Below are 104,687 nucleotides of genomic sequence, written 5' to 3' on the forward strand. Positions count from 1 at the left end.
ACTCCTTGATCCTAATGGGAACCCACCATTGAGGATCTAAAGTTAGGGTTATTTTTCCCTATGTCTGTCATTGTGCACTTGTCCACATTAAATTTCATCTTCTATTTAGGAGCATTGGATGGCCGGCGCCATCTTTAAAAATGGCGCAGGCCATCCAGTGCTCCTACCATGTGACTGGGGCCGGGGCCAATGGCACTGATACCCTGTCACATGGTAAGGGCAAAGGGCCATCGGCGCCATTTTGATTAGTGGCAGCCGACGGCCCGGGAGTGGGAGATCGCTCCAGGGACCCCCACTGGACCACCAGCAGGGGCGGATTGAGGGAAAATAGTGGCCCGGGGGATTTTTCTCCATACTGGCCCATGGGTACCCAATTACATATACAATATAATTTAATATAATTTACATATTTAATTTACATATATATGTACACACCCCTATATTTCAGCATGCTACTCCCGTATCAACACAGTACTATTTGCCAAAACTCAAAGAATAACAACCCCACCTATGAAAAAGAATACCACAAATATTACACCAGAATCTAAAATATCAATACACCTCCTATCAGGAAAACAGAACAGGCCAAGCTACTACAGATCCCTACAGAGAAACCACATGCTAAAAGAATGCTTCATCTCAGTCTTTGCATGCAGAACACAAACTCTCACCAAATACAGAATAAAGCCACATAAAGTATAAATAGAAATGTGCAGACAAAAACTAAACTGTAAAACGTATCATGCCAGACTCTATACAGTGCAACAATGGAAAAACAAAAATGTCACCATTCCTCATGAAACAATCAATAAAATCAAGATATATAAATCATGACTCATAATTATAAAATCATACTAATAAAATAATTTCAAAACAGCTGATGAATAGAATATCCAATAATTAAAGACTCAAGAAATTTTAAACCTTTACCAAACACCAATAAAATATTTCAAACAGCAGACACATCACATACTACCCAATAATTAAAATGGTAATCAAGAAAAATGAACTTAAAAAGCCACCTTTACTTACCCTCTCCAGCAGTTCTCCTACTCCTTTCCCTTGCAGGCGAGCCAGAAGCAGCAGTAGCTGCTGAAGCTGTCCTCATGGTCCTCTTCCTTAGGGACCACAACCAATCTCTTCTCTCTCTCACTCACACACACACACACCAGTCATACCCTCAAGACCAGTTTCTGTCTCTCACACACCAATCATCTCCCCAACCAGTCTCTCTCTCTCTCACACACACACACATACCAGTCATCTCCCTGATCAGTCTCACACATACACATGTCACCTCTCTGGCCAGTCTCTCTCAATCACACAATGCTCTCGCTCTCTCTTACACAAAGGCTTTCAATCATACACATGCTCTCTCTATTTCACTTACACACAAGCTCTCAATTACACACATGTTCTATCTCACAGCCACAAGCCAGCCAAAAACATGCTCCATATCTCTTGCACACACACACTGACACAGAAGCACCCTCCCTGTCTCACATACACATTACACTCACAGAAGCACCTTGCTTTCAGACTTGCATTTTTCACTTTTACTAAAAGTGAAAGTGATGATCCCAACCATTAAATAAGAAAACCACATTCCTATCATAAGGCGAAATGACACCCTTCCTTCAGGTTCTGTCCTCCCAAGGGACAGCCACCCACACCGTACAGCTTCTCTTGTTTTGCGCTTTCAGGCAATAAAACAAGTGTCTTTCTTCAAACTATCAGTCATATGATTATTCATGTGGAAGATATGGAACCGAAAGACATCCTTAGTCAACTTCCCTTTTAAATGGGAAGATTCCAGTCTTAGTCATTTAAAAATATACATTTTCTAAAGGCTTAAAAAAATAGCAAAACCATTTCAGATTGGAACTATTCTAGTCTTCATGCTTAAATTATGCTAAAAAAAGAAAAACAACCCACCTGGCATCAGTATCTTAAATTTGTGATTTTGCTGAGATGAACATTTTAAATAGGTTTTTTTTTTTGCTTTAGTATTTGTCTCTACCCACTTTGCTACATTTTATTTTCTAGAAGAGGGATGCTTAACATTCAGTAATTTAATCTTTCATCCAACTTTTCAAAAGTTGCACTATTCACACACACACACACACAAAAGCACCATTCCTTTCTCACATACACACAGAAGCACCCTTCCGATCCAAGGCTTAACAGCTGGTCTCCGGCGGCGGTTCACATCTTCGGCCCCCGCCAGCCTCAGTTTTAATTTCTTCGGCCCTCTTGGTCTCCGGCGGGGGCCGAAGAGATTAATTAAATCGAGGCCGGCGGGGACGGAAGAAATTAAAATCGAGGCCGGCGGAGGCGAAGAAAAGAAGATGGGCGCTGCCCAGCCAGCCCCCACTTGAGGCTGGCTGGGAGGCGCCCATCTTCTTTGCTTCAGCCTCCGCCGCCACCGGCCTCGATTTTAATTTCTCCGGGGGAGCAGGCTGGGAGGTTCACATCTTCATTTCTTTGGCCCGCGCTGGCTGATCTTCTTCTTTGCCCCCCCCCCCCCCCCCGGCCTTGATTTGTATTTCTTCGGCCCCTGCCGGCTTGGCCTCCGGCAAGGGCTGACTGGAAGGCGCTGAGGCTGGGCTGAGGAAGAGCCACGCGGTCGAGACCACGTGACAAGGTAGACCGGCCCACCGGGGGATGCCCGATCCCCCGATAGGTCAATCCGCCCCTGACCAGCAGATACCTGTAAAAAGTTTTTTGGGGGGTCGGGAGGGTGGGGAAGCTAAGGGATTAGTTTTAAAGGGTCGGGGTGGGTTTAGGGGTTATTTTTGTGTGCCGTTTTTCCCGCCCTCCCCCAAAATGATAAGAGAACCCCCACGAACAATATCGTGGGGTTTTCCTATCGTTTTGGGGGAGCCCCCGATTTCTGAAGATTTTGAAAATATCGTACGATATTTTCAATCGTCCGAAGCCCGATTCACATCCCTATTAGTTTTTACCTCTTTGGCAAGTCTCATCCAAACCAAAAATGCCACGCTAAACCTAGGAGACATTCGCTGTTATGCAAGCAGGAAAATACCATAGCAGCAACCTCCAATGGGGATGCTATGGCAAGACAGTACATTCCTCTATCCTACCCTGCTTCCTCCCACAACCACTAAGCCAGAGTCACTAGTGGGGTGTCTGCATATATGCTATTGCAGCCTAATCCCCATCTCTGAAGTTTTCCTTTCCCTCTGCCCACTCTTTTGGTGTTTGTGTAGTATTAGTGGTTCACAGGTCTCATGAGGATCAGAGCCAGGACTGCAGTACCAGCTTCACCTTTATTCAGTATGGAGGCCTGGTTAAAAAGAAAGACGTTTCAAATTCTTTAACTCTTCACCCCACCTCATCCCACGTGGGATTTCCAGCATTAGCTCCTGGCCGCCCACTTCCAAGGATCCCAAGTATTCACTCAGGGGTAGAGATGTATGGAAGAGTCTCAGAGAAAGTGTATTCACTATCACTAAGAGAAAATATCGGGTGTCTGCCCCTTTAACGCCGTATTGTCTATTTACAATGAGGAAAAAGCTCAAATTGCACTCTAATCCTTCCCAAGGTCCTGCTCTAACAAAGCTAGCAATTCTGGCTCTTCAGGCAGTTTAGCTAATCCCCGGAGCCTTTTTAAAAATTTCATGGTATCTCAGACTTTTATGCCTTTGTGTAACACAAGGCGACTCTCTGCCCCAAGCTCTGGCTTTTGCCTTCCCTTTAATGCTCCCCGAGAAGAGGTTACAGGTTCTCCTGATCAAGGACGGAGTCATCCTTTATCCGAGGAAAACACCCTTCTATTATCAGGCCTCCTCCTCCCGGGACCGCAAAATGCACATGAGCACCAGAACCAAGACACTCGGACCTTCATCACAGTTCAGCTGGCAGATAGATACAATGAAAAAGTGCATTTGGCTAGTAGTGCTGCTCTAAACTAGTTCATTTCCTTTGAAAACAGCTGTTTTCAGGCTGTGGGTTTTACCCTAATTAGGCATTTGCTGTTATCAGGTAGGGTAGGGCTAGGAATCAGGTTTAACAGGTTTAACACTAAAGAGCTTGCTGGCCTGGATAGGCTCCAGCTCCAAGAGGATCAGCGAGCAAGCATGACAACCTTGCAAAATTGCAAAGAAAGAGGTTTCTCCAAATTATGGAAAACCTCCAGAAAAAAAAAATTGAAATATATTTATTTTAAAAAAATCAAAAAGTGTTTTGTTGTTTTTTTTAACATAGAAAGTACTTTTTCACTCAGTGCACAATCAAGCTGTGGAATCTGTTGCCAGAAGATGTGATCAAGGCAACTCACAAACAGGCCGATACAGTACAGTGCGCTCCAGTGGAGCGCACTGTTAACCCGCATTTGGACATGCGTTTTCAACGCGCTAGCTTTACCCCATATTCAGTAAGGGGTAAAGTCGAAAACGCGCTTCCAACCCCCTGAGACTAATGCAAATGTATGTTGCGGGCGCTATTAGTCATTCCCGCGTGATACAGAAAGTAAAATGTGCAGCCAAACCGCACATTTTACTTTAAGAAATTAGCGCCTTCCCAAAGGTCGGCGCTAATTTCTTCCAGCACCGGGAAAGTGCAGAGAAAAGCAGTAAAAACTGTTTTTCTGTGCACCCTCCAACTTAGTATCATGGTGATATTAAGTTGGAGGTCCCAAAAGTTAAAAAAAAAGTTAAAAATTAAAAAAATTAAAAAATGTAAAATCAGCCCGCGGCTCGCGGGTTGAAAACCGGACGCTCAATTTTGCCAGCGTCCGATTTCTGAACCCGTGGCTGTCAGCGGGCTCGAGAACCGACGCCAGCAAAATTGAGCGTCGGCTGTCAAACCCGCTGACAGCAGCCGCTCCTGTCCAAAAAGAGGCGCTAAGGACAAGCTAGTGTCCCTAGCGCCTCTTTTTACTGCGGGCCCTAATTTAAATATTTTGTTTTACTGTATCGCGCGCACAGGACACTGTATCGGCCTGATAGCAAGGTTGGAAAGCCATGGGAGTGAACAACAAAAAAAGATCTACTTTATGGGATCTGCTGTGCACATGTGACCCAGACTGGCCAGTGTCAGAGAGCGACCCCCAGGAGGAGGAAGCACATCATCAGACCGCATGGGCCAGAGAAAGCCACGGCGGTACTGACCACAGCGGCTGCAGGAAGTGGCAACTGTGCACCACCTTCGGAAAAGGTAAAGGGAAGAGGGGAAAAGGAGAGAGAACTAGGGTTGGACCTAGGATGGGGTGGAGGAGTGTTGTGAAGCAGAATGCTGGGGTCAGGCCTGGAGAGGGCACAGGGGAGGAGGGGTGGGGAACTGCAGCGATTGCCCTGGGTCCACAGACAGACATGGAGGTGGGACTGAGCCGGTGCGGCAGGAGCCGCGTGCCATGCTCCCGCCACTGCTTCGAGCTTTGCTGGCTGCTCCACTATTGCTGCCTTCCCTCTCGCCCCTCCTCCCGCTGGGATGCTCTTCAGGGCTGGGACCTGGTTTTGTTCTTCAATTGTGGGAAGGGGGGGTGGGGGGAACGATCTCCCCCTCGGGCCAGCCCTGGGAAGAGGGAGAGTGCTGGGGTCAGGCCTTGGGCACAGGGGGACCAGGGGGAGTGGAAATGCCAGCATTGGGTCCCGGGTGCTGGAGACTCTCACAGCCTTCAGGTGGAAGCCCCTGCGACCCTGCCCCATTCTCGCCTTTATAGTCTTCCTCCTGCCCTCACTCATTTTCCTCTTTTACTTCAGCGTCTTTGCTGCTTTTGCTTTTCCCTCTCTCTCTCTCGCATCTTGTTTTCCTTTTCCTAAGCCTCTCTGACCTCTTTCCCTCTCTGGCCTTCCCTTTGGTCTCTCCAGACTTACCCAGCTCCCCAGGTTCTGGGCGGAGACTCTAGGCTGGCTTGGGTTTGTGTCACACTCCTAGATGCATTGTGGTCCCTGGGCAGTAGTAAAAATAAATATTGCACTGCAAGGGGACCTAAACTGCCACACCAGGCCTGAGTAACAGTCTGTCCCCCCAAAAGTGGGTTACTTTACAGCTCTCTTCCCCTTCGTTTCCCCTCAGTCTCTCTCTCCCTGACAACGTCATACTTTATTTCCCCTCCTCTTTAATTAATTCTCCCTCTACTCTTTTATCTATCTACTCTCTACTATTTATCACAATGTAACCTTTTCTTTTTTTAATTTGTTATATGTAAACCGATGTGATGACTGATGTTGAATGTCGGTATATAAAAAAACAAATAAATAAATAAATACATCGCCCCGTGTCCGATGTTTAGCTCTGGCCCGTGCACTCTCTCCTTTCTGCTGCCTTACATTATAAAACAGTTCCTACCATAATTAGTTCTGACACTCAGCACTGTATAGCCGGCAGCCCCCCTATGCCACTCCAGATCGTTTCCCTGTATTTATTCATACTGTGGATACTATAGATTTTGGCTGAAACGTGTGGTGTTAGGGAAGGGTTATGATGACGAGCAGCACCGCAGCACCATGATGCATTGAATCAGAACGATGGGAGCAGCAATGAGCAGAACTTTCAAAAACGTCATACAAGTTTTTCATCTCAGGAAGTCACCCCTAACCAGACAGGGATCGCACTGGATAGTTGTGCTTAGTTGACTGGATTATATACATTTTTTTCATAATGTTCTCTTGCTTTAAATTCCACAAGGCTGCTAGAGAAATTGGAACTGTGCCAGGGATAAGGACATAGAAGAGAGGGGCCCTTGTTTCTAAACAACAGGAGGAAGCCTGATACCAGTCAGAGATCAAAGTGTCCAGGGGACAGCAGAGGGCGGCGGCCGTGGCTGGAACACTGGTAGAGGTGGGAGGGACACCTTGGCACGTGGGATTAAGTCTTACCTGGCAACAGGTGGCTCACCTGGAACAGATGGTTTGCATGACCCATGAGCTTTTGCAGAGGAAGTCAGTTGTTTTTAGAAAACCAGAAAGTGCAATCTGTGCTGGAGGGATTCATGATATACTTAAGAGAAATTTGGAGAAATGAGGAGCAGATAAAATTGGAGAGTTGTAAAGACAAGGATCAGGGCATGCATGTTTCAGGAAGGAGAATGGAGTAGTCAGAAAATATAATGTATCGCAAAAAAACTCCGACTAGAGGTGTGTGCATAAATGTTAAGCCGCGACAAATGTTTTGAGAAATCGGAGCATTCCAGGCTGACATAAGGGAGGAGCAGCAGCCTAGCGGTTAGAGGAGCAGAGTGAAAACCAGTGAGCCCAGAATTCAAAACCCCTAGCGCCTCCTTGCTAACGAGAACCTGATCGGCATCAGCCGTCCACCGGTTAGGAAAACAGACGCCAAGATTATCGGCGTCCTTTTTCCTAAACGCCGTACAGCTGCACAGTCAGTTGAGCATCCGTTTCCTGCATCTGACTGCTGGCGGTTTTTGGGTTTTGGTTTTTTTTTTTTTTAACTTTTTTAGTTTTGTTTTTCTTCCTACTTAATATTGCAACGATATTAAGTAGGCAATACAGAAAAAGCAGGCATAAATTCTTGAGGAGCCCAAAAAAAATTACAAAAAAAGCAGAAAATATTAAGTCAGAGGAACTGAAAAAGGAGAATAAAAAAAACAAAAACCTGCCAGTGGTCAGGTTAGGAAAAGGGTTGTTCAATCAACGAGCATCCGTTTTCCTAAACTGGCTAACATCCACCTCTTCCGGGCGCCCGCTGCCAAGGAGGCACTAGGGGCGCACAATTTTCTCTAGCACCTCCTTTTTACTGTGGCACCCAATTTAAATATTAAATCGGGCTCCCGGGAGAGGTGGATGGGCGCCTGTTAGGGGAGCGGGCCCTGAATCATGCGTGCCCGTTTAAGACGCGCCAATATTGCATCGGCCTTAAGGAAGGGAAATTCCTCTATTTATTTATTTATTATTTTATTTATTTAAGGGTTTTTATATACCGCGGCATGTTAGGAAACATCACCTCGGTTTACAATGAACATTAACTTAGCAAAAGCTTTACAATCCAAAAACAAATAAATAAGGGTACATAGCTCATAACATTAAAACTATAAACTAAAATAGGAGAGCATAAAATGAAATAAGGGTACATAGCTGATAACATTAATAATTATATATTATATATATATAATATATAATATTATATATTATATATTAATAACAACCATCAATGTGCTCCTTGTAACAGGACTCCCTATTTACTTAGCCAGATTTCAGTTATAGAATATTATTACCTAATCGTAATCATTGTAATTTACTCCCCAGTTCATTGATCCAAGTTATCCTACCTGTTCGATGTAACCGCATTGTAAACCGAAATGATATGTAACTTGGCTACATGAATTTCGGTATATAAAAATGTTAAATAAATAAATAAACATTAAACTCTAGAATAAATAATATCAAATAAATTCAAAAGAAGCGCATTTGGCTAACGTTACCTGAGGGAGTATTAATGTGTATAAAGGGAGCACCTCCGCTGTGCGCTATAAACTATGGTAACTTCCACATTTTCAGAAGCAAAAGGGGCCTGCCTTATTAAAGAATCATTTCAACTCATGAATTGGGCTTCTCTGAACCTACTATTAATTTGCAGCACCATCTGGTGGACGTAGTAACAACATGGCTTGGTCTGTCCAGAAGAGTAGGAGTGCGAGCCAAGTATTTCACAATCATAAACCGTATCAGCTAGCACTAGACTTCAGATGAAGACTGCCTTCCTATGAGAGGAGCTGCATTAGCCTAATTGATAATAGACTAATATACACGGGATACTCTAATATATTATACTGAGAACTACAGTATACATTTACATGCCCCCAACTCCCTCGAAATCAATAGGGAAGGTAGAATAATTTAAGAAAAGCGTTGCAGTTAGTGACCTTTTTATAAAGACTATAATTGTAAATCTCCCAAAAGATTTTTTTATTCATATGTCCAAAAATGAAATATTCGTGTGTCTAAACTGCATTGTGAATCGTATATATTGATCACGACTATTTAGCTATTGAGAAAACTATATAAAGTTGACTCAGTGCCTCCCCACACAAATCATCTCCACATTAAAATATCTCTCAAAAAGGATGAACAATCTAATCTATCTATATACTATCAAAATTGCTAATGAAAGAGCTGATAATTTCTCCCTTTGCTAATTAAGGAGCCATGGTTTCTCCCATTGCTGTCCCCAAGATTTGTAAATAATATTGACCATTGAATATGCTAGGCACTGTGAGTGTTGTTAGATAAACAAACCAAACCTCATGTGATATCTACTTCCTTTATTATTAATCTTGCATCTTCCATGATCATAATTATTTACAATTATCAAGGACAGCAATGGAAGCTGCCATAGCTCCTTCATTAGCTTAACTTGTTTTATGTCCAGTTTTGATAGCATGTGGATAGATTATTCATCTTCTGTGAGAGATTTTTCAATGTGGAAATGATTTATTGATAAATCTTTCCTTATCTGGGGAGGCACAGAGTCAACACTTTTTTACACCATACTAGAGCCTATCCATACGCCTTGTACGAGAATTTGGCCCTTTTCTCAGTTCTTGAGATATAGGAAGATCTGCTCTAATTTGCATGACTTTAGGCAGTAAAGGTGTTGTCTGCAAACCTTTTAGGAGGAGGTGAAGCAGTGCAGAATACGTATAAACAGGCTCTTTTTTCTAACAGAGATTGGCTGTTAATGATGAAGGGTCAGGATCCAGATAGAGAGGATACATTCACATGTATTTTACATTATTCATAAAAGTCTCCAATGGTAGGTAAGGTTCTAGGGAAACATTGCTATGCATTCTTGTTTTTCTCAAAAACATCTACGGTTACGGGTCGATTTTAAAAAAAGGTGCGTGCAGGGAAAACAGGGATTACGCGCGCAGCTGGGCCTTGCGAGCGCCATGCGCGTTTTAGAAAGGGCTCGGCCGCACACGTAATCCCTGTTATGCGCACAAGAGTCAGGCCTCTTCCAAGGGGTGGGCTGGGACAGCGCCATTGTTCGCTCTCCTAGCGCACGCAACTTACATCAGCTCGGGAGCTGAAGTAAGTTGCTCAACAAAGGTAACAACAACAACAAAAAACCCAAAATGGATTTAGGAGTTGGGGAGGAGAAGGGAAGGGTTATAAAATCGGTGCGTCCATGTGTGCGCACCAGGAAGCCCTCGCGCATGTATTAAAATCTACCCCATAGCGTACACATGATCAAAAAAAATGTATATTCTTCATATTTGTTATCAAGACTAGATTTTTGACAACAATTTTTCCAGTAGGACATTTTAAATGTGTATCTTGCAGGGCATTTGCATTCACATTACAAACCAAAGCATTTGTCAATCCGGTTACACAAATATGTTTTACAACATTTTAACGGGTGTAATTCTACTTACATGGTGTACATCATGATTCACCCATGTTCTACGGCATTTGTGGGGAAAAAAGAGAGATTGTTTCGCCTTCATATATCAGAACATCGTGGTTATTTGAAGAACAGACACCAGGAAGCTGCCTTTGTTAGGCGCTGTTTAAAGCAGCAACATTCCTTCCATGCAGTAGGTTTCTTTGCTGGAGGATAGAGATAAAATATGGGATGGCAAGAATGGTTCATGTGCATGATGTGTTTGTTTAGAGCAAAATATCCTATTTGTTAAATAATGGATGTGGGGAAAGTGATGTGCATTCGAATGGGTAAAACGGGACAAATAAGGCCATTTTCTGATCATTTCAAATAGAACAAACTGAAAATACCTGAAAATTTTCTGGTATATTGGGTTCATGTAAAAAAAAAAAAAAAATACACAAAATAAAACTAAAAGGCCTCAAACCCCCTCCCACCCCCATGAAAACACGAAAGTCAGGACCTATCTTTCTGGGCTGAGCTGGGCCTAGCCGAGACCTCCCTGGGCCTCTCCAATCTCTGCCACAAAGTAAAAATGGAACCTGGGGCCCAGGCCTACCTGGCTGGGCCTCCTTGTCCCTCCTCCCCATTCCTCACTTAACCCCTTCGATAGGGTTCCTAATGAAAGGGCAGGAATGATTCCTGATGTACTGAGGGGGGCAGTTCGCGCCAGGTGACAGCCAGGAGCGAGTGCCATTTACTATTCCCTCTAAACTGCGCGTGTGCATGGCCATGCACAACATTTACCGCACTCGCGCCGCCGTGCCTCTGGTGGCCAAAGAGAGGAGGAGGACACAATGGCCACCGGCAGACACCCCCCCATCCAGCTGGTGCCTGAAAATGAGGCCCAGGCTCTGTGTGTGTGTGTGTGTGTGTGACTGGCTGGCTGGATGAGAGCCTGGGTGGTGGTGTGGTGACTGCTTGTGTGTGTGGCTGAGTATCTGGTGTGGGGGTGAGAGTAAGCCATGTGTATGGGAGAGAGAGAGACTGTATGAAGGGTTGTGTGTAAGAGAGAGAGAGAGAGAGGGAGTCTGTGTGAGGCAGTGTGTGTGTGTGTGTGTGTGTGTGTGTGTGAGAGAGAGAGAGGGGGATGAAGGATTGAACCTTGGGGGAGTACCAAAGGAAGTATCTGCCCTGGGTACCAAATACTTTAGGTACTCCACTGCCTCTGCCCATTGGATTACAGATTTAATCATGATGTTGCCATATGGGGAGAGGCATTGAAGTGATGTCAAAATGGGCCTCATGAAGACCTGTTTTGATTTCTTGTTTTGCTTTGTTTTTTTCTTTCTTTGTGGTTCAGAAAACCACAAACTGAACCAAAAATAATGCACAAACCAAAAAATATTTCTCCCCTTCCCCCCTCCCCCCCCAAAACGAAAATCAAACCGAAACAAATTTTTCTTTGCAGTACCTTTTTAGAGTTCACACAATTTCATAATAAGTGATGGCAATAATCAGTATTATAGTCCAATAGAATGAAGGAGTTGACAATATGCAAGAGTGATGCTTTTGCACTTTAACCAGTTAGGTTTGAGAAAGAGATGAACATCTTGCAATGTAATTGGCTGCAGTCAAGTCTTTTAATTTTGAGCTAATGAGAATAGTGTGTGTGAATGCACTGGGACTGGTGGAGCTTGATCTTTTTACACTGGCATTGGTTGTGGTTAAAAGTCTTTTTTAAAATTTTGAGCCAATGAGAGTGATTTCGCAAGAAGCATTAGGATTGGTGGATTGTGAACATCTTTGGTTTATATATTGCACTGGCGTGGGTTGTGTTGTTTTAATATTATGAATATATGGTTACACGAGGTAGCAAATTTGCAAATACAAGTTTTCAAAGTAGCTTACAGAATGTGAGTAACTCCTTGAATGCGAATAGTTTTGTAGAATTTATTCATGTTTTATAAAATATTTTTGTATTGTAGAATCACTTAAATGAGTCCCCGAGGCAGCCAGTCAGTTTAAATTTTGACCACATTGGAGTTGAGTGGGTAAGCAATATACTCAAGATCTGTTTTTTTCATGAAAAGGTCATTTGGAATATATTCATAAAATTAAAAAATGAATGTCTCCCATGATAGGAAAAAAAGTAAGGAGGTTATGCTGACTGATGAATATGGTTGTCACCCTGCAGTGTGTGTCTGAAGTCTTCTCCTCTTTACTTTAAGTTTTATAGAGGGGATCATTTCATCTGTGAATAAAAAAAAAAAAATAGCTTGGTGGAGATTTTTCGTTTGCTCCTGTTGTGTGCACAGACTTCACTACCATTGATTGTCTTGGCCTGAGCTGACAACAGAATTTGATTCCCCCCCCCCCCTGTGGTGAGTAATAAGGAAAATCCTTGCTCAGCCCAGCCAACCGTTTCAGAGATTTTCAATCAATGCAGTATGGATTTCCTTTAATTTAGAAATGTCTACATTTCTTGATATTTTGTTTTGCAGTCTTCTCCGAAAAATTACAGAAAACATGTCACACTGTGATATGATTTCTGAAATATATTTGTAATTTTGTCTTATGCATATAAATAAACTAATGCATGATATATTTAATATTTAAAAGTATGATATCCAATTATCTGTCTTCACAAAATTGTTCTGGGACGCATGGGGGTCAAAGTCAAAATGATTGAGTTTAATCATCAAATCTCTTTTGGGGTGGGGTGGGGCCCTGAACAATAATTCATTGGGAGACGCTGGCAAGGCTGAAGGTTCCAGGAGGGCAGTGGTTCCCAAACCTGTTCTGGGGAAGCTCCAGCCAGTCAGCTTTTCAGGATATTAGTAAGGAATGTGCAAGAGAGAGATTTTCATGCAACATTAAAATTAAACCTTGCTCGCTCCGGGCCTTACCCTATCTCCCACCCTCTCCAGACATCTCTTACTCCTTCCAGGAACCAGAAGGGCAGGAGCGGCTGGGGATCGTTCCTGCCCCATTCTGACTTCACAGAGCCCCATGGTAGGGGTAAGAGAGATGCAGGGAGGGCAAGGAGATGGGGGGGAAGGCCCGGGTAATTTTTCAGCAGAGGGAGGGGGGAAACCTGGTCCCTTCCTTTTTTTTTTTTTTTTTTTGTTTTCTTCTCTCCTTTTATTTTAGCTTTGGAGTTTATTTGGCTTCAAACAAACAAAAATAAAATATAATCATTTTTTCTCATAAAAGCCCCTTTGCAGCTCCTGTCGAGTACACGGTGCTGAATGGAGGCATCCTTGGCCTTCAGAAAGGAGCCGATGCACCTCATGCCAGTTATGTCTCCTGTCACCCTTCCTCTCTCTCACTTAATCATAATTATTTTGTGTTTTGTATATTTCCAAAAGCACCTTAGCTTTAAGACTGAAATTAATACACAATATTTTGTGCTGGAATCCATTTCCTTCAGCATGAAGAGGCCAACTTTTAACAGAGGCAATCCATTATTTTTTTTAGTGACTATTACTGTGTAACCTGGTCCCCAGTTTTGGTGCTTTATCCTAGACTGGGGGGTGCCACGGGTCCTGGTTCAGATCCGGACAGGGAGAAAGATGTCTCTTCTGGGGCCCCTGGCACTATCTCTAATCTTTCATTTATAGCTAAAGTAATAGAAAAAGTGGTGCTGAAACAGTTTAATGATTACATAGAAACAAACGACATTTTATATCCTACCCAATTTGGTTTTCGAAAAAATTTTAGTGCTAACAAAAGAGTTTTGGTACTATCAAATACAATATTAAAAGGATTTGATCAAGGACAGCGCTATTTGTTAATCCTGCTGGATTTATCAGCAGCATATGATACTGTGAATCATAACATATTATTAAATAGCCTGGCAGAAATTGGGATAAAAAATAAGGCACTGGAATGGTTTTCTTCCTATTTAAACAATAGAACATATCAAGTCTTTTAGAGATGTGAATCGTGTCCTCGATCGTCTTAACGATCGATTTCGGCTGGGAGGGGGAGGGAATCGTATTGTTGCCGTTTGGGTGTGTAAACTATCGTGAAAATCGTGAAAATCGTGAGCCAACCCCCTAAAACCCACCCCCGACCCTTTAAATTAAATCCCCCACCCTCCCGAACCCCCCCCCCCAAATGCTTTAAATTACCTGGGGATCCAGCGGTGGTCCAGAACGGCAGCGGTCCGGAACAGCCCCCTCAATTGAATCCTGTTGTCTTCAGCCGGCGCCATTTTGCAAAATGGCCACCGCAAAATGGCGGCGGCCATAGACAAATACGATTCGACGCAGGAGGTTGTTGGCAAGTCTTGTGGGGGTCAGGAGGCCCCCCCAAGCTGGCCAAAAGTTCCTGGGAGTCCAGCGGGGTTCAGGAAGCGATTTCTTGCCGCGAATTGTTTTCTGTACGGAAAATGGCGCCGGCAGGAGATCGACTGCAGGAGGTCGTTCAGCGGCGGTCCGGAACAACCTCCTTACAATTCCATCTATTGCCACGGCTAGACTCACTTCTGTCAGAGAAAAGGCTGTTTCACTGGCTGGTCCAGGCCTTTGGAATTCATTAACTACCGAATTAAGGCTCCAAAGTAATTAAAAAATTTTTAAGAAAGCACTGAAAACCTGGTTTGTATGCACAAGCATTTCAAATTGAAGCCAGTTAGGACCTGTCATATTATTTTAGTATTTAAGTTTAATATTGTTTTAATTTATTTATTTTAATTAGTTAGATAATTTATTTTATTTTAATTATTTATGTGATCATAACTCTTATTCCGCATGATTGGTTAAATTATTGTGTTTTTTTTATGAAACTTTCTGTATCTTAAATTGTTTTTTATGAATTTTATGTATTTTTATTTTAAGGAGTCATTGTAAACCGGTGTGAAGGTATATACCAACATCGGTATAGAAAAATTAATAAATAAACAATCACAATCTTCCATGACCAAATATCTCCAGAAGGTGCCAGATAGAGAAAACATAACAGCAGGGAAGCCAAAATTATCACCACAGGGAGAAATCAGGAATCACAAAAGGGTTTAACCATGCCCACATGGGGAACACTAAAAAAAACCCAAACAAAAACAACCCACTGGAGTCTGTTGGTTAGTGTTCAAATAAAAGATAGTCTTTACTGTAACTTAAAGAAAAGGATCCAAGTCAAGATGACAAAAATGCGAATCAGCATACATCCAATGATCAGTAAAAAGCAAATGGTTTCTCTGTCCATCCTTATCCTGTTCACTTTCCTTTCTATTTCACTTGCACCTTCATTCTGATTAAAAATATCCTCACCAATAAGAGTGGGATAACTAGAGCGTAGTTCTAGTTCTGGCATGAACTGGGTTGAGAAGAAGAAAAAAAAATTAATCCCCCCAAGCAAAATATCCAAACTGGGCTCAAAAAATTCAAATCTTCACTTTGTAATTGAAACTCCTTGAAAATATAACTTTCTTGAGTTATTGGCTCAAAGGTCTACATCTTCTCTTCACCCAATCTGTTAACTGGACGAAGGGGTCAAAAGATCTTTGACCAGCGCCTGAGGGAAGGACATACCCCCCCAGTATCCCAAAGGGCTGGGTCAATCAAAATCCAAAACATCTTCTCAAAATGTCTTCCTCAATATCTGAATTGCCTTATGTGAGATCTAGGGGGAACTCCACTCTTCAGTCATCTTGCTGTGATATCTTGGGGAAATCTTGTGCTCTTCAATCCTCTTTCTTGTAAACCTGAGGGAGGTTTCAGCCTCCTGATCCTGGAGGAATCTCTCTAGCCTCTTTCCTTCTCCATAGACCATGACCCTCTCTCCAACCAGCTCCTAACCATCTAAAGCACTGGGCATGCTCCAACAAACTGTACCCACAAAAGCCTATCCCCCAAAAGGTGGGGTTATAGCAATGGGAGGAATCAAAATTAGCGAAATCCCTCCCACTGCCTTGAAATAGCAAAAATCACATACATAGGGATTATGTTTGTAACTGGTATAACACCACCCTGTCACAACTATAAATGAAACTATAATCACGTACTTTTTCTTGTGCACCACTCTGGAAGGCCTTCTGATGAAAAAAGGTGGTAAAGAAAAAATGTTAATAAATAATATAAAAACAAATACTAAGGAGACTGAGTTATGAAAACAGCATCCACTTTTATAAAGTAGGGTGGCTAACAAAAGACTTTTCCAAAATAAAAATTAAAAAAACCAGGAGGCCCCAGTATTAGTAGGCTGCTCACTGGATAAGTTATTAGGCTAAAGTTAGCTGGATTACTTGTCCAGTATGTTCAGTGGGATAAATGTCCCTCTGAATTTGCTTCTTTAAAGTTATCTGCATACATGTAGCCGGATAACTAGCTGCATTCTCGGATATCTTCAGAGATGTCAGGGGTAAGTAGCACACCTTTTATAAGAACTGAGTCGCAGGCCTCCCAGCCCAGTGCTCACCCCACCACCACCTGTCTCAACTCCCCCCTCACCTAAAAAATGGACCCAATCTTTAAAAAGCACACTAAAGTGCAAAAAGATGAGCACCATCAGTCCAGACCTCTAATGCTCCCTCCTCCCCCCTCCCTGCTAAAAAAATATTATTAACTTTATCCCTTCTGCCTCCCACCCACCTGGTTACCTTGCAAATCACCTCTCTTGATCTGCTGGGATAAGTGCGCTAAGTGATCCTGGTGTACACATCCATAGTTACTTAGGTAATAATGTGGGAAACAAACGTCTACCCTACCCAGCACTCCTACCCTACAGTATGCAGCACTCTTACCCTACCCTACAGTACACAGCACTTCCTACCCTATCCTACATTACGCAGCACTCCTACCCTACTCAGCACTCCTACCCTACCCTATAGTACACAGCACTCCTACCCTACCCTACATTACGCAGCACTCCTACCCTACTCAGCACTCCTACCCTACCCTATGCAGCACTCCTACTCTACCCTACAGTATGCAGCACTCCTACCCTACCCAACCGTATGCAGCACTCCTACTCTACCCTACAGTACGCAGCACTCCTACCCTACCCAGCACTCCTACCCTACCGTATGCAGCACTCCTACCCTACAGTACGCAGCACTCCGACCCTACTCTACATTACGCAGCACTCTCACCCTACCCAGCACTCCTACCCTACAGTACGCAGCACTCTCACCCTACCCTACAGTATGCAGCACTCCTACCCTACTCTACAGTACGCAGCACTCTCACCCTACCCAGCACTCCTACCCTACAGTACGCAGCACTCTCACCCTACCCAGCACTCCTACCCTACCCTACAATACGCAGCACTCCTACCCTACCCAGCACTCCTACCCTACATTATGCAGCACTCCTACCCTACCCTACATTACGCAGCACTCCTACCCTACCATATGCAGCACTCCTACCCTACCCTACAGTACGCAGCACTCTCACCCTACCCAGCACTCCTACCCTACAGTACGCAGCACTCTCATCCTACCCAGCACTCCTACCCTACAGTACGCAGCACTCTCACCCTACCCTACCAGCACTCCTACCCTACCCTACAGTATGCAGCACTCCTACCCTACCCAGCACTCCTACCCTACAGTACCCAGCACTCTTACCCTACCCTATGCAGCACTCTTACCCTACCCTACCCAGCACTCCTACCCTACCATATGCAGCACTCTTACCCTACAGTACCCAGCACTCTTACCCTACCCAGCAATCCTACCCTACCATATGCAGCACTCTTACCCTACAGTACCCAGCACTCTTACCCTACCCTACCCAGCACTCCTACCCTACCCTACAGTACGCAGCACTTCTTACCCTACCCAGTACGTCTACCCTAGCCTACAGTAGTATGCAGCACTCTTACCCTACCCCTATAGTTCGCAGCACTCCTGCCCTGCCCTACCCAGCACTCCTACCCTACCCTACAGTACGCAGCACTCCCTGCCCTGCCCTTTCCAGCACTTCTACTCTATGCAGCATGGCTTTTAGTGCTATCACTTAGCACAGCAATCCCAGCACATCAAGAGGGGTGATTTGCAAGGTAACCAGGTGGGGTGGGAGACTGGCCTGGCTGGAGGGGGCCGAGTGGATGTTTGGGGGGAACAGAAGGTATAAAGTTAATATTTTTTAGCAGGGAGGGGGAGAGGAGGGGGGGTCTGGAGGTCTGGGCCAGCAGCACTCATCTTCTTGCACTTTAATGTGCTTTTTAAAGATTGGGGCCCATTTGTTTGATGAGACGGGGGTTGAGATTGGGCTGGGAGGCCTGCGACTTAGTGACATTTTTTTTTAAAGGTTTGCTATAGGGCCACATAGGACTGGATAATGTAGCCAGATACAGGACCCCTCCCCGGATCGCCCCTTTTATATCTGGCTAATTTATAGGCAGATAATACACATCCTGCTATAACTGAGCCGGATAAGAGGCTGAATGTGCCATATTAGGCGGATAACTTGTGAATTATCCATCTAAATGGCTTTTGAATATCTACCCCCAGATTTTTTTAGAATTACGATTTTTCTATTTAAAAAATCAAAACTAAAACTCTTTTATTTAAAAATGTATTTTAAAATTAAATCTAATCACCAACATGCCAAATTCTACACTTATTTTTTTATGAACATTTGTCACAAGGCAGATTATGTGGTGATAGATAAATACGGCTATGACCTAAAATGTGAGGTAGATTTTAAGGGCATCTTTTTGTAAATGATCCCTCCAGGTAGCCTCATAAAAATGAATTAGTGGCTTTGTCACTCGCACACATGGTTTTTCCTTCCCACTAATCAAACATGGGCATTCACGTCAGTTTTTCATCTTCTTTCAATGGGTCTAGTCCAGGAGTCCCCAAACCTTTCAAAAGAAGAGCACCTAAGACATTTCAAATCACTGCGCGGGGCTGGGGTGAGGGGAAGATCCTTCTCAGGGTTTTGCTAAGCCGGGGGAAGGAGAGGGGGGAGAGGGAGTGGATACAGTCCCTCAGGAGGAGTTTGCTGGGAAAGGGGGAAGTCAGGGGAGCAGGGTTCCCAGGTGTACAGGGGGGATGGCAGATAATGTCAGTAATAATATTTCCAAAATTGGCAACCTTGCCACACATCCCCAACAACCTTTCCCCTTGCAGCTCCCCTATCCCCGATATCTGCTGGATAGCAGAATAGGGTGTTTGTGTGTGGGGGGTGCATCCTCTGTCGCTCCCACTCTACTTCTTTTTTCCTTCCCCCCCCTCCCACCTTTCTCCCTCCTCCTCCCCTCTCTTGCAACCTGCCAGATTCATAGAATTGAGTAAAACCCTTCTGTGGAGACCCCAAGTCCAGGAAAAGAGATTCAGACTTGGAAATCTGGGTTATAAAGAGGATTTCTGCATGCTGCACCTCCAAAACTTGTGTCCTGCGGGGGGGGGAGGGGTGATGGTCCCCCCCCCCCCCACAGCATGATTGGGAGCTACAGCAGCTTCTGACTTACCTGAGAGCCCCGCAGAACGCACAGCTTTTACTGCCAGTGCCTTCCAAACCCGTGGCCTGCCTCGCCTTCCCACAGCAGCAGCTGAATGAATGAATCTCCTTCTGGCTCTGCTGGTAGCCTCTCTCCCTTTCTTGCCCAAGTGGCTTCACCTGTACAAACCTGCTAATGCCAGCGTTGCATAACACAGCTAAGTCAGAGGTGGCCTAACACCAGCGGGCCCTTGCCACATTGCTCTCAGGTGCTGCTACTTGCCTTTCCAAGTATCTCAGGTGGTGGTAATAGCGGCATGCACTGCCACCGAGATCAAGCTACTCCTGTTGTCACTGCTTTGGCCCCGGGGCTGGATAAAATTCAGCCAAGTGCAGCATACAGACCTCGGGCCACAGTCTGTAGTCCTGCCAAGCTTCTGAAAAGTTCTGGGCTTTCCGTTTTTTGGTTCTCAGCAGACTAAGGTCACATGCGCAGAGACAGGCTCAATGGGCTTATTGTTCTGCACTTATGTGGTGGTGAAGCTGGGCCAAGCAAGGCAGAGGAGTGAGTTAAGGCAGAGAAACAATATATGAACGGGCAGAGGCAGAGCAGAAAGGAGCAGTGCCTGGACTGGAAAGAAAAAGGGAAGAGACGATCCAATACTTGCAGCTTCCTATTTTGCCACAGGAAACAGTCACGGCTTCTGGGCACAGCAGAGACCCTGGAATGGAATTGATTGGCCTAAATCTGACAGGTTTGGCTAAGGACATATTCAGAAGGTAGACCTTCTTGGACTCGGCATTCTCACACAGACCCCCCCCACATCTCGTGACTGTACAACAAACGTGAGAACAGAAGAAGAAAACAACAGATGTGCAAGCCTGTGGGGGACAGAGTTCTCACCTGGGCCATGTTTTGGGAAAAATCACATTTCTCAAAATATGCCTTCTGATATACAGACGAAAAGGGTATAACTAAAAGAGGCAGGGGAGGGAGATGGCAGAGGGGCCAGATAGCGAGAGAAAATCCTCAGCACCCAAAGCAACTCCGCCGCTTGTACTACATTACTATCTTTGCAAACTCAGTGTTTGTAACTTCTTTATTATCATCGCTACTATTGCCTTACTGTGTCTGCGTATTCTGCATTGCTTCTGCAGCTCAAGGTAGCATTGATAATAAAACGCTGCTTATCCTGGCCTCTGCAGTTGTGCTGATTCAGTGTGGCGTGAAGTGTTTTGTATACTAGATCCTGTCAGGAAGTAGATCCTGTCAGGAAGGGACCTGCAGGATACCGGCCTTGTGTCGGGGAGCGCTGGATCTCATCAGGGGCATTACCTTGGGGGGGATACAGACTTTTTGTGTCCTTACCACCCCTATATGCACAGAGTGAACCTGTAATAGACTCCACCTGGGAATACTGCAAAGAAATTCCTTCCCTGGATAAAAAAGGAAAATGTGCCATGTAATATAAACCGTGCAGGAAGTAGATGCAGGACCTCTCTACAAGAAGGAAGCAGCGTAAAGGATGTGGCTGAAGATGTGGCTATATCTGAAGAACAATGTGGACCAACTGCATCGTACATTAAAGAAATCGCTGTGCAATGCATCGTTCTTCAAGCCTCTCTCGATGCCTTCTGGTATGAAAGATTAACAAATGCATTCCCACCCTCTTTAGATGATCGGATTTGGGCCGTGCTGTTCAAGAAACGTGGGAAACTTCATTTAAATCAATCCACCCTGTAGTGGAGTCAGGACAATTTTGCTTGCAGGTCTGCGGGTGCCCTGTGGGGCTGCCCAGCACAGCCGCTAATTCCAATACTAGCAGACATTATAGCTGCTTTACACCAGTGCAAAGCTGATGCCATAAAGGAGGAGCAGGAATTTCAAACTGAAATCCCCACCCATTGCCAACCCTGCCCCCTTTCTGGTACGATGCACATTCCTTTACCAGGGGGGGTGTCAATTTCCAGCTGATGATTTTAGCCAGGAAATTACTTAGTTGAGTAAAATTGTTTGTTTGAAAATTATCTTTGCTTTGTGTAAGGGACCCCCCTATTTCTCTATACTTTACTGTCCCTAGTTAGTGCCAGTTATCTGGTTAAGTCTGATACTTAAAGTTAAGTTATCCAGCCAAGTCCATTCCTCCCAGTTACACCACTGGAACGCCCCTAACCCAGCCAGCTGGATAACTTCTGAGTGTCTTAGAGGGGGGGGGGTGTGAGAGGAGAAAGCTTGTATGCAGAGCTGCCCCCTCTCGCCTGCCCCACACCCGCTACTCCACAAAATCTCAGGGTGACTGTAAGTCTCGAGTTTCCCAGGAGCGCAGAGGCCAGCGCCATACACAAACCCTTTCAGACACATCGAGCACTGGCGGCAGACGAGGAGTCACCCGGCACCATTTCTGAAGGGATGACAGTGGGGCCAGGAGCGACTGGGGATCACTCCTGACCCTTTCTTTGCTGAAAGGACCAAGTGGGGGGCTGGCGAGGTCCCCAGCCCCAATTTATTTGCAGGGGACAGGGTGGTTAGAGGGGCCTGGGGAGGCTTTGGCTGGGGGCAGACCCTCAGCTCTGGCTTATTGGCATGGAGGGGGGGTGGCAGGGTAAGGGGGGAGAGCTCTGGGATCCAGCCCCATTTCGCTTCATTCTTTGTCTGGGGGGTTTCCTTTTGTTAATGTTTATTTTTGATTCGGCAAACAAACTGAACCATAATAAACACATTAAAAGGTGAATTTTAAAAGCCCGACGTGCGCCGAAATGAGGGGATGCGCGACTCTCAGGCCGACGCACGCCGAGTGGATTTTAAACACCGCCCAGATATGTGCGTGCTTTACGCTGGATGCACGAATGAAATTTTTTTTAAAAAAGAGGCGGGGCCTGGATTTAAACTTGAAATTTGCCTGTAAACACTTACGTGCAGAGGTGTGCACCAGCGCCCCCTGCTGCATAACTTACTTCTGCTATGGAGGACGGGTAAACTTATAAAACAGAACATCTGCACAGATCAGCGGGGTTTGAAGGATCAGGTCTAACAGGGGGGGAAGGAAGGATATTAAACTATCACTTACCTGGACGAAACTGGGACAAATGGCATGGCGGCTGAGCGCGAGTCTTTTAAAATTCCCCCACTTACGCGGTAGAGACGCAGCATTTGCACACGTAGGTGCATGTCCACTTAAACCGTGCGCACATGTACTCGCGGTCAGGCTATTTTATATCATGCGTGTCTGTTATGAAATGGCCACGTTCCTGGGCAGGGGCTGAGGACCACGTACACGTGTGCGCCCGCAGAATGGTTTAAAAGTTACCATCCCTATGAGCCCAAAAAACAAATAACCAACACCCTGCCCGAAAAAGCAAGCAAACAAAAATGTTGTCTGTGCGCATCCCGTGGTGGAAGCAGCTCTGGAGAGACGAGCAATCCTCTTTTCTCTCAGGGACAGAGCGTTCGCCTTAACACAAACAGGAGAGGTGTGCGGGTAAAACTTGGAACAGTACAGATGGTCACCACCAGATGTGACACTATTTTCACAAACCCTGTGCATGGAGCCAAGGAAAAAGGAAAAAAAAAAACTGTTGCCAGCAAGTCACAGCTTTATTCCTGATTTCCTTTAGAAAAGAAATGCAGAGAACAGCTGTGACTGACGATAAAATGACCCGGAGAGAAATAACGACCGAAGATGCTAACGCAGTTTATACCTCTGGTTACTTTTAAAATGACAGCCTGTCTTCCAGGGGGTCAAATCTCTTTTCCACATGGGCTCTGCCGCCCGTGCGCAGCAACGTGTGCCGACTCTCCACTTGGCTCCCCAGCCTCGTCTAAAAGGTCATCGGAACGCGGACGGTCCCCTCCGCTAGAATCCTTTTCCGCAGACACAGAGCACGTGAAGGCTCCTTATTAATGGAATCGGCACCATTGCTGCCCCGTGGAGATGGCTTCGGAAGCTGGAGTTTTATCTTTCAGGAGGGGTCGGAGCATGCGCCTAGGTGGCTTCTACGCACGTGCATCCTATTTTATAAACCCGGGGAGTGGGGGCGCCCTTGCGGTGCCCTGCACGAACGTGAGCAGGAGAGAAAAGGAGCGATTTGGGGCAGGGCCTGGATGTATGCGGCACAAGTTGGTATTTTCTAAGTGGTATACACGCACTTCTGCACCTGCTAATTGACTCCTCATACAGATGAAATTAGATTTGTCTTTTGCCTGAGGCTTTTGGGTGGGAGGTCTGGGTGAACGGGTGGAGGCACTGGCAAACTGATTTCAAGCACACAATGCATGCCTGTAAGTATTTTCAGAAGCAGAGTTTGCCCATACTTTTTAAGACTGGTTCTCAACCTTTTCCCCCATCGTGACACACCTGACAGACCACGCTCACATGTGTGACACACTGCTCATTACAATTCACGGCGAAAATAAAAAAATAAAATAAATAAAGATCCAGTATTATTTTTATTGTTAAGAATGACACAAGGGAAAGATAGGTCTGAACAGAAATTGCATAAATAGTAAACATCCCATACCAAAACAGCATCAATTTCCAGCACTCAAACAGTAACCACCTTACCTAAGAAAAGGCAACACTGAAAATATTACACCAGAACCTTAGATGCCTATGCACCTCCTATTAGGAAAATGGACCAAGTCAGGCTGCTATAGAGCCCTACACAGAAACTACACGCCAGCAGAAAACCTCACCTGAATCACATGTGCTGACCCTCACCTAACAAAGAATAAAGAGACCAAAAAGCATAACTTGAAACATACAGACAAAAACTGAATTGGAAACTACAACAAGCCAGGGTCTCTGTATGCAGTGTAACAAAGGAAAAAAGAAACATCACCCATCCTTATAAACAAATCAAGAAATATAAAATCAATAACAGCAAAACCATACTAACAAAAAGACCAGATTATTTCAAAACAGCTGATGAATGGAATATCCATTAATTAAAAACTCATATCAAAATTTTCTAGATACCAATAAAATATTTCAAAATAGTAGACAGACCCAATAATGAAAAATAAAGAAAAAAATGTTTTGCTCTGCATACCTGGGAATTGATATCCAGGTGTCCTGAGATTGTTTTGAATTAGCCTCCTGCTAATGGTTTGCTTGCAGCTTTCTCCTCTCTCTCTCACACTGGCTCTCAATCGCTCACATATATATACACATGCTTTTTCTTTCTCACTTATATAGGCTCTTAATTACACATTTACACACATGTTGACTGACTTTTCACACTTATACACACATAGGCTTTCAATCACACACTTACATGCATGCTGTCTCTTTCTCTCAACTACACACAGGCTCTCAATCACATACTCACATGCTCCCTCACCTAAACCAGCTTTCAATCACACACAGACACACATGCTCTCTCTCTTACTTATACACACAGGCTCATACATGCACATGATCTTTCACTTACACATACAGGTTCTCAATCATACACTTATATATTCATGCTAACTCTCTCTCACACACAGGCTCTCAATCACACACAGGTTTCCAATTACACACACATACAGGCTCTCAATCACTCACTTACATACATGCTGTCTAACACACACACACACACATATGATTTCAAACACATATGCTTACTCGCTCAATCTCTCTCCCCTCACTGAACTAGTGACAGCAGCAGCCTCCTCCACTTCCAGCCCTGGTGGCCTTGAGAAAGGACTCCCATCTGCCGCGGGGGCTGACGTTGCTCCTGTTTTGCTCCACGGCGCGCTGCTCTTCTTCAGGCCGATGCTGTGCGCACTAGCATGGTCTCTTCTCCCACGTGCATGGCCCACTGCATACCATGTCCTCTTCCCGGGCCGCAGGGGGGGGGGGGGGGCCGGGAAAAGAGACCACGCTGGTGCCACTGACTTCAAGTCTCCTGCCGCGTTCCACCTGGCCTATCAGCATTTTAAGCCCGGGCGGAGAACGAGTTCCTATTTCGCTGGGGCAGGGTCAGTGGGGGCCCAGGAAGTGAGGTGACGCACCTGCGTGTGCTTGGCGACACACTGGTGGTGTCACAACACATCAGTTGAGAGCCGCTGCTTTATAAAATACCCACCTCCGCGTTAATTTCTGGATTATTACACGCACATTGTTGCAATTACTACGGGTGGAAAATATATGCACTACTTTTATAAAATGGGTAGAGAACATATGCGTTTCCCTGCACATAATTTGGGGGGGGGGGGAAATGCAGTATTTTATAAACTGCAACTCCTGCTGTACAGTTCATAAAATCCTAGCATACATTTCCGTGGCTCCCGCTTACACATGCATTTCATGCCTCGCGCGCACTTTTGAAAGTTGGGCTTTTAAACAGCACTACTAGCAAATATAACTCAGTAGGAAATTAAGATAAATGCAATTATTAAAAATCTTTAAAAAAAAATTTCTTAAATTTCATTTAACCCCTGAGGGACAAGTGTGCAAAGATTCTGAGGCTCCACCTCCTTTGCCCTTCCTGCCATGACGATGCTTGGTAAACCTCATGAGAACCACATCCGTGCAGCACGACGGTGTGCACAGAAATCGGGAAAAGAATTGCGAGATGGACCCAAGCCAGGAGAATGTTAAAAACAAAAATGGTATGAGCCTGACAAAAAGGTGCACCCATATATATATTTTTTTTTTACAAAAAATAAGCAGAAATATAGCAAATAAAACAGATTAGGACATTGCAATAAAAATTATTTTGAAAAAAAACCCCAAAACAGATTAGGACAAAAGAAGAAAGGAATGAGACCTGGAAAAGAATCGGTGAAGTTAAAATGCATTGACAAATTGATCATTTGAGTAACCCCAGTACAGCTGCTTTAACAGACATGTGCGATGCTGCTGCAAGCAGCACTGGGCTGGACGTTATACAGCTGCAGCACATCTGCAGCCCATACATCTCTCATGCTACCCGTAATTGTTTCCATCACAGGGAGGGGCTGCTGCTCCCCTTTCCCTCGCATGCTTGTATGCAAATCAGGATCTCAAGTTATTCAAGGTGTATTAAAATCATCTTTTTCAAATCCATTACATTAGCGCAAGCGTCTTTACTTTGGATGCTAGCATGTGCCGGTGTAGGACTGGAATTGCATATTGTGTACCCCGCAGTTCCTTGGCTGGGTAGAGATGGGACGTCGCATGGCCTTGCTTGCTTCCTTCTTTTCTAAAGGAGATTTGGCTTTGGAGTGTATGAGAAGTGGATCACGTTGTGTTTGACTGCCTGAGGGGCAAGATCGTTGTGATCTTTTCATTATTTTAGTCAGGTAAGGTACAGCTGTGTCCTGCACGCTGTCTCATCCCAGCTTTCCTTTTAAGCTTGTTCTGGCTACTATCCAAGCAACTTTCAGAGCGAATCAGGCAGCTGGATGGGACTGAGGTGCTTTTGGATTTGGTTTCTGCGACTATTGCTGCCCCATGGTGGAGATGAAATCGTTTAGCAATAAAGTTGCAAGGGAGCTGTCACTTGCACAAAGGAGATCCCATGAGTATAGCCACCTCCAGACGTGGCCAAAGCGCAGACAACTCTGGATTGCTTCACCACCTTGTGTTCACCTTTACCTTCAGCAAGTCACTTCTCCATGCGCCCCCCTTTTCTGCTTTCATTAAGCTTTCTTTCCCTGCCACTCGCTGAGATGCAATGAATTAATCACATCAATAACTGCAGCTTTGTTTTCACCCCACAGGCAGATACACTAACTCTGTCGGCTTATGCACCACTTTGGGATTCAGTTTGTAGGGGAGGTGTTCTAGAAAATCAAATGCCTCTCCTTAATCGCAGTCATTGATGAGGTCTTCTGGTTAACGACTCTAACCAAGAAGGTTATCTCCTCAAAGAGCAATGAGAAACCAACAGTGCAGGTCATGAGATGTATATTAATTGACTTATTCTGTCTTTGGTCACTTTTCTTTACATGTCGTCTTTGGTTACCAAGCAGTAGAAGTCAGTCCTTGCTCCATAGTTGCGGGATCCTAGATCAGAGATATCAATTTCACTACTCTGGTGCTCTCCCACATGGAGTCCTTCAGAAGTCTCGTCTGCCGCTAGGGGAATGTGAAATGCTGTCAGGCGAGGCGGTGGACTTTTATAAATTGTCCCACGGACTCCTAGAAGAGGGAAAAAGCAGAACTTTTGAGCATTGATAGGCAGTGGATTATCGAAATAATGCCACTAAGAAGTCAAATGGTCTTTGGTCAAACAATTTCCTGTAAACAGTAAGCAAAATCTCAGAATGGGGTTTCTTTACATCATTCTTCAATTAGTATATCATGTCCTGATACACCACTACTGCTGACCCTGTGGAGCTTTGTATACCATGCTCCAAAGATTAGAGATGCCAGCTGCCCCAGATCAGGAGGTACGGGAGCAGCCAGTCCTAAAACTTGCAGCCCTATTGCATTCTGGCACTTGTAGACCTAATTATAACTTGACTACTACTACTTCATAATCTCCAAAATATAGAAGGTCTGTTGGCAACACTGCTTGTGATTAATCAATAAAGGTCATACAAATCCCATTCATCCTTTCCCTCATGTTCTCGTCCCCTCGTTCCACTCTGAACATTTTTATCCCACCCTCTTTCTCAGTCCTTGAAGCAGTAGATGTAGATGAATCTGGAGGCCTAATTTGAACCCCAAGGATGGCAGCATGAAATCATGTTTGCCTTCCATCTCTTTTCTTCAGATCCTGATTCTTTTTCTCATACCCAGGTCTCCCTCGGGATCAAGGTCTTCAGGACACTCCAGGTAGCTGCTGCTCTGGATGAGCATGGGATCCTTGTCTTCCTGCCGTCGGGTCTGGGGGTCTGCCAGTTTATTCCTGCATAACATCCTCAGAGGCATGGCGAGGCACAGCTCCTTCCAGAAGTCTGAAGAAGGAGTCTAGAGGGGAGAAGACAGACAGGAGGTCCTTCATTCACCGTATTGCTATATCCACCAATATTATTAAGGTACAAAGAGGTTGATATTCAGCCGACGCTCAATTTTGCCAGCATCGGTTCTCGAGCCCGCTGACAGCCACGGACTCGAAAACCGGATACCGGCAAAATTGAGCATCCGGTTTTCGACCCGACAGCTGCAGGCCGACTTCAAATTTTTTTTTTTACTTTTTACACTCTTCGGGACCTCCGACTTAATATCACCATGATATTAAGTCAGAGGGTACACAGAAAAGCAGTTTTTACTGCTCTTCTGTGCACTTTCCCGGTGCCGGAAGAAATTAGCACTTACCTTTGGGTAGGCGCTAATTTCTGAGAGCAAATGTGCGGCTTGGCTGCACATTTTGTTTTCTGAACGGGCAGGAATACCTAATAGGGCTATCAACATACATTTGCCTGTTGAGGGCGCTATTAGGTTCGGCGGTTTTGGACGCGCGTTTTCGGCCCCTTACTGAATAAGGGGTAAGGGAAAACGCGCGTCCAATGGCGAGTTAACAGTGCCCTCCGGAGCACACTGTACTGTATTGGCCCGTGTGTTAGTGTCTTTTGAGGCTGTGAGGCACTGAGAGAAGGGCCCAGGTGCTGGCTTGAATCTGAGCAACAGGCAGTGGTGACTTTTTCGTGGTCCACCTAATTAGATCTGAAGGCACACCAGTGTGTCATGGCACACTCGTTGGGAAACACTGTAACATAGCTGGTTAAGGCTAAAGTTATCCAGGTATACATAGCAGGGTAACTTTAAAACCTAATGAGCTATGCTTGAATATCACCAGTTAGGTTTCAGAGTTATCTGGATATGTGTGCCTGGAAAACCTGATTTAAGGATATTCAGCAGGACATTCATCTCACTGAATGTCCTGCTGAATCCAGCATCAATTTTATTTTTATTATTGACCTCAAAGTCTCTATCTTGTTTATGTTTTAAGACATCTAGGAAAGGTGCCTTAAATTTTATCTAATGGAATAATATAGAGCCTTATCAGCCAGACTGTAAACAATGTTTTTTTATTTTTATTTTAATTGCATTTATCCTTATTCATTTTCAACGTATGTGCTGCCCTATCTATCACTTTTGACACTATATATACAGTGTCCTCTTAAATACTTACAGAATATAATCATCTCCGCCTCAACCTCCTTTTGCCTCAAGCATGCCCAGTATTTTGAATATTTCCAGATATGAAAATGGCTTCATTATCCTTAAGAGCTTTATCATCCCTCAGTCTCGTCCATATCCTTCCAGTACAGAGATAGCCAGAACTGTGCTCCGTATAATATACTGAATGTGGCCTTACGTCCGTATCATACAGTGGTAACTTTGCCTCTTTCTTATTATGGTTCATTAACATTTTCAGGCATGCAAGGAACCTTAATGCTTTGTTTGCCACTGCCTAAACACCGCACAGAATAGGAAGACCCCAGCTCTGTTACTAAGGTTGCCGACAGGAGTTGTAGTTCTGATCTTCCTAAGAAAAGCAGGTGCTACAAGTCCATGCATGCACTGGAATAAAACCAGGACTGAAATCAGCGAGCTGGTAAAAAAAAAAAAAAAAAGAACCATGTGCCAGTCCTAGCTGTTATATCTTCCCTTATTAGGAAATTTCTCCATGTGAAACTCTGAAATGCTTTACGGAGTTAAGGAAATGTAGGTCAGAAAATGTACATCCTTATTTTTTGTCTTTAAAAGGGATGAAATGTAACTCATAGACGACGTTCCACACTTGCTTACAGCAATCTTTAGTATTATGGCCTATTTTCCAACCAGGGGTCTCGGGAATCAACTCGCAACATTATGTCATGACAAAGGGGCCGATGCAATACAGTGCGCTCAGCCGAGCGAACTGTATAACCCGCAGTCGGACGCGGGATAAATAGGCGTTAATCCACCCCCTAATGCAATAGGGGGATTAGCGCCTATTTAACGCGCGTCTGACGCGGAGTGAATGAGATAGCGCTCATCACATGCAAATGCAAGCGAATGAGGCTATTACTCATTCACTCCGCATGCAAAAAGATAAACGTGCGTCTCAGACGCACATTTATCGCTCAGATATTAACGCCTGCCTGGAGCTTTTCTGTACTTCTTTCTCAAAGTAAAAAAAATAAAATAAAATAACTCTGCAGACCGCCAGTAAACTCGGCGTCTGTTTCATAAGCGGCCATCTGCCATCTGCCAGTAATGAAAATTTTCATTACTGGCAGACAGGCAGGTTATGAAAACAGAGGCCGAGTTTTCCGGCGTCGATCTTCATAACCAGCAGCCGCGGCAGGTCGCGTTAGCAAGGAGGCACTAAGATCACGCAAGCGAACCTAGCGCCTCCTTCCTAGCGCGACCCCCTAATTTACATATTGCATGGTGCTCCCCTTGCGGGAGGGGGGGGCCATGCATGCGTTAAGAAAGTGGGCGCTGAAAAGTCAGCGCCTGCTTTCCGCGGAGATTATTGCATCGGCCCCAAAGACTCTTGTAAAGAAGGAACTTCCTCAGCTTAGCTAAAATTAAAAAAAAAAAACAAAAAAACTCTATTACTCTGGCACGACTACTCCTTATCCACCCTGACACCACCCAGTTTCACAAGGCTGTAATTTATTCAATCTCTATCAAAATGAATTAACAGAATGAGTGCGCCAGTCAGTTCATGTGTTCAGACCTGTCTGATTCAACATCCTTAGGCTGGAACTCTGCGACTGCCATGGATCACTGAAAGGGAACAGGACCAGCCTGACATATTCCATTGCTTTAAATGCTTTTTATTCTCCTCAAAGCTTGTCTTTTACACTTTACTTATGATTAAAATGTTGGGTTCTATCACTGGGCAAATTTCTTTCAATGTATTATATTAGATATTACTTTTGCTGCTTGTCTCTGTTTTTATCCCCACCTTCCTGTCACAGGCTCGCTGGAGGAACTTGGATTGGCTGCCGACTGAAAAGCCCCTTTTTGCAGGATAACCCCCATCAGTGCCCTCTTCTGCCAGTAGGGGCTGTTACCAAGGCACACTGCCTTCACACCTGCCTTTGGGGACTGAGTAAATTGCCTCTGTGATGTGAACTGTGATAATGAAAACTAAAAATTTGTTTTCCTACATGGGAGTACGCAGAAAGCCATTATGCCTCGAACTGTAGCTAAGACTGCAATGCAACGCTTCGCCATATGCCAGCTGTAAATAATTTTGTATATATTTTAGAAATAGTTATTTCCCACTTTCTACCCTCTACCTTGCTCTTGTAATTAGAGATGTGAATCGTGTGATCGATCGTCTTAACGATCGATTTCGGCTGGGAGGGGGAGGGAATCAGATCGTCGCAGTTTGGGTTTTTTTAAATATCGTGTAAATCGTGTAAATCGAAAACCGGCACACTAAAACATCCCTAAAACCCACCCCGAGCCTTTAAAATAAATCCCCCACCCTCCCGAACCCCCCAAAATGCCTTAAATTACCTGGGGTCCAGTGGGGGGGGGGGAGGGTGGGAAAACCGGCACACTAAAACAACCCTAAAACCCACCCCGACCCTTTAAAATAAATCCCCCACCCTCCCGAACCCCCCCAAAATGCCTTAAATTACCTGGGGTCCAGAGGAAGGGTCCCGGTGTGATCTTTTACTCTCGGAACTCCGTGCGTTGTAGAAATGGCGCCGGCGCTACCTTTGACCTGTCAGGTCAAAGGTAGCGCCGGCGCCATTTTGTTTTTTTGTCCCCCGACGTCAGGAGCGTAGGAGATCGCTCCAGGACCCCCGCTGGACCCCCAAGGACTTTTGGCCAGCTTGGGGGGGCCTCCTGACCCCCACAAGACGTGTTGCCGTACGGCCGGCGCCATGGCGTCGGCCGTACGGCAACACGATTCAACTGCAGGAGGTCGTTCCGGACCCCCGCTAGACTTTTGGCAAGTCTTGTGGGGGTCAGGAGGCCCCCCCAAGCTGGCCAAAAGTCCCTGGGGGTCCGGAACGACCTCCTGCAGTCGAATCGTTTTTCCGTACGGAAAAACGATCGCGGTAGGAGATCGCTCCCGGACCCCGCTGGACTTTTGGCAAGTCTTGTGGGGGTCAGGAGGCCCCCCCAAGCTGGCCAAAAGTCCCTGGGGGTCCAGCGGGGGTCCGGGAGCGATCTCCTACGCTCCTGGCGTCGGGGGACAACGTAGGTCCGAGAGTAAAAGATCACACCGGGACCCTTCCTCTGGACCCCAGGTAATTTAAGGCATTTTGGGGGGGTTCGGGAGGGTGGGGGATTTATTTTAAAGGGTCGGGGTGGGTTTTAGGGTTGTTTTAGTGTGCCGGTTTTCCCGCCCTCCCCCTTCCCCTCCCCCCGATTTACGATTTTTTTGACGATAAATCGGGGGAATTGTTATTGTATTGCGGCTCTAACGATTTTTGACGATTTAAAATATATCGGACGATATTTTAAATCGTCAAAAAACGATTCACATCCCTATTTGTAATTCACCTTCCTTCTTCCTTCTACCAATCTTGTTATACACTAAGTTACATGTAAAGCCTGTTGCTGAATTTGTTGCTGTTATATTGTAAACCGATCAGATGTTCCAAACGATGAGCGGTATATAAAAAACCACAAATAAATAAATTTCTCTCTCTGGAGCAAAGGGTTGGACATTACTAGGGATTTGCTTTCATTGGAAATAAAAATGGAAATCTCAGTGAAATTTCCTATTAAAAGTATTTGATTTAGATTTTTTTTTTTTATTCTGCTGCTGAAAGGTAAAGGTAACAAAGTAGTTCCTTTTGTTGTCAAAGAAATGTTAATGGCAAAGGTTTCCTTTGAAGCCAAAGGAAATCATTCTCACATTTTCTTTGAGATGTTTATTGTCCCCTTTGATGTCCATTCACCTCCTGTCTTCCCAGTAGGAAGCTGAGGCTGCTGTGGCTGGAAGCCAGTGGTATTATTTCCTGGACTGCAGTGACACCTAGTGGCCATGACAGCAATTGTTAAAATGAAGTAGATATTTTTCCAGGACACAATTTTCATTCAAATGGACCAACTGTAGATCTTGGAATCAGAATTTGGATGTGTAATAAGTGCCTGGGGCCAATACAGATCAAGGGATCAACTGCTAAAGAACCTTTTTAATTAGTTATAAAAGATAATTCTGCCTTTGTTTGGGGTTAGTCAGAGACAGAGGAAGGGAGAGATAAAGAGATATAGCTTTGAGGGTTTCATTCCAGCTTCTGTCTGAAATTAAAGTAAGAACATTTTTTGATAGTTGGATGTTTCTTTGTAAACATTATCTGAAGAAAAGTACTTATGCAGCAGTATTAGAATGGATACTGTTTGTTATTTTGTAGTGAGAGAAAAAGTGATGTACAGAACAACAGAATTAAGAATTGTATCTGCACATATGCATCAGACTAAGAACATAAGAACATGCCATACTGGGTCAGACCAAGGGTCCATCAAACCCAGTATCCAACAGTGACCAATCCAGGCCATAAGAACCTGGCAAGTATCCAAAAACTAGAGATGTGCAAAGCTTGAACCTTTTGGTTCGGGCTTCGTTTTCGGCCCGCCGCAGGTGTTCAGGTTAGTGCGCACTAACGGGAGTTAGTGCGTTCTAACCTGAACACCGAATTTTCCCAAAATTTCAGGAAAATTTGGTTCGGTTTCTGGGTTCCCCGAACCAGGACGAATTAGGCAATTTCGTTGAACTTGCCTAATTCATCCTAAACTATTGCACATCCCTACCAAAAACTAAGTCTATTCCATGTTACCGTTGCAAGTAATAGCAGTGGCTATTTTCTAAGTCAATTTAATTAACAGCAGGAAATGGACTTCTCCTCCAAGAACTTATCCAATCCTTTTTTAAACACAGCTATATTAACTGCACTAACCACATCCTCCGGCAACAAATTCCAGAGTTTAATTGTGTGTTGAGTAAAAAAGAACTTTCTCCGATTAGTTTTAAATGTGCCCAATGCTAACTTCATGGAGTGTGCCCCTAGTCCTTCTATTAGCAGAAAGAGTAAATAACTGATTCACATTTACCCATTCTAGATCTCTCATGATTTTACCCGTTCTAGACCTCTCATGATTTTACCCGTTCTAGACCTCTCATGATTTTAAACACCTCTATCATATTCCCCCTCAGCCGTCTCTTTTCCAAGCTGAACAGACCTAACCTCTTTAGTCTTTCCTCATAGAGGAGCTGTTCCATTCCCCTTATCATTTTGGTCGCCTTTCTCTGTACCTTCGCCATCTCAACTCCATTTTGTTTCAGATGCGGTGACCAGAATTGCACACAGTATTCAAAGGTGCGGTCTCACCATGGAGCGATACAGAGGCATTATAACATTTTCCATTGTATTCACCATTCCCTTTCTAATAATTCCCAAATTCTGTTTGCTTTTTTGACTGCTGCAACACACTGAACTGACAATTTCAATGTGTTATCCACTATGACACCTAGATCTCTTTCTTGGGTGATAGCTCCTAATATGGACTGACTTAGTTGCAGGAAAATTTGAAAGATTTGTTGTGATTTTATATAGATTATAGAGGGAATATTGCTTTTTATGTTGTGAGAATCTGAACATTTGGCCCCATGAAGCAAGTAGACCCTGAATCTGCGCTAGTACTAGATTCCAAACATTTGCAACAGCTTCATTAAGCACCCAGTAGTGAAGCTTCTACAAAAGAATTACAAAATAATCACATGAAACTTAACTGATAACTTATGCTATGACTCTGGCCAGAATTTAGGTGAGAATTTTGAAATATTTTTTGCAAATTAACCAAAGTGATATTTAGAACAGGGTTAGTGATTTTCTTTGATAATTTACAAAACTGATTTCCCTAATTTTACAATGCCAATGGTTTTTTTTCTATTACTATAATGCCATTGTCTCTATAGGAATTGTAAAACATTATATAAATGTACATGCATTGATTCTATATGCATTAGAACATAAGAACATAAGAAAATGCCATACTGTGCAGCCCTCAGTGCAGCCCTCACGGATGAGCTTGCCAACCTGGATCTCACCGATTCAGAATCCACACTCTCCTCTTGGCATCAAATAACAAACAGCATAGCCAACTCCCTCTGCCCTGAACAAACAAGAAAAATCAACCCAGCCAATACCAAAAAGAAACCCTGGTACTCCCCCGAACTCGCCATGAAGCGCCATCTCAGAAAACTCGAAAAAAAATGGCGCAAGGAACACTCCACATCCATTCAATCCTCCTTCAGGTCCTACCTCCACTCCTACAAAGAGGCCACTGACAAAGCCAAAAGGGATTACTATGCCCAGAAGATACACCACCTCCAATTCAATGCACGGGCCCTCTTTAACTTCGCTGCCTCCCTCACCAAAACCAGTTCCGCACTCCCCCCCGACACAAATCACCCTACTAAATGCGAAGAACTCGCACATTACTTTCACAAAAAAATTGACGACATCATGGCACGCTTCCCCCCTCGTACCTCTAACACCCTCCTAGGTACTACGCCGAACAACCCCTTAGCCTCCTCACACAGCCCAGCGGCCACTCAATACTGCAACGCTACCCTCAGCTCCTTCGACACAACAACATATGCTGAGATAGAAACTATTCTTAAAAAAACAAACCCTGCAACCCACCCCACTGATACCATCCCCGCGAAAACCCTTCTCTCAATCCCCAAAATCATCGTCAAACCTATCACTGACATTATCAATTGTTCAATCTCCACTGGCACAGTACCCCAGCCCACTCAAGCAGGCCATAATTAACCCCATTCTCAAAAAACCCACTCTGGACCCAACGAACCCAGCCAACTACCGCCCAGTCTCCAATCTTCCCTTTATCTCTAAATACTAGAAAAAGTTATCAACAAGCAACTAACGACCTATCTTGATGACCACCGCATCCTATTCCCTTCGCAATTCGGCTTTCGCCATTACCACAGCACTGAAACGCTACTCACCTCCCTCTCTGACCACATCCTAAAGGCCCTTGACAAAGGGCAATCATATATCCTAGCCCTGCTGGATATTTCCGCAGCATTCGACACGGTTCATCACGTCCTACTAATCAAGCAACTAAAAGAAATAGGTATAACTGACACCGCCCTCTCCTGGTTCAAATCATACCTCTCCAACAGGCAGTACCAAGTAAAAAGCGGGCCCTGCCATTCAAAACCTGTCAACCTGCAACAAGGAGTCCCCCAAGGCTCCGCACTATCCTCCACAATGTTCAATATATACCTTTTACCCCTCTGCCAACTGCTATCAAAACTCGGCCTCCCTCACTTCATATATGCTGACGATGTTCAGATCTTGATTCCTGTAACCGACACCATACCTATAGCCCTAAAAACTTGGGAAACCGCCCTAGCAGCCATCAGCTCCCTACTCGCCAACAATTATTTAGCACTCAATGCCTCCAAAACGGAGCTCCTCTTCATCTCACCCCCTCACAACAACCACCACTCCACCCTCCACCCACCTCTCCCCACCCCCCAATTCACCCAACAAGTGCGAAGCCTTGGTGTTGTTCTTGATAACCACCTTAATTTGAAGAAATTCATCAACTCAACATTGAAAGAGGGTTTCTTCAAGCTCCACACACTCAAAAAACTGAAACCCTTACTCCACATGAATGATTTCCGCACAGTCCTCCAAGCTACCATTCTTGCTAAGCTCGACTATTGTAATGCCATCCTCCTAGGCCTCCCAAAAAATACCCTACGGCCCTTACAGATGCTCCAAAACTCAGCAGCGCGCATACTCACCAATGCCCACCGAGGAGATCACATCACCCCCGTCCTCCAGCATCTACACTGGCTGCCAATCAGCTCCAGAATCATTTACAAAACACTCACACTCATCCACAAAACCACCTACAACCAAGACATGACATGGTTCAAAGACCACCTCCGACTCCGCCCACGTAACAGACCCACCAGGGTACAGCACCTTGCCATGATGCACACTCCCTCTCCAAAGCTTTCCAAACTCAAATCCACCAAAACACGTGCCCTCTCCTTAGCCGGACCCACCCTCTGGAACAGAATGCCCCCAAACCTGTGCTTAGAATCTTGTCAAAAAAGATTCAAACAGAACCTCAAGACCTGGCTCTTTAAACAGGCTTTCACCTAATCCCCTCTCATCTCACCTTTCTTCCTCTCCCCTGGCTTAAGTCCGATTACCTCATACTTTTGTTACGAATATGCCTTGTAACCTCCATTTAACTTAACCGCCTCAACACAATCTCTTCATAATTCCTCCCTGCCATCTATTCCATATAATCATGCTTACTTTGAATTATCGTTCTCTTTATAACCTGTTAACTATATAGCATGTTGTGTTAATTGTTCAAACTTCTTTCACGGTTTACATTATTTACTTTCACTGTTTAATTTGTTCTCTGTAAAGCCTGTTGCAGTTTTAGTTATCTGTGAACCGAGATGATGTTCCCAGCGTATCCCGGTATATAAAAACACTTAAATAAATAAATAAAATAAATAAATACTGGGTCAGACCAAGGGTCCATCAAGCCCAGCATCCTGTTTCCAACAGTGGCCAATCCAGGCCATAAGAACCTGGCAAGTACCCAAAAACTAAGTCTATTCCATGTTACCATTGCTAATGGCAGTGGCTATTCTCTAAGTGAACTTAATAGCAGGTAATGGACTTCTCCTCCAAGAACTTATCCAATCCTTTTTTAAACACCGCTATACTAACTGCACTAACCACATCCTCTGGCAACACCCACAACCCTGCCCCCTTCCCGCCCCTTTTTCAAAGCCCCGGTACATAGGCGCATCCCGGGGCATATATGAAGTGAGGGGGGCCGAGTTTTGATAGCAGTTGGCAGAGGGGTAAAAGGTATATATTGAACATTGTGGAGGATAGTGCGGAGCCTTGGGGGACTCCTTGTTGCAGGTTGACAGGTTTTGAATGGCAGGGCCCGCTTTTTACTTGGTACTGCCTGTTGGAGAGGTATGATTTTCGGGGTTACGTGTGTAACCCTTTGAAAATCTGCCCCTGTGTGTTTAATGTTATTGTTTGTTTTATTCTTAGCTCTAGCCACTGTTCCCCAACTCTGGGAGACCCTTTAATTGCATGGGTGTACTACATGTGCCCATTTCTGCTGGGATGCCTGGACTTCTATAGGCTACATGTGCCCATTTCTTATAGCTGAGAAGTGGAGTTACTTATGTGGCCTCTCCCATGTAGGGTGGGGATTTTACATTAAATTCCGAAACATTTATTAGAAGAATGAATAAATATAACGCTCACTGCAATGAAATGGAGTCAAGAGTAACTGCACAGATTTGTTGGAATTGTCACAGTTGTAATGAGTTAATGCTTTAGTTGAATTTACGCTTTCCTCAGAATTAGTGAGGCAGAGAAAACCAAAGGTGCTGCTACTTAGCTAGGAGCCTTTTTCAAACTGAAGATGTCCCTCCAAAGGAACTACATGTCCCAGAATACCTTGAGTCCAAGGGACCAACTAGGAAGGTTATATTAGAGCAATGTTATATGCCTACAGTGCAACAAGGAAAACAGATCAAATAAACTGTGAATACAGGACACCTCCCATACCATAGAGCCAGACTTCCAGAGCAGCAGGGCCAAGGTGCGCTTGTATTGCTTCAGCAACTGAGTGACAGGGAAGGACAGGTCCTTGTACTGACTTTCAAACACAATGAATATGGGTTTCTGTGAGAGCTCCATCAGCCGCCACAGACCTTCCCTGCAAAGGAATTCAGAATTGTTAAAGAGGGTAAAATATGGGAAGGTACACCACCATAATTGTACTCCCAATGAACATCACCTCCATTCACAGTTTACCTGCAAATAAATATACAATCGTTAGAGGTTAGAAATCCCAATGAGCTGTAAGTGCTGTGAAATCTGGAAGTACTCGTAGAGTCTGGTTTGAGGGAGACTAAAGCCAGGATTTTAATAGGCCCATGCGTGCAAATACCGGCAATTATGCATGTGGCCGGGTCCTGTGCGCGCCACGCGCATTTTCAAAGGGCCCGGCCATGCGCATAACTGTCGAATCATGCACAAGGGCTGGGCCCTGAGAAAGGGGAGAGCTGGGGGTGGGGTCTGGGCTGGGGGGAAGGGGAAGGGGAGGGGGAGGGGGAGGGGGAGGGGCGGGATCAAGACCATTAGCTGCTGTTCCGGGGAAGCTCGTGCTGGCAGCCGGCTGGCACACGCAAGTTGCTTCTGCTCCGACAGAACAGTAAGTAAAAAAATGTAAAAAATTATTTTAGTTAGGTAGGGGTCAGGGTGGAAAGGTGAAAGGGAAGGAAGGTTAGGCAGGGGGATAGGGAAGTTACCTCCCAGTCCGCTCCTTCCCTACCCCCCCCCCCCCACCTAACCTTCCTTCCCTTTCCCCTTTTCATCCTGACCCGTACCTAACTAAAATAATTTAAAAACATTTTTTACTTACTGTTCCGTCGGAGCAGAGGCAACTTGCGTGTGCCAGCCGACTGCCTTAATCGGAGCAGACTGAGAGGGAACTGGGGGAGGCTCAATTGCGTCGCCATGTGAACTTTGCTAAAATTCACTCCCCCCCCCCCCCCCCCCTGCACACGCAGATTATAAAATCCACTGCGCATGTCCGCATGGCCCATGGATTTTATAACATGTGTGCGTCCATGTGCACGCGCCGGGAACCACATGTACCTTTTAAAATCTACCCCTAAGGTATCATTCAAGAGCAAGTTCTATTGAATAAGCAAAAGGCAGATATTTGCCAGTCTCCAGACAAAGCTGCAGCCCTTCTCTCTTAGCTGGAAGACTGCTGCTGGGATGCCTGGACTTCTATAGGCTGAGAGAGGCCTTCACTGCCCCCACCAAAATAGCAATGAGCAAAGCTGGACCAGATTCCACATGGGCTGGAAGCAGTCAGAGGAGGCTATTTTGAGATTTGTATGAATGTTTCTCACTGATCCTACTGGACTCACGTATACTTCTTTCCTTCAAGGCTTTCATTTTGTAAATGTACCTCATGTGCTCTATTTCTTCTGTCCGTGAGATTTGTTTGTATTTCCATCCATCACCAGCAACTCACAGGCCTTCTCCACATCCAACTAACCAACCATTCAATGCTAGAAATGGGGAGCAATCATGCTCAGCTAACACCATCACCTATCCAGCTGGACTTTCTGTGCAATATATTTTTTGTTCAACCAGCAACCATACCTAGGTTACCTGAAATTACTGCTGCACCAGTCCTGCTCCAGGTACGCAAGAGAGAGAACCACAATGAGGCGCCGGCATCGACTGACATTCATAATCAGCTCTGCAGAGGGCTCTGGGAAGGTAGAAAGACAGTAACTAAAAAGAAATGTCTCAGGATGCAGGCAGTGGGATGCAAGAAGGATCTAGGCTCAACATCAGGACTTTGATGATATAGACATGGAAACATGCTGATCTTTGTATTTGGGGGATGCAAGGAATTGTTTTAGATACAAAAGCATAGCACTTTTCTTTTTTTTTTTTTTGCTGTTTTTTTTTGTAGAGAGATGTTTTAGGAAATTAGGCAAAGGCTGGACTCAAAGGACCATTGAACATCTTCGAACCTAACCAGCTGTGCAACTTTGTACTGTGTGTGTACCAGAAACCCAAGAGCAATACTCTGGCATGATGGCTTGGCGAAAGCATGTGGGAATCGTGGGTTTGATCCCCAAACCTGGCTTCTGCTCTCAGGCCTGCTGGAGAGGAGGTGACGACGTGGAGGCAGTGGCCACAGCCCTCTACAGTGACACCTACTGACTGGCTAAAAGCACATTTGTGCCAGGATATGGAAGGAACCAGGGTCCTTGCCTCACAGGCAGTGGACTCGTGCTATGATGGCTTGTTGACACGGGAGGAAGTAGAAGGTTAACTATAGGGAACATGTTCCAGGTATTTGTAAATGAAGGTACAAAGCACTGTAGCCCCAGTAGCAATCGGTTTCATTTCAGTTGGAAGCACAGAGGAGGAGGAGGAGGAGGAAGCTACCATGCCAAAACTAAAACCAAAGAAAAGCAATCAGAAGCAGCATGGGATGAAGTCATGGAGTGATAATTACACATGGATCGAGATGAACCATAATCAAGTCAGAATGGTCATCACTGGGATAAATATATTTTAAATATGTTATACAGACCATCAACAAGTTCCTGCAATGTGGCAAAAAATTGTTCACTGAATATTTCAAAAAGCAGGTTAAATAGTGGGACGGCGAGGGTAACTTGAAAGATCCCACAATGCCTGTGGTATTGGGATATCTGGGAGGAAAGTGGGCAGGTATCCTAGGCTGGATAATCTTTAACTCCTATCACTTTCTCGGGTTCTACGTTTAACCAAGTCCGTGCCCTGCACAATAATAACGGCATCCACCCTACTGTACAGTGCCAGGCAGCACAGCAAGTGGTACTGATTTGTAGCCTGACGCTGGACTCTGCGCGGTCAAAAAGTCGCTTTATCGCTCCATTTCCCAGCCTAAACCTAAAGAGGCAGTCTTGGCATAAGAACTGTATGGTGCAGCGCAATGCAAGGTGAACACGGTCAGCAGCTGCCAGGATGCAGATGATGGCAAAGCAAAACGATACCTGAGCTGGGCAGAATGTTCTTGTCATCCAGGTAGAGTTTATAGCCATAACGGTTCTCCAGGTGCGGCTTCAGGATGAAGTGTGCAAACTTCTTGTCATCGGTGCTGCTTGAGTAGGAGACATAGGCGTCGTACAACTTTCCGTCTGCACCACAGATTCATCGGGTGAGAGCGGAGGGAAGGGGAATAATAAATGAAACAGCATCAGCATTTCTCGCCATGTCTACAGCCGACAGCCAGAGGTGGAAGGGAAGGTACTAACTGAAATACTTGTATCTACAAGATCGGGGTATTTTGCTGTTTTGGATAAAGCAGCACGGTTGCCATGATAGTCCACTTGAATGCATGGAAATAAAGGTCAACAAGCAAAAAAAAAAATTTTTTTTAAGGTGACATCTTTTTATTGGACTAACAATACATTTCCTGACTCGCTTTCAGGAGTTATACTCTCTTCATCAAATCTGAAGAAAGATGTGCCAAAAACCAATCAATAAATGTACTAAAAGTTAGGACAATAAAAAGGTGTCATCTTAATTTTTGGGGAGGGTGGTATATGTACGTATGTGTAGTTCTTTGACCTTTATTTCCATGTATTTCCATGTATTTCCATGTATTTGACGATTTACTGTCGTCTATTTATATATTTATTTATACTATTCTATTTTATTATTTATTTTATTACATGTTAGTTAATTACACTTTTATCTACTTTACTACATGTTATTTATTATATATTTACTACATGTTATTTATTATATATTTTCACGTTATTTGATCATTCACTGTTGTCTACTTAATATATATATTCCTATGTTCAGAAACTCCGTTTATTGTAACGCCTCACCGCGATAGTTTTGTTTTATGTAAACCGACCTGATTTGATATTTTATCAAGAATGTCGGTATATAAAAATGCTAAATAAATAAATAAATAAATGTATTTGTTGTTTTGGTAACCAAGTCTCGGGCTGATGCAGTTTGGTGCTGTGCATTTTCGATGCACTATTTTTACTCCTTATACAGTAAGGGGTAATAGCGCGTGGAAAATGTGCGGCCAACCCCCCTGAAACTAATAGCACCCACAACATGCAAATGCCTGTTGATGAGCCTATTAGTTAGTCCCGCGCGATCCAGAAAGTAAAATGTGCAGCCAAGCTGCACATTTTACTCTCAGAAATTAACGCCTGCCTTTGGCAGGCGTTAATTTCGGCCAGCATCAGGAAAGTGTACATAAAAGTAGAAAAAACTGCTTTTCTGTACACCCTCCGACTTAATATCATAGCGATATTAAGTCGGAGGGCCCCCCCCAAAAAAAATCGTAAAAAAAAAAAAAAAATTCAGCCCACGGCTCGCGGGTTGGAAGACGGATGCTTAATTTTTGCCAGCGTCCGTTTTCCGAACCCGTGGCTGTCAGCGGGTTTGACAACCGACGCCAGTAAAATTAAGCGTCGGCTGTCAAACCCGCTGACAGCCGCTGCTTCTGCCAATAAAGAGGCGCTAGGGATGCGCTAGGGATTACTGCGGGCCCTCATTTGAATACTAAATCGCGCGCCCAGGAGAGTGGCCTGGGCACGCGTCGGGAGAGCGGGCGCTCGCCTCGGAGTGTCGGCTCTCCCGCGCATTTTACTGTATCGGCCCGTCTGTAACTAACCCTCATAAAATATAACTTTGCATATACCCAGCACTGCCCTTGATCCTATCTTTCTAGAAACAGCAACAATTTAAGCACATGAGACAGTTTTTTAAAAAAAAGTATAAGAACATAAGAACGTGCCATACTGGGCAGACCAAGGGTCCATCAAGCCCAGCATCCTGTTTCCATCAGTGCTCTAAAGAGCTTGTTGATAGTCCAAAATCTAAGTGGATGGACTACTTGGGTCTTTTTCTGCTATCATTTACTGTGTTCCTATGTTTCAGTGTAGCATCTTGAACAAATGAAAACAAATTGAACTCTAGTAGCTGGTTACATCCAAGTTTTTTTTTATGGCACTAATGTATTTACATTTTACACTAAGAGCCAGTAACTAATTCTAGTTTTTTTTACAGTACTGCCTATAGACCTGGTTATACACAGCATGAACATGTCTTCTTTTTGTTTTTTAGCAGAGGTTTAACCCTCCTGCTTTGACAATAGTCGACATTACATCATCAAGTGCCCCAATGGAATCAGGTAGCAAGGTGTTAACCTCTCATTCAACAGGATTTCAGTTTCAGCCAAAAGGGCAAGAAGCTACTGCCCTCAGCTCCCAGCTCAAACCTTAGGATTGACTAGCCTATGATCCTACACAAAAGGCCGAGAAGCCATTTTCTTAGAAATGGTTCACATTAAATCCATGGCTGCCTGGGTTCCTGGCTAGCTGGAGTGTATGGTAGGCTATGAATGCACTTTTATATCACAGCGAGCTTTGGAAAGACAATTTGAATATTAATTAAAACTAGTTTGACCTGCATCTTCATCTCAGGGGGAGGCTGCATGAGGTGAGGTGGGGGAGCAAACTAGTTTTTATTAGTATTCAAACAATCTTTCTAAAACACACCATGATAAAAATGCATTGCCAAAATACCCTTGAACATTATGGACAAAAAGACAGCCAGTACTAGCTGACCAAAAAATGATTTCTAGTGCTTGTCTAGGCTGGTCAGCCTTCATGTTATATATCAAGAGGCTTTAATCAGTTAAACAAATGTATTACACTCTTGTCAATACTGGGAGTTCTTGAGGGGTCCTTAACTCAGATGAAATCTAGTCATTCATAGGAAAATTGGATTAGACATTTGCTAAAGTATTTGGGGAAAATGCCCCCATAAGCATGAGGCAGAGTGAAGTCAGCCAAACAGCTGCATTTTCTCCGACTGCAACGATTGGCAGGATAAGATCAGTCTTACCGTTGATCTCAACGTCTCCATACTTGTCCCTGTACCAGAGCAGGATGTTCAGCCGGCACTTCACATACAGCAGCGTTCCCACCAGCAGCAGCAACAGGACCACGACGGCAAAGAGCACAGCCTCCACGTGACCAGCTTCCTCTGCAAGCAGAAAGACCGATGGGCACAGACACATGCTGACGGCAAAAAAACCTGAATTTGCTAGGCTCAGGAAGACAGCAAAAAACCTGAATTCGCAAGACTTAAAGCCTGATTTACTAGGGCTATTTTTTTCCTCATTATCTGTCTATGAGAATAAAGCTTCATGAATCAGGTTCTTACTGTGGTGACTGGTGAGAGAGAAGAAAAAATAGAAATTCTTGTTCTAAAGTAGCAGCCCCCTTAAAACAAAAATGTACACAGAGAGCAATTTTCAGACATTGTACATGGGTGAACATGGGATTACTCCCATAAAAACATGGTTTGAAAATGGTTTATTCCCCTCAGAATGGGTAACGTACATGCACACCGATACATGGAGGATAAAAGGGGCTGGATTAGGTCATGGATTTCCACACATTTACTTTACAAAAGTTTGGGCCTGCAGTGAAAGGAATGCAGGTTCTTTGCCCCTCTTTTGAAACAGGTGCAGACAGTTTCCCTTTGAAAATTAGCCTGCAGTCCTGCGGGTTCAATGTGCCCATGGAGCTTCAAACTAATGGAATTGCTGCTGAATCAGAGGAGAGTGCAATCTGAGGAATCCAATGGATTGCAAGATCCAAGGCAGCAGGATTTTACCAGTGGTAAATCTTGTCAGAGGAATCAGATCAATTTCTTTGATTAAGTGACCAGGGAGTTGGATCAAGGGAGGTCTTTGACACAGTCCCGCACAGAAGACTTGTAAATAAACTGTGTATCCTTGGTATGGAACCTAGAGTGACTTGGTTAGAAACTGGCTGAGTGGGAGGTGACAATGGGAAGTGATAAATAGTTTTCACTGAGAAGGGGGTTGTTCCTAGAAGTGTGACTCAGGGATTGGGTCCTTGGAATGGTTCTTTTCAACATTTTTGTAAGCAACATAATGGAAGGGTTGTTGGGAAAGGTTTGATTTTAGACAATGATACCAAAATCTGTAACAGGGTGAACAGCCAGGAAGGTGTGGAAAACATGAGGCGGGATCTAGCAAAGCTTGAGGAATGGTCTAAGGACTTGCAGCTAAGTTTTAATGCTAAAAAGTGCAGAGTAATGCATTTAGGATGCAAAAACCCAAGGTAAAGGCATAGTATTGGAGGTGAAAGTTTTCTACACAGAAAGGAAGAGTGAAATCTGTATCTGATGATCTTAAGGTAGCCAAATAGGTGGATAACGAGATGGTAAAAGCCAGAAAGATGCTTGGCAGCATAGGGAGAGGAATGGTCAGCAGAAAAAGAGAGGTGATATTGCCCCTGTATTGCTTCTTGGCGAGACCTCATTTGGAACACTGTTTTCAATTCTGGAGACCGCACCTTCAAAGATATAAATAGGATGGAGTCAGTCTAGAGAGTGGCTTCATTCTAAAGCATATGGGGATAGACAAAGATCTAAACGTGCACCCTGGAGGAAAGGCAAGATAGGGGAGATATGATAGAGCATTCAAATATCTCAAAGGTTTCCATGCACATGAGGTGAGTCTCTTTCAGTGGAAATAAGACTCTAGAACAAGGGGGTTATGCAATGAGGTTGAAAGGGAGTAGACTCGGGAGTAATCTTAGGAAACATTTCTTTACAGAGAGGGTGGTGGATGAGTGGAACAGCCTTGCAACAGAGGTGGTGGAGACAAAAATGGTATCTGAATTCAAGAAAGCATGGGATAACTACAGGGCATCTCTAAGGATGTGATGGGAATCATAATGCTAAATGAGTTGGACAGATAGGCAGACTAGATGGACCATACAGTCTTTTTCTGCCATCATGTTTCTATGTACATGTGTTAATTTGAGCAATAATGCATGTTATTGCAATTATGCAACTTAGTAAATAGACCTCTATGTCAGAAGTCTTTTATTAAGCTTCTGATGCCACCCTGTGACCATCCCATTCTTCCAAATTTGTAAAGTTAGCCAACAAATTGTTTGCCCCATATATAATTCTTCAGTTTGCTCCTAGAGTTTAATGGTGAACACAGATTCAAAATGGTGCACCAGCCTATGCATTATGAGGCTTCGTATTGCAAATGTGTGCATGAAGCACCTCAATTTGCTTCTAAATTACAATATTCAGCACTACCATTGATGACTTCCTTTGGGGCTCGGAAAGAAACCAGTTGAGTCAGTTATGCAACTGTGTAACATGTTTCATTTTGTTAAGACAGCAGTGGACTACAGCAACTTGGCCAGGTCTGTGTGGAGCTGGCATTATGGTAATCCCCTGATGCAAGATATGTGTAGCTAAGAGATGAGGAAAATCTACAGCACGCAGATAGTAAAACTAAGCTGAAGTAAATCAAGCTAAGTCTACTTCTTATGTACAAACCTACCACGCTGCTGCCATAACTTTAGCTCATTTACATCTGGAACAGGAGAATCTTAGCCTAAAGCCTTCTTGGAATTATCGTATTTTGGGCGGTGGCCCTGGTGACCTATATTCCAGTCTCCTGTCCAGCAAGTGTGAGTGTGTCATAGATAATATGCACTGTGGCCTCTGGGGAGGGAGGAGGCTTATGCTGAAGAAACCTGCCTTGCTGGTGTTTGAGAGCTGCTGAAAGATCCAGCCTGGAAAAAGAATTTCCTACCGTTCCTGCTGCAGCAAGGGGTAACAGGATCAGAAGGGCTAAAATGAAGATAAACGTTTTAAAATGGTGAACTCTTGTTCAAAATGAAATACTTTGGAATAGCACCTAGATTGCTTTTCTGCATGGTGTTTCATAAGAGTGGAGGAGTGGCCTACTGGTTACAGCAGAGAGCCAGGGGTCACATCCTACTTCTCTCACCCATGCTTATTATGATCTTGGTCAAGTCCCTTCACCCTTCATTTCTTCAGGTACAAAGTTAGGAGTATATTTACTAAGCAGCGCTAAGAGTTTAATGTGCACCTGATATGACGGCCGGCTAGCACCATATGTTCCTAGATAGGGGCATACCTCGTGTCATGGTTTCCCTGACCAGGGTACATCACCCCAGGACCAGGACAGGGCTGCAAAATAAGGCAAGGTCCAGTCTTCCACCTAGCTAGCCCCCGCAGGTTGACCCTTGGTTTCTGGGGGTCAGTAGGTCTCTGCAGTAGCAGTACATCATGGTGAGTCCTGGTTAAACTGGAACAAGGTAAGGTTTGGTACAGGAGCTGGATGAGGTACAGCAGGAGCAGGGTTGGATTGGATTCTGGAGCTGGACACAGAACAAGGACTGGGGCTGTGATAGACAAGGCAAGGTAGTGAGCACAGCCATGGAAAGATAAAAGCAAGACAGGATACTGGGCAGGACCCTAAGCAGGAACTGGGATAGAGATGGAACTGTGGACAGGATACTGGTACAGACAGAGAGTTGTGGACAGGATAATGGAGACTGTACTTGTCTGGTCTTGTCGTGCCCTGCCCAGTGCGGAATTGGGCAGGACAGATTAGGCCAGGACCAAACAAGGACAAGGCAAAACAACACAGAACAAGGAATGTGGAAACCTGAAGGCAACAAGGCTGGAAGCCCATATGCCACTAGGCTATAGGCCCAAAGGTCCCTAGGTATAGAGAGAGGCTTGGATAGGCCACAAGGCAAGAAGCCCAGAGGCTACAAGGCAAGGCCTAGGATAGGCCACAGAGCAAGAAGGCCCAGAAGCCACAAGACTTAAAACAAACAAACAGCAGCCAGGTCAGAGATCCAAGAGTGACTCCATGAAGAGGCAAAGGTGAATAGGTGAGACTGGGTTAGAAAGGGCTGGAACGGGTGTGGTGCAAGCAGTGAGAAGGAGCTTGCAAGGCTGGAGATTAAGCTTGCTGAGGTCCTCTGGTGGAGAGGAAGCTGCACCACAGAAGGCCAGTGAGGAAATGGCTTGGATAGCTCTGAATGGAGTTTAGTGGAGACCTCTGCTGGCGAGGAGGTGTTATAGCCAGTAGACTCAAGACACGGTGAGTCTGTGAAACAGGCGAAACTGTGACACCTAGTATGATGGACGGCTGGAACTATGTGTTTTCATTTAATTATTTAATACCTTGTATTCTGCGATTTTCAGTATTCATTGCAGACAACAAATCAAATATACAGTAAAATGGACAAATCTAGATAGGGGCATAGCTACTATGAGGAACAGCCAGTGCCATTTTGAACTGAGCAAGCAGCCAGCCCAGAGCCTGGGTTCTATTAGAGCACTAAGTATACCGGGGGGATGGGCTAGGTTGGGTTAGGGGTTCAGGTGGATTGGCAGGCTGCTATTGTAGGAGGGGCGCATTTGGTTTGGGATTTTGCCTTTATTGGGAAGGGAGTTTGGGTAGGATGTGGAGCATCACCATGTGAATTTTAAATATATATTTTCTCAACTTTTTCACTTGTGACCCACCTCTAGATGGTGGGGGGGAGGGTAGGCAGAGGTCTCTCAAGATTCCTGGGTGGACGTTTAAACATTGGGAGGGGTCTTTAGGGCTGTCATGGCCCTTTAAGTAGATGGCAGCCCCCGGTGAAAGGCCATTGTGTGATTTTTGAGAAAGTTTCCCTGCAATATTTAATAAAACTTTACCCTCCATTGCCTCAGGTACGAACTTAGATTGTAAGCCCTCTGGGGATAGGGAAATACTACAGTACCTAAATGTAATCTGCTTTGAAGTGCTGAAAAAGTGTGAAAAGCGGAATATAAAAATCGAAATAAATAAATAAATATATTTTTCTTGCAGAATTTTTCCATGGGGGAAAATATTGCACAGTTTTCAAAGCTGCAGAAAAATATCACGGGTTAGTAAAAGACCTCCTTAGATTGTAATAGATTGTAAACCTTATGAGGCAGGGAAATACCTTCTGTGCGTGCACTCGACTGGAGCTCAGGTTAGGAAAGGCAAGTAACTAAATCCAAACTTCCATCTCAGTTAATGGTTTGTTCCTTTTATGCCACACTGGATTTTACTGATATACATTTATTATTATTTTCAAAGACTCAGTGGCAGTGTGCTGCCATGCAGAGGACTAAGGTTTGATTCCTGGGTTGATTTTCTGCTTCCTGGATCCACCAGGGCGGGAGATACTGCAGAGACAGAATTCACAGCCCCCGGGGGTTGGAGGGTGGGGAATCTCAGCCACTGCTCAACGGTGACACCTACTGAATGGATTCAATGTATACGTCTACCATACTCTGGAAGGAGCCGTGGTCCTTGGTCTGTGGCACCTGATCAAGGACCGTCACTGTAATAGCTGGGCTAGGTAAAAGGCCGATACAGTACAGTGTGCTCTGGCAGAGCGCACTGTTAACCCGCGATTGGATGCGCGTTTTCGACGCTCTAGCTTTACCCCTTATTTAGTAAGGGGCGAAAACGCGCATCCAAACCCCTCCGAACCTAAAGCGCCTGCAACATGCAAATGCATGTTAATGGCCCTATTAGGTATTCCCGCGCGATTCAGAAAGCAAAATGTGCAGCCAAGCCACACATTTTACTTTCAGAAACTAGCGCCTACCCAAAGGTAGGCGTTAATTTCTCCGGGCACTGGACTTTTACTGTTTCGGCCCGTAAGGGATTATAAAACAGGGGTAATTGTGAATGAAGGCTCATGGTGCTATAACCAGGCAAAGGCTTACTTTGACTGAACTGAATGTCCAAAGAAGTAGGAGGAAATCTGCTGGGCTGGAAAATTAAAAGAATTCACAAACCATTTGAGGATTAAATTGCTGGAAACAGAGCTTTCCTTACACAGGGAAGTTCTATGCTGAAAGGAAAACAAGGAAATACATCTGGGGATTTATTAAAAGTACATTTCCTTGCTGCTCAGCACCATGGTCAGCTCCCATGACAGACAGGTGTCCACATCAAAATTAATATTAATTTTCACATTTTTGAAACATGCTAAAAAGATGTAACTTGCAGACTGTAGATAATAAAAAGGCTGAATCTCTGCATGCTGATATAAAAGTGCCCCGGTAGGAACATAAGAACATAACATAAGAACATGCCATACTGGGTCAGACCAAGGGTTCATCAAGCCCAGCATCCTGTTTCTAACAGTGGCCAATCCAGGCCATAAGAACCTGGCAACCTGGCAAGTACCCAAAAAGAAAATGAACCCAAACTATCCACCTATCATAATGGATCAACTGTTGCATTGCTGATGATCCCATATTTTGTTTTTTCCTGAATTTTAGATAACTAACCAATGATGCTATTTTCAGCTTTGTAATAGTTTATTCCTTGTTTTAGGAGGGAAACTGTGCATTGTAATTTATTTTTGCAGACCTGCCAACAAACTCCAAAAGACCTTTCTCCAAGAATACTTAGCTTTGTATATCATACGTTTACAAATAATATTATTGCTATCAAATTACAGCAGGGTGAACCATGCACAGGTAGATACAAGGACTTATCAAGATCACGCAGAGCATGAGCAGAGAGGAAATCTGACTTGACATTGAAGGGGACTGTTACATCAGCCATGCTAGTCTGGTAAGATCACAAGCAAAGAAGAACAAGCCAAGTCAGAAGCACTCATTTTGTTTTGACCCAATGAAGGCAGTAAGCTACCTAAAGCTAGTCAAGAAATGTATTAACTTAGTCCAATAAAAGGATATCACCTTATAATTATTTTTTTTTTGTTTGTTAACCTTTATTTTTATGCAACCTGCAAAGAGAAACTGACCAGCATGCAGGACTGCTATTGCTCGTAGAATCAAAGAGGCCCAAGGAAAGTGAAACCCAAGAAATGTTTTTGGCATCCAGGGACAAAGAAACGCAGACAGAAGACGAGAGGGAGACAAAGCAAGAAAGCTTAATGAGGTAGAAACACAGCCTCCCGTCCTTGGAGAGAGTCAGACAGGGGTATCTCAGGAGAAGGGGCATGAGCTAACCTGTTCTGTTCAATGTGAAAGTGGCGGTCGTGTTCTGTACCAGGCAGGTGAACACTCCGTAGTCCTCACGTCCCGTGATGTTTATTTCTAAAATGCTGGACAGAATCTTCTGGTATCCATTAATAGTTACCCTGCGGGAATACAAAAGATGATCAGAGTTATCATTGTACAAAGGGTACAAAGTGAACAAGAGACTTATAAGGACACAAAAAGCCTGAACTGGCATGAGGGGGAAAAGTAGGCATGATTCCAATCTGGGAGGACAGAAGAGGCCTGTGCCAGTATCCCAACACCGTACAAGGCAGTGATTCATGAGGACACAAACAGGAGCAGCCCATGTTGGCTTCTCATGCCTGTGCAGGCTTCTCCTCACTGACACACACTTCTTGTCTAAACAGGAAGCAAGCATGCAGGAAGGAGGAAGGAGGAGCAGCAGCAGAGACCAAAAGCCCCCACTCACTGTGTCCCTGTGCTGCCGGCTAAGCTGCTGCTCCGTCCGGGAGTGCGGTGGCGGAAGGGATGTCTTTGGTAGGTGATGGAATGGGATTGAATTGGGCTGCACCAGACCACAGTCACTTCTCCATCCTGTAAACCTTTAAGTAATTCTTCTAGTCCCTAGGTTGGGAAGAACCACTGTCTAAATTAATCAGACCCTATTTTGAAAAGATTTCCCATTGGCTCGCAGTAAAATTCTTTTGAAAATAAGAGCAGTGAGTTAGCATCGTGTCTCTGAAGAGTACTTTGGGCAGTGAACTCTCTTGCACACACTGCACCAATATGACATGCACTAAATACACATTATATCCCTGTATTGACATCTTGATATACGTTATTCAGGAAACAGCCAAAGGCCTACCTGTAGTGTTTACCCTTGCCTTTAGAAACTAGTTTGATCTTTATCTCCCTAGGCTCCTTTTGTATCCCCCCTCTGGGCAGTAGTTTGACCCAAGGGAGTAGCACTGGGATATTAATTACATTTGTTCACCAGTTAGTGGTGGCTATTGATCTATTCACGATTGCCATCAAGTATGCATACTTTTAAAAATGTTGCTGAGAACATGAGCTGTACTATTTTATTTTAATGTAACACTTTTTGATATGTTCAATGTTGCTGTGATTTATTGAGATTTTCTTTGTTTATTTTGTTGATGTTTTAGTATTGTGAGTTAATTTTATTTGATTTTATTTCTGTAGATTACAGTTTATGGATATGGATTTAACTGCCTAGAACTGTCACTAGAGCAGTATATAAGTATTTTAAATAAATTATTTATACAGCACTATGCACACTGTATGTAACAAATATAGCACTTACTTTTTTCTTTTTGTAGATTCACATTTTTCCCTGTTTCTTTTCCACCCTCTGTGTCTTGGTCACCTCCATAAAGCATGCATCTTTGCTAGCCTGAGGACTAGAGAAAAATCTCCTCTGAGAGGGCCCAACAGTTCCACTCATTGGCCAGAAGGGGGTGCCACAGCAATTGTTTTGAGATCCATATTCAAAAGCCATTTGGAGGATAATGTAATGTTATCCATCTGAATGGCTTACCCAGTTATATTTAGCCTTTATCTGGCTAAATTCTAGCCAGCTAATAAGTTAGGAGGCTAGAATTTAGCTGGATAAGTTAGGGGCGGTCCAAGGGTATAACTGGGAAGAGTTGAGTTAGCCAGCCAAGTCTGGTCGAATCAAAGAGCTGTCCTAAAGTTAGCCAGCTAACTAATACACGGGCCGATACAGTAAAAATCACGGGAGAGCGGGCAAGCGCACAGGCCACTCTCCTGTGTGCGAGATTCAGAAAAAAAATGTATTCAAATTAGGGCCCGTGGTAAAAAGAAGCGCTAGGGACACTAGCGCATCCCTAGCACCTCTTTTTGGACAGGAGCGGCGGCTGTCAGCGGGTTTGACAGCAGACGCACAATTTTGCCGGTGTTGGTTCTCAAATCCGCTGACAGCCACGGATTCGGAAACTGGACGCCGGCAAAATTGAGCGTCCGGTTTTCAACCCGCAGCCGCCGGCCCATTTTAAATTTTTATTTTTTTTTTATTTTTGATTATTTTTAACTTTTGGGACCTCCGACTTAATATCGCCATGATATTAAGTCGGAGGGTGCACAGAAAAGCACTGTACTGTATCGGCCTGTAAGATAGCTGACTATATGCAATAGTGTGGCTGCACTGTTGAATATGCCTCCAAAGTCTGCAGGATAAGATTATCTAGCTAACTTTGCTATCCAGACTTAGTCTGAATATAGACCTCTTTATTTTTACCCTGTATTTCGAAATAATTCTAAAGACAGCTTACAGCATTATTAGTATTCAGGGACAATGGGAGATAACGTGTCTTGATCAAGATCACAAGGAGTGTTAGTGGGGGAAATGGGATTTGGTTTGGCTGGTTCTCAGCTCATTGCTGTAACCAGTATGCAATACTTTCCCCAACAGCTAAAGCACTTCCACACAAGCTGTAATGTAAATCTTGTATGGTATTTCAGGCCAATACAGTACAGTGTGCTCTGGTGGAGTGCACTGTTACCCCACGATTGGACGCGCGTTTTCGACAGGAGAGTGGCCTGTGCGCGCACTGGGAGAGCGGGCGTTCACTCGCTCTCCCACGGACTTTACTGTATAGGCCCGTATGTTAGCAAACCCAAATTCTGCAGTAGCAAATTGTTTTTTGTTTTTTTTAAATAAACGTTTTTATTGATATTTCTCATAAAAAATGTACAACACTGAGAATGGTGGATTCCTGAACCATCCTCAGACCAATTACGCCAATATAGGAATCAAAAACACAACCCCAAACCTCCTTCTACCCCTGCTTTCCCTCCCCCCAGGTGACTGCAATAGCTGCTACCTGTGGTGACATAAGAGCTCAGATGCTACAAACTCAGAGCAGATTACGGAGAAACCACTAAAGTAAACTGCGTTCCCAACAGTCTTAGTTTAGATTATTTAATCTGATATATTGACTTTATACAATAGTCAACGTGGCTCATGTTAGGAAAAAGACATACAATAATTCAATAACCTGAAATGTACATATATCAAATAACATAATACAACAAAGCCTCTCCAAGGAAAACCAAACTGGAAAAGCTCAGAACTATGGAACAAAAGAATTGTAAGTGCCCGTTATCTGGCATTTAATGTCTGACTAAACAGCCAAGTCTTGATCACTTTCCTAAATTTTAGATAATTTACTTCTAGCCAACCTTAAGCGATAACGTTTTCTGAGGGAGGATTGGTAGCTAAATACAAGCTGATTCCAGTCTAATCTCCTGAAACCTGAGAAGTTCTTATTGGGAACAGCATAAAGTTCTTGATGGCTAGTAGGAGAGAAGATCAAATACCGTATATTCCAGATGGCCCCTTTGAATAGTTTTAAAAGCAAGACATGACCTTTTGAATTTAATCTGACATGGTACTGGTAAGTCAGTGCAGATTTTCCAGAAGAGAAGTGACATGGTCATATTTTCTAAGCCAAAAGTCGATTTAGGTGCCGTGTTTTGTAGTAACTGTAGGTGTCTAATCTAACTTGAGTGACAGCTGACAGGCAAATCTTGTTAAATGATGATGCTACGATCATCTAACTGAGACCAAGGAATAGACCAGAATGTATAAATCCTGACGGTTGCAGATGCCGGATGTATCACAAAAAAGGAGGTTCTCACCAATGCAGAAATCTGGTGAGACACAGTCAGTCCCTTATCAAATTTAATCCCCATTTCTACTGCTTTATGGATGGCTGGCATTGAAATCTACCCGAGGGGAGTAGACAGAATGTCCCTTGGGCAGATTTCATTGCCTGCCATACATAAAGCAGAAGAAAGAGGTCTGCCAAAAAAACCCACCCTAAAACAGACGTATCATAGTCTGATCTTGTAGACATTCTGTGATCTTTGCTTACTGATGATGATTTTGATGGTCAGGTTTTCTGGATCCTGCCATTATGCCCATCTAGTAATAGAGTCCTTTCTATGAGTACTTGTGTGATTAAGATCCTTAGGGTGGAGTTTGGTGGGTTAGGTTGAGGAACGGATAAGTTCCTTGTACTGTTGTATCCTTTTTGTTGTATGTTTGTAGATGATAATGGTAATCCACTCTTGCCCTAGCTGTTATCTGTGTTCCTGCACCCAGCAACTGACTCTGAAGCAGGTCAAGCCCTTTTCTTAAATAGACTAGGTCATAGCCTAGAACACAGCTATTTTGGAAGTGTCACCAGGGGCTTCACTATACATGAACACACAAGGCTTTGCCAGATGACTATACTGGCCAGTGAATCCCAGGCAGCAGAGAATAGGCCTCTGCTTCCTGATGTATCTCCTCCTCTCCCAGGCAGTGTACAGGGAATAGGAGGGGAAGGGGTGAGGCTACAGTGGACAGAGCAGAACAAAGAAGAGCCACTCTACTCCATAGTCCAGCCCTCTCCCCTCCTATTTCCCCTTTCTCCCTTTCTGCATGAAAGGAGCAGGAGGGGAGGGTTGAAGCTAGCGTGGACAAACAGAGCAGATCAGATTCCGATTTCTTTATTGGTGTGATAATGGGGACATGTGCTGCCAAGGTAATAAAGCAGTAAAAATAAACGGGGAAACAGTTACAAAATAGTGACAATAGTAAGATAAAAATTCAGAAGAATTCTGGTTTTGGTCTGTATTGTCCCCGGTCAGATTACATTTCTGGATATATATATTTTGCAACAATAGCTGCTCTTTCTCCCGTTTGCCTCAGATATCAAGTTTTTCCTGTTCACTCTTTTGTGGTAAGTCTGCTTTTCTTTGTTAACTCTGGCACACATGTATGTCTTATGCAATATCTTTATATTTTGCATAATACAGGAGGAAACATTTTTATTTCTGTTTCCTTGGACTTTCCAGTTCAGTTTGTCTGCGCATGTCTGTGATCACTTATTCATATCTGAAGTCTGTCTCTGTTTTCTATGTGGGACCAAGGTCAGGTATTCTGCTAGCATGTAGTTGCTGTGCAGAGGTCTGTAGCAGTCCTGTTTTCCCAATAGGGGGTTATCCATTACTGATAAATTTGGATTTTTAGCCCACCTTTCCAAATAATGTTTATAGCATTTTTAGAATTCAGGTGCACCAAGTTCCTTCCCAAAGAACTTATATTCTAAGTGGGTACCTGAGGCAACAAAAGATCAGACAACTTGATCAAGGGCACAAGGAGTATCAGTGGGGGATGTGGCGCTTGAGCATGGGTTTTCCTGCTTCTCGGACCATTGCTCTAACCACTATTTCGCCAGGGCCGGTGCAAGGAGATTGGGCGCCCTAGGCACCTTCAGCCTTGTGCCGCCCCCCCTGTCGTACCCCCGATCGCAGCCCCGACTCCTCCCCCCCCAAAAGAAAACTTAAAAAATACCTGGTGGTCCAGGTGGGGGCCCGGGAGCGATCTGCTGCTCCCGGGGCCTCGGCTGCCACTAACCAAAATGGCGCCGGTGGCCTTTAGCCCCTGCTATGTGACAGGGGCTACCGGTGCCATTGGTTGGCCCCTGTCACACGGTAGGGGCTAAAGGCCACTGGCGCCATTTTGCTTAGTGGTAGCCGAGGCCTCAGGAGCAGCGGATCACTCCCAGGCCCTCCGCTGGACCACAAGGGGGGAGTCGGGAGGGTGGCACGGTGAGGCGGGGGCTGGTAGAATTTTGAAAGGGCACTTTTTGCCCTTTCAAAATTCTGCCGCCTGCCGCAGCGCCCCCTAAATCACGGCGCCCTTAGGCACAGGCCTAGCTCCCCTAGTGGTTCCTCCGGCCCTGTATGTCGCTCCTCCCCCAGCCGCTAACCCACTTTCATTTGGTAAGAAAAGATAATGCTCTGTAACCAAGCTGCCTTGCACATCTTAGATGGCATTTGTTAGAGAAGTCAAATTCTTCAGTAACAAACTTTCTTTATTATATGTCTGTTTGATAAAGCAGGGTCACTGTAATTGCTGCTCTCTGTGGTGACACAAAAGGCTAAAGTCTACAGAGGTCAGGTCACAGAAAAACAAACAAAGTAAACTGTTGCTTTCCCCATGACCTTCCTCTTCCAAAAAAAGGAAGAACCCGAAAAACGTGCGCTTGTCACTATAAGCAAGTCATTTCATTCCCACCAGTGAATCTAGTGAGCAATGCCGTGAGCTGCTGGTGCTCATAAAAAGTCCTCGCCTGTTCTCTCAATGCCATGTGTGACCTTTTCCTTCCAAAGTCAGGCCCTTACTGCCACCTCTTCCTCTGAAAAGTGAACCTTCCTCTGTCTCCTTAGTGTCAAAGCCTTCACCCACCCCTCCTTCACGTCTTGTCTCTAGTGCCACAGATCCATCAGGTTCCCTCTGCTCATCTCTGTCCTCTCCAGCCGACCCGGAACGCCGTGGGCAGAATCAGCTCCTGGTCCGGATGCTCCCTTTCTGCAGGGGCTCTCCATCTTACTCTGCGGGGCCCTGAAACGCCGCACCAGCTCTTTCAAAGCCCGGCCGTGCCACAGCCCTCCTTCTTTTGCCGTCAGTCGTGCAAGTGGGTCACACAGCAACGTAGGGGCTGATGTAATCAAGCAGGTGCTAAGATCCACGTGGATTTTCGTTTACTCAAGTGGTGACTGTGGGATGCAGTAACCAAATGGCATGCATAATGACCAGGTTTAAAAAAAAACAAACGAGTAAATCAAAAACCGAACACGTAAAACAGAGAATCTGTGCTAGAACCAAAGCGATTAGGTGCAGTGATAAGATTGGAACGTAAATAGCACTTGGAGAATTTTTATAAAGGAGCAAACACTTTCATTGTTATTTACACCCCCTCTGTCGCCCACCCCAATCAGAATGCGTTTTATCTTTGGAACTTTAAAACCTGAATTTCCTTTAATTGCAAGTTTATACAAAAAGATCAGCCGGCAAATGAGACAAGCAGGACGTTCTAGATGCAAAGCTGCAAAATTAACCAAATGCAATGATTCCCAGGTGCCAAAAACTGCTCCAAACATTCACCCAACCATCTGACGTATAAACTGCAAAACAAAATATATTCATTCATTAAACGAAAACAAACAAGAACAGACGGCCGAACACCAAGCGGCTTCATGTTTGGCCAAGGTTGCCATCTACTCACTTGGCCTCGTTCTCTAGCTTTGGGAGGGTTGGAGAGGGGAGTGTGAAACATTTAAATGCACCAAATCAAATAACGGAGAATGTGTGTGAGTGAGGGTTGTAGGGAGGAGGCAGTGGTACATCTCACCTGCCTGTAAAAAGCAAAGCATTGCTCGAGGTGTCTGTTAGATTTAGGTACCCGACTAATCATAAAAACACATATGGCTTAAGAAGAAGAAACAAAGTTATGAAAGTAAATTATATCGCAGGTGTAGCTGTTCTGAAATGTTATATCTATTATGTACTGAAAAGTACGATACAATACCAAGCAAATATCAAATACCGGCATCCCACGAGTTATAAACTTAAGGAGATTTCTTGGGTCGAGCAAGGCACCTACAGCCGGTTTTCTCCAGCTCGATTCGCCCAAATGATTAGTTCAAATGTGAGCTTAGCTTTGTCTCCCTGACCTGGGCATTTATTTTCCGGTGTTAAAAAGAAAATTCTACGCAAAGCAGCCTGACTCCTAGCACTCCTCGCTGCATTGCAGGGTAATAATATACAACAACTCCACTAACAGTGGGATTTTCCTGTATTACTTTTAGCAGGAGTTTTAAATTGCATTTTAGTGTTGAATCTTTTCACATATAAGCTCGTAATCCCATTAAACCAGGAGTTAAAACCCGCGCTAAGGTCAGCACTCTTTATTCCAGTGGCCCATCCAGTCTACCCCACAAGGTGTTCAGGGTTATGTGCTGCTCTGCGCAGGTTACCCCTGTGCCTCATTACCATCCTCTGGCAACTAGGAATCCTCTGCGTTTATCCCATGCATTTTTTAATTCTGTTAACGCTTTTGTCTCCTTCACCTCCTCTGGGAGGGCATTCCAGGCATCCACTGTGCTCCCCATAAAAATATAGTTCCTGACATTGTGCCTGAGTCTCTCCCAGTGGAGCTGAACATCATGACCCATGCACAGAAGTCCGCTTGGAAAGTTTGCAGGTTGCGCTGGGTATACACACGGATCCACGCGCAGGTCTAACTTGCCGCTCATTCTGTTGCGTACATACGTTTGAAACGTGAAAGTATACACGTCAAACCCGACCCCACCACTACGCCAGTCCTGTGTTCAAAATCGTGTTCTACGCGTACCTGCCAGGGCTATTTTGAAAGCACCACTTGTGCGCATAAAACCTGATTTAATGCTCACTTAAGGTATTTAAATGTCTATTATATTCCCCCATCTCTCTTTTTCTCTAAGGGATGAATATTTATGAACAGGCTCTGGTAAGGTGGCGGATTATAAATTCTGTGAAATAAATAAATACAGAGTCTTATCTCCATACTGCTTTTGGTGTAGACCCGGCACCATACATCCACCCTTTCATCTTCTTCCTGCCTCCCTTCCTCCAGCCTTGCTGCATGTTATTTCTGGAATTAACATTCGCTTGCCATAAAACAAGCCCTTCTATTTGCCACCTTTAATCACACTTCAGGATGTAGTTTTATTTAGATTTTATGTATTTGATCTACTGATATTGCAGTAAAAAAAATTAAACACACTACAGGAGCACTACAAGGCAGCCCTTGCCTCCTTAATGCTGTGGGAAAGGGATGTATGTGGTCCTGAAATCTCATGTACATCATCGCTTAGGATAAGTTACTATGTATGAAGGTCAAATATATGTTATTAATTACTTCCTTCCCTGGATTATAAACCATCGGTGGAGGGTGTACCACGTGCTGTGTATACGGACAGTACTCCTGCTCTATAATAAATATTCATTAAAATAAACTGGAAAAACCCTTAATACAGAGGTATTGGGATGTGATAATTAAGTGGGTTTTTGATTTTACTTACATTTCTGTCCCTAGGGAACCTAAGATTTCTTACCTTTTCCTACTCCTAATGTGGCAGTCTCACTACAAATATTGATGCTGCAGATTATTATTGCCACACGACGTACGTTGGGAGCTCCAGCTGTTTTATCCGTCCCTTCGTAAAGTTCATTCTATGGGGGACATTGTGTGTGTGGAGCTTTCATTCTGAATGCCCTGTGTGTGTACTTTCTACATTTCCATTAGCTCCTGCTTCTCAGCCGGAACACCTGTGCATGGCTACTAAGAACTCGCTGTGGGCCTCCAGCCCAGGTTTCAAAGGGAAACCCCATGGGGGAGGGGCGGAGGCGGGGGGGGGGGGGTTCCTTTTGAAAATTAGCTGGCAGGCCCCCATGGCCTTGCCTTGGTCCAGAACTGCTTAATTCTGCCTCTGCAGCTCAACCCCCAGATGGGGGGTGACCCAGCTGATGTGGGTGACCCAGGAGAACAGCCTGAGGACACAGGTCTGCTGCCTTTCTACTGCCTCTGACCATAGCCCTGTCTGATGAAACAGCCGAGCCCTTAATCCAAATTCTGCACTGGCACCCAAAGGGTTAAGGGCTCCTCTGAATGGTGCCAGGTCTCCAGGTGGCAGTTTAGGAGAGGCTGTCAAGCCTTTGTCACAGTGACTTGCATTTTATTTCCTTCCAAGGCGCAATGTTGATATTGCACTAGGAAGGAGTTGCTGAACTTTGCACCAGGACTCATGAGCAGAGAAAACCAGTGAAAGGACAGGTAAGGCAGGACAGGTAAGGCAGGACAGGTAAGGCAGCAAATGCAAGGGCACCTAAGAGTAACCTTACCGCAGGTGGAGAAGAAATGAAAGAAGCAGCCGAGGAGAGAGGGGGAGAAGGCAGATTGAGGTCAGGACTATGGAGTATAGGAAATAAGACAGAGGACAGAAGGGAAAGCAGGAGAAATGCTTGGAAGACAGAAAAGGGAAAGCAGGAGAAATGCTTGGAAGAGAGAAAAGAAAGACAAGCCACTTTATTGTTGATTTAAGCTTATTCAAACAAGGCAGGTAATAAATCTTAATAACGGAGAGAGGTTGGAGGACAGAGGGTGGAGTGTGGGAACAGCCACAGTGCAGAAGGCGGCAAAGAATCCAAAAATAAAACCAGGGGCAAAGGAGATGAAAAACAAATCCATACAAATACCCAAAGCTATCGGTGAAAGTTTGCTAACAGAGATAACAGAGCTGTGAAGCAAAAACGTCTGTTTACTGACCTCCCTGTGCTGTGCTGCATTAGCTAATATGAGAACAGAGAACCAGTGAGCCTGAAATAATGGAAGACAGTGTGGCAGCCATTGCACTGCACGGCATGAAGCAGAATCCAGCAGTCAGGGCTATACCCTGTGCGGCACTCTCAGAGGGGGGGGCTATACCCTGTGCGGCACTCTCAGAGGGGGGGCTATACCCTGTACGGCACTCTCAGAGGGGGGCTATGCCCTGTGCGGCACTCTCAGAGGGGGGCTATACCCTGTACAGCACACTCAGAGGGGGGCTATACCCTGTACGGCACTCTCAGAGGGGGGGCTATACCCTGTACGGCACTCTCAGAGGGGGGCTATACCCTGTACGGCACACTCAGAGGGGGGCTATACCCTGTACAGCGCTCTCAGAGGGGGGCTATACCCTGTACAGCACTCTCAGAGGGGGGGCTATACCCTGTACAGCACACTCAGAGGGGGGCTGTACCCTGTACAGCACACTCAGAGGGGGGCTGTACCCTGTGTGGCTCTCTCAGAGGGGGGCTATACCCTGTACAGCACTCTCAGAGGGGGGCTATACCCTGTACAGCGCTCTCAGAGGGGGGCTATACCCTGTACAGCACTCTCAGAGGGGGGGGGGGGGCTATACCCTGTGGCGCAGTCTCATCTCCCCACTCCCTGAATAGTGCTCTTATCAGGAACAGAGGAATATAAAAATCAGATAAATAAATAAATCAGGTGGGAACTGTACCCCGTGCAGCCCTTTCCTCCGACAGCCCCTGCCCAGCCTTTCTTTGCAAGTGTATGGGAGGGAGGGGGGATCTGGCCAGCCAAATGTAGGATTGCTGTTTCAGCATCGAAATGTCTGCTTAGCAATGAACAAGATGTTAGCCAGCGAAATTCGGAAACCTGCCCCCATTTTAGTCAGGCGATGATTTCATTTGCACAAAGTGAGCTGAATTGGGGGGGGAGGGGGTTACATTTTGAATGAGTAACATCTACTCGGCTAAAACCCTGTTGTAGGTACCTAAATCATTTGAATATCGATCTGTTTATCTGTCAGTACACACACACACCACTTTATCTTAGTCTCATACACTGTAATTGAAAAGGCTTTATAAAATTCTCCCATCTTTAAATGCAGAAGAATGGAATTTCACAATTGAGAACTAGGAATAGATGAAGTGCTGATCCGGAAGGACTTAAAGCAACAATACAGCTCATGACTGAAGAACTCTTAGTATTAAACCATTTCTTGTTTGGGTTGTGCAAAAGAAGATCACTATTTTATTCTGTTTTTGTTTTTTATTTTTAATATAATCTCCATTTTTATTGGAAAACAAGTTCAAACACTTGTACTCTCGTATCAAGGGTGACATTAGCTAAAACATTTGCACACATTTCTAAATGGCCCATTCCAGCCCTTCCACCCACCCACCAAGAAAATAATTAGGACTTCTTAGAGCACATACACACAATAAATCAAAGAGCAGACGTTTCTTTCTTGCTGTGAACAGTGTGTGCACTTTTACCCACAGTGGAGGGGGGAGAGAGGTCATTTTCAGCAGTCCTTTTTTTCACAGGTAAACAGGTGTGAAGCTTGCCTTGTTCATGGCTCCTGGGGACTAGTTGTGCCCCCTGACTGAGCAAGGGCCACTAACAACGGCAACCATTAACCAAGAGCGTTGGTGGGACTCGCTGAAGACGAGGCTCTCTCCTAACCATGAGAGGGCCGGGTGCATAGCCACCCTTTTGAAATGAATCCAGATTCGCTCTACTCACCAGGGACCCCTCTCGCTCTCCCTTTCCAGCAGAAGGCCGTCCTTCATCCACTGCAGCGTGTCGTTGCAGGACGACTCCCGGGCCAGGGGATGCTTGGCAGTGCAGTTCAGGGCGAGCCGACTCCCCAGGGGGGGCTCCAGGACCTGGCTGCCTGAGAAGGGGGAAAGGAACTGGATGGGGGCATTGCAAGGGTGAGCTGGGGGAGACAGAAAACAGACAGACAGAAGGGAATCAGAGCACAACGGATAAGCAGCCATACAGGGAAAGAGCTTGCAACAATAGAGCGATATAACATGTGCCCGCCCATGAAAAACACCGATGACATGATGATAGCCTTTCCCGTGAAGGTTATTGCCAATGTCACCACCGCTAGTGAAAAAAAAATGGTATTACAAAAAAAAAATCTGTAATTATTTTGAATTGGGGGGGAGGGGGGGAGTGGGAGGGTTCAGTTTATTTTCTAACTAGCCCATCAGCAAGGTACAGTAGACTTCTCCAGTCATCTAATGCCCCTTGAATCCGGTCCCCAGTTTGCTAATGCAAATCAAATGCTCCTTGCTAAATAGTGCAGGATAATGCTTGGGTCTCAGATGCTTTGGAGGTATTCCTCTGTTGATTGGGAGGGGAGAGGCAGGGGGGAATGCAAACCGTTTACATTTCTTTAATGGAAGCGTTGTATTAATTTGGATAGCATATGCATTGTGCTGTAAAAACAGAAGTGTCAGCTAGTAGAAGCAAATGACCCCCCTCCCCCCGAGAATCATTTTTATTTAGCCATCTGTGAGTGAAGTAATGTGGTCAATGGTATTAGCCTACGGAAAAGCCTGGAAACCGAGGTCAGTGAATGCCCTGCCAATGATAGCTTTTCTACCGAACTAACCTATGACATTGGTGACTGGCTCCTTGCAAACTAAAGGTCAAGCTGCCCACGTGTAGGTAGTTCTCAACCATGGGGTTCACCAGAAGAATCAAAGCAAAGCCCATGCGGATAGTTTCACTATTATTGCCCCATGGCAAAAGCAGCTGCCCAAAGCCGTGCCTGCTTTTTGAATGGGAGCTATTTGAAGGCAAACGTAGGTGGATAGCTTTGACTTTTCAAAACTACCCACCTAAGCAGTTCCCCCAACCTGCAAACTCTTCAGAAAATACATGGGTAAATGTCATGTTTGTTGCAAAAAGGAATCGAGAAAAAAAACGCAAAATATCATATTGCCTCTGTATTGAGCCAAGGTGTGGCCAAACTTTCCTACTGTGTGCAGGTCTGATCTCCCCCCATCTCAGGAAAAAACACAGAAAAACTTGAAAAAGTGCAGAGGAGGGTGACAAAAATGATAAAGGGGATGGAATATCTCTCCCACGATGAGAGGCTACACAGGCCGGGGCTCCTCAGCTTGGAAGAGAGACGGCTGAGAGAGGTCATGACAGACGTTTCTAAAAATCATGTGCGGGGTGGAACGGGTAAATACACCTCCCCCCCCCCCCTTGCTAAGGTTACTGCTCCTCTTCCCTTCTATCTTTTTTTTTTTTCATTAATCTGGTTAGAGTGTAGTTTTCCTGGTTAAGGGTATTCTTTCAAGTGGACAAATGTGGGGAGACCCCCAAATTTGTGATCGTATCCATTCTATTCGCACAAAATATCTTGGGTGAGGGTGACTCCAGTATTTCATTGATCCAAGTTACTTTCTAATGTCTTATCTGTTTGAGGAGGAATAGCCCAGTGGTTACAGCAGTGGGCTAACAACCAGGAGACCAGAGTTCGAGTCCCAATGTCGCTTCTTGTGACCTTGGGCAAATCACTTTACCCTCCATTCCCTCAGGTACAAAACTTAGATTGTAAGCCCCCTGGGGATAGGGAAATACCTACAGTACCTGAATGTAAACCGATGTGATATCTCAGATTGAATGTCGGTATATAAAAAAAAATAATAAATAAAATAAAAATAACACTGAAGGACTACAGGATGGCATTTATCATGGGGAGAGTCTATTTGATCTAATGTGTTGGTCCCCTTAAGAGTGAGGGTTTAGCTGATTGGTGGAAGATGTGTCTGTGGGAGGTATAAATTTGGGAGGATATGGTGGGAGTTTGCCCTTTCCTAGATTGGAGCTTGAGTGGGAGGGAACTCCAGGATGTAGTGGCCTGAAGTAACCAGTCTGAAAGCTGGTGAGCCCAGGAACCACCCCAGTATGGAGTAGAACCTTGTATGGGACTGTTCTCTCAATAGAATGGAAGATCAAGATATGTTACCTCTCCCCTGCCAAAATGTCCAGGAATTAAGGGTGTAGAAGGTGCACTTCTCCTCCTCAAGGAAATAGGCTGGAGGAAGGAGAACGGGGTTGATCTAACATGAGGAATGCCCCATTTCCATGATGTGGGAGACACTGCATGGGAAGTTGGTTGACCTGGGAGTCATGATTAGGCCCTAAGAATAAAATTGTTAAGTTTCCCATATATATGAGCTTCATATTTGAAGGGAGGTGGTACCTGTCCTCTATGTTTGGGGAGGGTCAAGATGTGAAATGTGGTATGCCTAAAAGTGGTAAAATTGGGATACATGGAACTGAAAGGAATGTAATCCATATATTCTTTTGAAATGTTTGATATAGGGAGCTGGAAGATCTACTTCCTGTTCAAGTGAAGGCTGAAGGATTAGTATTCCTCACATTTGGGGTATCAGATGCTATGCTATGGGGAAAGATTTGCTCTGACTGTTCTATCCCATGAATTCTAAGTATGCAGTGCTGAAGTTTCCTACCTTATTCTATTCCTATATATAGTGGCTGGATTACAACCAGAAATAAAATTAAGAGTTTAGATCATGGAGGAGAGGAGGTTGGTGTTCTCCCTGTCCAATCAAGGAAACACGGGCTACCACTGCTGTCTTTATCTAGGTCCACTTCACTATCTGCAGGACCCATAACTTTTGAAACCACTAAATAAATTTGGGAGATGGACCCTTACTCGTTAGGGAAACCCCTACCATGGACCCTTACTCATTAGGGAAACCTCAGGTAAGTCTAATTTCTATGTTGCCCACTAGGAATAAAGATGGCCATGATGTGATGCAATCTACCTTTGGTGGCCCCCATCACATACATTTTACTAGCTTACATAGAGCAAACTTAGCCCTATTACACCATAATTGACATCACTTACATCACTTTCGTTACTATCCATTACATACGGGGTCTGTCATTTGAAAAAAAAAATGACGATTTGTTAGACTAGATGGGTCTTGAGGTCCTTATCTGCTATTTATTTAAAAATATTTATATCCCGCACTCTACACATGGGTTGCCCAAGGCAGTTCACAATAAAACATACACAATGGAAAACATCAAATGATTATACTTGAGTATTAAAAGAGTGACTCACAATAGCAGAAGTGGGAAGAACTGGAAACAAGGGAGCACTACAATTCAGAGTCACCTTTAATTATATTTTGATTCTCTCAAGTCAATACTGGGGACTCAGCAGTAATAATTGTGTCTCCGGGAGTACAACTCAGCTTGAAAATGCTTGCTTGAATAGGTGAGTTTTTACTTTTTACAGCCTTCCTGAAAAGTTTAATATCTTGGATCTCACTTATCTGCTTGTAAGGTGTTCCAAAGTTGGTCCTGCAATCAAGAATGCTCTGTTTCTTGTCAAATCAAGTTTTGCAATTTTTACAGTTGGTATTTCCAATAGATTTTTGTTAGTAGAGCATAATTGTCTGGTTGGTCTGTAAATCCTCAAAGTGCTTAGCCAGAAGGATAATTCATTGTGTATTAGCTTGACTATCATTGACAAAACTTGAAAATGGATGTGGTAAATTACTGGGAGTCAATGGAGTGATATTAACACTGGGGTAATGTGCTCTATCAAGCCCGTTCCAGTTAGCAGATAAGCTGCCAAGTTCTGAATGACCTGTTGTGGACGGAAGGTACAAAATAGCAGGCCCAATTATAAGAAATTACAATCTATCATATTCTATATGAATTTATATTCTTAAATGCTGTAGTACAATGGCTCTCAAACCTGTCCTGGGAACTCCAGTCAGTTGTGTTTTCAGGATATCCATAATGAATATGCATACAATATAAAGTGTTTGCATGCTTTGCAACCCTAGTTTATGAATATTTAATTCATGTATGTAAGGACCCATGAGGTCCTTAACAAGGAATATTGCATACTGAGAACTCTAGATTAGGCTAGTGGACTGAAACATTTTGCAAAACATCTCCCACAGGGTTTTGCCACAATGGCTCCTTCCTCTAAATATACGGATCCCTAGAGAGTTCTAGAAAATCGGAGAGAGAGCAGGGTGTTCTCTCTTCTCAGCAGTTTTATTTTTTCAGTCGAGTGGAGAAAGCCCATGGTCAAAGAGTTGCATGCAGAACAGCAGCTACAGTCGCTTGTCCCTTTTTTCATGAAAGAAGGGAAATAAAGTCTAAAGCTTTCCACTTCACATATTCCCCTCACGACCTGATATTTGGCTGGGGAGGGTTTGCCAAAAGGGATATAGAAAGCACACAGTACCTGTTGTGATTTTTACAAAAAAGAGAGCGTTTTAATCCCGTTAAGTGTTCCTGGTTCCAAACTATTGAAGGAGAACAACTGAGAGCATGCAGAGTACCCGTGTGGAACTAGTCCAGAGGACTTCAAAAAGAGAATAAAGTGCCTATCCTGCACATCAAGGAGTCGGTGAAAAGATGACAACATTAAAGCAGTGAATTCTCAGTACAAGGGATTGTCCCAGAGAGTAGGGAAACCCTAAAACTATCCACTAGATTAGGAAAACCAGAAATAATAACTACGTCAGGGGTAAGCAATTACTGTCTTCAAGTGCCGCAAATAGGCCTGCGTTTCAGGATATCCACAATGAATATTCATGAGATATACCTGCATACAATAGAGGCAGTGCCTGCAAATATATCTCATGGCTGTGCTGAAAACTGGACCCCTATAGCACTCGAGGATGGAAGTTTCCTACCCCCGAATTACATCATTTACTAGGTTACTATGTAACTAAAGGGGATCCTGAAAGAGTGGATGTGCAAATTGCTATAGTGTAACCTTATGGGATGAGCGCCTGAGAAATGCATTTTCTGTCAAATTATCAAAATTGAAGACATTGTTCCAGGAAACTTTCACTTCACTTTCTGGGGCCGATACAATAAGACAAGCACTGAAAATGGGTACCCGTACTGAGCTCCTGTTTTTCTATTGCGTATGCAGCCACATCCCCTGGGCACCTGATGCAGTATTTAAATGAGAGGGCGTGCAGAAAAGGGCTCACTAGGGGAGAATTGTGCATCCCTAGTGCTCCATTGCATCGGACACCCACAGTTGCAAACATCTGTTTTTATCCCGCATCTTCAGGCAGAGTTCTTTCTTATTTTGCTGAGGTTGCTAAAGATGCCTATAGCTAAGTGCCTCTTGCTATGGACATCTAAATTGTGCAGCCATAAGAAAACAATTTTTTAAATGAAACCAATATACATTTTTTTCTCCACTGCAAGCACTAAATTAGTGTCACAACAATACTAAGTAGGAGGACACATTCATTGTAACACAGAGGATCGTATTTTTGTTTTTTTTTTATTTCTCTTGAACGCTCACTTTGCGAATTGACTTTACACCACCTCTGGGATGGAAATGTTTGTTGGGCACCCACTACTTTCCTGCATTGGGGGAAAATAGCTAACAGCCTCATCTACATGGAATTTACATGTGATGGGCGCTATCACCTATGCAGTTGTTTCAGTATGCGTTTTGGACATGCTAATCTTATTGCATCAGGTGCTGAAGAAAATAGGAAAAAGCATAAGCATTGTCAAGTTAAGTGTAAGGCAGGCTAAGAGAAAATTAGAAATGAAGTTGACCGTAGAAGCAAAAGCTTATAATAAAAACTTTAAAAAATATATCTGAAGCAGGAAATCTGCAAGGGAATCGGTTGGGCTGTTAGATTGCCAAGGAGTTAAAGGGGCTCTTAGGGAAGATAAGGCCATTGCAGAAAGAGTAAATGAATTCTTTGCCTCTGTGTTTACTAATGAGGATGTTGGAGAGATACCGGTTCCGGAGATGGTTTTCAGGGGTGATGATTCAGAGGAACTGAACCAAATCACTGTGAACCTGGAAGATGTAGTAGGCCAGATTGACAAAATAAAGATTAGCAAATCAACTGGACCAGATGGTATGCACCCCAGGGTTCTGGAAGAATCAAAAATAAAATTTCAGATCTATTAATTAAAATTTGTAATCTATCATTAAAATCATCCTTTGTACTTGAAGAACGAGGGTGTCTAATGAAACCCCAATATTTAAAAAGGGCTCCAAGGATGATCCAGGAAACTATAGCCCAGTGAGCCTGACTTCAGTGCCGGGAAAATAGTGGAAACTATTCTAAAGATCAAAATCACAGAGCATATAGAAAGACATGGTTAAATGGAACACAGACACAGACACATAGTAGATGACGGCCAAAAAAGATCAATTAGATCATCTGTCTAGCTGTTCCTGCCCACACACTGCTAGGATATATCCCAGCTGCCAGACATAGAAGCTTGACTGCTTATAAGATGCCATTTCTTACCCAGGTCAATTTTTGTTTTACTCATGGGTCCTCTATTCCTGGGCAAATAAGCATGCTTAAGATCGCATGCTTAATCCACCACCCTGCCCCCATCCATGTCTTACCACTGTTTTATTTTAATCTAAAATAGCTACCAAAATTAGTGCTATTGACCAAATATCCAGCTTCCTAAGTCCCCGTGGACTTACTGGTCAGTATGCAGCCACTAGCTGCCAGAACTGTCACCAGGCTAAATGGCACCCCCCGATGGCCCTTCTAATCCAGCTGGTCCAGAAGGGCCTTACCTGATGGTGTGGGAACTTAGTTCTGCTAAGAACATAAGAAATTGCCATGCTGGGTCAGACCAAGGGTCCATCAAGCCCAGCATCCTGTTTCCAACAGAAGCCAAACCAGGTCACAAGAACCTGGCAATTATCCAAACACTAAGAAGATCCCAAGCTACTGATGCAATTAATAGCAGTGGCTATTCCCTAAGTAAACTTGATTAATAGCCGTTAATGGACTTCTCCTCCAAGAACTTATCCACACCTTTTTTGAACCCAGCTACACTAACTGCACTAACCACATCCTCTGGCAGCAAATTCCAGAGCTTTATTGTGCGTTGAGTGAAAAAGAATTTTCTCCGATTAGTCTTAAATGTGCTACTTGCTAACTTCATGGAATGCCCCCTAGTCCTTCTATTATTCGAAAGTATAAATAACCGATTCACATCTACTCGTTCAAGACCTCTCATGATCTTAAAGACCTCTATCATATCCTCCCTCAGCCGTCTCTTCTCCAAGCTGAACAGCCCTAACCTCTTCAGCCTTTCCTCATAGGGGAGCTGTTCCATCCCTTTTATCATTTTGGTTGCCCTTCTCTGTACCTTCTCCATCGCAACTATATCTTTTTTGAGATGTGGCGACCAGAATTGTACACAGTACTCAAGGTGCGGTCTCACCATGGAGCAATATAGAACCATTATGACATTCTTCGCTTTATTAACCATTCCCTTCCTAATAATTCCTAACATTCTGTTTGCTTTTTTGACTACTGCAGCACACTGAACTGACGATTTTAAAGTATTATCCACTATGCCTCTGAAGTGACAGTGGATGTGGTGGCATGATGCCTTCCTGCCCTGGGTGGTTGCCCATTTGGCCTACCCCTTCTGATGGCCCTGCCTGCTGGAACCACCTCAGCTGATTTGAGGAGTTGTAGCCTGCTGGTACCAACCTGGCTTGCAGTATTGCTAGGACTATCTTTCGTCTTCTGCCCTTTATTTTGTTCTTATCTCTCCCCTGGCAATCCTACAGCCTCCCTACCCTGACAGCAGGAGGACCATCTGTTGCAAAGCCTCAGAGCCCAGTTGATCCCTATCCTTCTCTTCTTAACCAATAGGGATGCTCTAATTTCTTTGAGTCCCTTCTTCCTTTTCTTTGAGGTCAGCAAAGAGTCTATTGTGAGCAGAGAGACCTATGGTGAAGAAGGAGGGCATGGTAGGGTGCTTTTGCATTTTATGTATCTGTATTTTATGAATGTTTTGTTGTAAACCTCCTAGAAATGATGATAGGCGGTCAAGAATGTTTTTAAATAAATAAAATAAATAACTCATGGTGGATCCCTCCTCCCAACAGCAGAAATGTTGTAAAGTAGAACCAAAATACAGAAAGGCAAACACATGAAAATATAAACAGAGAAATGTCAGAGGGACAATTATGAAACATTAAAAAACAAATCCTGGTTTAGACCTCCAGAGCAGAGAAGTGAATAACCTGGTGTGCAATTAGGCACTGGACTGAGATTGTGTGAGTTCTATAATTACTGATCACCAAGCAACCTCAACCCCAAGAAAGGGAAAAAGCAGATTAACAAACACAGATTCTGGTGTGTACCCAAACAAAGGGCAACCTCCATTCCAACCTACCTGCCATGGCCAGCCCTACAGCGAGGGACATGTTTTCCGCCTGTTCAGGTAGATCATCTGTGGGTTGCTTCCAGCATTATCAACCTGCAGATGGCGGAAGGTCAGGCAGGCGGCATCTCTGCTGCACAGTCAGCAGGGGCTTGGCTGTCACAAACACACCGAGAGCACGGCAGTCCTCGCTCCACTGAAGGTCAAAGTCCGAGGGCTTGGAGCCTCGCCACATCCGAAGGACAGAAGAAACGCGCCGAGGTCCCTGGCTCAGTCCATGCAGCGCAGTCGTAAGAAGGCTCAGATCTCGAAACGGGAGGTGTCCAGGAACTGAGGAGGTTAAAAATACCAACCCATCAGCAGAAAAAAATTAAACTATCTGGTTAATATGTTGCAGACCTAGGCTTAACCCTTAGCATGCTTAGAGTGCAAATGCAGAGGATGCCCCAGATCATTACATACCTGCTCACAGTCTGTCCTGCTAATGTTCCTCTCGCCTCCTCCCCACTCCCCCTCCATCCTTCTCCCTATGTTTTGTACGGTCAAAAGCAACAGGACACACAGAGTGCCACATGTATGATTCACATAAAACTACTGAGCCCCACATGCACAGTGAAAGAGAGGGAGACCCAGCGAGGGAGCGGCCTGATGGTTACAGCAATTAGGGGTGTGCATTCGGATTGACCGCATTAGTAAAACGCAACTCATATTTTTTTTTTACTTAAAAAATTGATTCGACATAAACTATCGGATTTCCCACATATCGAACATAGATATGTTCGATATGTGGGAAATCGCGATTGTTGAGCCAAAATAAAAATATAAACCCCCTCACCCTCCTTAATCCCCCCCCCCCCCCGACTTACCACAACTCCCTGGTGATGGAGCGAGGAGTGAGGACGCCATTTCTGCAATCCTTGGCGAGAAGCATGTGACATCGGCGGCACGTCGAGTGACGCCGGCGTCACGTGATTCCCGGCTCGTTCGCGCCGGACGGCTCGTTCGGCCCAAAAAGAACTTTTGGCCAGCTTGGGGGGGCCTCCTGACCCCCCCAAGCTGGCCAAAAGTTCTTTTTGGGCCGAACGAGCCGTCCGGCACGAACGAGCCGGGAATCACGTGGCGCCGCATCACTCAGACGCGGCGCCACGTGATTCCCGGCAAGTTCGCGCCGGACGGCTCGTTCGGCCCAAAAAGAACTTTTGGCCAGCTTGAGGGGGTCAGGAGGCCCCCCCAAGCTGGCCAAAAGTTCTTTTTGGGCCGAACGAGCCATCCGGCGCGAACGAGCCGGGAATCACGTGACGCCGACGTCACGTGATTCCCGGCAAGTTCGCGCCGGACGGCTCGTTCGGCCCAAAAAGAACTTTTGGCCAGCTTGGGGGGGCCTCCTGACCCCCTCAAGCTGGCCAAAAGTTCTTTTTGGGCCGAACGAGCCGTCTGGCGCGAACGAGCCGGGAATCACGTGACGCCACGTCACTCGACGTGCCACCGACGTCACATGCTTCTCGCCAAGGATTGCAGAAATGACGTCCTCCCTCCTTGCTCGATCACCAGGGAGTTGTGGTAAGTCTGGGGGGGGGATTAAGGAGGGTGAGGGGGTTTAAATTTTTTTTTTGCACATATGTACATATACCCAACTCATTGGATTTTTTTTATGTCCATATTGGCCGCAAGTGGGACCCCCTTTCGGACATAAAAAATATGAACATAAAATTTTGCTCTGCACATCCCTAACAGCAATTAAGCTGGGGAGCTGGAAAAGCTGTTTCAAGTCCCATCTCACCCACTTACACTGCGCGTGTGAACCTCAGGCAAGTCACTTGGAGGACAATTTGGAGAGATACGGACCCCGGTAAAATGGCTGAACTGAAAAATCCAGCTAACAGTACGCACAGCTTCCCTGGATCGGGGGTGGGGGAGAAATAAAACAGCCCACATACCCGTGATTTATTTTTATTTATTGAAAATAATTTTTAACCCCCACATATATATATATGCAGGCACGCCTTAAAATTAATAAGCATAGGATTCAAAGAGGTGGCACCAGCAAAATGGCCCCGTTTGGCCGGCTCCCTCAACCCTCAAACATCCACGTTCGCAGAGGAGTGGCAGATAGTGACAGCGATAATTATTTCTAGGAATCGGGCAGCCCAGCCTCGCTCTCGGGAACCCCTAACCACCTGTCTCCTATGTTTCCCCAGCAGCCGTGCGCCGGGGAAGTGGGAGATGGGCACATGGTGGGGGGTGTGCGTGTGGTGCCCTCCGTGACCCTTACAGCCTTGTTCCCTCTCCTCCAGCCCTTCCCACACACAATTAGAAATAAGAGAGCTTACATGAAAAAGGACATCAAGGTACAGTCTTATGAGGAAAGACAACACTTACAAAAACGTGTATATACTTACATGCACTACTTGGGAGCCAGCCAAAAAACGCTTCAAAAAAGACGCTTAGAATTTATATGATATTAGGCCTACTGTAATACATTTTAGATGTGGGCTTGATCCTTAGACAGGCATAAGTAAATTGAATTACAATATTGTAAACCTCCTATACCAAAACAGTGCTAATTGTCAGCCTTCAAATAGTAACAGTGTTGCCTTCCTATGAAAAAAGCAAGATCGCAATTATTACACCAGGCCCTAAAACACCAATACACCTGCTATTAGGAAATGGAACAAGCCAAGCTGCAATAGATCCTTATACACTTGCAGAATACTTCACCTCAGTCATATGCAGAATGCAGACAGTCTTCACCAAATACAGAATAAAAAAAAAAGATACCATGAAGCATAAATAGAAACCTGCAGACAAAAACTGAAAAGGAAACTGCAACAAGACAGACACTGTATATGGTGCAACAATGGAAAAACTGAAACATTACCATTCCTCACAAAACATTAAACAAAATCAAGAAATATAAAACAATCATAACAGTAAAACTATACTGATAAAAAGAATAAATATTTTTAAAACCAGTGACAAACAGAACATCTATTAAACATTTTAAAAAATTCCCCAAACACCAATAAAATATTTTAAAACAGCAGACATCAGATAAAATCCAATAATTAAATCCAATAAAAATGAATAAATCCCCTGCTTTATATACTTGGCAACTTATCGGCAATTTCCAGCCATCCTGAGATTGTTGTTGATTAGTGGGGATGGGGTGCACAGATTTTCTCCTTCTTTACATACACTCAGAACCACATCCCCATGCTCTGACACTCACATGCTCCTTGACATACACACTCACATGCTCTCTAACACACACATGCTCTCTCATGGTCTCTGACACACACTCACTTCCTGACATACACATACATACGTTTCCTTATGCACACTTGCTGACACACATGCCTGCTCCCATGCACTCTTTCGCACGCTCATACACACATGCTGACATACACATACATGCTCCCTTGCACACACTGCAGCACATACACCCTTGCACACATGGCTCTCATGCTCATACATGCACACACACAAACTCATTGACATACTCCTACTTTCACTCATTCTTTTCTTCTATCTCCTCTGAATATATTAAAACATTATTTTTACTTATATTGCTGGTCAGGGGAAATCCAGTCAGGGATTTCTGCTGATGGTGCTGATGTGGGAAAAGGAATTCAGGAAAGCCCCAATGCAGGGTGGAGTGGAGTGGAAAGGATTATCATTTTTTCACGGTCTCAACATTAGGTGGGTGCCTGGTTAGCACTGTTGCTGTTCCTAAGCCCCACCTGCGATTCCGGCAGGGCCGTGGCGTCACTCCTCCTCGGGGCGACATCTCCGGCAGCACTATTGCACCCTTCAGGTAGTGGCGCTGAGGCCATGTTGGCCATAGGGACGCTATGGCTCTGCACTCTGCCAGGAGAGCTGCTGCGAGGCCTGGCATCGCTCACTGCAAGCATGGGGCTGCTGTGATCTACTCTAGTCACGTGAGTGACCTGATCAGCCCACCGAGGCATGCCCAAAGCCCCGACAGGCCAATCCACCCCTGGATGTGAAATAGTTACAGCTAGCCTTTCCTGCTGGGAGAGGAGGGGGACTTTTTGACATTTGCACAGTTGCCATTATCCCTAAAGCTGGCTCATGCTCACTGGGGGTGAGGGCACTAAGGAGAAGAATGCTGCTATTGGGGGTGGAGGGGGAGAGTGCACCAGCCTTGGAGGGAAGAAAAGGAAAAGTGCTTGGGTTCGGCCTAGGGAGTATGGAGTGGGAGGGAGGAAAATGCTGGGGGTCTGTCCTGGGGAAGGGAAGAGTGTTGGGATACATCCTGGGGAGGGAAAAGTCCTGTCCTGGGGGGAAAGGGGGAGAATGCTAGGAACTTCCCCCAACTAATCCATAGGAGCCTCAGTATGACCAGAACTCAAACGTTCCCAAGTAGGCTTGTGGGGTTTTCAGTTCCATTTTGGTCTGCATGTTTCTGTTTCTAATTAGTCCCTTATTTTGTATTTGGTGAGGATCTGTCCGTGCACTGCGTGGGTGAAAGGATTAGTGTTCAGTTTCTGTGTAAGGATCTATAGCAGTCCAGCTTGTTCTGTTTACCCAGTAGGAAGTGTATTGGTGTTCTAGGGCCCATTGCGCTGTTGCCTCTTCATTGGAAGATTTTTTGCTCTGTGGGTCCTGGGTTTTAGTGCTGTTATGATAAGGCAGATTTTCTACAATGGTTCTAAGTGGAGTTTTGGCAGGATTTTGTGGTGCATCACAATGTGCCTGGTAGTAGTTGCTTCGCTTTTAATGAGATCTAGAACCCAACCTAATTAGATTAATCACATGCTATTTTTGCAACCCCCTACTGCTTAACAAGGTAGATTAATCAGCTGAGTAGAGATTGAGAGTCAGTTCTGGTAGAGGTTAAGCATTACTTTCATATAGATTTAAGGGTCACACTTTTCGAACCAGAGTCACACTTGTATGTGCTTAGAGTTTATAAATAATAATATTATCTTTGAAATTAAAAAATCATTTAAAAGCATCTCCCAGTTCATGGTGTCGTATGTTGTGTACAGTATGAGGGCATACTTTTTCATTTGGCCATAGGCTCCATATTGCCAGGGTACAGTTCTTCTTAAACCAAGACCAATTCTGGCCCCTATGTCTTTCTCCTGATTTTCTCAATCCCGTCTCAAGCATGTTTGCTTAATTTTTTTTTATTACTCAGATTTATAAACCACCCCTCCAGCATGGGGTGTGGGCGGAAAAAACAAACACACAACATAAAAATGCAGTCCATTATATAAAAATCAATTAACATAACAAAAGATAAAAAAAATAAAATAAAACAATAGGATTAGGACCATGTCATATATTCCGACTATAATGCACCCATACATTGGACATCCCTTCTCACCCTGAGAGATGAAGACCTTATGAAATTGTCACTTCATGATGATCAAAGCCAAAGTCTTTTCAACAGCAAATGATTTAGTCAACATTCACTAACAATTGAGAGATTCTTGTCATACTTGTGATCATAGGGGTGTGTATTTGTACACAAGACGTTATTGAAATGAAAAAGGGAGAGTCGCACTGGCCCCTTTTATTGCCAGGGCTGCTATGTTGAAAGAGTTCCATAGAGTTCACCACTTCCCTTCAAGGCCTCACAATCTCCGTCACACAAGGACATATGCGCAAAAAATGTAAGGTAATAAAGAAAAATATCACATTACTATATACAAGGGCACATGGAACGGGGTGAACAGAAAGTAAAAGCAGCTGGGAGAACTTTCAAGAGGGTGAAGCCAGAGCTATCCTGAGGTGAAAACCTGCCTCTGTGCTGTGGAAAAGCCCCGTCCACCCTATCTATCCCTTCCTCTGGATCCTCCCTGCTGCAGCAGGTCAGAGGCTCACAGGAGTTCCTGTAAACAAGAAACCGTGAAGGAGAGCAGGTGTGGCCCCGCTGACACCTAGAGAGCTGCATTCCTGGCCCTGTGATCTCTGCACCCAAGAGAATCCAAGCAAGACCGGCTTATCTACCTCATAATTTCTCTTCCTCCCAGTGTCAAGGAACCGTTGACCTATCCTCTCCAATTCCCCCCCCCCCCCCCCCCAACACACACACACAATATATAGCTTTGCATTAAAAAAAAAAGAAATTAAAGCTAGATTTTACCTGGAGCTAGCAAATGGCCTGCTGCGCCATGCTGCGTCCCTGCCACTGCTGTGTAAACACACCTCAGGCAGGGCCTGGCCTGGCGCGCTGGGTAAACATTCCTGCCTCTGGCTCCAGGTACTGCCTTGCTAGAAGGAAGGTGGGGGAAGGTCTGGGTGATGGCTGTGAGCTGTTTATGCATTCCTTCTCCAGGAACAGCGAGAACACCCAGACTGGCTAAAACCAGGGGAGGGAACGTGAGGTGCCCTACTCATTGGGTCATTCCTATGACTGCACTGGACTATTGGAGAACTAATTCAAGTGAATTAGGATTCACTGAAAGCTGACAAGGGAAAAACATTTCTACACCTAAATACCTTCTTATTAGGCCTGGCTTCCAATATACTCTGGCTTTTCTGTAAAATCAGTGGCTCCCTAGACGCTTTTTTCCTCCTATGAGGTAATCTCCTCCTATCCTTTGGGCATCCAGCCTATACAGAGGTTGCCACAACTCCTTACTAGGTTCACCACCTGACCTCAGCTCAAACAGGCTAATATAGGCCTCATTCTGCCCCACTGCAAGCATGGGTTTGTATACAAGGGCCATCACCTCATTAAAGTAATACCAGTTAAATCCATGCCTGGCAAAGGGATGCCTGGTACAGACCCCTGGGGTGGCTGTGCACGCATGAAAGAGAGTGGGAGTCACATGTAAGGAATTAGCTGGCTGCAGTGCACGGCTCAACATGCGATTGGATGCGCGTTTTGGACGCCCATCCACAACCCTCGATGCAAAAGAGGGGTTAGCGCATCCAACAGAGTGATTAGCTAATAGCACTCATCACGTGTAAATTCATGTTGAGGTTATTAGCTAAGCTATTTCCCCACAATGCAAAAAAAAAAAAAAAAGTGCGCCCGACTCACACATTTTAACTCTCCAATATTAATGCCTGCCCTGGAGCAGCCCAAAAAGTGTACAGAGAAGTAGAAAATACTGCTTTTCTGTACTTCCTTTGACTTAATATTGTGGTGATATTAAGTTGAAGAAACAAACAGGAGGACATCCTTTAAAAAAAAAAAAAGGGTGCTGGCAGTCAGGTTAGGAAAAGGAATGCTCGTAAAACTGAGCGTCCGTTTTCCTAACCCGCTGACAGCCTCCTCTCCCGGGCACCCGCTGCTGAGGAGGCGCTAGAGCTGCACGCTTTCCCCTAGCGTCTCCTTTTTAACGCGGCAGCCCATTGGCATGTTGCATCGGGCACGCTGGAGAGGTCGGTCGGCGCGCATTAGCAGAGCGGGTACTCAGTCACGAGCACCCGTCTTCCGCACGCCGATATCGCATCGACCTGAAGGATGTGACCAAGAGAGGAGGTGAATGCTGCAGCTTCCAGAGGTCAAGGGCGAGAGAAATCTTCAAAACGCTATTTCGCAGGCCAATGCAATAGCGAATTCCACTGAGCACAGTTCCTGATCAGAGGTGGAGTAAAGTTACCCACATCTCTGGGACTGGTGTTAGTCTCTACTAGTGCTGTGCACCAGTGTGGCCCTGGATCTGGAGGTTGGGAGTCTGGCATTTGGGGCTCCTGGACACGGGTTTTGTATGCACAACTTTTACCTTCCTAACATTTTGGAGCACAGCCTTTATATGCATAATGTAAAGACTTTTCTTTTTAAACAGGCATTTGGCTGAAGACCCAGGATTTTGCCTGGGTTGTCTTCCTTTTGATGTGTGCCCTGTTTTGCTGCTGTTTGCATTTTATTATGAGTGTGCTCCTGTAAATCACTTAGGCTTAAAGTGATAATAAATAAATAAATACATTCCTGCATAGAGTGCACATAAAACAGAGTTTATGCTCCCTTGTGTGCATTAGCCATGGTTTAGGCTCCTAAATCATTATTTGTGCACACACATATGGAGGAATAACCTAGTCATCAGAGCAGTGGGCTAAGAACCAGAGAAGCCAGAGTCAAGTCCTGTGGATGCTCCTTGTGATCTTGGGGTAAGTCCCATCACCCTCAGGCTCCCCGGGGACGGGAGAAATGTTTCCTATACCCAAATATAACTTGCCTTGGGCTTCTAATCAAAAAGTGTGAGCTAAATAAAATCAATCTTGTCTTATAAGCATAAACCATGGTTGGTTTGATTGTTTGATTTGAGACACACTTTTCCCACAGGGGGATACAATGCAGCCATCACAAGACAAGTGCCAGGTTTGTGTGCAATAACCACGATCAGGAACCGCTCAAGTAAATCTGCTGCCTGAGGGAAGGGATGAGATTCGACCCCCACCCCACAGGCACTGCACAGGCCAAATCAAGGAGAGGGGCTCTCTTGGCGCCTTCGGTGATTTGAAATGCTGCAGAAGGGGGCAAGCAGGAGTTATAGTTCTCCGGAGGAGTGGTAGATAGAGGGTCAGTGGTAATATTTTTTCTAGGAAGCTGGCAGCCCACACACACTCCCAGGAACCCTTTGACCTGCCTCCCATGTTTCCCCAGCATCTGCCACCTAGAGAAATGGGAGATGGGTGAATGGTTGGGGTCTGCGTGTGGTGGACTCTCTTCAAGCCGGGTATTAGGGTACTGGGCACCCCAGGCAAACTTTACAGCCTTGCACCCCCCACCTTCCCAGCCCTCACCCCACACAATTAAAAATTGTGCATTTATAATAAGATTTTACATGAAAAAGAACATTCATAGTCTTCTGAGATAAAAATATCACAACATGCATATTATATTTACTTACACTGCTGTGATGCCAACCAGAAAAGCCTGCAAAAAAAAGCCATCTGGTATTAGGTATATTGTAAAGTGAATCTGATGTGGGTTTGACCCTCAGAAAGCCATGAGTAAGCTAAATAACAATTACAATTATCTTCCATACCAAATTACAATAATCTTCCATATCAAAACAGTACTAAATGTCAGCACTCAAATAGTAATAGCCTTACCTATGAAAAAGCACACCAGGCCCTAAAACACCAATACACCTCTTATTAGTAAAACAGAACAGACCAGGCTGCTATAGATTCCTACACAGAAACTACATGCCAGCAGAATATCTCACCTTGGATATACAGAATAAAGTGACCATAAAGTATAAACATAAATGTGCAGACATAAACTGAACTGAAAACCACAAGAAGCCAGACTCTGTATGCAGTGCAACAGTGTATAAACAAACACCATCACTCCTCATAAAACGATAATAAAATCAAGAAATATAACACATAAGAACATAAGATATGCCATACTGGGTCAGACCAAGAGTCCATCAAGCCCAGCATCCTGTTTACAACAGTGGCCAATCCAGACTACAAGTACATATTATGTTTTGAATCGCTACAATGGCGTGTCCTAGTGACGGTATATAAAACCTAATAAATAAATTAAATAAAAAAAAAATGCCTGGCATGTACCCAAACATTAAATAGATTTCAAGCTACTATTTCTTATTGATTATTTAAACAAACTCCAAAAAATAAATATAGTTAAACATATATAACACATAAAATCAAAACAATAAAAAAAATGAGGATAAGAAAAGCCTGCTGAGCTGTATGCTATTCTATACATAAGGGCAAATGGGAATACCAAATCTCTTAGCCACATAAGGCATACATCAAATACTAGTGCCAAGCCCATACCCAACAACATTCCTAATACCATTTGGGTTTCAAGTGTCTTTATTGCAGGAATATCTGGTTGGCACACAGCAGTGCCTGTAAATATCACTTTCACCATGTATATTATGTTTTTACCTCAGAAAACTGAACTTGTAAATGTCATTTTCATGTAAAACGTATTATGCATAATTTTTGATTATGTGTGGGCTGAGCTGGGGATATGGAGAGGGGGCAGCAAGGCTGTGAGATTTATCTAGGGCACCTAATATCCTTGCACCGGTCCTGGGACTGCCAGCCTAGGAGATCTACTTTCAGAGCTGCTGCTCGTCTGTTCAGGAGAGTTTTCTAGTTCAGTTCCTGGAATACAGAGGTCTACACATCAGGAAGCAGGTAGACCTGGGGAGGGTCCCATCCTCTACCTCAGAGCTGGTGAGTAGTGGACGAAGAAAATCTCTAGTGTGTGAAGGCTTTTGCAGTGACGGAAGCTTTTGCACTCTTTCCTGTATGGACTGCACTCTTCTTATTTATTTATTTATCACGTTTTATATACCGTCATTGAGATATATCCCATCATAAAGGTTTACCCAATGTTCAAAATCAATAAAAGTAGTCATAAAAGAGCGAAAGATACAATATATACATAATAATAAATAAATTATAATTACGGCATTACTTCATAAAAAGATTATGGAAAAGGTAGAACTTATCGTATAAAAGAGGAATAAATATAAAAATAATCACATGCATTAATTTAAAAAATTAAGAATAAATAAAATAAGGCAGAATTAAAAAGATACTGTTCATTTGTTGCTGGGTTTGTTCTTACTCAGTGTTATGCATTATATTACTGAGTTTGTTCATGCTCAATATACACTTTGTGAAAGAGCCATGTTTTGAGCTCTTTTTTAAGTTCATGTATGTTTTGTTGGAGTCTTAACTTTTCTGGTAGTTCTCCATTGTACACTCTTCTGATTTCATTCATCTGCATCAGTTATTCCAGTAAATGATTTATTTTTGAGCATCAGACTATGTGGCAGTGTGTTATGCTTACTGGAGCCAGAAGACCTCCAAACAGCCTTTACCTTTCTCCCAGCAGGAAAGTTCTCCCAGGGATCATAGGGAGGTTCACACATTTGTTTACTACATTTTTTATTCTACTTGTAAAACATGTTATCCAAGCCATAAGATATTCTAAGAGGTCAATAGCCAAAGCGTGTTCAGTGCTAGTTAGCCACATAAGTGAAACTGCTGAATATGTGCCTACATTCAACACCATCATTTGGCTGCATAAGTCACTTATGTGGCTAACTCTTTAGCTGCATAAGTTGTGTGCCAATCCGGGTAGAGTGACTTAGCCACATAACGTAAGTGGCTAAATAGCAATATTTGATTTTAGCCACATAAGTTAACCGGCTAAGGGGGTCATTCTCTAACGCTATCGCACGCGAAAAGTCCCTTTTCGCGTGTGATAGCTAGCTCGGGGAGGAGTTGGCCCCCAGAAGAGGAGGAGTCAGGGCGGCACCGGGGGGCAGACACTGTGGACACATCACTGGCGGCGAAAGGTAAGATTCCTTATCGCCGCCAGTTTCGCGCCGAATAACTACACCTTTTATGGTGTAGTTATTCGGCGCAAAAGCCGGCAGCGATCGTACCGCGGAGGTGCGATCGCTGCCGGCTATCGCAGGACCGCCCCCCCGCTTCCCCCCCCCCCCCGCCCCCGTTACCGCCAGATTCCAGGCCTAAGTTAGATCTGCCATAGAGCAGGTCTAACTTAGCTGGTTATAAATAGTGTGGCTAAGCATGAATATATATGCAGATATTCAGTGGCATAACTTTGCCACTGACAATACTGTATAACTTAACCAGATAAATTGTACCTGGCCAAGTTACTTAAATGGCCAGTTTTGAATATTGACCTCAGGGTGTCTATTTGCCATACCAATCCTGAAAGTGCCAGAAGTTCTTGTAGCAGGTACAAGCTTTACCCATTGCTATGATTTTTCATGTCTTGTAAGATGAAACAAATGTACATCTCCCTGCAATGCATGACCTATAGGCTACCATCTGCTTTTTCAGGTAAAGATTATGTTTGGGTGATAGTAGCCTTGAACTAGTTATTACATCAGTTCAGTAGTCAACAGAAAGTTCATTGTCTACCTGTAGATCAATTGCATGAAGATGTGACTACTAGTTGAACAAGTCCATGTACAAATTTTATTGTAGCCCCCAAGTTACACATCCTATCATTCATAGGGGTCAGTCTATACTAGATACATTAATGGGCTATAGCAGGAGAGGCCAATTCCGGTCTTCAAGAGCCACAAACAGGTTTGGTTTTCAGCATAACCACAATGAATATGCATGAGAGATTTGCATGCACTGCCTTCATTGTATGCAAATTAATCTCGTGTATATTCTTTCTGGATATCCTGTAAACCAGGCTTAGTTGTGGCTTGAGGGCTGGAATTAGCCACTCCTGGGCTATGGAGATTGGGATATTGGCAAATTAGGCCAAGATCCATTATAACTGGGTATGGGGCATGATAGCTCGTCTCAGGTCAACTTCTCTGAATCACAGCTGAACTGAGACAGTGACAGGAGGAAAAGTGCTTTGCCATCAATCCCATCCACTCTGTCAGTGAACTGATGAAGTGAGACCTTTCATTACACAGGAACTTCACAACCAAAAAGGTAAAGTAGTAGCTGTCAATGCTGGTGCTTGCTGTTCACAGCAGGTGCTTTTATCCATAGTGAGGGGAAGGTACTCAAGGGGATTTCATTTTGAAATATCTGTGCATACTTTCGCATGCAATACTTTTATCCCTGGTCCCCTGTTAGTATAAATTTTCAAAAGGAAACTCTATGGGGAGTTTCTCTTTGAAAGTTCACTTGCACACATGTGGGTACAACAGGCCCTGCAACTAGTCTCAAAATTTCTCCCTACACATAGGGGCGGATTTTCAGACTCCGCGAATAGGCCTACTTTTGTTTGCGCTCCAGGCGCAAACAAAAGTACGCTGGATTTTAGTAGATACGCGCGGAGCCGCGCATATCTGCTAAAAACCTGGATCGGCGCGCGCAAGACTGCCAATTTTGTATAGCCGGCGCGCGCCGAGCCGCGCAGCCTACCCCCATTCCCTCCAAGGCCGCTCCGAAATCGGAGCGGCCTTGGAGGGAATCCTCTAACGCCCTCCCCTCACCTTCCCCTCCCTTCCTCTACCTAACCCACCCGCCAGGCCCTGTCTACACACCCCCCCCTTACCTTTCTCCGGGGATTTATGCCTCCCGGAGGGAGAAGTAAATCCCCGCGCACGAGCGGGCCTCCTGCGCGCCGGGCCGCGACCTGGGGGCGGGTACGGAGGGCGCGGCCACGCCCCCGTACTGCCCCGGGCCGTAGCCACGCCCCCGTACCCGCCCCCAAAACGCTGCCGACACGCCCCCGAAATGCCGTGATGACCGGGCCCGCCCCCCGACACGCCCCCCTCGGAGAACCCCGGGACTTACGCAAGTCCCGGGGCTCTGCGCGCGCCGGTAGGCCTATGTAAAATAGGCTCACCGGCGCGCAGGGCCCTGCTCGCCTAAATCCGCCCGGTTTTGGGCGGATTTAGGCGAGCAGGGCTCTGAAAATCCGCCCCATAGGGTAGATGGGCTGGCCTGCTGGTTTAATGGGGTGTTGCATTCTGCTATGCATGCAGGAGACAGATCCAAGCCTGTCTTTTGCTGTTCTGGCTGGGGCTAGGAATGCTGCAGGGGCAGCATTTAAGGCCCAGGGGTGCGGGAGAGGGAGTCTCTGTCATTGCACAATGGTGACACCTAATAGCCAGACCACAGGTAGCAATCCATGACTTGTGGTGCCCGGCCAAGAACCATCACTGCAAGGACTGGGCTAGATGGGAAGGGTGAAGCTTACAAATGAGGGGAAAAAGATCCAGGTAGATGCAAATGAAAGCTCCTCCTGGTGCTGTAGTCCAGCGTTTCCCAATCAGTGTGCCATGGCATACTATTGTGCCATAGCTGACATGCAGGTGTGCCACAGCTGCACTCTATTTTGCCTTTCCCTCTGGGCCTGCAGGATGTCCTCCCACCAGCTGGGGGAGTCAGAGAGCAGCGCTTATCTTATCTGCAGCTGCTCCTGCTTTCCCTCTGTAATGGAAACTGCATGGGGCTCTGAGGCTTGTGAGACCTGCTGGCCCTGTGCAGTTCAGCTTGCAGAGGGAAGCTGGCAAAGGAGGAAACAAGCAGCACTGGGTAAGCATTGCCTCCCAGACTCCTGCTGATCAAGGTTTGGGGGTGGAGTGGGGAAAGGGGCAGCTGAATGTGCCACTCGGAGTGGGGGAGAGAGAAGGGATGTTGATGATGCCAGGAGATGGGGGGAGAGGGAAGATGATGCTTCAAAGAGGAGAGGAGGAGAGGTGGAGGGAGAGGGAAGACGATGATGCCAAGGAGTGAGGCTGAAGGAAGGTGATGCCAGGGAGTGAAAGGAAAGGGAAGAGAATGTGATGATGCCAGGGGGTGAGGGAGAGGGAAGTTGATGATGTTGATGCCGGAGAGGGCAGGTGATTCCAGGGGGGTGGAGGGAAAGGGAAGAGAAGGTGATTGGCATGGGGTGGGGGAGTGGAATGAGAGAGGGAAGTTAATGATGATGCCAGAGGTGAGAGATAGGAGTGAAAGGAGAAGGAGAGGGATGGTGATGATGCCAGGGGGTGAGGGGGAGGGGATGAGGCAGAGGAAAGGTAATGATGATGCTAAGGGGTGAGGGAGAGGGGTGGAGGCAGTGGGAAGTTGATGATGCCAGGTGGAGGGAGATGAAAGTTGGGGATGATGGTGGTGAATGATAGGGAAGGTCATGATGATGCGAATGGGTGGGGGGAAGAGGTGGTGGAAGGTGATGAATTCTTGTGGTGGGGAAAAGGGATGGAGGGAGAGGGCAAGTGATGATGCCAGGGGATGGGAGAGAGGGGGAGGGGGTAGAAGGAAGAAGATAGTGATGATTCCAGGAGTGAGGAGGAAAAGAGAAAAGTTGATAATGCCAGGAGGTAGGGAGAGGGGTGGAGGGGGAAGGTGATGATGATGTAAGGGTCGTGGTGGTTTTCTGGTCAACCTAATAAATCAGTCACTCAGTACTGGCATCTGCCCTGACCATTTCAAATTGACCTCTATATTACCGATTCAAAAAATGAAAAATGAAGAATTCACCAATTTAAATAACTTACGCCCTATAGCCTCCATCACTACACTGGCAAAACTAACAGAATCAGTTGTCCTCCATCAACTAAACAATAATCTTTATGACAACGAGCCCCTTCATCCCAACGAACATGGTTTTAGAAAAGGTCATAGTACCGACTATCGAGACCTTGTTGCTATCATCCTTTGGCACCATATTTAAAGGCTTTGACGCTAACATGGGCTATATACTAGTGCTCCTGGACATATCAGCGGCCTTTGATACCTTAGATCATTCTATACTACTATCAAGATTACATTCTATCGTATAGTGGGCTCTGTCCACAGTTGGTTCAACTCTTTCCTTACCAACCATCTGCATCAAATAAATATTTATTTTTAAATGCTTTTAATTTTGAGAACACTACTTAGCTACTCTATCCTTCCACTTGGCCTGTCTTCCCTCCCATTATTCCACTTTTCCTGATTTATTTCACTTTGCTTTTATGTTGAGTACTGGTTTTGGTTTATTTTTATTACTATACTGATCATTTTAATTTTAGTTTATGATTGTGTATTTTATTATGTTTGTTTTATTGTAAACTGTTTTGATTATGTTCCCATATAAAAAGCGGTATATAAATAATTTTAAATAAATAACACCAATAACACCATAACACCAATACTTAAACAACCTCATTGATTACCCATTAGTTACCAAATTCAATACAAAAATCTTAATGCTCATCCATACCTTACTACACAGTACTACCTCCATATGGTTATGTTCCACTCTTTGAATTTACCAACCACCCTGTCACTTATGCTCCTCAGATAAAAATTATCTCCAAGCACTCACTGTAAAAACTGCTAGGTTAAACCTAACTCGCAACCGTACTTTTTTGGTTGCAGGTCCCAATTTATGGAATTCTCTTCCCAACTACATTTGTCAGCTCACCACAAAACATGACTTCAAAAAACAATCAAAAAACTTACTTGTTTTCCCAAGCCTTCCCTGATTTGCAATCCTAAAGTGATGACTCAACCTCATTCACTACCCCATCTTAATTCTTTGGGATTTGTAATTATTGTCCTTAATGTATGCTATGTTTTGTTTTTATTAACTATGTATGTTTTTATTTCTTGTAAACCGCCTAGTTCCACTTTGTGCGTATACGCGGTATATAAAAACCTTTTAAATAAATAAATGATGCCTGAGGGTGGAAAGGGAAAGGTGATGACAAGGAGAGAGGGACAGGGAAAAGTATGATGATTATAGAGGGGAAGGTGCAGAAGATAGGGAGGGAGAGAGAAAATGATGACTCCAGGGGGTGAGCAACAGGGGTAGAGGGAAAGGGAAGGTGGTAATGATGATGCTGGGGAGGGGGGGGGGGGGGAGGCAAGAAGAAGAGATGAAGAGAGAGAGGGAATGTGATAATGAATGATGCCAGGGAGTGGGGGAGAGGTAGATGGAAAGGGAAGATGGGTGATGATGATGATGATGATGATGCAGAGGTGAGAAGGTGGCCAGAGAAGGGGATGCTAATTCCAGGGGGTGGGGAAGGGGTGGAGAGACAGGGAAGTTGATGATGATGGGGGGGTAGAAAGAGAGGTATGGTGATGATGAGGGGAGGGGAAGAGATGGTGGGAGAGGGAAGATGATGATGCTAGGGAGTGGGGGTTTGCCGGAAGAATGAGGGCTAGAGAAAGTGATGATGATGATAGGGATTGGGGGAGAGGGAAGGGAAGGGAAGAAGAAGATGAAGGCAGGGGAAAGGGTTATTATGATGATGGGGAAAGGGGTAAGGGAGAAGGTGATGGTGCCAAGGGCTGGGGGAAGGAGAAGGTGATGATGATGCAAATGGGATGGGGGGGTGGGGGGGGGTGAGGGAAGAGAAGAGGAAGTGGTTTGTGTGCCACATCAAAGTGAATCCTGGGGTAGGTGTGCCGCAAAGCAAAGACGGATGGGAAGCACTGCTCTGGTCCATAGAAAGCAGTTCTGATTGAGCTGGAAGTCAAAAGGAGTAGGAGAAAAACTGCTGCTAGCAGGGCTGGCTCTATGGCGCACTGTGCACTATGGTGGGGGAGATCTGCATTGGGCTCCCAGTCTATCGGAGCTGCTAGGAACTGGGTGTATCACAGACATAGGAGCCGATGCAATACACTGTGCTCAGCCGAGTGCCCTGTTCGACCCGCAGTTGGGCTCGGGGTGTGTGGGCGCTACCTAATCCCCTTATGCAAAAAGGGTATTAATGCTTCCACAACACGTGTCCAACGTGTGGCGAAACTAATAGCGCTCATCACATGCAAATGCATGTTGATGAGGCTATTAGGGAATCACCTGAAATGTAAAAAAAAAGCACAGTTTTGCACTCAGAAATTAACGCCTGCTCTAGGCACTCCCAAAAGTTGTACAGAAGCAGTGCCAGCGGGGGGGAGTGGCCAAGATGGCGTCTGACTAAGACGTGTGTGGAAAGCTCTCCTGTGTGTTTCTGGAGTTTCTTGATCAAAGGGTTTCTTAATCTTCAATATTCATGCCTCACACAAAGAGAAAAGCCAGGCTTCGTGAAAGCCAGGCTTCTGTTGAAACTCCGGATGTTCAACAACCCACCATTGAGAAGTTTTTCACATCAACGCCGACTGAGCCGGGAGCGAGGGCCGCAGAGTCAGGAGGAGCAGAGCGACTCCCTCCGACAATGGCCGAGGAGATCTCGCTTAGCCCCGGCACGCCAGTCACACCGTCCCCACCCCAACGGAAATGGAGTACAGGGGAAGAACATTTGCTGGGATCTCCGGATAGCCCCTCTGGGGAAGCCACACAGAGGGGAATCTATCCGGAAGAAAACCGAGGCGGAGAAGAGAGAGGCGAGAAGGGGGAGAGCAGGCCGGCCCCCCCGCAGGGAGCCTACCTTCCCAGGCTTCGAGAGTCAACTAGCCCAGCTGACTCCTCGTTGGGAGAGAACCGGGACAATGCTGCTGAAGCCGCACAAGGAGGTGAACAAATCCAAGTAAGACCGTTTTTGGTTAAACCGGCTAGAATAACGATGGAGACTTTGTGGGAGGCGTTAGCCTCGATTGAAAGCGCAATAGTGGGATTATCAAAATCAGCTTTTGAAATAAATAGAAATACAAGATATAATGAAGAAAGGATTGTTAAGCAAGAGAAACAACTACTGGATTTTGAGGAGAAAGTAAAAAAGCTAGAGAAAAATCAACAGTGTTTAATGCAAACAGAAAATGTGCAAAATAAAAAGCTGGAAAATTTAGAAAACTCTTTGCGAAGCACTAATATTAGAATCGTTAATTTTCCTATTATACCACAAATATCACCGGTGGAATTATTTAAAAGTTATTTGACTGAAAAATTGAAAATTCCAAGAGAGGCACTCCCACTAGTCACAAGAGCTTATTATCTGCCACAGAAGAAAGCCCCAAGAGACCAAAGAAGTGAAGAAATAACGGCGAATGTAATGAATGTGACTGATTTACTGGAATTATCCCAAGAAGATGTAATCACAAAAAGAGGAGTGCTATTGGTGACTTTTGCCTTTTTGACTGAAAAAAATAATGTTTTCCGAATGTACTTTAGAAATAATGCAGAGCTTTTCTACGGACAAAAAGTATGGGTATATCCCGACATTACTAAGATTACACAAGACAGACGGAGGAAATTTATAAGTATGAGAGTTGAGGCGCTTGCTATCTGTACAAAATATACTGTGAGATATCCATGTAAATGTCACATAAAATACCAGGGAAATGATTATATTTTCTTTGAACCATCGCAGTTAAAGTTCTTTTTGGATGCTCACCCGAAGGCGACTGGATCAGAGCATTAGGCATAGAAGGCGGTTAACTTAGTCTTTTCTTTTTCAGTATTTCCTATATATCGCTCCTTGTAAATGTGGGCCTAACTCCCCCATGCATGCCTGTTTTATAGATGGTGTATAGATGTTTAATATATATAATCCTAATTAGGATTATGATGAAAGCCAGATTTCCTGTATTTTGATTTATATACACCACCTTATTACCTCACATTGTTATACTATGTGTAAAATTTTGAAATGCATAATAAAAAATAAATTAAAAAAAAAAGAAGCAGTGCCAGCGGACAGGCTCGGGAAGCAAAAGCTCAGTTAACAAGCATCCGTTTCCCAAACCCATGGCTGTGCACCGATTAGCAAAACGGACGCGGATAAATTGAGTGTCAGTTTTCCTAACCAGCAGATGGCCGCTGACAGCCAAGGACTCCCTAGCTCCCGCTGTCAAGGAGGCGCTAGGGGCGTGCAATCGACCCTAGCACCTCCTGGACAACGTGACCCCTAATTTACATATTGCCTGGCGCCCCCAGGGGAGGTGCCCGGGGGCACATTAGGAGAGCGGGGCGCGGAACCCTCAGTGCCTGTTTTTACTGCACTTTTTTTTGCATCGGCCCCATAATGTGCTCAGGTCAGGGCACGTGGCTGCCTCTGCTTTGCAAAGAGCGGTGATAGAGGTCCATCTGGCCGGAGGCACCCCTCTTACCAGCAAGGAGGAAATATTTGAAGAAAAAAAAAAAAGGGGGGCTAGGTTAGGCATAGGACACATTCACAGGTACAGATCTCTGCAAGCACACGGTTTTATTACAGTCGTACAAGCTCCCAGTGATTGTCCAGTGCACTTGGAAAATTACTTTATAGCCAGGCTAAACGCGTCATCATTTTACTAAGTGAAGCTGCTAGACTGAAAGAGGAAGGGTGAAGACGCCTGTGATTGAAAGGAGACCGTTTCTGTGCACGACAGCTGAAACAATGTTTGAACAGCGCTCCAGTGAGGAGCTTTCTCCTTCCGCTTCTCTCTACATAATCTGCACCTGCTCACGTCTCACCTGGTTGGGATCAGAGTCCTCTTCTGCTTCCTTCCTGTGACACATCCCCAGTCCTGCTCCTTGCCACAATGGCTGGCCTGGGGGATGTGCAGATAAAGAAACGAATGAAGTCCCACATTACCTGTGCCTTCCTGACCCCAGGTCTCCACCGTTCTCGAAAGCAGCGGGATGGGGCAGTAATGATCTGGTGACACTCCTGTTTCTGTACAGTCACCGATCCCAGGTACATAAGCCGGTGTTCTTGCCAGATATTATTGCAGCAGTTTTTTGGTTTTTTTTTTCCCCCAGTTATGATGATTTGTCCTTTCTCAATCAGCAGCAACAAGGACAGCTGTGTGTCTGAGCCAAGCACCTCCCCGTTGGGACAGCTCCTCCTGCGCAGAGGGGTGGGGACGGGCTGGCAGAAATTGGAAACTCCTGCAGGTCCACTCTGCAGAGAAGCTGGCAGGGGAAGGCAGTGGTCAGGCTGTGAAGGAATGCTTTGCACTGGATGTTGCATTTTGGACCTTTCTGGTGCAGAGGTTCCAGTGATATCAACTGTGCTAATGATGCCCGAAGGATGACCATAGGCTCCCTTCACTGGTGGCTGGAAGAAACCCAAGTTAAGCAACTTCTCCTGGCAAGACTGGTCTCTGTGTTACTGATAGCATTACTCTTTCTTGGAGTCTGAAAAATAAAAGCATTTTAAATGTTAGGGTACTTACTACAATATGGAACATTTACAAACTTATTACAATGTGGAACATGCGTAAACATTTGCACTTAAAAAAGACATTGGAGTGGCTTTGAAAGTCCATGTATGTAACCCCCCTCCTGTATTTCACTATGAAAGGGGTTACTAGGTGTGGATCATTCCACTTCAAAAGTGAACTCTGTTCCTGAAAGCTCATGCCTCAATAAACTGGTTATTCTATAAGGTACTACCCATCTCTTGTCATTTTGCTCACCAGACTAACATGGCTAAGATATGAATTACAATAACATGTACGTACTAGAGATATGCATTTGTTTTAAATGAATTAGCAAGTTCAACAAAATTCGTCTAATTCGTCATGGTTTGGGAGCGCTGTGAAACTAAGGAAATTTTTCCAAAATTTCAGAATAATTTCATATTTTGTGTTAGTGCGCACTAACATGAGATTTGGGAACCATGAAAAAAAAAATCTCGAACTGCGGAAAAAACACCATTACCTGTTGGGGACCCAAACCAAACCATGAAACAAAAAAAAAAAAACCAAAACAATACACATCTCTAGTACATACTGCCTAATCAAATCTAAAGGATCACCCTAAACAGTTTGCAATAGCATAAAAATATATTGCATAAAATGCAATAGATAATATAAATACCAAGTTCAATAATAAAAATAAAAAAACATTCAATGATCAAAATGTACTAAGCCAATAAATAATAAGCAATACTTTGGCACACCTTTAGAATTCAATCCTACTCTCACTTGGGAAGAGATCAGCAGTGTCCCAATAAATTATATAAATTAAACATTAATTACTAAATGTCCTGAACACTACCTTCCCACCCAACACCACTGCTATTGAGCCAAAGCTCAAACCTAGGATAACTGCCCTCCTCCCAGCTGGATCTACTATTTAACTCAGTCCCTCCCCCCTTTATGGGCCAAATGACAGGTAACGTTAAATTACAAACCCACATACGCTGAGGTCAATCGCTCCTGGAGGAGCAACCCCCTTTGGAATGCCTCTTTCCCCTGTGGCAGGCTGGCCTTCAGGTCAGCTTGTGATACATCAGTGGGAGGGGGTGGAGTCAGGCATCCCTGGGATTGAGCCAAGTGGCTGGAGGGCAGTGGAGGAAGGAGCATGATGGCAGAGCCCCTCCTTCCCCATACTGGCCATTTTCCACGATATCTGACTATTTTAAGGGGAACTGCTACTTTTTAGGACACCCCTTGTACCTGAAAATCCCTGTTTTGCTGTCTGCAGAACAGACTTCTCTCCTTCCCTTAAGTAACTTGTTGGTACAGCTCCTCTCCTCTTATCTGTAGCACCATACTGGCACCTGGTAAAATTGGCTGGTCTAGTCAATATAGTCCTCCCTCTCTCAAGATCACAGCAGAGTGCTGTGTGGCTCCCATGTCCCTCCTGGACAACCCAGCTGGAACCTTCTTCTTTGAAGTGGGCCGATACAGTTACAGTGCGCTACGACGGAGCGCACTGTTAACCCGCCATTGGACGCGTGTTTTTGACGCGCTAGCGTTACCCCTTATTCAGTAAGGGGCCGAAAACGCGCGTCCAATCCCCCGAACCTAATAGCGCCTGCAACATGGCAAATGCATGTTGATGGCCCTAATAGGTATTCCTGCGCGATTCAGAAAACAAAATGTGCAGCCATGCCGCACATTTTGCTTTCAGAAATTAGCGCCTACCTTTGGGTAGGGCTAATTTCTTCGGGAACCGAGGAAGTGCACAGAAAAGCAGTAAAAACTGCTTTTTCTGTGCACCCTCCGACTTAATATCATGGTGATATTAAGTGGGAGGTCCCGAAGAGTGTAAAAGTAAAGAAAAAGAAAAAAAAGAAAAAAAACATTTGAAGTTGGTCCACGCATGCATGAACTATGACCTATAGGTCAGCACATGCCCCTTCATTCCAAGCGATGCCACATCTATAACGTAGCGACTGGTATATGGAGGAGGGGACACTATTGTCCACATGAACAAACCTGGATTTCTATGTTCCTGATAGAAGGTGAAGGTTGTAGAGCGGGGGGGGGGGGGGGAGTTTTCAAGATGGTCACAATGGATTTTCCTCAGATATATTTGCATACACGTAGTCCAATTACCAGGGTAACTTACATATTTTGGTAACTGGGTCAATGGGACCTCTTTGTAATTACGTGTACTAAATCCAGCCACTAGGTGTCGCCATTGATCAATGGCTGAGTCGCCCCCCTTCCTGAGGGCTTCGAATGCCGCTGCCTGTGCAGCATCCCAGCCCCAGCCAGCCCAAAGAGTAGAAGACATGAGCTGGGAAGCAGGAGCAGGTCCTGTGCACGGTAAACTCTGATTTATTTTAGTCAGGGATAATTCTTTTGTAATGTCTTCTCTCTCACAGGCACACAAACTTTCATCCCACGCCTTTAATTCTTTCACTATTTGAGCTGTCGTCAGGAGGGACTCAATTGCTTTTACCCCAAGGTGCAGCTGCTGGAATCCAGTTCTGCAGTTTTAAAAGGTCATTCCTTGGCAGTTTTATCATCATGATAATGAGATAATTAAAAAAAAAAAATGGCTTTTCCCTTGAGTGTTTCTCCAGGTATCTGAGAAACCTGCTTTAGAGTCTGTCTGCCAACCCATCATCTAGATACAGCCATTGAGCAGTTCTTCTGTATGTGAATAACAGAACAGAGAGTTGTAAAGAATAGTTTTTAGTTGTTTTTTTTTTATAATTTATAGTTTATCTTCAAACAAAAATAAGCAACAACAATTTGTTTTTTTGTTTGATGTTCAACATTTCCATCCACCCCTCCTCTAGAAACCCCCTTCTTCAACCCGTTATATCTCAGCAAAGCAAATAAAAACAAATAAAAGGGGCAAGATGGCCGCCAGATAGGACGTGCAGGAAGCGAGCTCCTCCACGGCGGTTTTTCCCTTCGGAAGAATACCTATTGAACATGCCTCATACTAAAAGAAAAGGAAAGGTTCGGGGAGGCACTGACCAGTTCCCTGATGCTAAGTTCTTCTCAGCCGAGGATCGAGGGCTTCCTGACGGGGGTATCCACGACGCCACACGGGCCGGTCGCTGGGGGAACGCTGGAGGAGCATGCGTACTCACCCTTGACCTTGGATGTTACACTGAGCCCTGGCGAGCCGATACAGGCCGACACCTCCTGCGCAGAGTGTTCTTTCCTTCCCGGACCTGACCCGAGGCGGTGTTCACTCTGAGACCTCGGGCGGAGTACAGGTGATTACCGGGGGTGTAGATGAGGATACTACTGCCCCGAGAGGTATAGAACCCGGCGGTATATTCGAGGTGGTAACTGGAGAGTTAGACACTATCCCTGAGGGGAATCCAGGAAAACAACAAACGGCAACTTCTGGAGTGCAGGAAGAACCACGACAGGAAACCACAGAAGTTAATGTTAATCTGGGACGGCCTGAGGACATAACCCTTGGGAAGGTATGGTACGCTTTAAAAGCTATTGATTCTGCATTAAAGTCCATCGCACAGTCGAATTTTGAACTTAAAAATCAGATTAAAGAGATAAAGAAACTGTTAAAAGTTTTGAAGGGAAACTGCAGAGCCACGAGGAACCCTTGCAAAAAATGGAAACTTTGCAGAATAATTTTATAACATCCGAAATGGCCATGGAAAGGAAAATAGAGAAACTTGAGAATAATTCAAAATTACTAAATCTGCGTGTAATAAACTTTCCAGTGGTTAGAATGATATCACCTATTGAATTATTTAAAACATATCTGAAAGAAATATTAAAGCTTCCAGAGGCGGCTCTTCCAGTTTGTACAAAAGCTTACTACCTCCCAGGAGTAACAACCCAGGCAGAGAGAGAAGAGTTACCATCGTTGGATATATCCCAAGTATTGGAACTTTCAATAGAAACTGAAATAAAGGAAAGGAAATCAATGCTAATATCTTTTGCGTTCTTATCTGAGCGTAATCATGTTTTGAAATTGTTTTTGCGAAACAGACAAGCTCTATTTTATGGGGCAAAGATTTGGGTGTACCCTGATCTTACTAGATCAACACAGCTACGCAGGAAGGAATTCCTTGCTTTAAAAGAAAGGGTCACAAGTATGGGGGCCCGTTTTGTATTAAAATTTCCCTGTAAAGGTTGTGTTCGGTATCAAAGTAATAATTATATCTTCTTTGACCCCAAACAACTGCGAGATTTCTTGGTGGGACATCCTAATATTACTCCAGAAGTGTAATTGACAAAAAAAAAAAAGGGGTACCTTCCTATCATTTTCCTAAGTACCTTTTTGCAATCTATTTGCTCCTTTTGTTCTACTTGCCCCCAAATTTCCTATATTAAGGTATAATTTCCTCTGTTGCATATTGTATGTTTTAAAACGAAGAAAGGTGTGTAACCTTGTTGTCCTATTATGTTACCGTATTCTTATTATGTTTATTTCATATATTGTATGTGAAAAATTTGAGAAATAAAAAATTAAAAAAAAAAACAAAAGGCAAAAACAATGTCACAATTGTAAACAAGAGAAAAAACCAATAAGATAACACACACAGCAAAAACAAAAACAGAAGAAAGCAATTTAAGGTTTTGATAATGCAACCTAAGAATATAAGACTTAAATAATGGGTCAGACCAAGGGTCCAACTGTGGCTAATCCAGGTTACAAGTACTTGGCTAGTACCCAAACATTAAATAGATCCCATGCTACTAATGACATTAATAGCAGTGGTTATTCCTTAAGTCAAATTGATTCATAGCAGTTTATGAAATTTTCCTCCAGGAACTTATCCAAACCTCTTAAAAACGCAGCTACACCAGCCACCCTAACCACATCCTCTGGCATCAAATTCGAGAGCTTAATTGTGCATTGAATGAAAAAGAATTTTCTCCGATTTGTTTTAAATGTGCTATATACTAACTTCATAGAGTCCCGCCAAGTCTTGAAAGAGTAAATAACCGATTCACATTTGCCCACTGCAGACCTCTCATGATTTTATAGACCTCTATCACATCCACCCTCAGCCATCTCTTCTCCAAGTGGAACAGCCTTTCCTCATAGAGGAGCTGTTCCATTCCCTTTATCATTTTGGTCACCCTTTTCCAGTACAAATATATCTCTTTTGAGATGCGGTGACCAGAAATGCACACAATATTCAACGTAAGATCTCACCATGGAATGATACAAAGGTATTATGACATTTTCCGTTTTATTAACCATTCCCTTTCTAATAATTCCTAACATTCTGCTTGCTTTTTTGACTGCTGCAGCACACTGAGCCGACGATTTTAAAGTATTATCCACTATGACACCTAGATCTTTTTCCTAGGTGGTAGCACCTAATATGAAACCCAACATTGTGTAACTACAACAAGGGTTATTTTCCCCTATATGCATCACCTTGCACTTGTCCACTGTTAGGGAATTTGATGACATCTCCCTCAGACTACTTTAAAGGACCGGGCACAGCCATCTCTCTTGGTCCTCCTTAAGGGTGCATCCTGCAGGGAATACTAGATGGGAGGAGGAGCCTTTCACCAGAGCATAAGATTTAGGGAGGCTTAGGGAGGCCCTGGGGATCATGGAGCGAGGTCCATTATGTTAAGACTTGCTATGTTCCCTGAAGCTAAGGTGAGCTGCACTACTGTTTTGGGACTTGCAATTAAGCTGGGCTGCCGCTTGTTGCTGGTATGATAAAAGACTGCGTATTGCCTGCACACTCCTGAGATTCAGGTGAACTGCTGCACTATTTGCTTTTGTTTGCATTTCTTGTCCTGAAGTGAAGGTCGGTGGCCATTTTGTTTGTTTAATTTCACTCTAAATAAAAAGCACTGAAGCACAGCTAGAGTCTACTGGTGGTTTCTTCTGGCTCTACATTTGAGCTAACACATGTGGTAGCTACACTGGGATCACTTGCCTAAAGCGTGATGCACAGACAAGAACCCACAGCTGCACAGCAGGAAAAAAAATACACAAAAAGCCCCCTCCTTTCCTGGGCCCTCCCAGTTCCAACCCAGCTTATGCAGGCCAAGGGGGCTATCCGCACCTGGTTAGTCAGGGGTTTAGAAGTCAGTAAGAGCCGGAGAGGCCAGCAGTTGTTTTTTTTGTCTTGCTCTCCTATCCCCGCAGATATACTTAAACATGGACAGCTGATCCACTATCCCTTGCCACCAGGCAGCAGGCATTACAAGTGCATACTGCTGTGACCCAGCCACCTCCCACAATGCATCTTAAAGAGTAAGATGCACCCAGATGGATTTTTGAAGAACTTTGTGCCAATCATCTTGGGAATTTGTGACTGGATCGTTATCAAGAAACTTATCAAACCCAGAGGTGTTGGCCACATATCCAGAAGACAAGGCAGCAATTCTAGGAAAAGCCGACTCATGCCAGAGTCTTACCACCGGCGATTTTGACGTTGAGCTCTACAAGTCGGGGAGAACCCTAGGAACTTATTCTACCAGCTTAAAGATGCCTCCTGGAAATGGCTATGCCCGGATGGGAAAACCGGGGCAGACATAGCCAAGGTAATTTTGCTGGAGTAGTTCCAAGATAGTCTAGATCCGCCAATGTGACAATGGGTTTGCCTGCATCCCAGTCTGACTCTGGATAAGGCCCTGGAAATAGCAAAGGCCTACCATCAAGCCCAGTCCTTGTCCAATCCACTATGATCCTGAGAGACACCCCTCAACCCACATATATTTTCCCATACGTATCTGTTTCACCAACCAACACCAATAGAACAGACCCGGCCATACTTTTCATCCCAGCTACAACCTTTTCCCGGACTGCCATGCTTCAGTTGTGGCAAAAGAGGCCATTTTGCAAGATTCTGTCCCTGCAGGGAGGCCTAGGCAATGGATGTTAACGTGTGGTAACTCCTCACTTGTGCAACTTTATAGACTTTATACAACCAGTCCATCCAGCTGCAATCTTGAAGAGCCAGAATTCCCCAAGTTCTTTCCATTAGAGGACCCTGATCTCTTTTTCTCTTTTGGAAGGACTCAAGTCTCGGTGGCAATGCTGTCGGTCAAATATACTTATGCTGCTAATTTAGAGACAGCTGGGGGGGGGGGGATGGGTCAGAGTCGGAGGGAGAACAACCACTCATCCAGAGTGTCTTACCAGGCTTCTTGGAGTGGGAATGGGCTAATCTTGGGAATTTTAGGTGAGCTCAGAGAGAGAGTATGAATCATTTAAGTGGGCCTATGAACAAGTACAAAGGATAGACTGGAAAATAGTCCCCAGAACACAGAGTGCAGATCTTGTCCCAGTCTATTTTGTAATGAAAGGATATTTATTGTATAGAGTCACAAAGGGAAATGTAGAAGGGGCAGAGTTAGAACAACTCCTAGTGTCCATGCCCTATCATCAACAGGTCCCAGTTAGCTCACAGTCACCAGCTAGGGGGCCACCTGGGGGAAGAAAGGTTTCTGGCATAATTCTATTGGCCGGGCCTTCATAAACAGGTCTAATTATATTGCCAGTACTGTCCTTCCTGCCAGCTCACAAAGCCTGCTGGGATATGGGTGGCACCTCTCATACCTATAATCAAGATCCCCTTTAAAAGAATGGGTATTGATCTTGTGGGGCCACTGGAAAGAATGACCCGTGGGAATAAGTATCTCCTTGTTATATTGGACTACACCACCCGTAATCTGGAAGTGGTCCCATTGTGGAACATGAAGACCCCATCAGTGGCAACCACTCTAATGGAGGTTTTCTTGTGGCTTGGGCTACCCAAGTCGATCCTGACAGATCAGAGTACCCCCTTTTGTCTCCAAGGTTATGAAACAACTCTGCACCTTGCTCAAAGTAAAGACCCTGCAGACCTTGGTGCATCACCACAGACTGATGGCCTGGTTGAGCGCTTCAATCAGATGCTCAGACAGATGTTAAGGAAATTTGTGATTGAAGATGGTAAGAACTGGGACATATTGCTGCCCTATGTGCTGTTCGCAATCAGCGAAGTCCTACAAAGCTCAATGGGGTTCTCCCCATATGAAAGGAGACAGAGGAATCTTGGACATAGCTTGTAGGACTTGGGAAGAAGAAGTAAACCCAGAGCAGAACCTAGAAGAATATGTGCTTAGAGAACGGAACTCTTAAAGAAGTCTGGCAAGGCGGCTCGCCTGTATCTGGAAAAGTCTCATTCTCAAGCTGAGCTTACAATCGCCCACGGTCCAGCAAGAATTCCAACCAGGGGACTGGAATTTTGTCTCCTTACATCATCAGAAAGTATGCTATTAGCCCACTGGCAAAGACCTATGGAGTTCTGAAGAAAACAGGAACCATGGACTACAAGATAGCTTAGCCAGATAGGCATAAGACCTCCCAGATCTACCACATAAATCTCCTGAAGAAATGGGTGCCATAAAAGTGTGGCATGGTTCAGGAAAGAGAATTTGGCCCAGAGGTCGGACCAAAACTGGACCAAGCCCAAGTTCCCTTCAGAGAACAGCTGTTCACTAGACAGACAGCTGATTTGAAGCAGTTGGTAGACAAAAGCAAAGAAATCTTCTCGACCCTACTTGGTTGTACTCACCTGGTACAACATGATATTATTATGTCTCCTGGAATGTTGGTACAGCAGCATCCTTATCAGATTCCCAAGGCCATTCACTGCATCATCTAGGCCAAAGTGAAGGAGATGCAATAGAAAAGTCCAGTAGTGACTGGTCCTTACCCATCTTATTAGTGCTGAAGCCAGATGGAAACATTAGGTTCTGTATAGACTTCAAAAGGATCAATGAAGTCTCAAAACTCGATGCCTATCTGATGACACGAGTGGATGAACTGATTGTGCGTCTGGTGTTGTCCCAGTTCATCTCTACCCTTGATCTTATCAAAGGGTATTGGCAGGTACCTCTTATGCCCTCCATAAAAGAGAAAACTGCATTCTCTACACCCATGGAATTGTTCCAGTTCACGGTACTTCCGTTTGGTCTTCATGGTGCCCCCACTATGTTCCAACAATTGATCGACCACCTGCTCTGCCCACATCAAGGGTATGCAGTCGCCTACTTAGATGACATTGTGATTTATAGCCACAACTGGAAAACCCATCTTAGCCAGGCCATATTAACCAGTCTGAAAAAAGCAGGGCTGACAGTTAATCCCAAGGAGTGCTTGCTAGGTGAGCAAGAGGTCCAGTATCTTGACTATATCCTAGGGAAGGGCAAAGTCCATCCACAGACCAGAAAGATCGAGGTGATCATCCAGGTGCCAGTCCCACAAATGAACGTGAAAGTGAGAGTGCTTTTAGGCCTTAAGAGATATTATAGGAGGTTTATCCCTAACTATTCAGAGAAGGCAGAAAGCTACTGGTAAAAAAAAGAACCAGAGAAGATCTAGAACGGGTAGATGTGAATCGGTTATTTACTTTCGGATAGTAGAAAGACTAGGGGGCACTCCGTGAAGTTAGCATGGGGCACATTTAAAACTAATCGGAGAAAGTTCTTTTTTACTCAACGCACAATTAAACTCTGGAATTTGTTGCCAGAGGATGTGGTTAGTGCAGTTAGTATAGCTGTGTTTAAAAAAGGACTGGATAAGTTCTTGGAGGAGAAGTCCATTACCTGCTATTAAGTTCACTTAGAGAATAGCCACTGCCATTAGCAATGGTAACATGGAATAGACTTAGTTTTTGGGTACTTGCCAGGTTCTTATGGCCTGGATTGGCCACTGTTGGAAACAGGATGCTGGGCTTGATGGACCCTTGGCCTGACCCAGTATGGCATTTTCTTATGTTCTTATGTCCAGTGGTCGGAGGAAGTGAAGAAGGTCTTCAGAGCTCTGAAAAAGATGATATGTTCTGAACCGATCCTGATCAACCCGGGCTTCACCAAACCCTTCACAGTGCAAACAGATGCCTCAGAGGTCAGCTGGGGGCCTTCTAAGCCCAGAAGAAGGATGGCCAAGAACATCTGGGGGCCTACATTAGCTGAAAGCTAATGTCACGCAAGAGACAGTACTCCATAGTTGAGCAGGAGGCCTTGGCAGTCAAGTGTGCTTTTATCTGTTGGGGTGACAGTTCATGTTCGTAATCTTTCAGTCTCGCAAGGTCCTCCTGCAATTTATCATAAACCCCTTTGTGATTTAACTACTCTGAATAATTTTGTGTCATCTGCAAATTTGATCACCTCACTCATTATATCTCTTCCAGATTTTTTACATATATTATAAAGCACTGGTCCAAGTACAGATCCCTGAGGCATTCCATTATTTACCTTTTTCCACTGAATAAACTGACCATTTAATCCTACTCTCTGTTTCCTGTCTTATAACCAGTTTGTAATCCACGAAAGAACATCGCCTCCTATCCCATGACTTTTTAGTTTTCTTGGAAGTCTCTCATGAGGGACTTTGTGAAATGCCTTCTGAAAATCCAAATACACTACATCTACCGGTTCATCTTTATCCACATGTTTATTAACCCTTTCCAAAAAGGTAGCAGATTTGTGAGGCAAGAATTTTATTGGGTAAATCCATGTTGGCTGTGTCACATTAATTCAGTTTTTATCTATTTGTTCTGTGATTTTGTTCTTTAGAATTGTTTCCACTATTTTTCCTGGCACTGAAGTCAGGCTCACTGGTCTATAGTTTTGCAGATCAACCCTGGAGCCCTTATTAAATATCAGGGTTAAAGTGGCCACCCTCCAGTCTTCATGTACAATGGACGATTTTAATGATAGGTGGAAAACTTTTACTAATAGTTCTGAAACTTCATTTTTTAGTTCTTTCAGAACCCTGGGTGTATACCATCTAGTCCAGGTGACTTGCTGCTCTTCAATTTGTCAATCTGGCCTACTACATCTTCCAGATTCACCGTGATTTGGTTTAGTTCATCCAAAGCATCATCCTTGAAAACCATCTCTGGAACCAATATCTTCCCACATCCTCATTAGTAAACATGGAACAAATAATTCATTTATTTTTTCTGCAATGGTTTTATCTTCCCTAAGTGCCCCTTTAACCCCTCGATCATCTAACGGTCCAACTGACCCTGTCACAGATTTCCTGCTTTGGATATATTTAAAAAAAAAGTTTATGAGTTTTTGCCTTTACTGCCAACTTCATTTCAAATTCTTTCTTAACCTGTCTTATCAATATTTGACACCTAACTTGACAATGCTTATGCTTTTTCCTATTTGTTTTCAGATGGTTCTGTTACAAAAACCCTCATAAAAACAGAAATAAATTGGATTTTTAGTCGATCATAATAGGCACTACCAGCAAAAAGATACTTGATTGCCTTATACTAATCATAGGCTGTAATATATACAAAATTGTCAAAAGATTTTTTTTTTTAATATTTTTTATGGAAGTAAAATAACTTATCTTAAAGCTGTTTCTTTAAGTCCATCTAGAGATCAAAGACTACTCAGTTGGCAGTGTTTCATTGATCTGCATTAGGGGTTGAAGATGGAACATTAACCATAATTCTTGTAGCTCTTCATGCGCTAAATTATATTATATTATATTATGTTATGCAATATTCAATATGTTCAACATCTCGAATCTCTTACATGCCATGAGGGTTTCCAAAGTAAGACTGGAGAGTTTGAAGGAATGGCACTAAAGGAAGAAATAGACATAATGGGCATCTCGTAGACCTGGTGGAAAGAGAATAACCAATGTGACATCAAGGTATAAATTATACTAATATGACAGGGCAGATAAAATTGTTGGAGGGGGTTGCCCTATATATTAAGTATGGCATAGAATCAAGCAGGATAAAAGTTTTGCAGGAAACAAACAGCATTCTGGAATCTTTATGAATAGAAAATCCA

General features: G+C 44.5%; 1 protein-coding gene across 4 annotated transcripts; it reads right to left on the reverse strand.

The window, feature by feature from the left end:
- Positions 1-27,237: 27,237 nt before the first annotated feature.
- On the reverse strand, positions 27,238-92,466 carry LOC115079304 (single Ig IL-1-related receptor-like). 4 transcript variants are annotated; one of them, XM_029582728.1, is made up of 10 exons: positions 92,333-92,466; positions 72,474-72,791; positions 63,993-64,188; positions 52,054-52,184; positions 45,067-45,207; positions 42,183-42,326; positions 40,798-40,900; positions 39,175-39,325; positions 28,408-28,582; positions 27,238-27,808 (listed from the first exon to the last, which is right to left on the reverse strand). In XM_029582728.1, the coding sequence occupies exons 2-10, from the start codon at positions 72,502-72,504 to the stop codon at positions 27,612-27,614; spliced, it is 1,269 nt and encodes a 422-aa protein (XP_029438588.1). In that variant the 5' UTR covers positions 72,505-72,791; positions 92,333-92,466; the 3' UTR covers positions 27,238-27,611. The 4 variants fall into 4 exon arrangements, with proteins under 4 accessions (XP_029438588.1, XP_029438589.1, XP_029438590.1 ...); XM_029582729.1 differs by having other exon boundaries at positions 92,212-92,345; XM_029582730.1 differs by lacking the exon at positions 92,333-92,466 and adding an exon at positions 78,577-78,715 and having other exon boundaries at positions 63,993-64,143.
- Positions 92,467-104,687: the final 12,221 nt, after the last annotated feature.

This window comes from Rhinatrema bivittatum, chromosome 17 (genome assembly GCF_901001135.1).
Source record: "Rhinatrema bivittatum chromosome 17, aRhiBiv1.1, whole genome shotgun sequence".
Taxonomy (NCBI): domain Eukaryota; kingdom Metazoa; phylum Chordata; class Amphibia; order Gymnophiona; family Rhinatrematidae; genus Rhinatrema; species Rhinatrema bivittatum.

What these genes read in the sequence shown, in the direction of transcription:
- LOC115079304 (XM_029582728.1), bottom strand. Translation starts at nt 72,504, where the DNA reads ATGTCCCTCGCTGTAGGGCTGGCCATGGCAG. An exon ending in TCTGGAAGTCTGGCTCTATG is followed by an intron (nt 28,583 to 39,174) that starts GTATGGGAGGTG and finishes TCTCCCCTCTAG; the next exon opens with ACTCCTTCTTCAGACTTCTG. An exon ending in TGATCCCGAGGGAGACCTGG is followed by an intron (nt 27,809 to 28,407) that starts GTATGAGAAAAA and finishes TCCCTCTTCTAG; the next exon opens with GAGTCCGTGGGACAATTTAT.